Source organism: Nipponia nippon, unplaced genomic scaffold (assembly GCF_047370975.1).
Source record: "Nipponia nippon isolate SJK-2023a ecotype South Korea unplaced genomic scaffold, ASM4737097v1 scaffold_12, whole genome shotgun sequence".
NCBI classification, from domain to species: Eukaryota; Metazoa; Chordata; class Aves; order Pelecaniformes; family Threskiornithidae; genus Nipponia; species Nipponia nippon.
Genome location: NW_028262313.1, coordinates 22310745 through 22435558, shown reverse-complemented (window position 1 = coordinate 22435558; position 124814 = coordinate 22310745). Strand labels below are relative to the sequence as shown.

The 124814-nt window shown below is 46.2% G+C and overlaps 2 protein-coding genes and 1 long non-coding RNA gene across 26 annotated transcripts; 1 reads left to right on the top strand and 2 right to left on the bottom strand.

Annotated features, from left to right (window-relative positions):
- Positions 1-31375: 31375 nt before the first annotated feature.
- On the bottom strand, positions 31376-32367 carry LOC104012934 (syntaxin-1B-like). The gene has a single exon (XM_009465367.2). The coding sequence runs from the start codon at positions 32365-32367 to the stop codon at positions 31486-31488; it is 882 nt and encodes a 293-aa protein (XP_009463642.1). The 3' UTR covers positions 31376-31485.
- Positions 32368-33269: 902 nt separating this feature from the next.
- On the bottom strand, positions 33270-97300 carry BRWD3 (bromodomain and WD repeat domain containing 3). Of its 3 annotated transcripts, none has more exons than XM_087749166.1 (40): positions 97044-97300; positions 96882-96940; positions 96695-96724; positions 96346-96405; positions 87496-87646; positions 84879-84977; positions 77947-78107; positions 75893-76114; positions 74164-74264; positions 73395-73465; positions 72127-72227; positions 70292-70332; positions 66044-66148; positions 64408-64561; positions 63796-63930; positions 62829-62957; positions 62195-62420; positions 61330-61500; positions 59304-59487; positions 58693-58786; positions 57912-58061; positions 57012-57088; positions 55830-56007; positions 55104-55220; positions 54539-54646; positions 52895-53019; positions 52612-52694; positions 52074-52185; positions 51649-51710; positions 51403-51558; positions 49973-50093; positions 49107-49232; positions 48936-49017; positions 47314-47370; positions 46661-46801; positions 46246-46398; positions 44127-44290; positions 43467-43564; positions 42782-42934; positions 33270-41563 (listed from the first exon to the last, which is right to left on the bottom strand). In XM_087749166.1, the coding sequence occupies exons 1-40, from the start codon at positions 97078-97080 to the stop codon at positions 40779-40781; spliced, it is 5379 nt and encodes a 1792-aa protein (XP_087605292.1). In that variant the 5' UTR covers positions 97081-97300; the 3' UTR covers positions 33270-40778. The 3 variants fall into 3 exon arrangements, with proteins under 3 accessions (XP_087605292.1, XP_087605291.1, XP_087605293.1); XM_087749165.1 differs by having other exon boundaries at positions 42782-42940; positions 97044-97299; XM_087749167.1 differs by lacking the exon at positions 96346-96405 and having other exon boundaries at positions 42782-42940; positions 97044-97299.
- Positions 96346-109590, top strand: LOC148056752 (uncharacterized). Of its 22 annotated transcripts, none has more exons than XR_015702767.1 (7): positions 97574-97796; positions 98522-101262; positions 101370-101535; positions 102540-102676; positions 103322-103918; positions 104224-104301; positions 105815-109590. It is a non-coding gene; the product is annotated as an uncharacterized LOC148056752 (long non-coding RNA). The 22 variants fall into 22 exon arrangements; XR_015702770.1 differs by having other exon boundaries at positions 97575-97796; positions 103322-103662; XR_015702760.1 differs by having other exon boundaries at positions 98522-100953; positions 101071-101262; positions 103322-109590.
- The last annotated feature ends 15224 nt before the right edge of the window (positions 109591-124814 follow it).

Sequence of the window (124814 nt, the reverse complement as noted above, 5' to 3'; positions counted from 1 at the left end):
GGGACCTTTGCTCGCAGCACCTGGGTTGTGTTTGATGCAATACCTAGCACTAAAGAAAGTTTATTTCTTATAATAATTGTGTAGCATTGATAGGGTTGTCACATTTCATTATCTGCTGGTAATGAGACGTGCTGAGGCGAGACCCCTCTCCCCTGGCCACGGGGAGCCTCCGTGGAGGCTGTGAGTAGTGAAATAGGGCTGGCTCTGCTCCAGGTTGTAAAGTGAGGGCTGTTCAGGAGCAGGTAGGTGAGTCTCAGTGGCATGAACAGTGCAGGCGGGAGAGGAAATGTTTGGAGAGCTGCGCAGCAGCACCGATGCCTGCTGGGCTGGTTTGTCGGCTTATTCCGGGTGCGCCCGCGCTGTTTGAGCCGTGCCTTGGTCCATCAAACAATAATTAAAGCAGCTCCTGCTCTGACGCAGCGTTCGGCCAAGGCGGGAAGCGGGGGGCATTCACCTTTAATTATTTCTCGGAGGGTCCCTTGGTGGCCGGCAGGATGAGGCCACCGCGCTGAGCGTGCCATGGGTGTGCAAGCAGTTCTGCGGGGCTCTTTTTACCTACCCGCTCCACTGCCCTGCTTAATTGAGGGCTTAGATGCAAGCCGGCAGAGCAGAGAGGAGCTGGGAGGAAGAATGCTATTTTAAGTAAAGCCATTTGTTAATCAGGGTGGAAATTTACTGAAGAGAGGGGACCTGGGCACAAACAGCAGTGTTTTCCCTCATTATCCAAATAACGTGGGTTTAAAATACTGCTGATGAACACACCTGCTCATCCGTCAGGTTCACCCAAAAACGTTAAAGCTTTTCTCTTGAGTTTTGGTGGGGGGAAAAAAGCTGGCAAAGTACTTCACACACTGGTTAAGAAGAGTAAATTTTAGCAGGGAAGGGTTGTATCGCCTTCCTCTACAACATACTGCTCTTTTCTGGAGCTCCTGTGGCTGCTGCTCCAGGAGGCGTGGGCTCCTTCGACAGATCCAGTCTATGCAGAAGGAAAAAACCAATAAACTTAAAGGAATACCGTGGAGAACTTTCTTCGTAGAAAGCTCTGGGCTACAAAATACTTTCTGACATGTATTGATTCAGCAAAAAGTCTGTAATATATAATAATGCCACTTTGTCATTTTATATCCAATTATTTCTGCTCCGCATCCTTGGGATTTCCCAGCTGAGCATTATGAAGCGGGCAGAGAGCAACCTTTACTTTTCTGCTTGCTCAAAAAAAAAAAAAAAAGGGGATGCAGCTGATGCTGGAGTAACTGCTGAAATTCTTCAGCGTAGGCTGGGCAAGGCGGCAGCTCCCGTAGCCAAAATGCTCTCTGCTCGGATCTGGGGTTCTCCCAAACGTGTCTGCTCCCCTGATTTTTCTGGTCTTTGCTTCTTTCTCCTTGCAGAAAGCTAAGCTGTAATGTACCCCAAATTCATCCCCTAAGCCCAGCGCCATGGCGTCTGTAGTGAAGATGCGCGCCAGCCCCTTTGAACACCAGGGTGAGGGCTGCGGGCACAGTCCTGGCTCAGTAAGGTCAGGAGGAGCCTGTCTTGCTGGAGATATCATCGCACGCCTGAAATTCAGCTGCTCTGACCTGGAATAGCTGCAGGGACTCCAAAACACTGCCTGAACTTCTTGCATAAATAACCTGTGTCGTAAGTTTTATAAATGAATCGTTACTGATGCTCGAGACCGCTGCAGAAAGACCTCCCACTTGTGACCATCGTTCCAATGAAAAAGCCTTCCGCTCTTAAAACCTGAGGTTGGAATTAGATGACGAAGCCCAGCGCAGGGGAGCGGGCTGCCGCGTGCCACCTCGCCGCCGGTGAACCGTTCCTCGTGCAGCTGGGTGGATGCACGCCGCCAATGGCACGAGAAGGGACCCAGCATAAAGAACACCTGGAGCCATCGGGGCAAAGAGCCTGCCCGGCCTAACGTTTGCTTTGTAGCACCTTTCAAAGAAAAGCCATTTCAAACACTACCGGTGAAATATCCAGAACGCTAATACTTGCAAATGACAGGGCATCCGCACTTCCACATTTTCCTTGTCATCCCACGTTTAGTCATACCGCATACAAAGATAAAAAGCAAAATTATGCCATGCAAATGAAGTGAACTTTCACATCAGCTTATCTATTTATTTTCCCTTAAATATCGCAATTATTATTTCTATTGCACAATCACACTTTGCTGCTTCGGGTGCGTTATTAATATGCAGGAGCACAGGCTCTTTTACGAGCTGTTAACATTCATTAGCACTTCGGGTCCTAACGCGGAGCGAACCTTTCCTCTGCTCATTGTCATTCACTGCGTGACACCAATAGCACCGGGGACATGGCCAGGAGCCGGCAGCCGCGCAGCTGACGGCGAATTCCTACGGTGGGTTCGCTGGGGCTCTGAGCTGACATCAGAGCATGCGTCACCCCCGTCCTTCGCAGTCGTCCCTGGAGACAGAAGAAGTCCGGGGTGATAATTATTTAGATTCCTCTTGAGCTCCAGAGGTTTCCGAAGGATTTTTCTTTCCCTGTCCTGTGCAATCACGTTGTCATGGTGACCAGAGCGGGATGCTGGACACCAGCCTGGCTCCCCTTCTCGGAGGACGGGCTGGCCGAGTGATGAAGCTGATTGTTTTCAGTGGAGTTTTGCCATGCCTGAGGAGAGATAAATGTTTTAAAAAAAGGGAAATCTTTTCTAAATCAGACTTGGAATTTTTTGCTTAACGATGATGATCAGAGATTCAGAATCCTCATTATTTTGTAGGATAAAACATAAAGTAAAGTAATAAAACATAAAGTAAAATATAAATAAAATAAGAATAAGAATAAAACATAAAGTAAAATAAAGTAAGAAGCCTAATCACGGGACTGGACTAAAAACTTCCCATGTTTGAGTGGTTCTGGAGCAAAACTGGTTGGACTGGTGCTGCACCGGCCAGACCTGAGCTGTGGCTGCTTGGTGCTGTTCTCTTGCACAGGCTGACCTCCCTACACAGGCGATCGCTTACTCCTCTGACTAAATGTTGTCTCGGCAGGCGTAAGGCTCCGGAGCGTGGTCCATAAATTACTGGATAGACTACTCCTAACTAAGCCTAGTTGATTACTGGTGCGTTTCCATATTGCGTTACGAATTATCTGCAAACTTCCCTTATTCTCCAAGCACGGCACTGACAAACCTGTTGCAATTTAGCATGGCTTAGTTACTGAAACAGTCACATCAGATAGGCACCCTCCCTCCTGCCTAAGCCATCCCTCGGCCGTTCCCTCTCCTGAGCAGCTCCAGAAAGATTTCAAGATGCCTAACCCGTTCTGCCCATGGGAATACGTGCGGGAAGGAGTATTTGCTGGTCTGCCAGGGACTGGCCAAAGTTTTGCTCTGCTGAATGAATGAAGTGATAAAAGGGAACCAGAATTGCTTCAAAGGGAGTGTGTGTGGCCTTTACAAGGATACAGCGTTTCGGCACCTCCTGAAAGCCCTGCTACTCCCGAACGCTGTCAGTGGAGAGTAGATGCAGGCTGGAAACCATCCAGGGAAACAAAGCCAGCTCTTAAATGGTAGCTTCCTCGGCACTTGAGTAGAGCTCTCGGGAACATCGGTGCGGCGCGTAGGACATGGCGCTGAGCCAGCAGCGCCTGGCGGGGAGCCCGTGGGCAAGGCTGCCACCAGCTCCGCTGTCCGGGGCTCAACCTTCATTTTTTTGGCTGCCATTGAGAGAATGAGGCTTTGTGCTGACTGGGATACAATAGTCTAATGTTTAGTTTTACAGCTATGGTAATAACACTTCACACCTCCTCCACTGTCAAAACAACACAACTTTCACACGCCTGTAGGTTAATTAGACAAATGCACGGAGATAATTTCTCAGTCACATATGAAACACTGGGAAAGGAGTTGGCATTTGGCACTGAGAAACGTGTTTCCTCCACCTCCATCCCTGCCTGCCTCCCTATCCCACCCATCTCCCTCCGGCGCAGTCTTTGCCGGACAACGCAAGGTGTTGTACTCGGGTCTGTGCCTGGCGCAGCCGGGAGGGCGATGCTCCAGTCCCCACACCACCTTCAGCCACCCGCACCAGGGCCACCTCGGCTCTGCGGGCTGTGGCCCAATAATGCAGAGCAGGATGAGACACCTCCACTTCGGGGCTTCTCGGCTAATGCCAAAGGCTGTATCGATTCACAGACAGGCAAAGGAGCCATGCAAGGGCAGGAAAGATTCACTATGAGTGCATGGAAAAGTCCAAATGGAGATTATTACACTCCTTCCACCTAGCTTTTGCCATGCAGAGCGCTTGCCATTTCAACGTGAAAATACAATTTATCTTCCAAAAACTCCAGCAAGTTGGCCACATCATGAAACAAAATAGAAAAGCAAACCAAAAAGCATAAGAAGGGGCAGGACCGGCAAGGCAGAGGCGCCCATGGGCTGAGCACCCCGGGGCCGAACCGATGCTGCAGACCGTGCCCTGTGCCACCAGCAGCCGCCAGCTCTGCTCGCCCACACGGCAAAGCCGGGACGCAGGGGGATGTGAGTGTGTGCCGAACAACGGCTGGGGATTGTCCCCTTGACCTTCCGGGGTGCTCCAACAGCTTCACTACGAAACTGAAACTCTTTTCCCCCCAATAGCTCAAATACTATAAGCTTACATTGATACGACGGTATCGGTTTCTTGATGGTTTTAACCAGAGTGTGGCTTTTCACAGCTCCTCTGTTTTACCACTGTAACAATGCATTTAAAGGAAGAACTTTCCATTGTCCTGTAAAATTTCTTATTAAAGCCACATGCCCTGCTTATCTGCCAGGAAGGAGAAGTGCTTTTGCGGTCTTGAAGCCGGTCATGCTTAGCAACCTGTCTTTTTCAAAGCAGCTCAGCTGATGTCTTTTGCTGAACACAGTGTCCAAAACAACCTGTTTGTGAAGTCCAGTCACTACATTCATTAAATACGAAGAAACTGAAGGAACACAATTTTTACGTTATCTATATACTCACACGTCCTTGGCCAATTGTTTATTTTGGTGGACTTCCAATGCCCTGGGCAGACAGGTCATTCAAGCCGCTAATAATATTTCTTTCTCCTCTGCTCAACCTATAAAGACTTCCTTTTTCTCCCTCGTTATCTCTTTGTCTTTTACCCTGTCTGTAGTAATAAAGATCTTATTCTTCAGTTGTACCTGAGGGTGTCCATCCTTCAAGAGATACTCCCAAGGGTGTGAGCTGCCACCGAAGCATCCTACCTAAGCAGGATACAACTCCGACTGAATAGTAATGGGATGTTGTCAAGTCAACATTAAACCTGCTTTTTCTTGCCACTCAGATGGAAGCTTCCAGGCACAAGGAAATCTTGCACGGTGAAATGGGAAAGCAGGAGCGCTCCTGCACGGGGAAATCCTCCGTGGGCACCAGTCGCTCATGGGCTGTATGAAGTGAGAGCAGAAGGACCATGCTTTCCAAGTCTCCCTGGCTCACACTTGCTACAGGGCTGACACTGTCCACGTGGCAATGTGTATAGTGTGTCAACCATTGAAAATACCTTTATATTGTCACGTTTTACTTTATTTAGCTGTGTACTGTGGAACACATTAAGAAAACTTTCCTATTGGCATGTTTCCTGTCACCTCAACTGTCATCTTGTCATCAGATACCCCTATTCAACCAGCTGTATACTACGATTCTTCAAGAAGCACCTTTTCCTCTCCTGCAAAAGCCCCTCCAGCTCTCGGATCTCTGTGTTAGTGCAGGAGCATCCTTGGAAGAGCCATCACTTCAGCTCAGCTCCTGTTTTACCCTTGGTCCAGTTCTGCGCTCTTTGGGAGCTTGCCTTGTTTCTCGGCTGCCAGGTTTGGCTTTTGATTACCCTGTGCTTTCCGGAATATGTTAAAAGCACCTGCTGAGACGATGATCCGGCCCTCTGCGAAGAGGGCACCTTCCATTTCTGGACGCTGGATCACCACAGGCTGCCAATTTTAGTGGTGCCAGAGAGCTGAGGGCTTGCGTTTCATCACCTTTCAACCCCCGGTGCTCCATAAAAACCCGGGGCTTGACCTTAAAACATCCCCGTCAATACTTGATATCTCCTTGGATCTGTATTACACAGACAATACATAAAATATCACAAAACTCTAAAGGATGTTTATCTTAAAGAAATTAGTGAAGGCAAAGTGGCTGCTTTAGTGTTTTTCTACTATTAGATAGATGTTAATCCTTAATGAATTACGTTTGTGTGAATCCAGTAGTACTATTACTATATTATCTGACCTTTGTTGAGTTGACTTATTGTTATAAATAACTACTCTTAATATGCAGTCAGTGTACAAGTCACTTGTAGAATGATTCAGGAACAATCACAAACTAATTTCCCACTGATAATTCCTAAGATATTTGAATAAAAAGAAGACTGTATTTGCATATCTTCCCAGAAGGAAGTAATCTCTCTGAAAAAATATTCTGGTTTGCCAACTGCATTAGTCAATGACTTTAGCACAGTCGCTTTCACAAAAAATTATGCTAATACCTGTGGAAGATTTCATTTTCCTTAAAAAAAATGTAAGCGCAGTAAGACACAGAACGCTCCACATGACTGCAGAGAGTTACACTGCCCTGAGTAACTGATTGCAGGATCCATTCAAATAAATCATGCTTTGTTAGGGACAAAAACTAGGCAAGTTAAAATCAGATATAGCTATAGCTTAGTCTTCCATAAACAAATAGCATTCAGGATTTAATTAGAATAAGCATGCATTGTGTTACACACAACATGCATGTGTTTAGGACTTACTGGCCTTAGCTACTGTAAAAATAAGCACCCAAGATAGCTGGAATACAACTCAAAATCTCATGTACTGTTTAAAATAGCAGTGCAGCAGATAAGCAGCGGTGCCACGCGTGGCTGAGCAGCCTGGGCATAGCCACGCCGGTGGGAAGGTGCCCACCCCATAGCGGCGTGGGCCAAGCGATCCCGTATACCCACACAAGCAACAGGGCGCGAAAATAATGCAAGAATCTCCAGGCCACCCATCCCGCAGCACTGATTTTTTTCAGTTTCCGTTTCTAGACTGCTTAAATTTGTATTCAATGAGGGAGATGTGGAAAAAAGATGTCCCCATCTGCAGCTGGGTGCCTGGTGCTGCTGACCCACAAGCTGTGCACGGCCCCGTCGCAAGGCATCTGGGGTGAGCTGCAGAGCTTATATCCAGTGTGTACTCCTTCGCAAGCGAGACAAACCCCAGTGCAAGCACGAAGCCTTGAATATTTCAGCAGTGGGGGTGCAATGTCTTTGCCAAAACCCCGAGTTCTTAATTGCCAGCTTTGAAAGTCATATCTGGTCAAATAACACCACCAAGCTATGCTTTAAACCAGCTTTTTAGTCAAAGGAACATACAAATATTCTCATGTCCACGAAGCATATGATTAACTGAAAAAATAATGAGAAAGACTCTCCTGAATGAAGCCTACGGTCTGGTTTGTGAATCTTTAATATGCATTTCTGCAGCTCCGTTCAACACTCAGCAAATTCATATTCTCTTTGACAGAGTAGACATTTTCATAAAGTATTTATAGCAGCTGAGCAAAATAACCATATTTCTGGAGATCTTAGTTCACAAACATTGTTTTTAAAGTAGCGGCTTTTTAACTGAGATTTTCAGGAGTCTGTTCCAAAATCCCGCTCTTCCTTGTTTACACTATAAACAGTAAAGAGATCAAATAATAAAATGGAAGTGCAATTAAACTGGTTTTTCCAGTGGAGGATACCTGCAGCTATAAGAACACATGTATAAATTCTGACTGTACTGTACGACTCAATTATTTATGCACAAGGAGGATAACCGGGTACGGGGAAGGGCCGAGGCTGCCCAGCCCTGCTGAGGCAGGAGGAAAGAGCAAGCCCAAACGCGCTCTTCTGTCGTTGAACCGCGGCCAAGCCTCTGGGCATGTCCCCAAGGTGGTGAGAATAGCTTGTTCTTCAGAGAGAACGCCTTTGATCCATCAATTGATAAAAATCACTACATGCCACAACTGACAGCCTTCTACTTTCTTTCTACAGCTACATTTCTTTTGATACGCCTGTAATATTTAAGTGAAAGAAAGCACTAAAGTAAGACACTATTAATCTATATTCCTTGCTATTAAACATATTTTCCATTTGTTCATAACTTTCTTTAGGCTTCCAAATGCAGATTTCAGAGTAGAAATGGCAACCAAAACTAATGTTCAAACTCCTCTTTGCTGCTATGGTTTCTCTGCCTTGTCTGCACAGACCTTCGCAAGGCAGGCTGATGTGTAATTACAGCCCAGCACCGCAGCCCCTTTCAGCCAACACCAGTTCCAGGTGCTGGTTTCAAGCGGTCACATCCCTCCTCATCTTCCACCAAACCCACTTCAGCCTGACACAAAGCCAGGATCAAATATTATTAATTGTCTCTGCACAGACTTCTGCAAATGCCAACACAGAATGGCTTTGGTGTTTGGCTTTTTGGTTTGCTTTGGTTTGTTTGGTTTTGTTTTTTCTCTTTCCTGTCCCAAAGGTTTTTTTTTTTTAATTTTTATTTTTATTAGCCACCTTTGGCTTTACCAGTGGTAAAGTCATGTGTGTCACTTGGGCTCCTTGTTCGATAGTCATTGAACTGGGATGGAGAGATGCTTTTGAAAGAAGATGCTTTGCAATGAGCTATATTCCTTCTTTCCATTAAAAGGGAAGAACTCCTGTAAAGTAAATGATAGGGCTTGTATTCAAGGAAGCGTTGTTTCACAGGCTCTAACTTTCCAAAGTCCTTAGGAGGTTTGTTGCAGCACAGGGGAGGACGCCCATTCTCTGGCTCTCAGAGGAAAGTCTGTGCCTGCCTGGTAAAGGTGAACTATTTCACCCTTCTCCAGTATTCGGTGGCAGTGCCAGCTGGGGACACAGCCTCACGAGTCCTCGTTGGAGCCACACAGCAAAAATAAGTACGGAGAGCTTCTTCCATGAAAGGCTAACTCATATGCTAATGACTCATTAGCGCAGGGGGGCATTTCAGAGCCAGTCCTGTAGCCATGGTGAATGTTTGTCGTCAGGTCTATGTTATTTTTCACCTCTTGCTGGTTGCATTAAGGAAAGCTTAATTGAATACATGCCAGTCTAGGCCAGACTTTATGTTTCAAGCTAGCTGCTGTGCAGCATCCACAAACATAACCCCTCTTTGGCATTTAGAAGTCATTAACCCCGGCATGTATTTTTCTACCATTCAAAGGCTGTTATCTCCACTCCTCAAAAGGACATCCCAATATAGACAACATAGATTCATTTTTCTTTCAGAGGAGAATTACCATAACGGAGTATTTAAGGTCTGGTCCAGACTGCAGAAGCCACAAGCGAGAGATCACAACAGATTTTGGTGGTGTGAAGTTTTGCTGTCTTCCTCCCAGCCTAAGCTCCAGGTGAAGCCCAGGGTGCAGCTGGTTTGTCTCCAGCACCGATTTCCAACAGCTCCCAAACTTTCATGGGGGGCTCAAGTTTCAGCTGCTCTTCCAGACCAGGATGTGTTCAGTAATCCTTAAATAATCTGCTCTCATTAGGGGTTTGCTCTTCAATGTCTTTTATTCAAGCATTTCACAGACCTTTAATTAAGCCTCATAACCCTCTTAAGCTGGTGGCAGTATCCCTATTTTACACAGGTTTCATTGAATCACAGGAGGTTGAAAGGCCAAAAAAAAATAAATAACAGGATTTGTGAACCGGTATCGGTTTCTCTAACTATTTATTTCTCCACCGAGGGCATGAAACAGCCTCAAGGGAACAACCGCGAGCTGGGACCAGACATACAAGTTGATTTTGTTCTGTTTTCGCTGGGATGCCTCCTGAAACGCCCAGCCCTGAAGCTGCCCCCCTTGGTCTGCTCTCTTGCTACCCCAATATTGGGAATAATTAGCTTTCTCATTAGCAGACTCAGAAAAGCAGGGGAGAGACAAGATTCTCCATCTTATGGGTGGTTTTATTTCCTTTCACTTGGTGGAAAAAGTCCTGTTGGTTGGAGGACAAGACCCTCGGAGAGCCGCGTGGAGGACCAGGGCTGCTCCTCAACCCTTCCTTCTTGGTGGTGCCTTGGTGGTGACCGAGTCCTATTTTTGTCCCTCGGAATACCACAAATATTTCAGGCTTCTGACTGATCGGCTCTGTCTGCTGTAAGCTTATAAGCTGCCGGGATACGATTTGCTGCCACTAAAGTTGTTGGGTTTAACCATGATTTCAGTGGCAGGAAGATGAAAATCTAACAAATGTAAAAGCCTCTGCCCAAGCATCTGCATTTTATAAGTCACTTGGTATTTTTCATTTTAAATTACTCCAATAAATGTGGCTTGCTGGTCAATTTAGCAATATAAGTGCTTCTGATGAGCTCTCAGTGCAAGACAAATAAGCAGGTTTCAGCAATATGACTCTTAATGTTTCATAGAAATTACTAAAAAATCATGAGTGAGTGTTGCTTCCCACTAATTGCCAGTTTACAGCCATGTTCCCATCACTTCCTTAAGGAGTTTCGCCATTCAGACCTTTAAAAAATATACAAGGAACTTAGAGAAGACATTTGCTATGATTGATTGAATGCAGACATCTATTAAAAAAAAAGAATATGGGAAAATGCAAGCAATATCTCTGAGTTTCTCTGAGGTTTATGGGCAGCAGAAGACTCGGCTGCCGTCGTTACCGAAATACACTGCCTGTAGGCAAAGATTTCCATTACCAGCGCATCAGCCACATGGGCAGAGAACGAGATAAAATATTGGTCCTTTGTACAATGTTCAGCAGAGGTAATTAATTGGGGATCGATTCAGAAGTAATCTAACTCCTTTTAAGTTTACAGCGATAAAAATTATGATGGATGGGATGGAGCAGGAGAAATTCCAGCCTGGACGGACACGTCCCTCTGTGTGCGGGAGCGGCCAGCCTGCCCCGAGACTTTTCCAGGTATTTCCAAACATGGGTAGCGGCGGTAATTTTTTGTTTAACCATCAGCAGTGGCACTTCTCTCTCTGGTTCAGCTGTGGAGCCCATTGCAGCGCTGACGCTCTCGCAGCATCGCAGTGAGCAGCGGTGGAGCGCTGAGGCTGCAGCCTCGTGCCTTGTTCTTCTGAGACAAGGCTATTTAGAGCATGTAAATGGTAATTATTTATAAACCGCCTTTATAAGCCGCACCTTTTTTTCCGTCTACACAATTTTCCCTGCCCCTGAAAGACGATCCAATTAATGCTGTTATGTCACTAGGCCGTCCTGTCCCTACCCATAATCCTTATGGAAAAATCGGTGCCATCTACTGCTATTTTTTCAGCACGGCATCCCCGACTGCTGTCAGGGTAAGAATTACTTCAGATGATTATTGCCAAGTATCTGCTCCACAATTTCAGCCTATTCCCTCTCTTTCCTCTTTGCCACGCAGCTTTGCTGACCCTGAGATCCTCTACCTGGGAATTCCCCAATTAACAGTGTCCCCATTGCTTCTCCCAAGCCACCCAGGACCATGGTTTCACCATCCTGAAATATTCCCTTTAATACCTGCTTTTGATCCAATTATGTATCAAGAAACTCAGCAGGCAGAGAAGCATCCCTGCTGATGGTGACAAACGGAGCAGGCAGCAGCGGGACGTCGGCAGGTCGGATGCACACCGCCTGTCTCCAGGACCAGGGGGGCTGCATGGATCTGCACATGCGTTTGAAACCTGGGGACTGAAAGTAGATTAAAACCAGACAATAAATTCCCGCTGCAGAATTTAATATTCCCATCGCCAATTTTTAAGGTGTTGTTACAAAAATACTTTTAAGTCCGTTATTCAGTGATGAAGAAAGATCAAGACCAACCGAGCACGTGGTGGAGAACCAGAGCAGAGTGGCAGCCCAGTATCTGAATGCAGAGCTTGCTTTTTGCGTTAGCATGCACAGCCTTGGCTGCTGAAAGCAACATTTCTTGTGAGCTAAAATTAAAAAAAAATAATTGTTTCTTGTCCGCTCCCGGGGGAAATAGTGGTGGAAATAATGCATTCATGTATATCTGTTGTGAGCTGGAATATAGTAAAGCAGGGCAAAGGAGGCTGCCAGCACAACTCTGCTGTAAACCTTTCCCAAAATTTTCTGTGAAAACTCCCTAATTCCTCTGGATACCCGTGTCAATACTAGCAAAGGAATCCCGACTCTTGTATTGTGTCTAACTGATATTTCTTCTTTATATTCAGATGTTTGTCATATCTTGGTGCGTATCAACTCCCAAAGTCCACTGGCTCAGAGCACGTAGCTTAGCTTTTACCAGGATGCAGGACTGTGACGGATAGATAAAGGAAAATCTTTTAAAAATTCATTTTTTGGCAAGTCTTGAGAAAAACACATTAAGATAAGAGATCAGCTCCTGCATGACTCTTACGGTGTTGGTGGTGATGGAGGCTGCTTTTATGCTATGTCAGCAAAAAGAGTCTTTTTCAGTTTTGACGTGTATTTCTGCATTTTGAATTGTACATGAAAATGCAGAATATCAACCTGTCTTTCAAATAATTGCAATACTCCACCATACGCTACCAAACTAAAATGTAGCCATTTTTTTGAGCATAGAAGTGTTTTGCAGCTATAGGTAATAAAAATACTTCAGACAGAGCTAACTGCTTCTCTCCAGAGACAACGGAGTCATTACAACCCTCTAACTTTATAGGTTCTTATTTTCATTAGTTTTTTATTTAAAGAAAGAATAAACCCCACACACTTCAGTGGTACAGCACACTCAGACACGGTTAGCGCAGAAGCAAAATCCCAGGAAAGTCTATTTTGAATAAGAAATGATTTTAGTTTGGCAGCACCACTCCCCTCCCCAGCCTTCCCCAAAATCTGCTCAGAATTACAAATTGCAGGCGGGACACGGCGGCTCTGAGCGATGCTGGGCAGAAGATACTTGGATGACAGCGTATTATATACATAGTCCATAACGCATTATAATCCCTAACGGGAGACAGGCAGATGCATTACCACCCACCGCCCTGGTGAAGTGATTGGAAGCATCGGCAGTTTCTGTGCTTCCTCCGGAGAGGGTTTGAGCCCTTCTGATGGTGTGGAAGCCGTGCCACTGATTTCCTTCAGTCCCCTGTGCCATTGGAGCTCTCCTGGATGCCCCGCAGCCCACGATGTGCATCCCTGGACGCGCTGCAGCCCCGCATCCCTCCTGGCAGCCCCTGCCACTGCCTGGCTCAGTTAACACCTTTTCTCCTGCTCTGCCAGGCATAACACTCATTTTTGGTTTTCTTGGTGAGACAAACAGGCAGTCCTAGAAGATGGGCTTTGCCTGGGCATCCTGGTGTTTCTCCATCAGCTAATGTCAGCGTAGTGTAAGGGACTTCCCAAATGTTTGCCTGACATGGGCGACCCCAGGACCTGGATTGGTTGGTAAGGGGTGAACAAAATCATTTTCTGCTAATATCAAGGCTATTAGTAGCAAGAGGAATCATTTGTGCACTTCGAGTCAGCCTCTGATCTCATTTAGTGGGCTCTGCTTGTGGGAAGTGGAGAGCAGGATCAAACCTCTTCTCCTCCCAGCGCTCAAAGCAGAGCGGAGGAAATCAACACCGAATGTGTTGATCAATGCTGAATATGACATTCGATAGGCATGGAAGTAGTAGGAATTTGATAGTACTCTATCAAATAGGAAATAATTTCAAATATAACAGGTTGCAGGGGGCTCCTTCCTCTGCGATACCACAAAAGGAAGATGAAAGGTGGTTTTGAAGGAAAAAATAAGCTTCATTTGACCTACTAGTACAAAGTGAATGAGAAAGCTTTAACCTATTGATTCAGGGCATGGCATAATGTCTTGCAATGATCCGTTTCAGTGCTCCGAGGCTGTATGTTGAATTAAAGAATCATTCAGCATGCTTGTGCTGAGCCTCTGAAACTCTTTTCTTTCAAATGCGTGTTTTCTTTAGCTATTGTATGAATTGCATGCATTGTTTCCTTGCTAGAAAACTACACGAGCAAAGTGCTTTCCAACATGGAAATTATTTGCTATTTTACGAATAGAATTATTCTATTGTATTCAGGGATGGATTTCAGGAAAAGGGCGTTTGCTTTAGTTTTCATTTCTCCGTGCAGTTTCAAGGCACTGTATCATGGCTTGTTTCAAGCATTAACATAAAGGGAATCATTGAGCATGGTGTAAATCCCAGCTCAACCCCTGCCCTTCTGCAGAAGCAGAAACACAAGCCCCAGTGCCCAGGCTGTCCAGGAGCCACCTCCCTGGCACTGGAGGGTTTCTTTGGACTCTCTGCAAACTGACTGCAAAAGACACATTTTTGCCCCATTTTTTTCCTGATACAAAGCTATTTTCCAAAGAACATGTGTTTAGCTGGGAGGACCTTGAGCAGTTTTGCTCCTGCTATCCTGTGCTGAGGTCGTGCCTCCCTCCCCGGGAGCCGCATTTGGCTGCCCCCCAGTTTCTGCTATTAAACGCCCTCCGATAAAGCACATGCCACGAGGGCATCCCCGACGCCGAGGCTTGCATTCGCTCATGCACGGTGGTGCCAGCATCACCGGCTGCCAAACAGACCATGAGCTTCCCAGGGCGAAGCGAGGTCGCGAGCAAGCCATTAGGAAGGACGAGCCCATAGCATCCACTATCGCCAGCGACCCTGCTTCGGGAGGGTGTAAAAAAGCATCTACCATCAGCAAAATCAACACTTTTTATTTTCCTTTTGCCTTCCTAAAACTTACCAGTTCCTAAATCACTTTAAAATAAAGTTTTGAGGGAAAAAATTTCTTCCTAAGCGAAGACTTGGACCATCACAATTCTGAGTAAATTTTTATGGCCGAGCTATAAAGCGCTGGTAATGGAAATGCTGACAATCCTTTAGCCGCAGTGGTCCCAGCTGGCCCCTCTGATAATAAATTACGTGAAACGAGGAGTAAACAGGACTTTCTGATTCACCAGGGCTATGTGCAACAGAGTGGTAAAAACAAGTTGGATTTTCAGCACTGCCTCATGTTATTTTCCCAGCTTCTATTTTGACCCAATGGCTGGAATGTTTTAAATTAGTGTTGGGTGTGTGTGTGTTAAGATTGTGTACTGTGAATATTTCAACATATATGAATCTTTAATACACCGCTGCTCAGCTTAGCTCAGGAAATTTGAAAATTATCGTGTAGCGACGATACAGCTCTCATAAAAACATTGTTATATGATGTACCAGCAAAATAACAAGCTTAAATTTGTCATAGTACTGGCTGCATGCTTGCAATCAATTTAGCTTTGTACAAATGCAAAAATGTTCCCCTTGGGAATGTGCTAGATATCAGATTTTTCCAGTGCCTATGGAACACCATAAAGGGATCAAAAGTGACCCAAAACAGCATGCATATGGATGTTTTGCTGCACAGTCTATTAAAATGTTCCCAGTTTAAAGTACTTTTGGCCAAACAAGTAAAAATGCTTTAATACCCTCAGCACAAACTGGAAATAACGGGGATCATCCAGTTTCGGAGCAGTGAATTCGCAGGTTACCTGGGTAGAGTCCGGCACAGCCAGGCACCGGCGCTCAGCCGCGAGCATCTCAGCTGCACAGCATATGCTAATGAGTTTCATTATTTAATAATAAACAGCAACATTTAATTAGTGCAACAATTACTATGTGTAAAATACTTTAATTACACTGAAGGCTGGTGGAAATAAACCACTTTGAGGTGAAGTTGAGTGGGAGGCTCAGCTTTCATCTCAGCACTGAAGCACGGCCATCAGCAACGACAGAGACGGGGTGACGGTGCAGGCTGAATTAATGAGCCAGGACTTCAGCCCCGGCATTCGCTTGCACCCTGCATGCCAGCACGTGCAGCCTCCCTGCAAACCAACCACGTTGCCCCCGGTTCCTTCCTCTTCCCTGGCACTTCGCCTCCAAAATGCATCTCCAGACCTGCCCCCATTTTTGGCCAGGTTTTCCTTGCCATCTGCAGGGCAGGGCATGGGACTGTCCGCCGGCACAGGGCTGGGGACATCCCCGCGGCCACGCTGAGCCAGGAGGAGGCCTGGCTCCAGCCTTCATCTCCGCCAGCATCCCTTGCCCAAAGAGTCACTCCCCATCCTTCAGCTCAGGAGGTGTCTAAGTGAGGGATTTGAAGCTTTCCGGAGCAGTCCATCTGCTGTGGCTCTTCCAGGAGGAGCATGTGTGAATCCACACATAAATAATGCCTTGTGTCATCACCGGTGGAGACATTAGTCCTTGGTACCCACGTGGCAGATGGGCTGGAGGAGTCTCATCAGCACCCTCGGTGTTGCCAAGCGGCTAAGTGGCTGCATGTGTTGTCACTACACAGGAGAGTAATTTTGGGACACTGCATGTTGCCAGCTGAAAAAGCGATGAAGCGGTCGAACTGGAGTGAAATTACAGCTCACGGTTTATCCCTGGCTGGATAAATTGCGGCAGGATGTGAATCCCGGAATGGAGCCCACCAGAAACCACCACTCGGGTTTGCCTTCACTCCAAAGCCTGTGCTTGTACATCCACCTGCCCCAAAATCGGCTGCCCCCAAACCCAGAAGGATGCTTCAGTGCACAAGAGTGAAAAGTGTCTTCCAGCTTTGCCAACGTTAGATTTGCTCAGGAATTTTTCAAAAAATTTTTAATCAGTTAATCAAATCTTTCATGGTTAATTTTATTCATGGCATTGCTTTTCTCAAGCCATTATTTTGAAATTGCTGCAAACTTTCATTTTAGCCTTTTCTAAATGAGAAGTAGTCGTTTAAAGAGAAAAACGCACCTCCAAACCAACCAAAACCACATTTAGCAATAGCATATATGTGAAAAGACAGATTACAATGAAAACACTTGAAAGAAACGGAATTTTTTTAACTTTCTGGTATGGGCCAGAGACATCTCAAGACCTTAAAAATGTTTGTGGAAGGAGAAAACTAGCACCTGCCCAACTCCCTTATGGTGTGCTGTCTGGAAACAGGGGATATGGTAAGAAATGCCTATGATAGCCATGGCCCAATGTGTCGGGTCCAAGGGTACCACCCAGCCATGTGCTGGGCACGCTGCTAGCGCCGAGGTCCGTAGGTTTGTATAATACCTCCCACGTACCCGGGAACCCACAGCTTTGCTGGTGGACACAGGAAGAGGTCCCACCAGCTCTTCTGGTTCCTGCCAGGATGGAGACTGGGGAGGGGAGGACACGGATTGCTCATCATTGCTGCATACCCATTAATTATAAAAAGTTTTTGACGCCCAGGCTGCACGTCCTGGCACAAAGATGTGCTGGGCTGAGTGACTTTGTGGCCGTGCCGGGAACAGAGCGGCAGCAACACCCGCCTTCTGCTTCTCCGGCCCGGGACGGGAGGTATGGCTGCTAAAACCAGGCTAGCATCCCAGACATGTGAATTTGCACATCCCAGCTGGCCACGCTGCCCCGTCTGCCCTCTGCTCGGCTGCAGGACAGGATCTGCAGAGCAGAGGAGAGCTCAAAATACGAGGCTGTGTCTGTGGCCATTTCAGCCCTGAGAAAATAGCACGTTGCTTGAATTTCTTTAAAACCTTCCCTGCTCTCATGGTTGCATTCAGCTGCCCAAGTCGATTGATAAAGGGGCATAAATGGCACTGGAAGAAAATCTGTCCTTTCCCTCCTGACTCTGTTGTCAGTTGCCACTTAAGTCGCAAAAACATTAAAATAAATTATAAATGTCTGGTTTTATAACAAATTCATGTTTTGCAAGTTTGAAAACTTCAGTTTCTTGTGGAACATATTTTCTTCCTGGAACTTTGTGCTTCTGCCTTTATTCATCAGAAATGTTTTAGTCTTAATTTAACATTATTCTGTGGCTGCTTTATGGACGAGAAACACATTGCTCTCTCCTCTGCTTGCATCTGCCGCGAAAACAAAAAGACGATATCCTGCACCTGTCCCTGCTTCACAACCAGCTGAAACAAAATTCGATTCAACAGTCGCTAAACAAAGTGCAAGCAATGACTCAGTATGGAAATAATTCTTATTTCTTTTTAACTCTATTATGTGACAGCACAAGAGAGCGGGCATGCTTTCTTGTACAGCGGTATATATATGGTGTGCCTATTTCAAAATCTTCTTCCAATGCTTTCTCAACAACTCTGAGACAAAAGGAAAAAATACTGTATTTCTCTCCTGCGCATCTGTTCTATTCGCTATTTACATTTTTTAAACTTTAACTAGGCATGGTCAAAATACAAGAAAATGGAACAAAAATAGAGGAGAAGTCTCAAGTCCCAGGCTGCAGCCAACCTGCACTGAATTTTCCCAGTATCTGCCAGACGTCTAACAGAGACTTGTCTCTTAGACCCCCAGAGGGGTGGCTTCCCCAGGGACCGTGACGTCTCCATCCCTGAAGGTCGTCAAGACTTGGCTGATCAAAGCCCCAGCTGACCCGGACTGGTGCTGGCCGTAGCCGTGCACCCATCAGGATGCTGGACTGGATGAGGCCCACAGGTCCCTTCCAACCAACATTGCTTGATTTTGATTTCCTGCTGCTGCTATTATTAATAAGGTTGAATCAAAACCATTGCTAAGCGTGTGGGTTATAAGTACCACGGTGCTTGTACGGTGCCGATGGTTATAACCTACCAAATCCCATCTGCATTGCAGATGGGGTGTGCTGAAGTGGCGTAGCCACTTACCTCTAATTGCAGGTTGGAGCTTTAGGCTTTAGAAAGCCAAGGTCAATTTACTTACAATGACCAGATGATGGTGTTGCCTGTTATTATCCGTGTTGTAAGGATATTCCAATGGTCCATGCAAAACGGGGAGCCTGATGAGATGGGCACTTTCCAGATATGCGGAATAAGTTTCTGCCTGGGGACATTTACAGGAGAAAGAACCAATGCCTGAAACTACTCCTTGCCTTCAAAAACAGACAGAGGAAGAGTGGAAGAAGCGAAAAAGTATGTGGACACAGCAAATAGATCTGAGAGAGGCATGGTGTAAGGTACTTTGGCGCTTTTGCATCTTCATTTGTTTCTGCTACGGAGTTTTCAATGGAAAAGAACCCCACTTCAGAAAAAATTGTAAGGGAGAGGGAGACATTACTGGAAAAGGAATTGATTGTGAGCAGAGAGAAAGCAGGACACAAGTAGGGAAGACAGCAAGAAGGGAGGGCAGGTAAGGAGCATGAACGGGGGTGTTCACGGTGTTGGGGTTTATGGTGTAGGTGGGAAGCCAGCAGAAGAACAGAGTGGATCCCACTATTTCTGCGGAAACCCAACTGCCAGGGGTGGGTGACAGCTGAGTCCAGAGGACCACGCAGCTCCCCAGAGCCTGCTGCAAGAGTAGCAGAGCTGCTCAGGGGCTCTGTCCGACTCGATGTGCTTTGAAGAAGAAGCCGCTGGGAGATCAGCTTGCCATGTGCCTGTTCGTCAGGCTGGTTTGGCTAGAAGAGTAAGTACAGGGCTCCTCCAGGCGAGACCTTCAGTGATGGAGAGGTGAAGAACCGTGCTACATTTTCACTTCTCTTCTGATTATCTTCAACCATATGTCAGGCCACATTTAATATCTGCATTTTGCCTTCACCGTTCATGTCTTCTCCTTGGCCTTAGTCTCATGGGGGAAGTTTCTCATGCTTTCTGGGAGTCCCGACTGCTGTGTTATACCCACTGACTAAGTATAGCTAGAGTAGGAAGCGCATCTCTATGTGCCACGCGCCTGCTACCTGCACATTACATGTGCAATGAAGATGGGTGCAACATATTGAAATGGTGCTTCTGGAAACATTTCAACTCCGAGGATGCTGGGGCAAGACTATGAAAACTTTAAAAAACTATGGAAACTTCTGTAGCAAACTTACTAATATCTGCTGCCCATCTTAACCAATCTAGTTCCTTCTTCTCTCAGATTTATATATTCACTAACTTTCAACAAAAGTTTGGTTTTCAAGTCTTTTATCTGTTCCCTGTTTTAAACAAAATCCATTTTGTTATAGTGAATAAACCTAATACATTCCCAACTGCAGTAAACACAGCAATCTTTTTTGACTGCATAATATAGCTATTTAAAAAGTGCTAATTGCTTCTTTTGGAAAAAGCGCCTGAATGTTCCCGTTCCAGCACAGAACAAGCAGCATATGTACAGTGCTATCAAGATTGTTTATCTTCCCTGCTCCTCTATTCTTAATATTCTCCACTTCAGTTATTCTGAAGCCTGGCAGGCTCCGTATAAAACACAGGGCAAATGATTTAAAAAGTAGCCCTTTCGGAGTTGAGCTGAGTGTAAAATCACAAGCGAAATAGTCTTTTTACTGCACGGTTACGCCATCCTAGTGTGGAAAGCCATGGAAAGGCTTCCAACTTGCTGCCCGTGCTGACAGCTCATCTTCGTCCCTCTGACATGATTATTTCTCTTCCCAGTTGCCCAACATCAGACTTAAGTGCAGAAATATCCACCTTCTGAAGAATATAGCTTGAAGGTAAAAAGGCAGTGAAGGCCTAAGGACCTGGCTTTGCTGAGCTTTACCCTGTGTCATCCAAGCACACATGAGAGGAGAAGAGGGCTGCTTTTGGAAATCAGTTCCAGTTTTCCAACTTCATGATTGAGTCACATCTCATAAGCTCTTAACTGCGTGTCAAATATTAAATACAAGTAAAAAGTGTTCTTTGTGGCCCACGGAACCATGTACTTTAATAATCATGCTTTACAATATTGACTGCTCCTGTTTTGTTGCTTTCTGCCCACAATTTCATCTGAAAGCCACCAACAGATGTTCACTAGCCGTCAGCTAGAGCCTCCAAAGCTTTCTACGGGTCTCAGGTTTATTGCTGTCCTAATATTTTGGAAATAGGATTCTCTTTTAAGGAATATAAGGGAAATGATGGCACTCACTCGCCCTAATTTTGTGAAGACTAAAAAATACTGGGACTTTGCTGGAGGGCAGAGAGGCCACCTCCTTTTCCCCTAAAATGCAAGCGCGGCAGGGTACCTCTCACAGGCTCCTCCAATCCAGACAGCACACTTGAGCTGTAAAATAGCCTTGCCTCTCATTACAAATGGCTGTGTGTCATTACAAATGGGAGGTAAAAATTACTCTAAAGTGTAAAACCTGTTAGCTCTTTTTGAAGGGAAAAAATTATGTGTATTTTAAGCCAAAATGAGAACATGGAAATGGCCCTGGACTTCTCAATAGAGAAGACCAAAGAAAGGTCTTCAACGTTTTCCAGCCCATATTCATAAACCCACCGTGTCAAGCAGCCATTGGAGCAAGCCAAGAAGTCACAACGGCAAACTGTCCCAGACGTGCCTGCTTTGGAGACCACTCCATCTGAAAGAACTTGCATCAGGATACGTTTCCATACGCTGCAAGGAGAAAAACTGCTCAACTAAGGAAACCTGGATTAACGGCTTCTGGTCTCGTGGCCAGGCCATGGCCCGTGGTGACAGGTCAGGGACCCAGACCTCACTGTGGGGAAGACGGTCACCGAGCAGAGACAGCCACCCCACGTCGCACCAGTGCTTTTCCCTGCGTGCGGAAAGGCTGGCTTGGACGGGGGGTGATGCAAGGATGCGCACTGCTCCTGACCGAAGTCTAGAGAGAGTCAATAATGAAAGGCAAATTTCTTTTATGTTTTGGGACAAGTGCTAAAGGGCAACTCCAGCAGCTATGTCCGCTGCCGCCGCAGTTCTGCATTCAGGGCACAAGCTGGTGTTTCAGCGGGATGCGCGCGCAGCTGGCGGGCACATCTGCAGACCGCGTGAAAATGCATCTGTTGAGCTCAGCCCAACTCACGCGCTGAAGTCAGCGCGGGGCGAATACGGTCCGTTGTGCTCAGTGAAGGAAGCAGGGGCTGTACCCGCTCGAGGGAGGACACTGCCTCCACCACCGACCGCGTCGCTGTGTTCCTCCCCGCAAGCAGGACACGCAGGTATGAGTCAGGATGAATCAACTCCTGCTGGCAGCAGGGCACAGCTTGCTCTGATTGCGACCACGCTGGCAGCCGGCCGAAGGAGCGGGTCTCGCCGGAGGCAGTGCTCCCACATCACAGCTTTCTGCCACAGCAAGAATACTTGGGCAACACTGCAAGGATAAGCAAAAGTCATGAGCATCCCTTGCTGCATATTTGCTCTGTAAAAGGGGTGACAGAGTCCCAGAAATTCATATTAGCACCCATAAGCTGCCCATTCCCTCTTTAGCAGGGCACCAAACCACCCCGTGCCTGCAGCTGTCTTTAAACTGCAAGAGAATTTCCATATTTTTGCCTTCTGAAATAATAATTAAAATGACAATAAAGATATAGAAAGAGAGAGAGAAAAAGCCTGAGGTCTGAGGATCCAGTGGGCTCCCTGAGCAGATGTGTTTTGACAATGAATGCTAATGTGCACGTCTGCAGAAGCAAAAATAAAAGACTTCCCTAATAAAGAAACCTGCAACATCCTGCTGCCATTTGATTGTGCCAGGGATGAAAGAAAGTCCACACAAATGTCAATCAAATTCGGTTCGTCGTAGTGGGTTTTAACCATTCTCTATTTTGAGAAAATATTACATAGGTGCCCTTGCCACTTCAATGTGGATTTTAACAGCAAGGTTAAGTAGCCGGTGGTTATTCTGTGCCATGAGACTACCTGCGGCTCAGGCTGGAAACCACACTGAGGTGTCAGAGCGATGCAGATCCCCCCGCACCGCACCGCGCCGCACGCAGCAAGCCGGCCCCCGCCAGAAAGGCGATGCACCCAAAAAGAGCCATACCTCAAGGTATAAAAAAAGCTTGCAATTCCTCCAGGTATATTTTTTTTATACTTTACACAGCTGTAAATAGACATTGGTAGCAAGACTAAAGGATTGAAATGGGGTGTAAATTGGAATTAGGGAGCAAGGCTCTTCCCCGCGGCCGAGGACGGCGAGCCTCACGCCTTGAATACCCGCTGGTGCCGTACTGCTGCATCCCCATCCCGGGGTCTCCTGCTGCCTCGGCGTGGCCTGAAATACTCATGTTTCACATGCAGGTACAGCAAATATTATATATTTGTACCAAATATTGTATATTTGGGGATTTATAGTCAATATTTTTCAGAGGGATTTTTTTTAAAAGCCATCATTTGTTACGGTTTTCAAGCAGCATACATAGCGAAGAAGTCAACAGAGCTGAATTATTTCACATGACGTTACGACCTGAAAATATTACTGGAAAGCTTTATTTATTCCCATGTCAACTGTGTTTCTTATGAAATGCATGCATTTAAAGCAGCGTCGCTAAATAAAGTAACAGCGATAGAAAAAAGACGGCGAGTTTCCGAGTAGCCCAGTACCAGGTAGTTTTCTCCCATCCCGCTGGCTGGTACCTGCGCTCCTGCCCGGTGGCTGACGTGACTCAGGCCTTCACTTGGCTCTATTTTAAGGCACCAGAATATCCAGCCCCTGCCTGAGACGGGGAATGGCTTTCTGCGATGTAGATCATTTGTACCGGCTGGCTCCAGCCGCTTTCCTGTTTACTCCCACTAATGAAAGGCCGACGTCAGGAGCGAGTTGTTCTGGTACTTGGATTTCAACATACGCGCTCGATGGGACCTCTTTATTCAGGTTTTCGTCTGTTCTGTGTCTGCTGTACCTTGTTAGCCTCCTCCCCTTAAATAAAATCTGCCTTTAAAGCTGCTGGTGATCCTTTACAGTGAAAACCTCCATGGCGCTTGATGTTCTCTTTCAGCTTCTGCCAACCTTATTTCCCACGCCCGTGCTCCCGTGAACCTGTTTTCGCATAAGCTATAGAAAGAGCTTATTCTGCATTATAAAACAGTATAGAAAAATACCTATTAAATGGATGGAAATCTTTAAGGATGAGCTGTGACCCATTTATGCAGCTCCCGTATGCTTCAAAAAAAAGCTCAGATGGGAAGCAGCTCCGATCCTTTAATTAACCCCCAAAAGCAGCTGATGCAATGCAGCTCCCCCAGCAAACATCGCACGTTAGATGTTTCTTCTCCTCGCACCGCTCCAGCACGCGGCGTATCGTGAATAAATAGGAATTCTTTTCAATAATATTTAGCAACAAGTTACAATGGCAAATCACCGGGGGTTCAGCTGAGAACCGTGGCATTTTCTCTGCTTTGTCTGCACTTGATTTATACCCGTCAAAGACAAAAAGTGGGTTGTGTACAAACAACGATGAGCAAATCCAAGGAAGGTTTCAAGGAGAAACAAGCCGTGAGCGAAGCACTGAATCTGAATTCTGTTCAGAGCAGGCAAGGAACCCAGGCAGAAATGGGGAGACACCTTAGAAAGGATAATTTCCAGAAGGCTGAAAGTGCCTGGGCCCATAGGAGGGAGCAGAACCGCATTCCCTCGAGCTGGGAGCCTCACGCATGCAGCGAGTGCCGTGGGCTGAGGTTTTGGGGGTACCAGGGATGCAGCCCCACCGGCCAACGCTTGCCGTGACTTTGCTCCAGCAAGAAGCATCCGCACGCTGGGACAGGACACAGGGGCTCCAGGTTACCTGCCCAAAAGCTTGTGCAATCAAATGTCAGGGAACGGGAACACAATTTTCTAAAGGAAATTCATAGTCAATTTTTTTCTCTCACTGCTAATCCAACCCAAAAAATTGCTTATTCAGAGTGAGTGAAAGGCTTTATTTAAGACTGCCATTATTAACGGAAATTTTATAGTGGTTGGCTACCCAGACTACATATGAATTGACAAAACTACTAAACCAAAACCCATTTTCAGAGAACCAGACATTGATCCAAATTACAAAGCCCAGAGGGGTTGCTTTGTCATGAAAAGCTGAATGAAAAACTACCCGTGAAGTTAGGATTGCACCAAAACTTTCATTTAGGGGCCATTTAAAGCCCTGGTTAACACTGAGCACTCCCCGGGCAGCAAAGGCAGCTCTGCACCCCCTTTCAAAGAAAGGCCACGGCATTGCCATCGCGTATACATCGCACCACGGCCACCGTCCTGTCCCCGTGCGGGACTCACTCCCGAGCCTCCATGGGTTTCAGTAATGCAGATTGCTGGTGACAACATCAAACTGTCCTCCGGATCTGTCTGGAAGCTTTAGAAATAGCAGTTAAGAACCCAATCATGCCCGGAGAAGCTATTATCGACTCGTCTCATCCTCTGATGCTAACGTGAGATCCTGGCAGACCGCGGCACACAGCCATCCTTTCCATTCAGAGGTGGCGTGATGGGAGAGTTGTGAGTATAATAAATTGTCACGAATCCCTTTTCTCTCTCTCCCATCGTGAGTACTTTGCCCTCCCGGCCAAGCAGAGACCGTAAATCAGCCCCACTGAAGAACTTCTTAGGTCTCTGCTCGGAAAAACAAAAAGATTTGTGCAAACAAGGCTTCAAGCTCTGGTAAACAGGGATTTCCAGTCTGAGCTGCCCATCCTGCTGGTTGCACGATGGTTTGAGCCAGCCGGAGCCGAGCAGGGCACCTCAGGGCTGTGCTGGTGTGAGCGTCTCGTGTTCTGCCTGTCCCCGCTACTGCATTGCCCCATCGAAATCCCAGATTTGATTTATCCCCCTGACTTTACAAAGAAGCAGAAGGATTGGAACAGGCATATATACGCCTATTCACATGCATACTTATGCCTTGCATTATTGCCTGTGGGAGCAACCTTCTTGTTAACATAGGCGACACCCTTTTAGATGAAGAACCACAAAATACAGAATTTTAAACGTACACGTTCCTATGAGAAGTTTGGGTCAAGTAACTTGAACAAAAGTCACTGCCCTCAGTATTAAAAAAAAATCTAGTCAGCCTACTCACTGTTAATACGAGACTTTAGAGTTTCACCTTACCTTAAACCAAAAATAAGTCTTGCCGTAAATTCAAGACTTGTTTTTACTGCTTAAAATTAATCGGTGACACAGCCATTTCAAGACAGCGTAGGAAATTATGCAAAAATTGTGTGTTCATTAGTGATCAGTTTGAAAGATTTCAGTTCATCATTTATGTCAGTGGAGTTGTGGAGATCTTTTTTTTCCCTAAGAACTATAAAAATGTATGTTCTTGTCACAGCCTCGCTCAAGAAAATGGTAAAAAAATGTGCTTTGCATGCCAAGATTGACACACAAAATAAATGGAAATGTTCAACACGGAAGAAAACAAGAATAAAGAAAAATAGCCCTATTCTGATTTCGTAATAGGTAATAAATGGATTTATTGGGGAGCTCAGAAAGCACCAAGCGTCTCCCCTTGGGAACAACCGTACCCAAGCCACGGAGATGGGCACGTTTGGGAGCGCAGGGCAGGCAGGGACCTCAGGAGACCTCCTGGGCCGGGGTGGAGGCCGGCTCAGCCCTTGGGTCCCCCATCCCCGGCCCCACACTGGGACCATCTCCCGCAGCCTGGGCTTACAGAGCGGGGCAAAGCTCCCCTGGTTTCAGGGCTTAACTGCACAAGAAGGACCCGTGAGGACTCTGCTCTCCACGTGTCCTTTTTTCCCCAGCCTGGCACCTGAATTCAGCGCTCGCAAGATGATTATTCCACGACTCCTCTCACAACGGCTCATTGTGCATCTTTCTCATGCAAAGCTGCTCAGGCTCTGCGAATGCAATTTCACCGAACGAATGAGAAGAGGTTCATTGTTAATAAAAAAAAGGCTGAAAAGGCGCTGAATGCAAAGAAAATCACCAAAAAAATACTATTGTTTTGGTCTCACCAAGAAGAGGCAGAGGGTTGCTATCAATCACCCACACGTACCCCCATCGCTACTCTCACCGTTAACTCTGTGCCCACAGGGATGCTCAGGGTCCCGGGGACGTGGTGCTGTCACCTTTCAGGACTCAGAAAGGGCTTTCACCCCCAAACTGGAGAGAGAATAAACAACAAGCGGCATCCCTGGGTCCGAGCTTTGCCAAATTCCCCCTCCACTTGCCCCACAACCCCATGTAGGCTTGACCTTTTGTCCAAAACCTCACACCTAGAATATCTCGGTGAACGTTATTGATTGTTGTGTTCTTTCCTTTCCCTGTTTCCCACCAGGGACGTAGCCCTTGGCCAGACATTGCCTCGGGAGGAGTTTGTATCTCCCTTTCCTTAAGTCTTTTCAAATTTACTCTGCTCGGTGCTGGTCAATCAAAGCAATTTTGTGCAAGGCCTGGCTTATTCCCCCAAACTTGGGTCTGAAATGCTGATACATGCAGTGCTCCCCTCTACACCGGTGAGTTGTAGCAACACATCTGTGAGGACCCACTAGAAGGCAGTGTTGGAGAAAACTTCGTAGAAACTTCTCGTTCTGAAAGCTGCAGGTCAACAAACCAAAGGAGTGGATTTTCTAAGACGGGGACCCCCGTAAAAAACATGAACCGCTTTGTCCTGAATTCTTTCTGGTAGGTTTTGCATGAGCTGACTGCAGGAAGAAGCATGGCGATCAAACTTCATCCCTGCCAGGGAAATCCAACAGCAGTATTTTAACACTGGAAAACAATTTATTTCATGCCTGTTAGAGAAATGCCCTTAGAAAGGATCTAAAATTGAGATGCGACCTGCGCCATGCTGCCCACGCAGATCAGGCTGCTGGGACACCGAAGACATCCAGTTGAAGTAAGGACCAAAAGGACACTGAAATGAGCCCAATTTGCCAATAAAAGCCAAGGATGGCGTTCCCAACTGTTGCTAGAAAGACAAGAAGTGGCTCCCCTGGATTTCTTGGCAGTGATCCCTACTCCTGCAGAAAGGCTTGTGAGCCAGATCTCCGCGTTTTTCAAAGACAGGCGGCAGCAGCAGCAGATATTTGATGAGCTCTATGAATAGAGCTGTTGATTCACTGGAAAATGCAGGAAAAACTGGGAAGAACAAATCAAGTCAATTTAAACTGCTGACACGTTTTTGTGTTGGTGAATGAAATGTAAAAAGTGTTTTGAAGCATCGCAATAACTTGGTAGCCCACACAGAGGAATGAATTTCTGATTTGATGTTAAGCATACTCAGAATAAAAATACCAAGGGTGATTTGGTATACAAAGTCTGTTTGAACAAAAAAACCCCACTTCTCGGAAAATTTGTGGAAATGGAAATATTGAGTGATGGTTTTCAATGGGAATAGTTTGAGGAAAATGAAAATATAATTCATGAAATCTCTCATCTTGAATTAAAATATATAAATATTTTGAATTAAGAATTTATCCTTGCTCTCGTGCCAGGGTGTGTTGTTCAAGGGCAACTGGAGTACAGCAAAATGGAATCAGAGTCCTGAACACGGATGCAACTTTCCCTTCCACTTTTGCCAGTAAATGTGTGTGTCCGGAGGTCTGGCCAAGCCGATGCTGCAAACTGAACGGGACTTGGGGAACGTAGTTCCTATTCAACGTTCAGGAGGCTTTTAAAGTTGCATTCACAAGAAATTCTTCTGCTCGGGAGGTATTTGTTGTGACGTGAAAAAGCAACAGTGCTGAGGGGATAAAAATGCAGTGTTTGACCGGGAGCGCACGAAGTCCTCACGGGGTCTCTGAGCGGGAAGGAGAGGCTGTTAACCTGCAGTAATCTACCTTTAAAAAACGTCCTATAGTGTGATTAAATTGTGCTGGAATTATTTGCTTGTCTAAATGTCAGGAAAAGATTTTATACTCTTCTAAAGATATATTTTCAGTGGCATTTCTTCGACTGAGACTTCGCAGGTGAAAACCAGCGCGTGCTGCCAGCACACTTACAAACTCCTTGTACTTTTAAGCCAGCTCCTGTTAATGCATTTTACCAAAAGGTTCCTCTTTTAATGAATCTTATTCTGAGCATCCATTTGCAGCCGGGTTAATACAGAAATCAACTTTTTGCTCCAACGAGCCGCTGGCAGAGGCACCGCCGGGTCCGTCCCCACCGGCAGCGAGCCACCAAGGGCCCGGAGCGGGCGTGGCAGCCACCAAGCAAGGCTGGGGTAGGGCTCATTTTCTTCGTGCCGACAAGGTAAAAGCATCATTTTCAGAATATAGGTATTAGGGTGTTCTTCCTTAATGATCTCTAGGTGGAAAGAAAGGCAAAAAAAGTATAATCTGATCTGAGCGAGAAACATTAAAATATCTTAGGCGTAACTGTAGCCTTGGCATGTCATTACAGAACAGAGCTAAGGGGTTTGGGTAGCCTGATTTTAACTTAACGTGTTTGGCTTTCTCTTCCTTTTCCCCTTAAATGTGAACTTCCTAAATTTATGATGCTCATTTGGGAAATAATTAAAACGGCCTCCTCATGTATATTCTCTGAATCATTAAAGCAGGTCCTCCACCTTGGCTTCATCATCCCCGGGAATATTCATAAAGCAAACGTGCTCCAAATGAAGTGCCAACCTTTACGCAGAAGAGAAAGGAAACTTTCCCATCCTGTTGCATGTTCATGCCCACATTACAATATTATTAATTACTTTGTTATACAGTAATCAGTCTCCATCTGAGGTCGGTATTTAATGAAAGGCAACCAAGCATCAGAAAAAAACATGAAGAACAAACTCATAAAGTCTCATAAACCGCTGAAGCCATTGGTGGGAAGATCTGCTCCGAGATACAAAGTTTCTCCTGTTTTTCTCCTACTTTAACTTCTCACCTGTCCTCGTAACACAAATCACGGCTATTTTCTCGTTAATCCTGTACGCCAGAAAGAGCGTGCCACCGGCTGCTGCTGCCGGCAGCGAAAGCTGCAGCCCCAGCAGCAAAGGAGCCAGCGCTCGGGGTCCGTCACCTCCACGCCGGGCTCTGGCGGAGGCTGTGCTCCATGAAAACCCCTGGAATGCGCCCTGGCTGAAAGCACGGGCGATAACGCGGTGTTTTTCCTGCGCTTTACGGATAATCATTCACTGAGCAGCTCAACCAGTCCTGCAGGGCTGCCGGCGCTGGCTGCTGCCCAGGGACCCGAGCCAGGGCTCAGCCAGGGCTCTCCCGAGGCCGGTGCTCGCTCTGCAGAGAGGTTGTTTGCACGGAGCCATGCCGGGGTTGCATAAAGCGCGGTCAAATATAAGTTAGGCTGCATTTGGGTTTGCCACCTCCCCTACCTCACTGAGGTTTTTCCCTTCTCTGTATGTCCTGGAAGTCTGTAAATAGTCTTCAGTGCTTCCCAGGAGGCTGCTTTTGCAACTGCACATCAAATGTGGTTTTCAATATAAGATGCAGACAGCGTTTCCCATGGCCTGGCCACATGAGGTGGGACAGGGCAGGCCATCCCTGCCCCACGCTGGAGAGGCTGGTCGGGAGCAGGAGCCACCGCGGCACCGCACCGTCACACGGCAAGCGTGGATAAAGCTCGTCCTTCTGCTCGCTGCCTTTATTGATTTCCACTTTGGGAAACTTCCTCTGGGGCTGTTGGACAAAGAGGAGAGAAATGAACCAAGAGAAGGCCACTTCTCCGTGAAGCTTTGTTGAGAAAGCCTCCCACTATTCCCATCTTCGTCCCATCGAACACGGTTCGGGATGCTGAGCCAAACTCAGTGCAATTAAGGTTGCATTTGCTCCCCTTGTGTGTTCGCATTTTCCTATCATCTTTAATTACATGATTGTGTCTAGTTTTTACCAACAAACTCAATCTCTGGCCTCCTTCTGCACCCGTACGGCCCGTCCTCGCTTCATGAGCAGCTCCGCAACTCTTTGTTCCCGTCACTTCCCGGGGTTCCCCCTCCTTCCTGACCGCACGCTGCTGGGAGCGCGCCCCAGGCAGCGCGGTTACGGGAGCTCAGCCCTGGGCCAAGCACAGCCCCAGCCTCAGCGTCGGGAGGGAACGCCAAAATTCTGGTCCAGCCACAAAACTCTACAGTTCTGGTGGGTTTCTTAGCGCTGCCCGGGAATGACGTGGTGGGGAAAGGGGGCTGCAGCCCCGGGGTGCCTGGGCAGTGACAGCATCCCGGGGTGCAGGGACGTCCCAGCTACATCCCTCCATCACCCGCACCCGTGCCTCCCGGCGCTCCCACGGCAGCGGTGCCGTTTGACTTGTGCTTTCTATAAATTCCAGGGAAGAGGGAAACACAAAATTCAGGAATTTTGCCCAGGAAGTAGAAATTGGAGAAAGTGTGGAGAATAAAGATTCAGACGTGGGGGAGGAGCCTTCACGCTGCTCCATGGTGGCACTGAGCCATCGAGTCCCCTCACGTGTAACAACAAATGTGCCAAAAACTTCAGCAGGCTTTTTTTTTTCCTGTCCTTTAAATAAAAAAAAAAAAAAAAAATTGAAACATTAAAGTTTTTAAGTTAGGTTTCGTAGTATTAAAAGCGCTTTTCCTCGTTGAGCCCTGCAGCGCTCTGGGTGCCTGTCCTGCGGCGCAAGCACAGTCTCCATGCCGTTACGCACGGTGTGCATGGTCCCTGGGCCATCGTGCAAGGGGGGTGCGGTCCCCACGGCAGTGTGCAAGATGTGCATGGTCCCCGTGCTGCCGTGCAAGGTGTGCATGGTCCCTGGGCCATCGTGCAAGGTGTGCATGGTCCCTGCACCGTTGCTCAAGGTGTGCACGGTCCCTGCACCGTCGGGCAAGGTGTCCATGGTCCCTGCACCGTCATGCAAGAAGTACAAGACAGCAGCAGCTTCTCATGACACCATCTCTTGCACAGACACAGGGGGGAGTCCCTGGGAGCTGCTGTAAAAGCCTGCCGGCGGGGCTCAGGCTCATCGGACGGCCCCGCTGAGGCAGGGCAGGCAGGTACAGCAGGCGCAGAGGCTGAGCGCAGCCGTCAGCAGGGCCGAGAGCCGCGACGGCCGCTGGTACTTGATGGCTTTCTTCACCTCGCCGCCGGTCTGGGTGACGTAGTCGAGGGTGCGCAGGACGTGCTGCTCCACGCTGTCGGTGGTCCCGTGCTGCTCGGCCAGCAGCCCCTCCAGCTGCAGGAAGAGCCCGTGCAGCTCCGCCATCTGCGTTTCCAGGTCGAGGAGCTGCCGCTGGCGCGCCTGGGCCAAGGCCAGGTGCTGCTTGGCCTTGAGCTCCCCCAGGTCCCGGCCCACGATGCGGGGCGCCTCGGGGCTCTCGGCCAGCCGGTCCAAGTCCTCAGCCCTCAGGTCGATGCCTGCCAGCTCCACCTGCCTCCCGATCTGCTCCTTCAGCCTCTGCCAGTAGCGGCTCTCGCAGGCATAGTGGCGGGAGAGGACGGCGCGGTACCGCTGCAGCAGCAGCCACAGCTGGGTCTGGCGGACACGGAGGGGTGCTCGCCCCGTCCCCTCCTCCGGCACCGCCGGCAGGGTGCCCAGCTGGGGCTGCAGGGCCATGGCCTCGCGGGCAAAGGCGGCTCTGGCAGCGGAGAGCCCCTGCTTCTCCCGGGAGATGCTCTCCTCGGAGGTGCAGCACAGCACCGTCTGCTGCAGCCTGTTGATGCTCTCGGACAGCTGCTCCAGCCCCTCCAGCGCCCGCCAGAGCTTGGCCGCCTCCCGCAGCACCCGATTAACGGGGCTGGCATCGTCCCCAACAAACGCCGGGTTGTCGAAGCACAAGGCATCCTCGTGCGGGTCCCCCTCGGCCACAGCTCGCCGCCGCAGCTCCGCCAGCCGGTCCCTCATGCTCCACGCCGGCTGCCGGCACCATCCGTGGGACGGGTGACCCATCAGCCCTGGGAGGGGAGATGCGAGGCTGGAGCTCCCTGCGTCAGCAGGAGCTGTTAAAACCTTCCCTCCCAGCGCCCGAGCAAATATTGATGGAGGCGGGCAGGCCGCCCTGCGTCAGCCGCCGGGCCGGACCCCACCGCACCGCACCACCGGCGGGGAGGGGAAAGGGGTTTTGACAGGAGACAGAGCGGGAGGAAGGCAGCCCGGGGTGGGACGGCTGCCAGCACTGCCAACGCCTGCGTCATGGGAGAGGCTCTGCTGGCTCAACGTCCGATTCTCCAGGTTTTAAGACAAAGGGCTTTTATTCACTGAGAGACAAAGAAACCCCAAAAGTCCGGGGGCAGAGGAGGGGGCCGCCCGGGCGGCTCTGCCCCGGCCTCCCCTCCTGCCGCAGGGCCCCGCCGCCGCACCTCCGTCCCGCACCCCAAAAACAGCCTTCGAACAGCTTCGAGGGAAGAAAGGGCATTTAACCAAACACCCATTGCACTCCTTTTCAGACCTCGTAATGAGCCTTGAAGAGCAGCTTCGAGGAGGATGTAATAACCGACGGGCAAACCATCCCATTGCAGTGCCCATTTGGAATTGAAAAGATGGGACGGAGGCAAAGCTCGGCTTCCCCCGCTGCGAGGGTGGGCCAGGGGCTGCCTCTCACCCCCCGCGCCGCCGGCAGGGCCCTGCACGCGCGAAGCATCGCGGGAGCGGCGGATGGAGGAGGGTGCCTCGGGGTTTTCCAGGCGGGAAACGAGCGCTGGGATGCCGTAGCTGCCCTGCACGTCAGGGCGCGGTAGTATTTACACCACACACTGCTGAAATGCATAAAAACCGCAATTTAATTCTAAAACATCTGCAAAAATTACCGTTAAAAAATCATACTTCTACAAAGTGCCTTTCCAAAGTGCATTAGAAGAACTGAATTGTTCTTTACCACATCGATATTATATACCGCATATTTTATAGCATGTATTATCATATATGACCTAAACATACGATGATATAAAGTATATAACACCTGTGATACAGTATCTACGGGAGCGACAGCGAAGGGTGGTTTGACGAAGGTAAAGCGTGTTAGTTCTTCTCGCTAATGCCATTTAACGGAGGTACGTAGCAGGGCGGCTTCAGCATCTGTGCCAGACAAGTTTAATTTTGCTCTCTGTAACCAACAAGGCCAAGGAAAAAAAGCCCTTCTGTTCCTGGGGCCTGGAGTACGAGCGTTGCATTGAAGGGAAGATATTCATTCACAGCTGAAAGGAATTTCCATTCGGCCCATTTGAATCAGCGCAATAAAATGAAATGTCAAGTAAATCAAGAGGTGAAAAGCCAAAATCCTGGGTTGGGAGAGCAGTCCGCGGCGGGCTAGGCCCGAGAGCTGGGCGGCAAGGAGAGGCCAGCCGCAGGGAGGCCGTCCTTACCTCCGTGCCCCGCAATAGCTGGCTCCGAGCATTAAACCGCCTGTGCCTGAGGGGTGCAAGGGCTTCAAGGCCTCCGAGGCGTGTGCGGGAACCGCAGCCCCGTGACCGTCCCCATCCCTCCCGGCTTGCGCGGGGACGGCGCGGCGGCGGCCTTACCGGACTCGGTTTGACCGCGGGCAGGCAAGGGGCGGCCTCTGCCCACCAGGCCAAGGCAGCCCCCAGCCGGAGCCGGTGCCGTCCCTCCCCTCCCGGAGGAAAAGCCCTGTTTAAACAACAGTATCGCTACTATCAACAAAAGGGCAAGAACAGGGATGAAAAAGGAGTAGTTCTTTGTTTGGCATTAAAAATAGGCACGATCGCCTCCTCCGGCTGAACCTCGCCGCCCGAACCGCCCCGCGGCGGCGGAGGGACCTCACCCCGCACCCTCCTGCCCTGCGCCCGCGCCGCTCGGGGAGGCTCTGCACGGGCCATCGCCCCCGGCAGCATTTTCCACCCAGCTCCCCATGAAAGCATCAGCCGTTCCTCTCCTTTTGCCCAGGGAAACGGTCTTTTGGAGCCAGGTCGGGGGATGATTTGGGTGACAGCACCCAGCGAGCCCTCGCCCCTGCCTTTGGCCGCGGTGAGGCTCTCCGTCCTGGCCTGCTCAAGATCCACACGGTTCATAAACGTTTCTACATCCAATTCATAAACGTTTCCACATCCAATTCATAAACGTTTCCACATCCAATTCATAAACGTTTCCACATCCAATTCATAAACGTTTCCACATCCAATTCATAAACGTTTCCTCATCCAATTCATAAACGTTTCCACATCCAATTCGTAAACGTTTCCTCATCCAATTCATAAACGTTTCCTTTTTTATAAGTACAAAATGATCCAGTTGAATCAAAAAGCGATTTTCTTTTTACCTTGAAAACTCAATTTCAAATTATTTGTGGCCTTTTTAATGTCTGAACTATTTAGTAAGCAATGCAAAACCAAAGTAAGAGTTTATCTTTTTTTTTTTTTTTATTAAGACAATCCCACAGCTGGAAAATGAAACATCCTAGATTACATAAGTGACTTCAAAAAAACTCTAGAAAAAAATCTTTACAAATTTACATTTGTACAATACAAAAACTAACAGCTCATTGCATATAAATATTACATTTGGTCTGCCAACAAGTGGCATCAAAATCCCTGAAGTATTCATTTAAAGGGACCTGAGATAGCGGATGTGAAGATATGGGCATAAATATCACCTGGAAAAAAAAAAATCAATATAGAAAGTAGACATAATTCTAATAGTTTTGTGCATTTTTGGAGTATTTTAAATCATCCAGAACATGGAGAGCCTAAATCACGTGAATTTCATTGCTCCAACATCACCTGGTATCTCTAAATGAAGTCTGCTAGAGTGATTCACGGAGGAGTGACGAGCCTGTATCAGTATTTCTACAGAAAACCAACCACCAGCCTTTGAGCGTACCCGAGCAGCCGCCGCGCTCCGCGGAGGCGTTTTTGGGAGAGGAAGGGAGGATGCGGGGTTTGCCCGGCCCAGCGCGCGCGGCCGCGGGGCAGGCGGCCGCCCCGGCCCCTCCTGCGGGCACCCAGGCAGGGCCCCGCGCCCCGGCGGCTCCTCGCCGCTTCCCTCCGCTTCTCCCAGGCCCGGGAATCGGGAAGATGTGCAGTGCTTGCCAATTAAAAAACCCAAACCCGAGAAACTGCTCTTAATTGCCCGCCGGTTTAAAGACTTCCCAAATATTCCCAGGCCTGCGGGTTCCCCGTGCAGCCGCAGTTACCTACCGGGAGCATTAACTCACAAGTGCAGCGCTACGCGGCTGCGTTTTGCTTTCAGTTCTCCCAAACTCTCGGCAGGTACCCACATCCGTGCACGTAAAGGTATTTAAGCACCATTTTTATAATACTAGAGTTAAGGCTGTGACAGCAATTCCACTGGAAACCTAATTTTTCAGGGATTCGTAGCACAGTTGTGTAAGTTTGCTGTGGGCTGAACGTGACATAGTAAAAATGTACAAGCTTCCAACAGGTCTTTGCATTTCTAACACTAAAAAAGACAACTTTTAGACTAAATTTTGCAGGCTGTTACTTACTGTACAGAAAGGAGTTCTTTTTTTTCAATGTGTAAACCTCTGATATACTAATATTTGAAAATTATCTATCGCACATGCGCAGTAATTTTCTATAATACATACTTGTAAGAACACAATGACAGCTCCCTACAATACTAAATATAGATTTATCCTTGGATTGTTAACTGCTCCTTCAGTCTATCATGTAAATAATTAGCATTTTATAAAACTTTGCACGATGGTTTTAAAAAACAAAATTAAAAAAAAAAAATCGAGAAATGTAAACACGGAAATCCATTTTTAAAACATTGAATTCATGACACGGACCGACGACAGCAGGACACTCCAAGGCAGGGCTGACAAGGCATCCTTAAACCTGCAGCTATCCCGTTTTCCCTGTCATTCACCGCTCGGATTAAAGATGAAATATTAATCAAGTTCTTATCCGAAATTAGGGATTTAAACTTATTTTCTCACGCTTGTGATTTTGACCCGTTGTCAAAACCACGCCAGAGACACCCAGGAGCAGCCCTTTCAAACGCCTGGCAAGGTTCATCTTGCATTTTGCGGCCAAGAGAGCCTCCGAACGTTGTCAAAAGCAACACATTGCAGCTGGTCTTTCCACGTCTTTTAAATTACCTGAAAACTCCCCTTACTACGCACCCGGTGCCAGTACTTTTCAGCGCTTTAGGAACCACCCGGCCCGCCTGCTTTCGTGCAGGAGACGCAGCCGAGGCGTACATTTAAGCAAACGTTCAGGGAAAATTAAAATCCGCAACGGGACGCAAAATTTTAAGCAGCCAAAAATCCTCCACAAATTATTTCTTCATGATTATATTTAGCTTGTTTATCTGCAGGGTTGGGGGGGGGGGGCTGGGATAAGGAGGGTGGCCCCTGCTTCGCTGATGGAGAAAGATGGAGAGGAGTGATAAAACCGCCCAGACCCATCTAAGTTCAAGCACCGACATGGAAGTTTCACGGGTTATTTAAAACAGAAATACCTCGTGAGGCTGGAAGCACACAACTTCTACGAGGGTTAGGTGAAGCGCAGTTCACATCCAAGGGGAAAAAAGGAGCGATTCGGCAGAGAGGGAGCGCGGCGTTAGGGGACGCTGGGTGGAACCACGGGTGGGTTTACGCCGCCGCGTGCCGGGCACCGCCACGCAGGGTGTGGGTGGCCACAGAGGCGCAGGGCGGGCGAGAAGCCAGCCCTCAAACTTGCCATCTTCCTTAAATCCACCTCCAGCAGCTGGGGAATGTTGCTAGCAAAGGCAGGCAGATAGAAAAAAATGTGGAAAGTCTTGGGGAAAAAGAGGGGTAGAAAGAATTAAATCTTACAATTAAATCTAACTCTAGCCGAAATAAAATTCATCAGGATATCCTAGGTTTCCAAAAGAGCGTCGTAAACAACCTGCAGGGGCAATGAGGGGAAGCTAAAGAAGAGAGGTGGAGCACGGCAAAGAGAAAAAAACAAAAGGTGATAGAGAAAAAGCAGGCAAAGTTTGGGCTGAACTGAGACAACAGCACTACTGCAAAAGAAGCTTCGTCATTCGCGCCCTGGCGCGGGAAGAAACGGGAGCGCTACGGAGAGGGCAGATTTGCAGCCAGGAGAACCCGAGACCAAAGATGCACCCGAGCCTTTCAGCCCTGTCGCCCCAGAGGACGGAGCTGCTGCGAGTGAAGCCCCGTGGGCGCCAGCCCCGCTTCCCAGGGCGTCTCCGAACGCCCTCGAGTCCCCCGGCAACCCGGGAGAGGGATCGTGCACGACCGCACATCCAGAGAAAACTCTGACGCACCGACGCCCGAGAATTCATCCGACAGCAGCAGCGGAAGCCCCGGCCTGCCCGCGCGCCTTCTGAGCCTTCGGGAACCTGGTACATAACCACACCTTCCAACCCTTTTCCTAGGCAGAGTTTTGGGGTTTTTTGTTAGAGGTGCAAGGAGAGAGACCACCCGCTCCTGGCTCCGCAACGCAGCGGGCAGCGCAGCCCGGCAACCTCACGAGTGCGCCCGGGGTCTGGTCGGGGAGCGGGACGGTACAAGGTTTAACTCATTTTGCTGCTTCTGCTGTGCCTGCGGGGCTGACGCTCAGTTTTCTGCAACCAGAAGTGGCTCCTAACAGGATCGGGGTTTTGAGAGAAAGTGTCCAAGTTACTACGAAATTATAATTATTCCACAGAACGAGGCTATGTGAAATCAACTGCCTAACTCAGAGAAAGAATCCAGATATAAAACCAAGTAAAAATAACATCGCTAAAACCAAGTTATTTCTTCCATGCTTATGAAAGGTTCTCATGCACAAAAAAAAGCTTTTTTTGTTGGTTTTTTTTTTTACACTAAGCAAATGTTGTTGTTCTAGCACACCCTGCTGTCTAGCTCTTAATCATGTAACACATTTGATTAATACTTACGCCACAGCAAAGTGATGCTTCACTGTTATCTTCACAGTACTTCATTACATAGAAAAGATACATTTAAGAACATATTTAATATTATTCTAATTGCTGCTAAAATACACGAACTTATAAAATGATTTCTCTGGAATCCACGTGTTTTATCTCTCCCCAACCCCTACACAAAATAAATAAGTAAGTGGATCTTCGGCCAGTCAGAAATATAGGAAAAGCATTTCTTTTGCATTTCAAGATTTTCAGGCTTTAGGACAGAAACCATAGTGTTTACATTAGCTCAACGGGACTGATCTAAAAAGGGTATGATTCTGACTATGGACTGATGCATACATGCTATTCCTGGTTACCATATGTAGAAGGAACAATCAGTCAAAGAAATAATACATTTCTTATAAATATATAAGTGTGTGTATATATATACATACATATGAGAGAGATGATAGGACAGGCGTTTATATTTTAAAGCCCAACACAGAACTAGGAGAGCCTCTGCACCGTTTTTTCCCCCCCATCAAAACACAACCGAACCAAGTCCAGAAACGGATGATGGCCGATTCAAAACGCTCCTTAAAAAAACCTAAAAAGTGTGATTTTTGTACTGTACCATAAACGCATATTAACGCTCTGAGCAATTTAGGATATACTCTCCCCCATCACAAAACTAAACCTCTGCATTTTTTCAAGTCATTTTGCATCTAACTAGAATTTTTGGATAGCGAGATAAAATAGCTAGTGCTTAATATAGAAAGTCAAAAATTAAATTCCTTCTGCATCTGAGAATATACACGGGTCACTCTTTGCTGCCTGAGGTTTTCCAGAATTATTGACCAAGCCGTGCACAGAAGAACTTAAGGATACCGATGGAAGTTTAAAAAAACAAAACCAAACAAAACAAACTTGAAAACCTCCACCAAAACTCTCTCGTCTCTTTTTTCGTTTGTTCTCTCTGGGTAAGCTAACTCACTCTGTTAACCGAGCGAGAACTGTCAGATGCGCTTAGACAACGGGAGGAACGGAAGTCCCATATATATTCCAGCCAGAGGCTGCTCGGCTCCGGCTCAGCCCACGCCAAACACCAGTTTCTGTTCACCGAGGAGCAAGACCACAAACGTCGGCACATACTGCACTACCGCTACCAAAATAATTTCTGTTTTCAAGTTAGCATTTTTCAGGATAACAAGAGTACAGTGCAACACGAATTCTCTTCTGGAAGCTTGAGATACAAGAGTCCGTCCGGAGGCCGCGAACGGGAGCTCATCCGTACGGCCAGCCACCGGAGGTACCAGAGCTCCGTTCAGCTCCCTCCTCACCTTCAGGGGCAAATTAAACCAAACGCAGATTTGCACCGAGCAAGTGGCAGCAGAAATGCGCGGGAGACAGTCGGCCTATCTGCGCAAACAAATCGCCGCCTGCTGAAAACGTTCTGAAAACTCTGAGCGTTACTTAGCTTCGTTTTCATTGTGTCAGTATAACGAAGATATAGTCACTCTACAACTTCGCGAGCAATTCCATCCCTCTACGCTCCTTCTTGCCTCTTCTTCAACACGCACTGAATAAGAGCATCTATTTTCTTTTAAGTTTCCAGTAGTTGTAAATAGAGGTAGCTGAGCTACTATTAAAAATCACGTTATGCTTTGAAGAGGAGGAACCTTTCAAATGTTGAAGTTACCCCTTAGCTGCACAATCTCTATTAATACTACGAAAATATGAGAGGACAAAAAGAAAATAGATGCAAGTAACTTTTGCATTTGGCACCTTTTGTCTAGATATTCATACTTCTCAAGTATTCTCTTTTTAATAAAGTTAATGCACACATAGGACACACCACATCAAAGGTTTGCTACATATTTACAAGGCACCAACCCTTTGTCACTTTGTACATGAATAGAGAACCGATAGAAAGCACATCAGGACCCCCGTAACTGTAGTATAGACATACTTCAGTTCAGCACAATTCATGAACGTTTGGCCTGGGAAGATTAAAATAATCCAGATCCTTCTTACAATATAGAAACTGTAAACATTTTATAGCTGCCTTTAGGATTGGTGTATTGTGCAAAAGTTATAATTATTACTGTGTATAAGGATTTATGGCAGAAACCACATAAAAACTCTGTAAGAAGGTGCTATTTCTATAATACAAAAACAAAACAAGGGAGAGAAGTCACAACCGTGACTCCAAATGTCATGTTCTTGTTGAGAAGCTGGAAGCCTCTTTAATGTGATGAACTCATAGTGTGTGGGGAAGAATTTCTGCAATTTAAGGCCTAATGAATAAGGCTTGTTTTGACCAATGAAGTGTGGCGATCTGAAGTTTCAAAACAAACGCAAACTGACATAATGGAAAAGCACCACTGTGAAAGGTGAGTGGAGTCCCCGCACAACTTGCTTGGTAGATTTTCTGGTAAAATCCCTGCAGTAGAAGGCCATTGAAGTTCTTTTAAAATTGTTCCAAAGTTTTTCATCTGTCAATAATTCCATCCCATGAGATGGCTGACCCTGGCTTTTTCTGTCATTTTCCGCACCCTGCCTGACCTGGAAGTACCAAGGTTCAAAGGATCCTCGGTGTGCACAAAATTGTCATTATCAGAATCGTCGTTGTACAAGACAGTTCTCCTGCCCTCGTTCCTTGTTTTGATTCGAGGCGGTCTACTGAACCGCCCTCCAAACACATTTTCACCAAATTGTCCTCCAAAGAGATTTTCAAATTCATCATCTGTAATTCGGGCACGTTTCGCTCTGGTGGCTCCTCGTGAGGCTCCTCTGCCTCCTCGGCCTCTTCTTCCTCCCCTGCCGCCGCCTCTTCCTCTGCCACAGCCTCTTCCACCTCTACCACCTCTTCCCCCTCTACTCCATCTCCCCCACCTCCCCCATCTACCTCTCCTCCCTGTCCCTCTGCCCTGCCAATTCCGTTTCCCACCGGTGATTTTTCTTTTGATTTTTCTTTTGGGTTTTTTGGATTGCACAACTTTGCTGTAGTCGTGGTCTCCATCAATGTAATCCTGATCTGTTCTAGATGTTGATTCAGAGTCTGAATCAGAGCCACTTCTGCTTTCAGAACTTGAACTGGATCCCGATTCCCCACTTTCTGATGAAGATAAGCCAGATTTTTCCTTTAATTCTCTCTTCTTTTCCTCTTCCTCCACCTCCTCCAGATGCTCATCTTCTTCTGATGCACTTACTAACTTCCTCTTGACTCCTGTCCGAGGTTCTCTGCCATCGCCATTTGTAAGTGGTCCATCAGGAGAGTGATCTGAGCAAACACAAAATAACCCTGTCGGTTATCATCATCACGCCTGAGCCAAACAGGATACAAGAAGTGGGATTCGCCTCATCTGCCTCTGAGGCGTGCTCTGGGGATGATCCAGCTCTGAGCTACTTGCCACTGAGGACCTTTATATGCTGTGGAGACAAACAGGGGCTCTAGGGGAAAATTTATCAAAGTAAACACAGTTGATCTTATCTGGAAGCAAGGACTGCAGACTCTCTCGACTAAGAGTTCAGCGAAGATCCAGTCAATAAAAGGAGCCCAGAGTGACTAGGTTAGACACAAACATCTAGCATTTAGTCGGGTGAAGCCTACCTGGGGTGCCAAGGCAGAAAAATCTCTAAAATCCATTTCAAACATATATACATTAAAATAACACTCTGCAAGTGGTATTTATTCCTCATCAAATGCATGTTCTCCAAAGGCTTAGTGCAGGGAACGCTTGTGGCAAGCACAATTTCAAGACAGTAAATAACCCAAGAAAGCTCACTAGGATTGCTGAACACCTTAACTTAAAAATATATAAAGTACCTTGCTGGCTTGGGACCCAAAATACTACATGTTTTTGGAGTTAGGAATCTGACAATGAAGATTAAATACCTTCTTTAACATGGGATACGAAAAGCTCACCTGCAACATACAACACTGCTACAGCACAGTAGTATGGGCTTGACAAACGCTTCAGGGTTTCAGCCAGTGCCTACCTCAGTGGAAAGTCTGATTAACATGACCCAGAGACAAAATACCCCGGTTTTCAAACAGTGTTTCCCTTCTAACCACAACCACTTAGTCTTGATTATGATAAAAATATTTAAGTGTTTTAATTTTTTTCATCTTTGGTTTCAACTTGATTAATAAAAGGACAAGATTTTCAGGTGGGGATTCTTTTGGTTTGGTTTGCCTTTTTGTAACTCCTGAAGAAACTGTCATTCTTAAGAAATTTAAGAGCAATCAAGCTTTTTCCATCTGTAGAAATTTTAAAAGACTTCACTGAAGTTCATGTGGCATCGTGTGCATGCCACACTTCAGACAGGAGACCACAGAACTGTAAGAAGTAAGGTAAAATGAATTCTTTAGTATGGTTTGGGGACGTAGTGTAATGCTAGACTCGGGCAAGAGCACCATAAGCATCAGACAGAAGCAACATCTGTCATTTCTAGTGAAACCAGTCATTCAAAGAACAGAATGCTTATTATTTCTCACCTTGTTTCACTGGTGTAGATTTACTCCTGATCGGTCTACTTTTCCCTGGATCAATGGTATTTCCACTTCGGTTCTGTGCATTTGAGCCCGAGGAAGACGGCTGGCCTTCCATCTCTTCACCAGTGGCTGAACCCAGAGGTTCTTCTGCTGTATCTGAAACTTCAGACAGGACACCACTAACGTGACAGAGTAACTTTTATTCTCTATTTATAGGGCTGTAAAGCAAGGCATTTGGGGGAAGGTTTGTATCACCTGAGTTAACAGCCCAACTCAGGAGGTTAATCTCGCCAAGCTGCTTCTGCAGCCACGAAGAGACAGATTCCTCCGGGGTGTAATCCAAAGTAAGCTTAATGTATTTGTAATCGCTGCATGAGAAAAGCCCGTATACAGGAAGCCCGGGCTCTTGTCACTAGATTAGTCTTACCAAGGACAGACCCAGGTTCCCTATTCTCTGACCCTTACCAATAACTTACCAACAGCTGGAGGGCCAAGTTCAGCTAACACAATCTAAGACAACGTATTTACATGACCTTGCTACTTGCTCTTTCAACAGGTGGGCTTTGCATGTGTCTCATGAATATAACATTTAAACTGAACATTAAACATCATCCTTCAGCTTTTTCATCATTCTGCACATACAAGTTGCTGCAAGAGAAAGGACGCATTTTAGAAGATTTCTCCTCACCATGAGATGAAACTGAAGAACTAGTTCTAGTCAAAGGCAGTGAGGTATTCTGGTTGGGTTTAGGTTGAATCTTCATTTGCTTCTGTTTCCCTTTTGGGCTGAAGACACAAAATATCCCAAAGAGATAAGAGTGTTAGTACCAAAAGACTCAAAACCAAAACCAATTTCCCCTGCAAAGTGTCTTCGTTTTTTGCAGCAAACGCATAACACAAACGATCCCTTCCCAGTGCTTGCACAGGTGTCGTAATACTAAAAAAAGTGATGATAACATTCTGTTTGATAAAGGCATATGAGTTTGCAAGAACAAGATTTTTATCTCACCTTTTAAAACAAATATTGTTTACTTAGCTAATGTATCATACAGAAGTCAGGAAAGTATTATACAGCACTTTTTTCAACAGTTACTAAACAAAGGCAAAAAGAAACTTGCTCTTCCATTTTCTCCAGAGGGGATACTTCTAATTATACAGTCTTTCACTTACCAGAATTACGCACAAACTACAAATTGAGCATGGGATTTGAGCTCATGATTTTATCACCCAAAAGAGCAACTGCATCAGGAAACGAGCAATACTGTTACTGGCTGCTTATTCACGAAGGCACAGCTACCACTGTCATCTCAAGCGACACTGAGAGCAAGTCTCACTACCATTACGTTACCTGGATGCTCTGCTAGTGGATGGTGAACTGCTACTGCTTCTTAGCCGTTTTCGGTACCGTGGCCTTTTCCTCTTCTGACATTGCATTGCTGACTTGTACTCAGAGATTATATTTTTCATATGATTTTCAAATAAGGCAGATAGTCGAAGTGTCATGCTGTAAATCTGGAGTGAGAAAGCATGGTCATAGTTATTAGAAGCTGAATAACTAGAAGATCGCCCCCCCCCCCCGAAATCACAAAGATGCCCAGACTTTGTAGCACAGAAGAAAAATTCATGGTGACATTCAACTACGAGGTTCTTTACAGATAATTTCCCTCCATAGTGCATGCGTATTCTCGCAACAGGAAGGGTTTTCATAAAAGGATTTAATTACTTACAGTACAAAATATTTACAGAATTAAAGGAAAATGAAAGTTACTGAAATATAGCCTCTTTTTTTAATCTCCATAAAGCATGGAAGCACGCCATAAGGTAACTTGAAGCATCAAGGGAAAAACAATCGAACTTCACTGCCCCCTCACCTTTGTTTTTTGCTTTAATTCCCTAGTGACGAGTCCTTACACCGCCCCTACAGAGCTGCACACAGAAGCCAACAAAAATGTCCTCATTCCTAATTTCTGTACGCCAGGTGTCAAAATCCTTAACCCATTTTCCTGTCCTCTTTCTAGGCCTTGCCTCTGTGTAACCTCATCCACAAATCCACTCGTGGCTACTTCTCCATATTTCAGACTGTATTTACTTCTGTTCAAGATTTTACCTTGGGAGTGTCTGAATTATGACAAACTAAGAGTTCAAACTCAGCATAAATAAAAGAATGTTCTTGATTCCTTCCTCATACCCATACCCTTCTGCTGCATCCAGTCTTCTGAAAATTGTGTAAACACCACCAAGAAGATGTTATCATCACCTTATACTCAGACCTCTTCCCATTTCTTGCAGTCTGTCTGAATATAAAATCTCTGATACAGAGTTTTCTTTACATTCACGTAACTTAATTTTTGCCCAGACCCTTATAATTTAGCAATGTCTCTTTCTTTAGCTCTGGCACGTAGTACCCTGCCCTTCTCGCCGCCATTCAGGACACCGTTGCAAAGATGGTAAAATGGGCTAGAAAACCTCAGGACGTTGTCACGCATTTGGCAGCAGACGAACCGGCAGCGGCAGAAGGCCCAGCTGAGTGCCCCAGCCCTCCAGCAAGGATGATCTCGCTGAGGCACTTCACAGCGTTTAAGCAAATGGATATTGATGGGCCACTCTATTGAAGTAATTTGGGAGTTGACTCACAAGCTGTTCAGCGATTAATACGCAAGGAAGTTCCCAGGGAGTGTGCAGCAGTAAATAACTCACCAAATTTACTCTGGTATCAAGCACACATAAAACACCCTCAAATCACCTGTCTTCTTGCAATCCCCTACAGACTCCCTTTCTAATTAAGTGAGCAAAAGTTACTGATCGTTATCTTCAGAGCTCACCCGCAGCCCACCTTTCAGCCCTCATTCAACACCAAGAGTTCAATCCACCTTCAGCGACAGCAACTTTGTGCTTTCTCCCATGCTAACACTCGGCTGGAGTTCCCCTCTCCCACAGCATCATTCTACTTCAAGCTTACTCTCATCGTCCTGCTTACACAGAACACAGTAGTAGTTATTCCACAGACGAGCTAAGACTACTACTCCTCAAGTGACGAGTAAGGTCGCACAACCTCCTGCTTCCTCCCATCCAGCACCGTTTCCACGTGCGCTGAAAGCTCACAGCAGCTGCTGAAAGCAGCACGCTCTGCTCCTTCTCCCGCTTGACAGCGCCTAGCATAATAAAATCTAGGTGCCACATGAAAATTTTACAGTAATATTAAATTCTATGTATTACTGTGCTTTAAGTAATAGTATCTCAGTCTAGTCCCAAACGGCATACATTTCTTAATAGTTTATAAGTGCTCCTGTTTCTACACCAGAAATATTAGGCAACTTTGTGACCAGCACTCTCTCTATGCTAAACGACGTGTTTCAGAGATGTGACTTTGCATGCAGTGCTTTGCTCTCCAGATACAGACCTTATACCTGTACTCATCACGTAGGGCCAGGGGCTTTGTAAAGGAGGGATTAAAATTTATTACTTACTCGAGACTTTTTATTAGGAGTGTAAGCTTTAGAGTTGCAGAATATTAAACGAATATCTTTGTAGAATTCCAAGGGACTAGTGTAGTTTCCTGCTTCCAAGGTTTCTTTCACAGTGCTGAAGTCCATAGGAGTGTCTACGATATCTCGATAATCCTGTAAGAATACACAAGAAAATCATAAAGGCTGACAAATCCTACAGCAATAAAAACACCCAAGTGTTCATCCACAACAGTGGCTCTCAAGTAATTACTTCTACTTGAGAATTACTGCAGATAATTCTCTGAAAACATCAGTGCACAGAACGTGGTGTGTTCCAGCTCAGAAAGGGAGAGGTTAGACACATGCCCAGCATGGGTGTTTTGCCAAAGGATGAACAACAGGCTTTTTTAATTTTGAATATGGAAGCTATACTTACAGGATAGGAGAAGAGATCAACAGGCTGTCTAAAAGGCTCCGAGTCCTCTCTCTCATAAATCAGGTTTAACAACTGCTTGCATTGCTCTTTCCAAGCATCAGGACTTGCTTTCATGGGCTGTCTTTTTATTCGTCGTCTTACCTGCAGGGAAACAGATGTATTTCATCATTTTTTAGATTATTCAGAATTTTCGCTTGAAGTTCCTATTAATTTACTAGTGTTATGATTCAAAGCCGATTTCCACAATTAAGAACAGAATTACAGTAAGATTAATGCATAGCTGATGGCACAACAATATGCAGTATGTAAATTGGAGAAATATGCCTTTGCTGGTAACATATAAACACCGAAACCCGTGAGAGGTATGCAATATTTCAGATCCAGGCTTGCTGGTTTTGTCAGCTTTCATCCAATTTTGATTGAAAATTGAATCTTTCAAATCAAATTAAAAAAAGATTCTGCAGCCTTTAAGTAAATTTTCCTGCACAATAACTTCCTTAGTCTGCCCACACTTACATACACATGCAACTGAATCCACAGTCCCCCAGACTGCGGGCTATGACAAATGGAAACCATTCCAGACCTAAACGAGTGGTTCGGTACCTGGTCCATCTCCCCCTCGCAAGCTAGACCAAGCAGAAACGTTTACTCACTCGTCTTTTCCCAGAGGAAGTTCCTGGAGCGTCTGAATCTACATCTACTTCTGCCACCTAAAGGCAAAGGTAACGATTACACACACGCATGCTTGTACGCACCCTCAGCAATGGGAAAGGGGCTTAAAACCAAACAGCCAACAACAACAACCACAATTTTCAACTACTCAAATGCAGCGAATGGTTGAAGCAAAACAGAAACTAGCTTCAAACTAGAACTTAGGTAACTTAAAAACAAAAAATGAGGTGGATAAGCTGTTTCATCTCTTTTCCAAGTTTGCTTCCACAGAAATTCTATATAAACACGTGAGGAATGTGAATGGCTTATTTTCAGTCCCTAAGACTCAGCAAAGTCCTAGTCCTGCAGAGCTGTGTTCCCCTGCCTAAACGTTCATGCCCTGAGCCCCTGTACTGGGTTTATTCAGGCTTCACGTAGCACCTTACTTACATCAAGTGTATGTAATATTCTTTTCAGAATCTGGATTTAGAAATTACAACAAAAACTCCTTTGTACACAGCTTTCTACCAGTAATTAAAAACAAGTCATTTTGAGAGGACTGGGAAGTTCCTACAAAGAATCTAAAAGTAATTCCTTTCTCATTTTAAAACATATTATAAACCAAAACATATTATAAACCAGCTCTTTGAAAGGCTGGAGAGAAAGAAAGGCGATATAGTAGCAATTTTGGACACTTTTGGTCACTGCTTGACATGGAACAGATGAGATTCACAACTGGCACAAGAAGGTTGAGCTGGGAAAAGAGGGTCTGCTATTTAAGTCATGGAAATCCCTCATTGTCTTCAAAATACTCTTTTAACAGTCTATGAAAATAGATGCCGTTATTATTATCTTCGGTTTTATAAAAGTAATTAAATTATTACATTGTAGTATAGACTTTAAGTTTCAATACAAATCCAAGACAACAGCACCAGCCGTAAGCATACAGGTGTTCAAGCAGCATCAGGTTTAACTTAAATATTTCAAAACAATGGAGTATGTCTGGGGGAAGGGAGGAGGGAAGAAACCTCCTAACTAAACCTTATACTAGCTCATGTATTAGAAAGCAACACTGAAAAAGTAAAACAAAACCAAGTGACTTAGGTTATAACAGGTCACTGCTTTGCATATTTCAAAATGTTTACAAACTGCATTTAAGGGGAGAAGGCGTAAGGAGAGAGAAAAAGTTGAAGGAAGTGATATCGAACCTGGTTTCTACCTCTCATTCCACTCCATGGCACGACTGATGGGAAATGACCCAGAATTACAGAAGAACACCAGCTCCGCTGCCTCGCTGACAACAGAGCTGCTGTCTTTCTGGTTCGGCAGACTGAATAATAGCTCCAGTTCATATCCCCCTTACTTATTGATACTTCCTCACACACCAAAACGTCATGTACTGAGAGAAGATTAAAGGCAGGCAGTTCCGAGAATCATTTGTATTTACTTAAGGGCGCTTATTGCCCCAGGTGAGCAACACAAACGGCCTGAACAGGCTCATCTCAAAAACTCAGTGCAACGACGCATGAAATAAAAACTCAACAAAAATCTTTACTCAAACTTCTTCCAGGTGCTGAATTTAAAAAAGGCAAGAAGTTCTGACGATCAGACTTAATGGTCTTACCTCTTCTTCTTCATCAGTACTGCTTAGGTCTTCTGCTTTCACCTTGTTATATATTTCCAATATATCAGTACAACTCTGATCCCTGCAGGACAACAACAAAAGCCAAAAATACGTAATCGAATATCTCAGAAGCTCAAGGTGGCAGGTCTATAAAGGAAAAAACATGCCTACCCAATGAAGCGAAGTAAGACATCTGTTACAATTTTGGCTGCTTTGACTATGGGACTGTCTGGCTCGTTGAAAGTCCTGGCATTGTGTTCAATGTATCGTACCTCCCACATCAGTGCAGAGATTCTCCTGAAGAAAAAAACAAACAGGAAAAGGATGGAGAGGAAGGTGTACATTATTTTCTTTCTCAGTCCAGTAGGATTCCTCAGTAAAAAAAAGGAATCAGGTAGTCCAGGTCCAGGGGAAACAGGTTGACAGAGACCAAGTTTCTGTTCTGCTGAGTGCCCCAGCGTGCCAGGCTGTGCCAGCTTTGTGGGAAAAAGATGTCCCTCTTCAAATCACCAGCGAATGGAATGAAAAGAGGAAACAAACCTACTGAAGGAGACTGCTGACTGCTCCCACTTAGAGAAAGCCTTAGAGATAAAGTGGTCCTCAGAGGGGAACAAAAACAGCAGGGCATTATTTATCCCCAAGTTAACTGGAAAACCTGAGATTTCTAGTTTACAGCACTGTTTAGCTCACTTCTGGCAACTGCAATACAAGCAAAGCATCTGGTTCAAAGGCAGTGGAGGTACAGACAAGGCACATATGCTCTGCCTACAACGCATCCAGAGAGTAAGGCTCAGTATGTTAAACAAAAAAGACAGTCCAGATCCAGATACACCAGCTTTTGCCTTAACAATGTAGCCAGAAGCAATTATTATTCAGCAAGACTCACTTTGCCCAAGCCAAATAGAATCTGATCGTATGCTTGGCTCATTGAAGAAATAATATTGCTGAAGTGGCACTACATAGTATTCAGCTGAACATACCGTCCTCGATGGGGCTATAGTAAATGTAGATTACAGACAAATAAAAATTCAACTGACCTATAAAACCTGTTTTCAAGTCTCCTCCTGATCGTGGTAAGGTCAGTTGGATAAGCAACAACAGTGCAATACATGGGATAGGCACTAAGGTCCACTGGAACAGCAAAGGGATTAGAAATGTCTGAAAGACAAAAGATCAAAATAATTTAGATGCCTCAGAAGATACCAGAAGGGAATTTATCTTATAACTAGATTCCTCATAATGGTTTCTGGGTTTTCTTTCTAAGAATTCAGCAAAAGCAATGCAGATCTACAGCTGGATATGTCATTACCCAAAGGGCAGGATTCTTCCTCTTGTACCGTCTGTCAACTACTCTTCAAAAAGCATGTTTTGGTTAAGTATTGCATCTGAGATTTGCATGTGTGCTGGTTTTGGCTGGGATAGAGTTCATTTTCTTCACAGCAGCTGGTATGGGGCTGTGTTTTGGATTTGTGCTGATAACAGCGTTGATAACACAGGGATGCTGTCGTTCCTGCTGAGCAGCACTTACACAGAGTCAAGGCCTTTTCTGCCCCTCACCCCACCCCACCAGCGAGCAGGCTGGGGGGCACAAGGAGCTGGCGGGGGGGCACAGCTGGGACAGTGACCCCGACTGCCCAAAGGGCCATCCCACACCGTATGGCGTCATGCTCAGCATAGAAAGCTGGGGGAAAAAGGAAGGGGGGGACGTTCGGAGCGATGGCGTTTTGTCTTCCCAAGCAACTGTTACAAGTGATGGAGCTTTCCTGGGGATGGCTGAGCACCTGCCTGCCGAGGGGAAGGAGTGAATGAATTCCTTGTTTTGCTTGGCTTGCGTGTGCGGCCTTTGCTTTACCTATTAAACTGTCTTTATCTCAGCCCGAGAGTTTTCTCACTTTTACCCTTCCGATTCTCTCCCCCATCCTACCAGGGGTGAGGGAGCGAGCGGCTGGGTGGTGCTCAGTCGCTGGCTGGGGTTAAACCACAACAGCAAGCCAGCAGCCAACCGTATTGCTAAAAAGCAACATGGCATATGCAGTTACAACAGAAATACTACAACAAGCAAGAGAAACTAAGAATACAGACATGGCCTGTGTATAAATACAGGATAGAATTTAAATCACAGCGTCCTATTAAACTGCTACAAACTAGTTACAAGGTGTTTGTTGGTGAGGATGTTGGGTGAGGACTTACTGCTTGGTTTTTGAGGGGTTTAATTCAATGTTTTGCTCATTTGCATCTAGATATGACCCACTGGGAATCCCCACTAAGTTGAAAGGAAGCAGGTCAAGCCCGAGAAAAAAGGGAGTATAAATGAAAAGGACACCATAGGAAATTTCATTTCAATGATTTAGTTGAGCACATTTCATATACTCCACACCAACTCCCAACACTCCATCCTATCTACTCTTCAGTCATGTGCCACCAGGCTGATATTCTTAATCCTTCCACCTTTTCCCTTCAAACGTACCAAGGGAAAGAAGTTGCTCAATCCCCCGGATTACTCGTTCACATTCTTCGTCTCTGGAATGGGCCCCCCATTCTCCTTCCTGGGGTTTGTAGAGAAGAGCTGTCAGCTCATCTGGAGTCACTGGAACTCCAGCACCCACCTCTTCCGGATAAGCAGCTAAAAATGAAGAATTCAACAACAGTAAGTATTAGCAGTGGCAAAAACATACTTACTTTGCATATGGACATGAATTCAACACACACTTACTTCCTTCTGGAATTGGTTCCATGTCCCATGGACTCATCCTCTCTCTTTCATTATTGTCCCAGCTGTTAAAAAAAATACATTGGAATGCATAAGTTAAAGCTGACTATAATGAGACACCTTTTCTCCAACAGACTTAAACCAAATAGGTCATGCCTATTAGAAACAAGACATGTCACTAGCTACGTTCAAAGTCCTTATTTTTCTCTGGTATCTCCTATATATTCACTGCACTGCTGTTTACACTAGAAGTGTTATTTTAGGAATAAGTTAATAATTAAATAAATAAAACCAAAGTGCCTGATTATGTATTTAAATGGGAAAAAGGATCCTAGTTCCTGAGGTACACATTTAAGTCGCATGTCAATGTCCAGGAGACCCAGAGCATGTAAAGCTGTGTGATACACTACAGCTACGTAAATACTTACTGAACACAGTAGCACTGGAAGGAACTATCAGGATATTCGGCCTGGAAAGGCTGTTGACTCTCCACAGTTCCAAACCACCAAGCGTCATCTATTATACTGCGAAATCTATCCCCTGTAAGCAAAAAGATTGCATTCAGCAAAAGAAGAACATAAATAATTGTTAAGTAATTCTTTTTAGAGAATTGACTTCATCTTTCATAAACGCACTACTTCAGTTCTTACATTTTGCACGACAGGAATCAAGCCCTTCCCCTAAAGGGAGGACTTTCACATCTCTGGTTAATTAGTCACAGCTGCTTCCATGCCTCAAATTACAATACAACAGGATATTCTTCTGCTATCACAGGCCTTGTAACACTTTCATTTCTCTTTTTCTTTCTGCTAAAGGAATTGTGGCAAACACCAAATAAAGTTTTCAATAATCGCTGTAATATCATGTGTGGCATAGCCCTTTATTTCGTGTAATACAGACACTGCGTCCTATGAAACAGCTGCAGAAATGTTGCAAAACATATGGAAGTGGAAAAAAAGTAGTCACCTATTTGCCAGTTCCTTTCTTTGGCTTCATTATAAAACTGATGCAGCACAAGGAAGTCAATAACATCTGGCATATCGTGGTACCTTCACGAAACAGACAAAGAACATTGCTTCTGTTACCCACCTACAACACAGACAGTCTCCAAACACAACATTTCAGGCATTTGGTTTTCGCATTAATGCCATCACCATGCCTTGCAAGAGAAAAAAGAAAGGGGGAGGGGGAAGCGTCTAAACTGCAAGAAAATCTCTGGAAGAATGCCATCAGCATTTCAGTTACTTACTTTATGGAAAATGATTCTCCTGTCATTTTGCCTGTGATTGGATCTAGGAATGCAAGCTTCAAGCAGCAGAGCGTAGGAGGCCCAACTTCATATTTAATTCCTACAGTCTTCACAAATTCTTGTTCCTATTTATCAATAAGCATAGAACAGTATTATTTTAATCTGCTAACAACAAAAACATCCACATTAAAGTACCAAACTTATTAACAAAAACCAAATATGTTTCCACTCTACAGCCCAGGCAATTTTACCCATAAAAGTTTTCTTTTCTAAACACTAAAAATCAATCACAGTCACCTTAAAAACAAAAAAATATATAAGATGCTCATTCCCTTGGTAGATTTGTGAACAGGATACTCACAAATTATTTAACTTTCGCAATAAGGTTCTAAGGTTCATACCGCTCTGGTTTTAGCCACGCCGACGGCACCAAAGGTTATACCTGACCAAACCCAGGGCCTCTCACCCTTGAACAGCAACATACCGGGGAAATAAAAGGAAACTCTTCCTCTTAAAGCGGAAATTCAACAATAGCCTTTATGTGCAACGTCCTGTCAAACATCAGTCGGTGGTAAGATTTCTGTCCTCAATGAAATACGATTTCCTTTGCCTCACAAACTGATGACGCCTTTGAAGATTACAGCTAGAACCACTGAATACCTAGGACTAGTAACTGGATATTTTTCCAGTAAAGCGATTATTTCCATTAATAGAACCATTCTCATACACATATATGAATATTAGCACATATATGTGCTCTTCTCTCAATATGAAATCTGAGTAAAGCAGAAAAAAATATGGCAATACTGTGGATTAAGTATTAAGGGACTCAGTGGTTCAAAGCAAAAGGATAAGAAAAATCAACATAACTATGTAAACCTAGTATCTACCCAAGCAACCCATGCTACTTTTATTTTGTAGAAATATGTTGTAAGATATTGTCTTGCTCTGCCAAGAATTTACGAACATACACAATTATATGTTTAGCTAGATCCACTGTTTAACAGAGCTTGTGCATACACTTTGCTCTTTACACCATGATGTCTTTGCACCACAGCACTGGAAACAATAAACAGAACCATTGCAGAGTGCCAGCAGAACTACAGACAGCTCTTGAGTGGCGAGTTCTGCCTGAATGAGGATCAAGGGAAAAAAACCCAAACAACCACAAACCAGAGTCGTACAATAATTTGGGTTGAACGTGACCCCTGAGAATCACCAAGTCCAAAATCCTGCTTGCGGCAGGGCTACCGACTAAGTTCCATCAAGCCACTCGGAGCTTGCCCTGTTGAGCTTTGAGAAGTCGCCAAGGATGCAGATTCCACACCCTCTCCGGGCAACCTGTGCCAGTGCTTAACTACTGTCACTCTTTTTTTTTTATTTAATATTTTAAATTTTTTAATCCATCAGGTAAGAATACCACACTAGATAAACTTTCATATTCTTTAATATCCTTCTGGCTTCCTATTATCAGGAACTGAACAGATATAAAGGCTTTGTGTTAATGAAAACACTAATTTTAAGATTTACAATTTTAATTTTGATATTAACATTTTAAAGTAATGCTTTCTTCATATTTTTCATGCTGGTTTTTAATGTCAATTACAGAGACATTCAGCTCTTTGAAGTACTTGTTTAACTTACCCTGAGTTCCATTTTGTTCCATGGTTGTTTTTGCATGTTAATACTGTAAATTTTTGCTTTCCTTACTGCCCGCACATAAGCTTCATGGCCTTGCCTAAAGTATATGATCTTAAAGTAAAATAAAAAAAAAAGTTTATTTTATTTTACTGATAGTTCTCTTCCTGTTTATTCTAAAATTTCTGCAAACGTGTCAGGCATCATCCCTTTCAGAACATATTGCACACTTCTTTATTTCATTATAAAGCACTCTTCTCCTTAAAAGTATCTATATCCTCCCCCAAAGCGGCTCCTGCTATGTGCTTTCAAACTTGGGATCATTAAGAAGTGTGCAGGTTTGTCTGAAGATGCACAATCAATTCTTCCCGCTACTCATAAGTTACACGTACACAGAAAGAGACATAGGACAGCTATCTGTAAACAACTGACTGCCTGAGGAAAAAAAAAAGTTATCAAAACCCAGCCTGTCTTGAGCACAACTCACCAAAACCGTTGCTAGATTTAATAGCCCTGACCAAGACAAGCTCATCAGCCTAGGGGGGAATTGCAGAATTGCTACACTCATTACCTCATCTCCCATTTGTGGGACAAAAGGCGAGCGGCGGGGTATAGTATCCAAGATCCACTGCGGGGCAAGCCATTCTTCACTGGGTTCACCTTCCATCGAAAGCAGTCCGCTTGGTTTCTTAAATATATTACATTAAATTTAGAATGCAAGCTGTAATTACTATGGCAGAACATATGAAAAACTGCTCACGCAGCACTTACTGAAGAGAACTAGATATAAGGGCAAAGCAAATGCTGGAATGTCAACCTTCCAAAAACCTCAAGTAAATAGTAGGGAAGAAGACACATTCGTTACAAATATAATAGAAGATTAAAACATTCACAAATAAAGAGATTCTATTTCTTTCCTTAGAAATGTCTCAATGTCTTCTTTAAAAAATACTAGGAAAAAGAAACCTGACAATGTAGATACAATACAGATGCATTATAATTTTACAACAAAACCACCCTGGGAGTAAATCCAACTGCAGTGAAGAGCATAAATCTAGGAGAAAACATCCTGCCTGTAACGGAGAACTACCTGCATGAAAATGGAAGCACATCTATGTCACCGTAGCACCAAAACAAAACAAAATTGTTCTGGTATTAGAGTTATTGTGCTGTCTACGGGATCTTTCTTACTGTATATTTGTTTGTGAAAAATTTTACTTTGAAAACAACCACTCCAAAAAAAAAAAAATCTATATTCACGAAGTTAAAAAGACCGTCAAAAATTAAAAATGCTGACCTTTTTCCTAGGCTGTTTAAGTTTCCTTCGTTTTGGCTCCAGTCCTTTTGTTCCCTTCATATTTTCATCTTCAGAACTACTACAGATTTTCCGAGCTGCCTGCCTGGTTTGTCTCTTTGGAGGCTGGAGATTAATTCCAGCATCTGCTGTCCAGTCAGAATATTCACTTGATGAATCACTGTAGATAATAAAAAGTTGTAAGAAAGAAAACAGCACCTCAGTTTTCACACAATGGAGTGAAAGGTCTGAACATTCAACTTGTTCTGGTTATGTGGAACAGATGTCAGGATTAGCACAGAATTTCCTCCTCGTGCGAATTTAAAGAAAAGCTAAGCGCTATTTCACTTGTGTATTTCAGCAAATTATTTTATCAATTGCAAACTCACGGTAAAACTACAGTTATGGCTGATACCTATTTTCATACTAATTATGTCACTGATTCATAGACTGACTTCATAAGAATAACTGCACAAAATGCATGAAAAATTTAGAAAACTAGAGCACTCTTCAATAAAGACAGTTCTGACTTCTTCGATATCCAAATAACGCACATACTGTATTGATATTAGCTCATGGCCCTTCCAGCCATAAAAGCATAACATTGAAAATAAGCAAAGAGACTGCAGATATTGTACACAAACACATATTGACAACAGAAAAATTAGGAAATACTGAAGTATGAACAGAAGACATGTATGCACTTCTAGCAATGTTTCTATTGCATATGACTAACCAGCATTGATTTTTTCAAGTTCTTCATTAAAGACAACATTTTCTTACAAATGGTCTTTCAAAATTGTTCTTTACTTTGCAAAAAAAAAAAAAAAAAAGCCCACCCAAAAAAACCAATATAAAATGCTTCTTGAAGCACTGGAAAAAAAAAAAAAAGTCAGTCTTCAAAATCAAGGATTTTTCACACTGGTTTTCTGTTAAATACTGTTATAAAGACTTCTACAATTGCTTAGTCACTGAAATACATAAAAGTGTTTGTCTGTTCCCAGACTCCACAAATTTTGTTGGTTACCATTTTAAACTACCTAAGTGTACTATACACTTTGCTTCAATCTGTCACAAGGTGTAACAAATGGGAACTGACTCCTAGTCACAGTACCACAATACCAACTCTCTTACTTAAATTATATAATCAACTACTGTTAACGATTAAGAGAGCAGTAAAGCTACCTGGAACTGCTTTCACTTTGCCATGCTGCCACAGGATCATCCACAGACGCATCACTTGTGCCAACAGTCTCATCTTCCTGTATTAAGAACAAGAGGTTTCACTTTTGGGCCAAGTTTAAAATGTATCATTTTTGTTTGCAAGCAAGTTACCTGAGTTTTGTCACCTGAGGAAAGCTTTGTATTTAAGGACTGGTTTAGCTTAAAGTCAGTCCACAATTTCTTTCTGTATCTTAATATTATACTGTATGCTTCTATAATTTCTATAGAAGAGATGTGAATTTTAATGGTATCAGAAGCATAGAATGAGTTCTTATTTAAGTGCTTGATTAATAAATTTTAGTGTCAAGTGAGCAGCTTTATAGCTATTCTGTATGTTCAGTGCATTTACAAAGTGACAATGTTCTGTCTCTTTTTACTTTGCATGTTTCCTTAATGAGAAGAAGTTATATTTAATCTGGTATATTTTAAGTTCTTCCCTTGCCAATATCAATGATTAATACCAATACTCAATCTCTTTCAACAGCAGCCTACAGATGTAGACGAAATCAAAGTACCGAAGTGACCTAGAATATACGTGCAGTATGAAATCCCAAAATAGCAAGTGGTTTAACACAACCCAGTTAAATTTACTTGAAAATGTTTCAAATTTCCAAAAATACACAACTTGTCTTAAGCTAGTTTTGAATACTGTACTGGCATTGAGGTGAACGATCCTTCTCTCTCCAAGATCAACCTACTACACTGACACCAAAAATCCAACCGACTCAATGATTTGCGTGTTTCCTCCTAGGTAGAGAAACTCAGACCCTTAATGGTAACAGTGCTCTCGGCACAACCGTTGTCAAACCACGCTATTTGTGAACAGGGAACCCATTGAAAGAATGACTTGACGTGTCAGACCTCGGAGGAGCTGTCTGATTCTTCCCGTGCACGTGCGTTTTGACTCGCTCCTTGCTGGCTGTGTTCTATCGTGGAGCGCGTTTGGTAGGCGTGCTGGCGTTTGCGTTGGTTTCTTCTCAAAGACCTTCCACTTCCTGGCTGGTAATCGTTCTTTCATCACAGGACAGCAGGCACAAAAAGAAGAAGATTAGAGATTTAATAATGAATTACACAGGTAAAAAAAATGCCTCATTAAAGTGACTGTACATTGTATCACATTTACAAGCGACAGCTAGGAAATCTAGAATTAGAAAAGACATTTTTTACACACTTGCGGTTCATTTCAGTGCACATGCAGGTGTTTTTTTGGCTCAGTATCAATTCTACTTTTTAAAGTAGGAGTCCTTAGAAAGCAAGTTATGAATAGAATTGATAGAAATAGAATTGTTTCTAAAAAATACCTGCAGTCTCTGAGTAAGATAAAAGCTAGCCACTTCAAGCGTGGCACCTCTAATATTTCTCCTAGTTTCCACAAGTCAAACTGAACACCCACTGTGGCTCTGCTCTTCTCCTTTCCCAGCATCTCCCCACTACTGAAGCCGTAAGGATAGAGATTTACCACTGCTACTTGCATATCACAATATAAAGACGGACAAATTACAGTAACAGAGAAAGAGAGCCAGAAAAAATTAGTACTATTGATCTTCTAAATAATTTAATAAAATTAGTTTGGGTTTTTTGTTTCCCTCAGTGCTCAGAACTGCTTCACACCCAGGTTCCCTCTTCTACTGAATTAACTCACCCGTTGTAAGGTGTGGGATGGCTTTCTCTTCTTTTCAACAGTGTATAAATTAATTTCAATTTCACCTTTGGCAGCTCGACATTCTTCCTGGACCCTAATTATACATAGGGCACATCCATTTTATTCAATAAATCATCATATAACTTGACAGTTTCATTAATATACACATTAAAATACTTCTGATTCCCTTGCTATATGAAATCTGTGCACAAGTCCTCCTAGCAGCACCCACACATACTTCATTCCTGGAATCACAAGTTAAGGAAGCCAACTTGTTAGTTGGGCATGCATAATTATTTTCAAGAAAATTGAAATGTATTAAAATTATTTTTGTGTTTTTTTAAATAAAGCTTCAGGGAAAACGCGGCATGTGAACAACTGAAGAAAGATTCAGTTGCGAAGAGAAGGAATTACTATTCTCAACTCTCCACCAGAGGCTACCACTCTAATCCTAGTATCCGGATTTCAAAACAAACGAATCAACCAACCCACCCCCAAAAGCCAACACATTTCAGAAAAATCATTTTTTAAAACCCATAACAGGTGTATGGAAGAATCATTAAACACAATGCAATTTAATCTTGTTTTTCCTGTCTCACTTAGCGTCTTACTTGCTGATGCCTGGAGGAAGCTCATTCACCACCACCCTCCTGCTCCACGCCATGAGATCTCTCTCGGTTGCCATTTGACTTCGGGGAGCATTGTGATGCATTTGCCGGACCCCTTCAATCTGACCACTTCTCCGGAGACCAACGTTTGGTGGAGACGTAACATCCAAACCTGGGCTTCGAAGAGCTATGGAAGAAAAACATTTTTCTTCACTTCTACAAACCATCAATAAAACCTAGAATTTCAAGCTTAGGGACTGCACAGAGATTCTTTTCTGGCAATACACAACACTTATTCTATGTTAAGCGCCTTTTTCTTTTGCTTCAGATGAACATTTTTGTGTATTGGCCTTGGACTACTGGAGATGCATATGCTACAGTAACATCACTGTGGCTTGCTAGGTCTTAGAGATATCTGAGGCAAGCAAGGAATATAATCTATGAGAGAAGTTTTAAAGGCACTTAAGTGACCTTCAAATCGAAGTCTTGTCAACTGTTTAAAGGCTCCGAAATCATAAATCTTAAAAATTCTATAGTACAAGAAGAGATGAGGTTGACATCTAAAATAATAGACTGCTGCAAGGCTTAAGGTTTCTGTTGTACCTCCATTCGTTCTGTATTTGTAACGCTTATCTGCTGTGCCAGAGGCACTGCTCCTCCTCTGGGCTTTTCATCAGGTGGCACAACCACGCAGTACTACACACTCAGGAGAAAAGAGAGACTGAACCTTTAGGTAGCAAAGTGAGACAAGAAGACTGATAGTATCAGAATCGCTGCTAGCATTGCTTTAACTCGTCATTTGGGAATGCATCAACACAATTTCCACATGCTTAAATACGGTTAACCGTATGGATAAATTGCATTCACGGTTGTGCAAACCTATATAAAAGTATTCGGCTATTAAAACATCAAATACTTTACATACACTCTAACTGACACAAACGAGCAGTTCATGTAGCAAAGCCACTGATCAATGCAAATTCTGTAAGGTCACAGTACTTTAATTTCTATACCATTCGTATCTGGAAATTCCCTTTCACACAAAGACAGGGATATACAAATAAAATTGACAACTGGGATTGCTCAACACATCAACCTATCATAAGAAGCAGAACAGACTTCTTGTGAGTTGAAGCGGGCTTCTAGGCCACCTTCTTGACAATACCAATTTAGAGCAACACAAAAGTGTATTTTCAGCATTTTTCACTAATAGTTTTCCTATTCTTTCTTCAATTTAAAGACAAGCAACTCCAAATCTAGCAATCCTAATGAGCTTTGCCAGGAAATCTAATTGAAACATGTGCAATCAGTCATTTAACGTAGAACTGATTTATTAGCGGATGTAAATTTTTAAAAGCTCAGGATGACTTGCAGCGCAAGTCCCCAGCATCTGCTCTCTTACATCAACTGCACCCAGTCAGCTGCCTCACAGTCAGCTGTTCACATCTGATTGAGCTTGTTTTAAATTTTTAATCACTTTGTGTATTAAAAATAAAATCACAGTAGCAGAACACTTACCAGGAGAATAATCTCAAGCTTTCTAAGGAAACACTAAGACAGAGCAGACGTTTATTTTATAAACACTGATGCGCAGCCTTAGCATTTATGCTGCAACGGGAAGCCATTAGTCTGTCACAACACTGTATTCCACTGACATTCTCTAATTATATGCTGTTATCTTGACATTACGCAGTTACAAACTATCATCTCCGCAGTGACTGACACCAAGACAATACAGCGAACTTTATGTTTATTTTTTAGGAAAGGTTTAGAATAGGAATATTCACAGTCTAGGTAATCAGACACAGCCCAGTTAGACCACTGTGCGCCCTCAGCTGCACCTTAAACTTTTAATTCCTCTGCTAGCATCAGAATGTCCAGCTGCTCCAGACAGGTTAACGACGTGTATAAGAACAAGAGAGAAAAGCATCCTCAAAGACATAGTCTCAGAACTTACATTAACACATTTTGATAGTACCTTACTGTGCTTTAGGAAAAGAAATGACGGAGGTAACGAAGGGACGCTTACCTCCATTAACAGAGTGGGATCTATTGAGTGGAGGGTTTGGAAGAGTCTCGCCTTCATTAATTAGTCTCAGATCTTGTTCCCTCTGTAGCTCTCTGATCATTCCATCAAGGATACTCTCATCCTGGTCATTAGTTTGCTGCCCGATGACTTGTTCAACTACTTCACCATCACCTTGACAAGAGCAAAGCCACAACTGCTTATAAAATGATTCATTTGTTTTACTAAACACCATACAAATAATCAAATTTAAAATGGTGCACAATTATTTGTCTGCTCTGCGAAACATCTGATCACCAGCTGGCCTTCTGCTCTCATGTAATAAATGGAGGCAAAGTTTAAAAGAGAAGTTACGATAAAAACCTAAAATTGCAGACCACACGTAAAATACAAACACAAACCCTTAGAAACAGCAGAAAGAAACAATGCTTCAGTGGGTAATAATAGAAGATCTCTTCTGGAGATCTGCATTTTGCAAGAGTTTATATCTACAAGGAAAAAAAAAAAACCTTTTAAAAAACAAAAGCTGTGTTTGCAATGTCTTTCTTACCTTCCTGCTTCCTTACTCACACACACAGTTACACCCAGGTTAACGGGACAATTCTTTAAGTCTACAGCCAAGTACCTGGGAGCAGTCCGCAGATTTTGGAACACTGCAGTCTCCTCGTCTTGCCTCCAGTCAAGCTGATTCCATACACTTCCTTTGTGCCATAAAGCCACCCCATCTCCTCTTCTACCTCTATACTGAATTTAAACCACTAGTTTCAGAAGACAACTGAAACAAACAAATCCTTATAGCACCATCCTACTGAGCCGGTGCTGAATACTGTGCCATACATGTATTATGCATGAGTTTTAGACAGCATACCATTAGCTACATATCCCAGCTGAGGAATAAGTTGTTCATCCTTGCAATTTTCCCTCCCTGGCACCAGCCGCTGGAATCTCGTGGGATGAGGATTTCCATCAACATCCACCAAGAATGGAGGAGGCATAAGATGCGGAGCCTGTTGAGTCTGTTCATCCAACACATAGTTATTTGCATCACGGATCAGTGGTCGGTAATCCGTATGGAAGAACATCTGATCTGGAATCTGCAAGAAAAGCAATTTAGTAAATAAATCAATGGCCATTTGCAGCTGTCTTGCTGCTTTGGAATGGCTCCCATACCCATAAACCACAACTCCTACACTTACGATCAGCAGAAGAAATGCTATGACAGAGAACAGATTCCTACCACAAACGTGTTTTATTACCAAGGCCTGATGCAAAAATTCAATAGTAAAATATGCCAGCAGAGGTGAACAGGTAGAAGGTAATGCTTTGTTCCCCTGTCTAAAGATTCTCTTGTCTAAACCTTTTTGATTTAGGTAAACAGCAACTGCTTCACGATCTAATTACCATTTTGTCTGGGGCAGGAGGAGGGAATAAACTGTAACACAAATACTTCTAAGACAAAATCAGGTCAAGACACAGAAGAGTTTAAAATTCATTCAACCCACCTTTTCATAATATTTATTGCATCCAAAACCAAATAGTAGCAGATGTCCATGAGAGTCTGTGCAGGCAAAATGCTGTCCATCTGGTGAGAACTTGCAATCAAAAACAGCTCCATGGCCTTGGCCCTCAATCTGTATACGAGCACAGAGCATCCCTTTCACAATCATGCATTCTCTGGAAGAGCTTTTTTTACAAAAATTTCACCTGTGCTCCAACAAGCATTGAATCCTAATTCTGTGTAATTTCTCATCTCGCTCACGACTGATTTACACTTACATTTTTGTCCACTTAATTATTAAAGCTAAACTGAACAATGCAGTAAAACTTTGCATCTTCTCTTTGTCCTGAAATTTCAGTACAACTTTTGTACATTTTTTTTTGTTCTGAAACAGCTACCTAGAAGTCGACATTTTATGTCAATGGCGGACATAGGGCAAGCCTGCACCAAAGGCTGCAGACACACGCTGGCTCCGCAGAAGCAGGTTTCACAGCCCCGTGGGCCAGGAGGCTAGCTCAGGTCCTGAAGCAGTACAGCTGCATTTGCTCAGCACTGGAACCAAACCAACAAACCTGGCACCGGGCGCATTAAGATGGATGCGGCACAGAGCCAACCATACCGTTTCCTAGACCACAGCACTGGGCTCCAACACACAGGCTTACTGGTTTCCATTGCTCTACCGTGGGAGTCACTACCGTCTTCTGCATGGTATAACCATACCCGTACCCATCAATAATATTCAGATGGAACTGATCCCATGAAAGTCTTGCTGCTACACTTACAATACGCAAAAAAGACTTTGGTATTGTTTACTGAAGAGTACAGTTTGGTTATTTTTAATATGTAGAAGTTTTCCCCTAATCCTGTTGTAACCTTGGTCACAACAGGTATATAATGAAATCTCCTTTTGCCTCAAGAACAGTTTTACGCAAATGTGAAAAAAAACCCCACCCTTCCCTGATCATTCTTACCATGTTAAAGTAATTGCGAATTTTTGTTCCTTTGTCTATATCCCAAACAAAGATATTCCCATCGTGACCCGCTGAAAGTACAATCCTTTGGTCAAACGGATGGGCCTCCAGAACAAAAACTTCGTCATCATGACCCTGCAAGGAAAGCAGGGTGAAAGAGAAAGTAATGTTTCTCCATGCAATATCTCCAAACATGCTAGTATTTAGTGTGAGGACATCTCAGTTCAGGTAGTCATCCACGACAGCTCAGTTTACTGGATCTTAGACTGGAACTGTGTCTGTACCTAGTCAACATCTCTGTCAGAGGCTTGGCATTATCACAGCCCACTTTGTAAGTGCCTCGGACTGTAACTCAGCACAGCTGAGACGGGAGAGGGACAGGGAGGAAGGAGAAATCAGCAGCAAGGACAGCTGCAGCTCTCTAATCTGGACACAAACGGTGGCCTCCAAAGGGCTCCCTGGGCAGCCAGCAATCACCAGGGTCTAGCAGCATTTGGGTCATCAGCTCCTTTCCTCATGATACATGGTCCTCCCAACAAGCATAAGACAGGCAGCATACTTCAGGATAAAACACAAAACACTTCAGGACAAAACCACAGGAATTTTACTCACCGATAAGCTATGAAGAAGCTGCCCTGTGGATGAGTGCCACACTTTGAGAAGGAAATTGTTGACTGCAGTGATGACAGTGGCATCGTATCTATCCCAAGCCACCATAGTAACCTTCAGTTTAGTCACCTTGTCCTCCCCAGATGCTACATTGTTTCTAAAGAAATTAATAATTTAAAGAAGAAATACATCAGTAACCGCATATGGAAACATTTAACAGCGCTAATTCAGTATGAAATTAGGGAGAGCAGGGCTGCCACCACCGTGGCTACTGGCTAATGCAGGAGAATGAAGGATGGCTTCTGCAGCGGTAAAAAAACAGATACAGAGAATATTCAGTACCACTGAGATTTATAGAGCTTTTTCCTTAAAAAGGACAAGTTTCTCTTGTTCTTCTTAAGTGATCGTCCTTGCCTACCCCAATTCTTTCTTTCAAGCTATTCAGTTCTATTAAGTTTTTTCCTACAAGGCATTTTTCTTACCAGTGATCAATGTGAGTAAACTCTATAATGAGCAAAAGCTTGCTAACTAAATCCAAACCATACTTCGACAGCTAACTTATTAAAAATGTAACCGTATGAAATATAAAGAATTCTGCAAAGCAAAATGCCTAATGGATTTCTCCATCTCTGCTTTTTGTTACTGTGCAAATACAAGGCCATTTACAGAAGTCACTTGAGGATCTCAAAAAGAAACACTCGAAACCCTAATTGAACGGGAGAACCAAATCACCACATCTCATTTCTTACCTGAAAACTTAAGGAAAAATACAATGTTAAGAAACGTTCTGGATATATATATATTACAAAAATGTTGCCAGGCAATTCGGGCCTTGGCATGAAATAAGAAATCCAAAAATGTGTTTACACATGAATGTCATTAGGAAAAATAATCTGTCACATCTCTTAATAGCTTTCTGCTTACTGTCATTTGTCCTCAGGTGGGTAAATAAGCTGTAATGGGCAACACTTTTTTTTTTTTTTTTTAACTAAAATTATTTACTAAATTTATTTACTGGAATAGTAACCGGAATCATAGAAGAAACTGTCAATTACCTTTAACAGTGGCTGTATGATGCTAGAAACTGTTGAACGTGTTCATATTTACATTCCTATCATACGTTTTGCTCATTTTTCTCTGTTTTAATTTTATTATTTCTTATAATTTTAACTGCATTCCACAGCACAAAAAACCAAAATAGCACAGCATATAACATAAAATAAACACTAACAACCTCAGGAACTGATTATGGCAGTTGCTGCTATCGGAGAGATGACAGAAACTAACTCTTGTTGTGGACATTTTTTAAAAAACATGCAGCTCCACATATGATCAATGAGGTTCTATTAAAAACCTCTTTCTGTGAGATGAATTCTATTTGACGTTCTCACTCTGTATATAAAATACTAAATACTCCCTGACTATTAGAGTAAGGAAGTACCAATGTATTAATATTGTCTTTTGGGGGCTAATTAATTGTGTAACTTAACAGATAGAGCAATGGCATTTTCAATACACAAAAAACATGCACTGAAATTAATTAAAAATGCCAGTAGATAAATAGTTTTCAGTATGATTGAAGATTTTATTTTGCATGTAAATGTTGCTATAAGGTGAGTTCTGTTTTGGTTTGGTTTACCCTGTCATTTTAGTAGCCATATCCAGGACTACACTCTTCCAATCTTGCTGCTGATAGTGCCACACTCTGGCTGTTCCATCTCTGCTTCCACTGACAAATCTTAAGCTATGGAAAAAAAAAAAAAAGAAAAAAAAGTTATGAAATTCTGAGTAAGCGTAAGTCACTGCTGCTTTTGGTCTAATACCCACATGCCCATCTTAGGATCTTATTTTCTCACTATTCAGTAGCTTCGCTATGGAGTTTTCCATCCTCAGCAACAGTGTGGGCATGCTAAATCCTGTGGCAAGAATATTTAGGAGCTTGGCAGAGGACTGTCATTCACCTTAGGAAAGGTCGCTACAAGCACTTACTTTTATGGCATTCTGCAACAAACATGCACACAGGCACATGTACACAAGTATATATATACTTGGAAGTGTGTGTAGATATTCTTGTCTTACTCTATATATGCCCACACACAGGCGCGTTTAACAACTCATAAAATATCCATGAACTCCTGCCACGGGAAGCAGGCAGCTACAAAACTCTGGCACGCCGAGAGCACACCCATTCGCACCAGCACAGAAGCTAGAATGTATTTAATCTTTTCCCAACGCTTATTCTTTATATTGTTTGTGCATCTCTGATCTAGAGAATGTAATTAGAAGACAGGGAGGTTACAATTTTCATATCAGATATTGTACGGTACAAAAGAGTTTATATCCCACAACGTTAATTACATTTGGCTACAGCTAGCAGATGGCCTTGGAATGACTTCAATGTCGTAATTCATACAAGCTGCACATTCCCTTTTTAATGACATCAGCAAATCCCTTGAGCAGTTCATAGTGGCAGCGAAGAAAAAGAAACTGCATGCCAGGAGTCCAGCATAAATTATAATACATTAACTTAGGGAGAGGGTGAAGACAGAGAAGGGAAATACCCAAGTTGAACACAAGTAGGTAGCCCTGCCTGTGGAGTTGAACATGAGCGTTTTCATTTTTAAACTCCTCCTTGAATTAAAAAAATCAAGGATCCAGCAAGTGAGTTTAACTACATCATAACGCTTTGGCTATCAATGTCACAGAAATCATTTTTGTTGAGAAATTCCAAAAAAGCTCCTCCAGTAATACATTTTCACAGGATGGCCAACACCTTTAAAAGTATATTCCATTTATATACAAAATCACATGTAAAAAGGCAAGCCTATGCAATTTTATTTCAACAAATCATTCTTTCACCTCTTCAGTTTCCCTGATTTTTTTCCTCATGATGAAAAAGTGTTTAAAAATCCTTGTGACAAGTTTATTTTCTTTTTCCTTCTTTATAGTAAAATGAAAAGGAAGCTATCACTTTCCCATTAAAAGCATCACTATAGCATATAATTTTCAGTGACTACGTGCCCTGATACCCCCAGCGAGACCTGTGCTCTCACATTCTTTGGAAGGAACTGTTAGTACAATTATACCAGTACGTTCCTACATAATTTTACATGACAAAGATCTCCGAGTACAGGTGCAGTTCCACTGGCAAAGCTACAGTTTTGCTTGGAAGGCTCCTGCTTGCACACATCCCTTAAACCTTCTGCCAAGCAAAATAAGAAATAGAAGCAAAAGCTGGCATAAAACCACTGAAAAACATTAAGATGTTGATCGCTAATCAAAGCTTGTCACGCCACTCTCCAACACAGCTGTGCTGCAGACGTCTGACAGGCAGACATGCCTATAAGCACCTTTAGTCGATTTTATCATGAGCATCCCGACTTTAACTGGTACAAAAGAGACAGCATCCCAACCTTGCACAGTTTTAAAAACTGAAAGCTCTGCAGGTTGGAATGGTTCACTTCATAAATTTTAAGACCACAGGATTATTGTTATGATCTAAACTAATTAACTGGCAATTCATATATTTGCCTAGAAATCCACATATTTGCCAGGTATGCCGTTGGCGATAAGTAAATTATTATGAAAAATAAAGCAGACCAATGAAGATCACTTCATCAAGACCCAAAGGTCTTAAGACCGTGCCTCTGGAACTGGTGCTGGGCAGGCGGCAGCAACCAAGGACTGAGTGTTCAGAGAGTATGTGATGTGCGTGAAGAGTAACTGTCCCACATACCCAGCTCCAGCAGCTGGTCCAAGTAAGTGCTGTAGCTCTTCGTTAGTGACATAAATGAACACAGACTCACGCAGTCTTCGCTCCAGGAAACATTACGGTTAGCGCATTTAATATCACACGTGGTGGTGTTACGTTATCCAGGTGTACCGGTGACTCAGTGAAAATTAAAGATAGTGGGTTGCAAGGAGACACCACGAAAATATGCTAGGACATTACTGAAGTATTACATAAAACATCTAAATCCTTGTGAAAAGCCAAACAATTGTAATGAGAAGAACACGTGTAAATGAAAGTTTTAGTCTCAGATGCAGATAAATTAAGCAGGGGAATTTTATCTACTAAGTAGACTGGATCCAAATTTGGGATGTGAGGATCAACCGCACCTTTATATCCCATTGAAAAGCTGTTCTTTGCTTATTCCCCCTTGGAAATAAATCGGGTTTCTTGGGATTGTTTTTTCCTGGCAATTTCAAAGTTGCAAAAATACAAGAGGAGGGATGAGGGCCTGGTTATTCATCATATCATGTTTATCACTCTAGAAACTCACAGAAGTTGAGCTCTCACGAATTGTGAGTGTGTTTGTGACAACAAACCCTCGTCCCTTATTTTTCAGAACTCTGAGCACCAGAAGAGACAACTTAGTTATCCAATGTGCCCAGAGAGGGACTGGCAGAAGAAATCATTCACCGAGGAATTAAATGAGACAGAGAGTAAAGGGTGGATGCCCTTATGTTTCAGCAGCATATCAGCAATGTCATATTATTTGGAAAATGTTTTCAAATTATGCTAATCATTGGCTGCTTTCTGGTCCCCAGCTGGTATAAATGATACAGATAAAATTTACTTCTCTTGCATATGTTAAGAAAGAAATGAACATATACATAATCCATCAACAACGCCACCAGCTTCAACATGATTCTCATACAGATCATAAATAAGAGCACAGTGAAGTAATGAAAAAAAAAAACCACAACAAGATAAAAGGTAGTTCTACAGTTCCTTGTTTTCCTTATGCACGATATTCATCATTTAGATGCCATTATTTCCTTGATTTCCTTCCATTTCACTTCTGACAACGCACCAAGTCTTATTTCCCCTTTCACGTTTATCTGCTTCTCATAAGCGACTGCACTGAGTTTGCACGTCCCTTCGGTCAGTGCAGACAGCATTGCTCAGATGCTGACCTAAGAGCATACTTCTCTGGAAGTCAGTGTGTCCCATTCCCGTACGACCTCGTACAGAGAGGACAGAGCAAGAGCAGTTGATAAAGAAGCAAAGTGGCCTCCTCATCTGTGCCCCAGTATGGAAATATGGGAATTTTATCTCCTCTTAACGCAGCAGCTACCAAAAGTGCTACTGTCATTGGTAGCTTGGCCACCAGCACTGGCTACGGCTGGCAAGCAGACACGTGGTACAGTCGCCATGCTACCCCCTGGCTTCCTGCAGCTCCAGAAAAAAGGATGCCCAAAAGTCACTAGCTCAAACAAGAGCCACACAGATAAATAAATATGTATATGGGCTTATTTTTCATCTTGCTCTAACAGGACTGAAATGATAAAGCCAACAAGCTTTCCCACACACACATTTAACTTGATATTCTAGTAAAGAAAAAAGTAAGAAAGAAAAGTAATTGAGAAACCAAGTCCCTGATTCCACTGTGAACAATGAACAGACTCAGATGTTATTGCCATCTTACCAGGTAAAAGCACCTTGCAAGAGAGGCTCCTTTAACGAAGATCAGGCCACAGCTCCTTGCAGACTTACTTGTCTGACCATCTGTGGATGTGTAACAGTTCTAACTTTTGCTTAGAACTACATTTATCATAATGCTCTTACTCCAGAATTAACCCCTTCTGTACTTAACAAGGCTACCTGTGAAGTAAGACACTCTTACACGGAAGGAATACAAAATTTGGTTTCCAATTTGCTGCAAAAGCATAGTTACGGAATGTTTCTGTTGTTACAGCAGAGGACAAGTCCAAGCTCATGGACATGACACACATCTTGCAATATACTTCAAATAATTTATCTAAGATTAATCAGAGCCCGTGTGCAGCCTTCCTGTTACACCAAATTTTCTCTGAAATGTTATTTGGAAAACTAAATACCATACTTTTCATGTCAAAATCCCAGGACAGCCACTCCACTCACCTGTCACCATTGTTACAGAATTGGACTGCAACCACTTTGTCCTAAATAGGAGGGAGGAAAAAAAATAGTGGTAAGTACTTTGTAAGCCAAAAAACTGATCCAAAAAGATCTTAATGATGAGCTACTATTCAGCAAATTGCATCTTCCCATATGTCTCCTGCAACATACTATCTTACAAATTCAAGAACAGAAAATTCATATTTGAAGTGAAAACTTCCCCAGGCATACTGTGTTAAACACCGAAATAGAAAACATCAGGGAGGTGATGGTTTCGTGTTGCTCCAGAAGTAGCTGAGAGACAGACACAATTTCCGACTCGGTCTCCCTGACACTTAGACGTCCAGGAGGAAGAAGCTGCAGCAGCTCCGTCCTGGCCTGCGCAGCGGCACAGCACCACGCACCCCCCGGGGTAAGCTCTGCCTGCGAAACTCTGCACCTTTTAGACTCCACAGCATTAGCAGGGGTAAGGAAGCCCAGGAGCTCACAAGGCCCAGTAGGTACAGCACTCAACAAGATGGAGAAAGAATCATTTAACCAAATAAATGATCGCAGCAGGTTTGCAATTTTTAGACCTAACATTAAAGCACATCAAAATATTTCATCCAAAAAAAATGCAAACCTTGGCTTTATTTCCACTTCTACATCGTTGAGAAACAATGTTATGTTTTAGACATGGTTTTGCCTTTTTTATTTTGCTAAATACTTGTGTTGGCTACGTGCATTTGCTGTCTTTGCTCCCACTGCCATCTCTAGCTCCTGATAACCAAGTGTCCAATTCGGGATTTTTTTCAGGGGTGGGCTGACAGCAGTCTGTGGTATTAAGAAGAGCAGACTTTCAAAAATTAAAGGAATTACAGTTTATTCCAAACCTGAACTGCTGAATATAGAGAACATTTTTTCTTTTGTGAGCAAAATACTTGTTAGATTTGTTGGCTTGGAGCTCTGAGACTTCAATGCGAGACCCATGACTCCCACTGAAGCTCAGTGAACCAGTTTAGACCTCAGCCTGAATCCATAAAATATTGTTAAGGTGGGCAGCTGGGCTATTAAGGCTCAAAGATAAACGCTCCAAACTCCTCACAAGTGACAGCCCTATCGGCATTGCTATAAGCTTGCCTTTCTGATATATTGTTTACCATGCACGTAATAAATAATGCGATCATCACCTGCTCTCGGTAACAACTAAGAAATGAAGAAAGATTTGACACTGTTTTAGTGACGCTTCTTTATGGGGTTTCATTGAAACTGAGACATTCAACGGTTTTAATAAAAGCTATCAAGACTCAGACTCAAAAACTAACATGAAAGTCATTGTACAGATATTTAAAATAGTTTGAGTTTTTACAAGAACCTTTCTGCATTACCTGAGAAGGGATACTTTTAAGCTTGCGTTATTTTCTAAATGAAATTACCATCATGATCCGAAGTTTGACTGCACACTCTAAAACCAGAATTACTTTGTTATGTGGATTTGTGGTCACAACTAAAGTTAAATACTCAACAGTAAATTTAAAAAGAAAAATCGCATCGTGCATGAAAACTGTTTCAATTCCTCATTCCAACACAGACTTTCTTCAAGAATATGGGAAAATCATCTAGTCGCTCAGTTTCCTGGGGGACTGAAATACATAAAGCATATTTTGCACACATCTCCTGCCTCAGAGGAATTTAAAAATAAACATACCACAAATTTTCAGGCATTTAAATACCACAGTGTTGAGAGCCAACTCAACTCTAAAGACAGAAAACAAGTTGAATAGGATGTACAAAATTGAAGTTCCTGAAATAAGGTTAAGCGGGGAAAAAAGAGATTCGCTTTCTGATTCGTCTCTTACCGTGTGAGATTCTAACTCAGCCATTTTCTCCGGAGATTCCGAGCCCAAATAATAAATTCTTATCACGTGGTCAGTACTACCTGTTGCAATGAACATGCCACCTAAGAAAGACAGTGTTTTCTGTGAGAAGAAAAGCCATCCAAGGAACAAGTAGTTTTAATTCCTGCTTTATTGTCAAAGCAGCAAACTGCAGTTTTAAACAGAAAATTTCAATGTAATCAAAATATACGGCCTGAACAAAGCAGTTAATTCTGACAACTTCTGCTTTGATCTGTATTTTCTCAGACCACATCAGCTTTAGCATAACTATGAGCTCTACAATATTTTCCAGCTGCAAACCTTTCTGACCAAAGGAAGAAAATATTGCAAGCTAAAACAGTCATCCAACAAACTATTTCGCTTTCCCTCAGAAATTACCACAGCGCTCTCCATCAGCCTATGTGGAAAATTACCTGGGGAATAGTTTCATCTTCTCACTGGTAAATATCAAAGGAAATATTTAAGCACATCTTCGCTACCTATTGGAAGCACGTCGGAGAAAGTATTGCTGAATCGGGAGTCGGTGATGAAGCTGTTGCCTTGTACTATTTGTTCTGTTTACAATATTGCACAAAAAGGGCACTAGCGTGTAGTTTACTGCGTTGAAATGGTTTTAGTAACTTCAGGATTTCTGGTTTTAAGAAAGGAACGTGGGCAAGGCACACATGGCTCTAGAATAGCGTCCAATTTCAGATAGCAAAAATTAATGAGAAATTACATTATTTGGCTTGTAAAAATCACTATTTTTGAGAATTCAAAGCTGCAACAAAAGGATGTCAGTTAGGCTGGTATTTTCAAACACATTGAACTGATCCTCCTAGAACTTAGCCGAATTTGGAAGATTAGCAAAAGTGTAACCTTGGAACAGAGGCCGCTTCTCTGCCAGATTTCAAGAACTTTTCACTCAAAAACTTTACCAGGTAAAACCTTAAAAGGATGTTACAAAGAAAAAGTTCTAATGTGCAAAACAACAGACTGAAAGCATAGTCTTCCTTGGAAGTGGTCAAGACATTTTTGCTTAAATTACAGAAAAAAAAAAAAAAGAAAGAGAAAAAGTAGCTTGAGGCAGACGCTTAGCATGGAAAATTTCAAACAATCACAATTTGACAGTGCTGTAATTAATTGAAAAAGGGTTTAACACCATTTGTATTTAAAAAGAAGTAACAGTCTGTCACCAAAGGAATTATAGTTCATAAAATATTTTCAGCTACCTTACGACGCATACGTACCGGAACTGAAAGATGAACAAGATATCTGAACACCAGGCCTGGACCTCTCTGCAAATTTTACAGGGCGATCCCTATATGTAACAACACAACATTTTTACTTTTCATTACTTTATTCCAATGCCATTCAACAAGAATAGCGCACTGCGGCTCAGCAGGTTACGGTCAACGTGCTCATCCTAAATCTCTTTATTTTAGAATTCTCTCCTAAGTTTGCTAGAGCTTATTTTTCATTTTGGTAATTTTCTTCCTTAGTTTAGTAAGAAAACCATCATTTTCTAAATTGAAGAGACTGTTTAACTTATTTGTCATGATACCCACCATTTCAAATCTATTTAAAACAGACCCTGGCAAACCATTAGTCTAATAGCATTTACTCCCGGTTAAGTATGGGTTTGACACCATCTATGTATGTGTGTTCTTTTTGATTAAAAGCAAAGAAATTCTTCTGCCTGCATATTTTGAACAAGAATTTAGCCCTAAACATAAAAGCTGACAACTCTGGCTTGCAAAGCACAAAACCCAGAAACGATAGCCCTGACCTCTGCCTCCTCCCTGGGTTATAATCCCACACCTAAGAAAGCGCTCCCTGCCCCGCACACTGGTACGGCACTCACGCACAGCGTGTCTACGGGCGAGCACATCCCCAGAAACTTGTTCATTGAGAAGGAACACATCCTTATTTAATTAACCCAGCATTCCTCGCCACGCTAAAACTAAAAATAAATTCACCCTTTATTTAAGATAATTATAATTATCTAAACAGGCTTACTTAAATTTCATGGTGTTAGCATGCCACTGCCAGAAACAGATTGTTCCGTCAGCACCAGTAGAAGTGAGGTATCGTGTTGTTCCTTTCCTTGCTGGAGAGAACTAAAAATAAAGTTGTAACAGTTAAACCAGCTAATTTCTTTCCCCCCTTACATGCTGGAAACTTGTAAATGGATGTTGACAACAATCTTTTTCGCGAACATACTAGCTTTCTCCCCGGGAGTACAGACAGCAGTATGAGGGATAAGCACAGAATCTGAACTGCCATAAAAACAAAGCTGAGGAACGGAAGATACCTACATTTTGACTAGCAAGCGTTTGTTTCTCCCACACAAAAGCTAGCAAACTGGAGAAATGAAACAAGCCTAGACCCTTCCAATGGGGCAACAAGATGAGGAGATACTTCTTTCTAGGATAGAACTGGATCAAACGTGGTAACAAGGACAAAAATGATTCCTGCACCCAAGCCCAAGGACGAACCGCAGCACAGTAGGACCCCCGCGCCCCTCCTCTTCCTCAAACGCTCCTCTGCCTCTCCCAGGAGCAGGAGAGCTTTTCATTCCCAAGTCTCTCACTTTCATTTCATAACCGCAGCAATACCTTTAATCCTCTGGCTACATGGTAATTTGATAAAGGAACCAAGCACTGTTTCCTCAAAAAGCCATGACTGATTGTTTTCTAAATTACCAGAGTTTTACAAAAAGCTTGTGAGGAACGTATATATATGTAAACAAACAATATACAAGAGACAAAACCAGGCTGTAAAACATGTTTCCAAAACAATCACCTTAAAGTAAGTAACGTTCAACACAGCTGAAATCAGACAAAATTGGAAGCATAGGCAAGAGGGGGAGAAATGAAACTCCCAGGGACTACTGGCACGGCGGCGAAGACTGTGATGAATCAAAGGCAGCAAGGCTCCAGAAGAGAGGGATTCTGAGCCAAACATCCCCACTCGTTCTCCCTCCTATGCGCACAACCTGCCAAATTGCAGGGATTGTCTTTTTTATCCTGGAATTTTTTTTTGTAGGAGGTTTCTGCCTGGCTGTTGTGGTTTTTTTTTTTAAAACAAATAAACGGCAACTTGCTAGCCGTTACTGACTGTGCCACCACTGGAGAACTGAGGGCTGGCAGCACAGGCATTTTTTTCCTGCTCTGCTGTTGCTCACTGGGCACTTGCCACCAACTGAAACCGCCCGGGCACGAGCGTAGATTCTCTGGGAGCCCTGCTCCGTGCCACGGCTGCGGCAGCGCCTGTGTACGCTACAGCATCCGGAACAGCTCCTTACGGTACAGGCTAAGGTAACGAGCAAATGAGAAATGCGGAATAAGGATTTTTAGCTGACAGTATTCCTCTGAAAAAGAAACGTTCTCTATGAACAAACAATTGTTGGGGCAGTTGCTGTGCAAGGACTACCACCGAAGACACCAGCCATGTCTCCCTGGCTCGGCTAAATGATGCGATGCTCTCGGTGGCCATGCATTTGCTAGATCTAAGGGAGAAGCAGTGGGACGACACAGTTAAAGGCCACTGGAAGAAGCGGGACCATCCCCTCAGGCAGCATTGGCCACTGAGCAGGAGTAAGTTTGCCAGGAAACAACACCCTCGAGTCGGGGCAAATCTACACTGCCAAACAGAGATGAAAAGGTAAGTTTTATCCCTGACTGCTAATCCACATCTCTTATTGCCATTTTAATTCAAGGCGTTAGGAAAAAAGGTCATTCCTTACCTGTATGGAAGTAATGGAAGCTGAATGGCCCTGCAGCACTGCGACTGGGGCACAGGTTCGAAGACACCATACTCGGACTACTTTATCACAACTGCCTGCAGCGAGCAGCGTGTTCTCGTAGTTAACAGCCATGTCAGAAATTTCAGCCGAGTGTCCTCGCAACGTCGAGAGCAGGCGCCCATCATCTGTAGCCCAGATTTTGACCAAACAATCATCTGACCCCTAATGCCACACAAAAATTTCCAAAGATTATGTGAAATAATACGTGTTATGTGTACATAATACACAGGCACACTGCAGATGAACAAGTATCTAAAACACCGTTGCGCCATGAACCTGCCAGAAGAGCAGCTTCAGTGGGATTCCACAGAGGCACAACTGTCTGAGTTTGGGAATCATCTGGTGGGGCCAGGGACTTCGATATTTATAAAACAGAAGCCGCTGTCCTATGTTTCATACTAAGATATGATTATTGCTGCTAATACAACTCTTCTCACTACGGTTCAGTAATAATTAAGGTATGTTTAAGAAGATAAAATATTTCATTACATACTACCTAAAGACATTTATCTGTGTGAGCCGGATCAAGCCAGCATAAAATCAAAGTGACCATAAGACTTAAGCTCTAAGGAAAAAGAGCACTTAAGCATCTGAGGGATCTCAGAGCTCCTGCCATGCTCCTAGAGCTGTAAGGCAGCTGTACCGTGAGGTTCAATTTTTGTGGACAGAATAAAGTTGGACCACTCGAAGAGAGAAACCGTGCAGCATCACGTGCAACTGAAATACCACGCCAGTGAGATTTCAGTCTGGGACAGGACACAATTCAAAAGCAGATCCAACGCAGACCACTGTAAAATACTTTTGCCTATAGTAGCCGCTACATAATTTCATACTCAATCCCAATATCGCCAAGAATTTTTGGACAGTTCACAGACCTTTCCACTATTCAGATACCACCAAGAATACTAATACTAGCGGCTAGGATTGCCACTATATATTCAGAAACAGAACACAATAAAACTAACTGCAATATCAGCATCATTTGAGTTTTAATTACGTTTTATTAACTGCAGGTAAATGTGACACAAATCACTTTCAATTCCTCATATAACTGCAGATGAGAAAGATTTCTTTATCGTGTAAACAAAAAGGGAAAGGCCCTCACATGCCGCAGCGTAATTATCATAACAACATCTCTATTTGACCTATTCATAATGAGCGGAGAAGCGCGCCAGAACACAAAGACAACAATTGGCCTGCCAGGTAATCTGTTTCTAAACACCTATTGATAAGAGACAAGGGCAAAGACAAGACAAGACAAGACAGGGATTAACATTAACAGTTTAAAGATGCATTATTCATTTGAAAAACCTGTTAATTTTTAAATATGCACAACAAAAAGCAAGGGCAGCATCACAGAAATGTATGTTAATATATTCTGGAGAAAAACTTAAAATAATATTCATATATTCACTGACATACTACAAAATCTAGAAAGAAAATTTAGTAGAGAAGTAAATTGCAGATGAAGTAATGAGGTCTTTTATTTATCATCAGGTTTTACTGAAATGTAAGGAAAGGATTGCCAGCATTTCCAAGGTTACCGAAAGGTAAAGTGTAGGTGTAAAAAAAGTGTTAAGATTTAACCCAGCAAGCAGCACGCAAATTAATTCCAAATCCCAGAATACCGCAGGTGCCATTCAGTAAGAAAGATGATAAATAAAGAAAAACGAGCGCGTGTTTCAAGTGAGAGCTGCAAGCTCTGGACCGGAACAACCCTGATGTAAGGTTCTACGTGGGGAAGCAAATAGCTGACTAAGTTTCAGTCTATCAGAGCCATGAGCAGTTTTAAAATACCAAGTCAAGTGAAAAGTGAAAACTAGCATAGAAAGAGATGGGGTTTCCCTACATCTCAAGATTTTTGTTCCTTTCTTTTTCTGGAAGCCATGTCTGCATCTCAGGCAGTAACTAAGAGGCTGTTGAGGGACTCAAGAAAGAAAGAAATCAAACCAAGCAAAGCAATCTTCCAAGAAAAGGACAATTTTTAAACTTACTGTAAAAATTCTTCTCCCACTGCGATCAAAGGCTATACAATAAACAGATGATAGATGTCCCAAAATCCTCTTATGCATCTTCATGTGTTGGTAGGTGGACGTTGGGAACAAGTGGCTGAAACGTCCACATCCAGTTAATTGCCTGGCAGAAATTATATTTACTGGGAGAGAAAAACAAAACGAAAAGAAAACTCAGACATGAATTTTGTCCAGAACTGAAAGGAAATAAATATTGAAACAAATATAATGTTTGCTAACAACTGTATTATTATAATCCAAAAATCTGAACCTCTTCCACCTTATCAGAACATTCAGTACGGTCTTCTAAAACGAAAGCCCGCTCCTGATGAAGCCTTTCAACCCCTACCACACCACACACTGCACCTGCTTTCTTAACAAAATTAAAGCGAAATAAAAAGTTCCCACCACAGCTAGAAGTTATTCCAATGTTCAATTCATGAACAAGCAACAGATACATTTATTCTATATGGATTTGGAAAACTTGATATCAGTAACATGTAATTGCTTCCTTGAAGCAATTACAACAAATTTATTTTTAGAGGATAATAATAGTTTATTTTTTAAGTGCTTTTTTTGTGATAGAAATCTTTCTTTGGAGTGGGTTCCAGATCATACGTGAGGGTCAATGGTCTGCCACATGTTCCTCACAAAACCTCTCTCATTATAAGCAGCAGCAGCAACGTCATTGCATTTCTACGGCAATGTAATTGAAGAATAAGAAATATGTGGCACTGATGGAAAAAGCCCCAGTCAAAAGAATGGCAGGCACAAGACAAAACAGCAACAACAGCAGATTATTTTATATTGCTAAACCTAGGGGTCCTTACAAGAACAGTCTGAAATCTAAATGCACAAAAACATCGTGTAAAAAAGCGCTGTCAGCAGTTTCACCGACGATAGCTACGAATCTCTCCACCCGCCAGGGGAAGGAGAGGAGAGGCAGGTATGGGCCTTTGCGGGACACACCACCAAATGAAGATCATTACGGCTGTAGAATACAGAAAGATCCCAACTGTAATCTTTGATTTGATGCATAATTTGAGATCATTTGGGTATTTAATTTTACCTATCCTGATGTATACCACTCGACCTCTTGATTTTAATGTTTTGAGACTTTTTTCCAATGGCACTTAAAGATCTAACATTGCTATATTGGCGGGTTTTGCTGAGTCCTTGCGATAGCTCCCTGAAGAAACCCCTTATCTTGTCTACTGCACATTGAAGTAGGCAGGGCTTCACAGGAGCAGCATGAAGCTCTCTTGTGCCTTTCAGTCCTTTAGCTTAAAAGTACGGTGAACAACTTGACCCATTTTCTTAATTGTATCATCATATCATTGCCTATCTACACAAAAAAAGATTATGGCATATGTTAAAAAAAAAAATAATCTACAAAGTCAAGAAGCATCATTTCAAAGGGCTACTAACCTGTAATGCACTTCTGTACATTTATAAGACTTAATTATTAAGTATATGCAAGCAGAGAGATAAATGGGCAAGGAAGTAAATATAAAATAAATGGTTTCCATATTTACAGAAAGTATTTTCGTTTTTCAGTTTCATGCTCTGAAATTTGGACTATTTTTAATCACTCAATGCAACTGAAACACTACATACTAGGAAAAAAAAGTTACATAAAAGGTGTAGGTGCTTGCAAAAGTCATCAGGCTCCCAGCGTGACCTCATCTTCAGTCAATATTTGTTTTTCATGGAAAAACACATATTCAGCAGTACTAAAAAAGCAAAACACACTAAACCAAGTTAATTTACTATCTACCTACTATTCGACCGATACCTGACATTATACTGGAACTGTTAAATGGAAACTGTCTCCCCTAGCAAAGTAAAAATGAAATCTTTAACCCTTTTTCTCACCTCTTACAGGAGGGCACAGAGATCCCGTAGAGATAAACGCTGTACAAAGGCACCGTCAGGTTTGCCTACACATTATTTTATTTACTATTTAAGTACGCCAGCTTAAAAGCTAAGTTCTTAAAAATATTACACCTCCCTTTCCCTCACACTGTGGACACTGTTATGCCAACACAGAGATGTAGTCATTTAGCAATATGGTAATTCTGCTGTGCCTTTCAGTGCTTAAATCATTTAAATAATAACATAATAACAGTGTATCTGGCTTTAAACAATTTCAAACGCCTTTGAACATTTTTTTAACCACACAAAGGACTGTGTGAATCAAAAAGGTATCCTCGCATTTCAAAAATATTCCCAATAATCACAATACCTTCTGTGTACTACAGCGTTCCCATGCAATCCTGAAAATTTACCACCGCTGTTTGTTGTAAGTCACATGAAGGGAACAGCAAAAGGTATAACGAACAGTCAGGCACCTCGCACAGCCTCTCGTCTGGCACTCGGCACCTAACTTTTCCAGTCAATTCCCAGCCTTGCAATAGTTCAGCTTCAGAGGATGGGCAAGTCATCTCACTTATTTTCTGGGTTTATTTCCCTGTTTGCACAACGGGGCCAAGACTCCTCAATCTCCCGCGGATAATTAAAAAATAAAAAGCACCGCTAATGAAATGCTTCAATCAGGAGTTTCAGAGAAGTACCGAACTACTGTTGTGCCGTAAGGAGCACCACCTTTATCAAAGCAACGGCATCTTTGAACAAAAAGTAGCAAGCATTCAATGTACCTGATCCTCGCTATAAAGCTGCTTAGGGTATAGCAGAAACGTATGCCACACACGCAAAGCTTGTGTCTTCCCACACTGTGTAAACTATCACTGCCTTCAAAGGAACTGCAAAGTAAAAACCCCCCACGAAATACACAAACATCCCCAATTCCAGTTCTCATATTTTTTGGTAGAAGATTAATACACAATATCTAAACAGGGAATTACCCACACGTAACAAAAAGCCCCGTGAAGTTTGCTTTCTTCAGTACAGTGAAGTTATTGTACTCATAAAGCCTAAAAGCATTTTAAAAACCCTGATTCCGACACAGAGAATTAGCAACATAGCCCTAAAAACTTTTAGCAACCTATCTAATTAGCTGCTGTACTTCACGCCATACTGGGCATAACAGCTGCCAAGTCTACCCCCTCGCTATTTCCCGCCAGGAAAACATTTTCAAAACTGTATTGATGTTATTTCACATAAAAAGTGTGCATAGCTAGCCTTGTTGTTAAGAAAAGTAAGTTAGTGTTGTCCACAAACGGAAAGGCCTTCTTCTCAGATGAAGTTCTTCTAGAGATAACAGCACAAATGGAAAAACTCTTGCAAGAAAGCTCACCTAGGAAGGATAAAAGCAAAACCCTGCAACAATAACCCACCAGTGAAAACGAAATTTAAAAACCAATCATTAGTCATCACAAATTTCAAAGTCAAGTCACAACTTCAGAAGGAATTAAAACACTTCAGCGTGGACAAAGTCACCTAGCTGCAGCACTTTTCAAACTGCTTCAATTCTTCCTCTCCCTATAAACCCTCGCCTCGCTCCATTTTTGGCAAGCAAAAATAGAAAACGGGATACTGGTACAAACGTTTGTTTCAAAAATAGTTTCTCTAGTATTAAGGGTGATGACTTCCCATCACACTGTTTTACCTTTTGAAATCAGCACTATAACTTTGTAATGAGGACATAACGTTTTAATAGCCAGGACGCGTGGCGAGTAAGCTGTGACGTCGTTGCAGGGCCTGATCAAGCATGAAGATTGGGTACCACTCGCAGCGTGCAGAAGAAACACACGTCTGGATTTCATAAGAACACTAGGAAATAAACACAGTTGGCTCACACATGCAAAATATCTTCTCAGAGAGCGGACGTGTGGCCACAAAGGCAGCTAGACCCAGTAAAAGCACCAAGAGGACAAAGCGTTCCAGCTTTCATCGCTGCTGACCTCATGGAACTCCTTTACAGCAAGGAAACATCATCGATTTTCTGACCTCATCAGAGCACTGCTATTTGGCAGGCCTAAGGTAGCTGGATCACCTTGACTGTAACTTTCCATCCAGCTGCATTGCTTGTTCATTGAGACTACGCTATGAACTTTCTGGTTCCAAATTTTGTGTTGTTTTCACTAACAACAGTTACCCACGTAAAGATTTTCATACGCAGGATAAAATAGCTCTAGCAATCAACCAAAGAGGGAAAACAATCTTCCTTCTAATCTGCTTTGTGTTGCCTGCAAAAAAAAAAAAAAAGTCTCTGACAAAATCGAAGTCGTATTCCAAAGCAGGTTTATCGTATGTGAATAAACCCCATTGCCGAGGTATTGTACGACCAATCTTTCCATTTTCTGACTGGAAGAGCACAAAGGGAGTCCTAAACATACCACTACTCCAAAAACTGCAAAGGAACAGTCTAGAAGACCATCCTCCCCGTATTCACTGTGTTATCGTGTCAGCAGCAGAAAGCTATGACAGCGTTTTCCCGCCCTCTCCTCCCCCAGCAGATCACCACAGACCTCCAAGACACAAACACCACGTTCCCGAGAACGGCTTCCCCGGATCAGCACTTTCTCGGAGACTCCCCCAGCCAGAAGACTCCCAGCTCTGCACAAACACGCTGGCAAAAGGCAACACCGATTTCTTGCTCCAGTTCCACTGTGCATGACCTTTTATTTTGGAGTACAGATCACAAGGTCCCATCCCAACCCCATCCAGACGGAAAGGCAAACCGCTGCAGCTACCGCCTCTTCCAGCTGGGAGGGCAACCCCGGGCAACCCCGTTCTCGCAGCAGAAAAACACACTTGTGGCAGCAAGCTTAAATCTCTATCACTGGAAGGGAAACGATATAAGAAAACTTTTAGCTGCTCGTTCTTGACCTTATTTACCTGTCTCCACAGGCAATTACACGATCACTTCATCTCACTCATGAACACACATTATGACAGCCGTCTATTACTTCAGCCCAACTACTTCAGCAAGTAATTCCAGAAAACCCAATCTGACTCAACTGGCACAGTATGGGAATTCACAATTGCACCAAAATATTGAAGAGGCTGGACATACTTCTTCATCTTGTATTTTAAAACAAGACACGCAAACACACTGCAGCATCTGTGGTTGTCACTGCTTACCAGAAAAAGCACCCATTTTGTACAAATATACACAGAATTTTGTGACTTCCACTTCAGGATTGAGAATGGGGAATCCCCAAACCAAACTCCAGCCTCCTGTACAGCTTAAGTGTAGTCAACTTCTTACTTTAATCTTCATACACGTTTTCCTCTCTTACCAGTAGTTTACGTACCTACACCAAGGAGGACTCTATTCTTCTGGGAACCAATACTTATAAAAATTAATTCCTGGCTATAAGAGACCCATTTCCATACAACACCTTTGCATTTCTTAAAAAACAATTCATAGGAAAACACCAAAACCAACAAATCATTCTGTTCTGTAAGTCACTAAATAGTCACCAGGCAAGCAGCACAAACCTTTGTCATGATGGCACGACAAATGCTGAAGCCCAGTCTGCTAGTATGGTTCCTTAATAACACCGCATATTCCAAAAACACACGGTCCGATTTTCCTCTTACGAAAGAATTGATCCAGGAGCCCTTATAGAAATACAACTATAGAAGCTGAGCGCGTGCAATAAATCTATCATCTAGCCTATTAGCAATCCATCAGCCCAACTGCTAACGATAAAGTAACTGCAGAACTAGCCTAAAAGAATAAATACATAGATATGTACAGAAGTAACCACACTAATATATGGAAATAGTTACCTTTTTTAATGTCCACAGTATGACTCATAAATTAACTGACAAAAGCAGGAAAAGTACTAACGCAATAGTTCTCTATGCGCTAGTTCCAGGCAAATATCCCTTTCTTTTTCATACAGAAGACCCATAATAAACTTTGCTATTCCGTCACACTGCTGCCACAACACCACAGACCTTATGCAAAGCGTGCTATCGATTTCAACCACAAACAGCCCAGGCTTTGCCACTTTCGTGTCTGACAAAGACTAATTTTTAGTCATGAGAGAGAAAGTGCAGAAGCACAAATAGAGTAACAGACATGGCAGAAACAGAAGACTGCCATCATCATCATCCCTGCATCTCCAAAGGGATGACAGAAGAAACATCAGAGGGAGAAACATACGTGAATGGATTCCCTAACAAACCAGGAAAATCCTATACATTTGCACAAGCACTTACAGGGTACATACAGGTTAAGATACCCTAATAAGAAACAAATCGTGACCAACAGGACTTATATTTATGCCTGCAAGAATCAAATTTGTTTGCTATAAAAATAGTTAATGAAGTACAGACCAGACAAGGAAAATACTTTTCAGTTTAAGCAAAACAGAGCAGCTCCTTGATGATATGTAAGCTGAACGCCTACAGATATGAGTTTTATACAAGTTCTTTATCTAACTGTGTGGACAACTGAAACTGAAGTAATACAAATGTTGGTTTGGTGATTATTTCCTTTTTGGAGAGGGATGTTGCAAGCAGTCTGCTTTCTGTCAAAATCGAACTAAAATGAATTCTTGAATCAAAAAAGTTCCCTGGGAGCCAGGCGCTTTGTTCTGGCTAAGATTCCTGAACGAGAAGATTGTCTACAGGCTCCTGTGACCATGCCTATTCAATCTTAGAAGCATATGTACATATTATGTATGTGTATCATCAAAAAATACTCAAGCACGTTGCCCTCCAAACAGGAAGTTGACGTGCAAAGCTTTTCAACGTGGCCACAATGTTTTAACATAGAGTACGTACATTAGGGAAGGTTCAAGCCTGAATAATGCAAAAAGGGTTACTCTGTTGTCAGCAAGAATCCTGGTTTAGACTAATTCATGGTGAAATGTCAAAAAAGCCATTAATGCAACCCCGTAGTAGTGTTTCAGTCAGTAAGAGTAACTTTCAGCTGGAAGATTAATACAAATACAGAGAAGAAAAAAAAACCACCTTATGCGTGTTTCAAAACTCACCCACGTTTGGTGGTTTCCCATAATTTACAGGTAGTTCGGGAGGCCGGCCTCTGTGAAGAGCCGCAAATGCAGATCCTTTCCATAGTGTATGTCTGAAGTCTGTACCGGAAAGATTAACAGTGGGTTAGTGAAACAATCAGCCAAAACGGGTGCAACTGACCTGTTCTTTTTAGAACCAAGAGCATCAAGCGCCACTCCCAGCATCCCAAAATAAGATTTGTCTTTTTAAATAGTTTGTCAGAGATCTAACACTTGAAGAAGATTGCTACTCTGATTTCTAGTTCCTAAGCAATATGACTGTAAATGGTTTCAGCTTATTTTTGCTTCATTTTGGTGAGTAGGGAGTCTAAACTGATGGTAAGCTAATTGATGATAAGCTAAATAAGAGAATGAAAAAGAGTAGGTGCACTTTGTATCGAGGCAGGACTGATCTTTGGTATGTTCTTAGTCCTTTTGCAATCCCAACACATACAGGACCTCTTCTTATGAACTGTACGTTTGAGAATACACATACATGCACACATTTGCTCCCTGAAAGTGGGAGAAGGGAGAATTTTTTTTTTTTCAATAAATCTGTTTCCCTGCAATTGGTGGCAATATGCCCTCCTTTCAGATTCTCCTCTGCACCCCACTCCCCAAAAAACCATTGTTTTTAAAATGAAGACTTTTCTTTAAAGACTCTCCAGCTATCTGCTGCCAACTGGCCTCAGAGAGCCTTCTCTCTAGAACAATAGTGATTTTTCTGAGACTGTTCAGAGTGCCTCAGAAATTAGACCTGGACTTCTTCCATTTCTGGCCATCTGGAAGGAGAGAAATGAGCTTCCACAGTGAACGAGGACTGAAACAGAAGGATGGTGCCACAGATTGGTGGATCTGTGTATCACCATTTAGATCTCTGAATATGAAGCGCACAAGCTGACATGACTCAGAGACTCCCGAGAGCACCTTCTGATTAAAACCCAGACTGTACCACGAAGTATTACAATGATACACATTAAAAACAGCACTCATACTTGCTAAAATAGATCAAAATAGCTAGAAATACTAACGGTAAACGGAAACTTCATACTGATGCACAACGAGGGGGAGCGGAAATCCGTGTATGCCAACTTTGAGAAAGGTACGCTGTTTCATATTAGCGAGCGTGGTTTATACACCAAATGGCAGAGTGCCACAGCACCTTTTTCTGGAGGGGAAAAATCCCCACCATAAATCTAGTAGAAATCTCTTTGCAATAAATTTATCACACGGGCTAGGAAGCACTACATCTTTCAGTAATTCATCTAGCCTCTGTCCTCTAATTCACCTAAGAAACTTCTGTTTCCCTGCACAAAAATGTTTATTTTTCTCTTTACATTTTTGTTGCTGTTTTCTTCTAAGATGCAAACGGAATGTGAAATAAAGAAATGTTTCTCTGCAGGCCTCCCTGCAAACCTGAAATTCTCCACCCAGTTATAACCAAGCATAGGCAAAACAAGACTTGGTCCCAAAACTTTGCATAAGGAAACGTGCTTGCAAACAGCACGTCCCTCCAGGTGATACCCAGTGGATCAGCAGAATGCTACAGTCCTTGTTAGCAGCAGCGTGTGACTTCACAGGATGAGGTAAATTAAGTGCTCAACTGCCACTGAAACAGGAAGGTCCTGCTCTCCCATCCCTCCTCCTCTCCCAGAATGGTGCTCCTGCTGCCTGGGTCACCTCCAGCACTCTGATCCTTCCAGGAGCTAATTTAATTCACTCCAACAGCAATAACAAATTTTGCAACATTTTAGCGCTGTGAATCAGCACATCACAGGACCGAATAAGTTCTGGTTCCTACAGAGAAGAAGTGGCAGGGGCAGGGAGTGAGGAGGGAAGGGAGGAACCACTCTTTTCAACAGCAGATGGCTCTCAGATCTGCTTAGTTATAACACAAAACCATGCTCTCCGGATCATTATCTCAAGCAGAGCAGTTTTTCAAAAGGAATAGGACCAGGGCTCTATTCATGAAAGGAACGGGGGCTTTCGTTCAAATTAACTTTAAGCAAGGACAAGCAGGAATTATCACTGAAGCCTCAGTCTCACCTTCTCCCACCCTCTTAACTGCTGCCCCAAATGCCAGCCTGCCCATCAAGCTGACACATCTGCCTGCACGGCCAGGGAATCAAATAACGGAACAAATGGAACAAATCGGCCCAAAAATAGCCCAGCAAAATACATAGACTGCTGGGTTATTTTAGACACAGGCATGTATACACGTATATGAAAGAAAATGGCTATTTTTCAGATGGATCAAACCTCTAATCCAGTTCATCACATCATTTACACAAACACCAGTCCAACATACTGAGAAGGGAAGGTAGGGGAAGCAAGTAACAACATCAGGCAAGCAACTGTAAGCAAGCAACTGTAAGCAAGAGCGGCTTAAGATGGCATTTTCAACCAAAGAAAGATATATGCAACAGGGCCAGCAATAACTGCACTTTAGCAAGACCGCAACGAGAAAGCAGGAGCTGACAAGCATAGGAGACAAACCAGGGTTCATGCGAACACACACAGATACCACAACGTGAACCAAAACAAAAGGGGTTTTGATCATTAAAATAAAATTCGATCACACATAAATTGAGAATCTTACCTTTTGCTGCCCTTAATAGAGACTGGCGCCCGACGCCTAGCAAAGTCTGCACACCTAGGACGCTCTGTGGGATCTCCTTGTCTAAAAGGGGTCCAAGTCTCTCACAGATCCTAAGAAGATAATCCGGAGGGATGTGTGCATTGACAGCCACCTAAACGTATAAATAATGCAGACGTTTGAGAATTGTTTTATTCTTGCTTCTACTAGTATTTCTTTGTTTCGTTCATATTCAAGTGTTAAAGCTACTGAAATCAAGTCTAAAACCCCTGAAAACCCCTCAGAATTAATTATACCACAGATGTCTTTTAGAGTGACATGGGGTGTTGAAAAAGCCAGACCAGAAATTCCAGGTGGTAGCAGCTACAGTTGTAATTTAGGATACCCCTTAATAACAAACAAAAAGTCCCTGAAACTCCCAGTTCCCAGCGCAGTACTCTGATCAAACGAAGTATTGCCCGGGGACTTTTTTTAAGCCTGTTTTACCCTTCAGTTCATTCTTTTCACATACAGTATTTCTTGCTTAGCTGAAACACCCTTGCCAGACATTCACATTACTGTAAGAAGCACATGTGCTAAAGCCTAAAAACCCTAAATATTGTCCTAAAAGCAATACCCAGTCACCAGTTTTCAGCTACTGGGAATAAGTATCTTTAAGACCCACACGTGTAGGCTCCGCTCCTAATTTGTCATCTCGAGAAAACATTCTTCTTTTTCCCCTTTCGACAGAGACTGTTTTCTATGCAGAGACAATAGTTTTTCCAACAGTCTGCTCAAACAGCAAATAAATTGTGCCTCATTATGCAGAATGCCCTGCACTTGCCTGACTTCTACTATATTTACTAGCTGGCAGCACAAACTCAACATCAGAGCTTATTTAGCTCCTTCAACGCTGGACATAACAGCCACATCCATCTCCTTTTTTAAAAGTCAACAGTAAGAGGTCACTCAGCTCTTAAGTGCCTGTGACTGAAGATGGAAGAAATAGTTGTATTAGAATTACTTACAACTTTTGTATCTCTTGCAATATTATGAAGACAGACATTGTCATAAGCCAGTTTTTTGTTTTACCAAGCCACAAACGAATGCCAAATAATCCTACAGCTGATCTGAAAGGGCCAGAACAGTGCTCATTGTAAAGAAATAATAGCAGGCATGCGCCTGCACACGCCCCTCTCTCCTACATGACCACTTCAAATGCGTCCAGCCACAGGCCAATACCGGTGCCAGGGCTGCGAGCGCTCACCACCCATGCAGCTCCCTCCCGGCAGGGCAGGTTTTTGTGCAGCTGCAGTGAGCCAGAACGATTCCCCAGTCCGGCTGAAATCATGACCAAGCTCCCCTCTGCATCAGCTCCGGTGCTCATCTACTGCGGAGGGAGCCCTTTCAGCTCCCCTGGCTAGGAACGCTCACCCGACGAAAGAAGGAAAAGGTTTTCTGCCAGGTTTAGCAAAGCTGACTGTGATTCAGAGAAGCGTCAGAGCTGGTGGAAAGCAAGGAACAGGAGGACCACTTCTTTCAACGGCAGAGCATCATCAGACAGGCCCAGCTATCCTGCCTACCCAGGTCCCAAGGATGTGCCTAGCTCCTGCCCCGGCACACCGGAGGGAGCGGCACGCATCAGGAAGGAGGAAAAGGTAAGTACTTCGCTCAGACCTGCTGCCAAAACATTATTCACTGAACTATGTCATCAAACAGATTATTACTACATGTCATTGGGAAATCGTTCGCTCCAATTGGGCAACAGCAGTGGTGCTACAGGGCCCAACGCAGTGAGTCATGTGTTGTGTAATGTAATCACCTGCATCACAAGCAGGATCAACACCACCCCACAAATAAGAGTTTAAACAAAAAAAAAAAAAGGCTTTTCTAATGAAGTATACAAATTATCATTTAACTAATGATTAAAGACCAAAGACTCTTCCAATCTGAATGGAAACTCTTACAGAAGAGAGCCAGGCTTCTCCGCACACCCCTTCAGTCACCACATGTTAGAGAGGTGGCTCTGGCCTTCTGATGGCAACAGCAGAATCGCACCTCTGCAGGAAAGACAAACCTGATGGCTGCGTTAACGTGGTCCCATTCCCTGACTTTTCATACTGTCAGCATCAAGGAATGACCCCGTGAACGCTCTCTTGCACTGACCGGTTTCTCCAGACGGTCTAATTTTTTTTTTTTTTTCCCCCAAAAAAAATCATAGAGTTCCAAAATGACATCGGTACCTTCCCAACTGTACAGCCAGTGAAGTTCAGTGTATAAGCATGAATTGTCTTGCATTGTAAATTACATGATAGAACAAAAGTCAAAACGAGATAAAAGGATTATCCGAACTTTTGTATTTGCCTATCGTTCTTACTCATTCCTGAAATATTATAAATGTGCTCATGCTGCAAAATATTTTATTATCCTGCGCTAGCCTCCCTTCAATATGTAAAGGATCTGAAAGGATCTGAAACAAAGGCAATTCTAAAGAGAGAAGCTGCAATAAAATCTGAGTATGAAATTCTTTTTTACATCTCTGATCATTAGTAACATGCTTCTCAGTCAACAATTGCCAATCCTAGCAATTTATCAAGCTTAAGATTAAAAGATTAGAAAGAAAAAGAGTAACCAATCCAGAAGCTGTGGAATTTTACATTTTACTTCTAGGGTAGGAAAAAACCCAAACCATACCATTCTGGAAATAAAAAATTTCACAGAAAGTCCAAACCATTCTCCTAGTGTAATGCAGGAGAACGCTTCCCTTTTCACTCGGGAGCACACTGTGTTCGAAGTTATCACCGCTAGTCTATGCCTAGAGAGAGGTGCTGAATTAAGCCTGGCTGCAAATACCCTACTGTGGAGACAGAGCACAAGTTATTCAACAAGCAGTCCTGATTAACTCGGCACGTCTACTCAGAAACGGAAAGGGACTTTGTTGCTTAAAGATCCGTAGATTAAGCCACGGTTTTATACAGAATAGCAAAGGGAGCGAACATCAGCACATGTGCGGACCGGCCAACATTCAGAGATGAAAGATGGATGCGCCAGACCCACGAAGCATGTGGCAGTTATCTCCACATGCCTGCTGGTAATTTCCCTGGGACATCCAGACGTTAAGCAGCTCAGGATACCAGACATCTGCTTGATCGCTGTCCAGACCAGGAAAGTTGGCAAATCCATCATGGAGCCAGAGTTAAACCGGCACGAGTGAGCTGCTGAAGCATCTAGATTTTAGTGCACGGTTTTATTAGACTGTAAACTTTTCTAAGCGACATTTAATGTGGAGCATATTGCACAGACTAGGCACCTGTCAAAGTGACCACTCACTTTACTAACGCGGCCTACTCACCAGATTTGCCACCTGCGATCAGAACCATGCCATACTAAAGAAGAAAGGCTGTATCACACTTCTTCCCCTGCACATTTTCAGGTTTCTACAAGCCAGAACAGCCCAAATAAGCGGTCCTTAATCTGAATATTATCACTGTTGTTATTACCAAACAGCTACACAGGCAGGCAGCAACAGCAGCAAATTCTCCTGGAGACTTTCCCCCCGCCCCCCCCCCCCCCAAATAACTTCCAGATAAAATGCTTAAACTGCAGCCTGGAGCAAAACAAGCAACTCTATTTGCAGGTTCCCAAAAGAACTTGAAACAAAAATCCTGCCTTTCACCTCTGTGCGAGATAGCTGTAAATGGATTTTAAGTATCTTTCCAAAACATGAAGCTGCAAACGTACGGCTGAAAAAAGCCAAAGTCTCCCAAATCAGATTTCCATTAAAAGAAGGAAGGAAAAAAGGCAAAGCTTAGCATCAGTTATAGCCACATCACTTAGCATATGCTAGTCCAAACCCCATGTGGCAAAATTAAACAACGGCGAGGATATTATCACCTCCTCAAATATATTAGAAAATATTTTTAGAATACTAGAAAATTAGAAAAAAATAGAGACGAGTAATACAGGCCAAAAACATGCTTAACGGGACCTTTTAAAAGAGCATGTTAAAATAATGCAGAAGAGTTGGAAAGGTGCTAAGCGAGAGCAAGTTCTACACCCTGGGACAAATTATAGAGAGAGAAATGTTCTGTTGCCTTAAGATGTGAAAGACCCTATAAATGTTAAAAGGTGAGAGCACAAGAACGCCACAGTACCACGAAAGAGTTCTCTGACACAGTAACCACACAGGTCTTCCGGATCTAAAAACTTTCAAGAATTGGATAAAGCGAATCTGTCCTTTCAAAAAAATCTACGTAAACAGCCATGGGTGAATGTAACAGTGTCATGACTGCCTAACCCCATATGCAAATAAGTTGCTCCAGTGATAAGCAGCCTCAAGTAAGGAACTATTAGCAAAGTCACGTCAGGGCTAGGAGAAAGTCATACCCCTAAACCTGTTTATGCTTCTGTTGTTGGAAGCATTACCACGTAATCTCAAAGGCTACTGAGCACGGGCTCCTCACTGGACAGCTAAGACGACAGGCAAGAAGCTTGCTGAACCCTGAAACAAGACAAACAAAATCCACTGGTATGACTGCCGACAATTTCTCCTCCAAGGAAGGTTTCAATAAACAGGAAATAAACAAACAAAAAAAAGACTCTTTGTGATTACTGCTTATAATAAGAAGTCTGTCTTCCCAGGGATCGGAACCAGACAGCTCTGAAACACCCCTTTCGGGAAGCCCAGCGAAACATTGCTTCAAAGCACGGACTAAATTTGACGCAGGAGCTGCATAATGGAAGCAACGCAGGCAGCAACGCAGACCTTCGGAGGCTCCTTCGCGCCAGTCCCTGTGGGCAGGCAGGCAGGCTGTTGTGCAGCAGCAGCAGATTTCTAACCTCTAGGCAGTCCTGCGACACTTCTCTCGTTTGCCATAATGACAATCAATTAAGAATCAATTGACAACTGTATCAAAAAGCGGCAGAGGAGACCAAGAGGACCAAGGCAGCTGAGCAAGCAGGAAATTACTCAAGACCTCAAATATGGAATCTCAGCAAAAGGAAGCTCCGATACTGGACTTGCACAAGATGTCAACAGCACGCAAATGCACACGAATTTAAAAAGCCATTATCCACTCGGTTTCCCCAGAGAGCACGGGCTGGAACTACCATACTACCAGGTGACGTTTTCCTGAGGTGACAAAACCCTAACATCTCTCCGCTGCTAATGCCGGGATTGGCAATATCTATAAATAACAGCACCTCAGACTCGTAGCTTGTTTTAAATCAATGCAGATGGGCAAGGCAGAAACTCAAAGCCAAATCCCATAAGCTGTTCCATACCAGCACAGCCGCTCACGGATGCAACTTCTCCACTGTCCAACAACAGCTGATTTTCTGTTTTTCCTGAAATTACACATACCTTCGGCACAAAGACCAGAACGGCCTGAGCCAGAAGAGACAGCCCATCAAAAAGTTCTTGAAAACCAGACCAGAGCCAGTCATCTTTATCAGGAATAAATAAAGATAATTTCGAACAGCAGTCCGCTGGAGGCTGTTCTGATAATCTGAGTCGGTTCAGCTCGATTCGTCTGTACAACAGCTGACTCCACACTGACCTGCTACGGTTAATTTAAAATAGGAGTACCAATGGCGTGCAAGTTTGCCATTCAGGCCTTCATCAGGAGAGCGAGGACCCTCCCCTTTACAAACACGTTCCATGTCTCAAGACCACCAGCAGTCAATAACAAAGTACAAACCGCTTCGGAGTACACCTGGACGATTACCTAGACAGCCAGCCACATGTTGCACACAAAAAGTACTCCAAAGTGGAAATAAGCAGAAAAGACAAAGGGAACACAAATGCACGTAAGCTAGTATTCTCTGCGTGGTTTTGCTCGCTAGGTACGATTCTTATGAGCGTGTCTTAAGTTACTCTTCTGCCTTGCGGTACCTGACATTTAAAGGAAAAGACCAAGTTCAAACAAAAAAGAAAAAGAAATCTCAACAGAGAGTTTTCAGATCTTGACTAAAAGCTCGAGTGAAGTGGGAGTAAACATTCCCTAGATAAAAGCCACCTAGTAGGCGATCTGGTTGTTACATCTTTATCGTTTCCAAAAGCCCTATGAGCAACAACATGCTCAATGGCAAGTATATCAGCATATTTTCTGAAAAATACCAACGCTAATCTGAACAGTCAAACTGAGAATGGAAAACAAAGTTGAAACGTCAGCAATTAGAACAAGAAATACTTTGTCAGATTTGCCAAGGCAGAATATTGGGCAAACAAACAAAGAAAAAAATCAGACTTCTCTGGGTTTGTAAACTCTCGTTGGGTTGGATCATCTCAGGCCTGCACTAGGCAGTGATCGTACCCGAATTTGGTGTTCTGTCTGTAAGCGTTCAAAAAGGAGAAACGGGCAGAAAAAACTTTATCTCCAATTGCTAGCATCTATAATTTATTTTTGGTTCATTATGTGACTGAGATAATTAAAAGGAAGGTCGGAGTTATTTGGGTTCTTCACAACCCTGGCTTTGTTCTAAACATGACGTTCAGACAACTAGCCAGCACTGAAGTCGAGTAGTTCGGGTTAATATACAATCATATGCAACCCAAGGTCCAAATTCCAAATACATCGGACCCTAAGCAATGAGAGGAAAAAAGGCCGTTCTTCAACATCCTCAACAGTGAAAGCTTCAGTCGGAGCATTAATAGAGACAAGCTCAGTTCGTCCTACCTAGCACCAACCTGTCTGGCTGTAATGATTCATTTATAGCCCTGTTCCTTACTCTAAATCACGATAAGCAGTTAAATAATACTAGATAAAAAAGGCAATCTAAAAGGATTGATTACTGTTGATTAGTTTAAGACAGAGGAAAAAAAAACTTATACTCAATTTTGATCATTTTATACAGCGAGAAGCAATTTCCCCTTGATTCCACGCCTCACTTTACAATGGTTTGTCTCCTGTCTCTGAAATTTTAAAGAAAAGTACATGGTTTCAACAATGCCACCTAATACACACACACACAAAAAAAAAGGTTTTAAGGCTTTTCTATTCGTGCCCCATAGAATGAAAGGAAAAAACGTATGTGTTAATGTAACCCATTAAGCAAAACCAGTATGTCTGAAATCAGACTTCATACTGCCACTGTTAATATTCCTCTCGAGTACCGGGTGCAGTCACAAGCTGAAACAGCCGATAGTGAGATTTCAGGTTCTCTAGGAAGACCATACAGCATTAAAATTTACTGAATGCAGTACTTACTCCGTGCCTGTTCACTCAATATACGGTCCCGGAATTATCCACAAGAGGTATGATGAAGCATAACATTCATCTTAAATTCGTAATAGACTTTGGAAAGGGAAAGCCAGCAGGTACAAATGCCTCATCTCGACGCAAGGAGCTCTCCCACCTCCATCGGAGCTTCTACAATATGGCTAAAGTGGAAAACTAACTCTTGAGCAAGCTACAAAGCAGTTTGAGCAACAGTCGTGTCAAAATCCCACATCACCATTGCACTGTGCGAGACGGGAAAGGCAAAGACGTACTTTCAATTCCTTCCAGGTGAGCGGACGGCGATAACCACACGTATGCAGTATATCAATATTATAAAAGCTGTTAATGACTTTACAGCATTCCAACTGCAAAGTGCTAGATCAGCACCACACGTTATTACCCAGAGCTCCTAGGAATGACAACAAGGCCGTTTGCACCCTTCGGAAACAAATCGAAATGACTTTTCGGTTTTGCCGCGTCTGACGGCGGTGGAGGGAGAACGGCCATCCCCACGCACCCGGCCCCTCGGCGGCGCAGAGGGAAGCCGACCTTTCTCAATGACAGATATTCATATGGTTTATATCTAGCAAAAGTAGCCACTCTGTATATTTCATAGGCATTTAATAGTTTCAACGGCGCATCTCCTAAAAATCCCTGGTTTTACACCAAAGCAGGCCGCGCCGCGGAGCAGGCTTTCAGCGCAGGCTGCCGCCGCAGGCCAGGCATCCCTGAAGCAGCCCAGCCGCTCTGCCCGGCGACGGGCCCGGCGGCACGTCGACATGTCACCCCCCCGCTCCCCGGCCCGGCCGGCCCCGGCCGCCGCGCTGCCCCCGGGCCCCCGCCGCCCCCCGGGGCCGGGCGATGACAGGAACCCGCTGCCGGCGGCCTCCTCCAGCCCACGGCTGCCCGCGGACCGCTGTGCTTCGGCCACGCCGACGCCTCCCCGCCGCGGCGGGGGCGGGGGGCCAGGCCCTGTCAGCCCCGCGGCCCTGTCAGCCTGGGGCGGGGGGGGGGAGCTGTCAAACCGCCGCCCCGTGAGGCGGCGGGGGCACGGGGGCCGCTGCCGCCGCGCTGCCAGAAGCCGGCCGGAGCGCCCCGCCGTCCCCGGGCGGGGGAGGCCCGGGAGGCCGCGGGGGAGCCGGCCCAGCCCCGGCTGCGGAGCGGCGGCCGGCGAGGGGCGCGCAGGGCCGCGGGGGGGGGGGGGGAGAAGGGGGGGGGACCGGCCCCCCGCGCCCCCCGCCCCATCCCGCCCTCCCTGCCAGTTCCTCCGCGGCGCCGCAGCCAATCAGCTGCCGCCTTCCATCTCCTCCCGCCGCTCTCCGGCTTGTAAGACGCGGCGCCATTCGCCGGGCCGGGCCCCGGTACGTGCCCTCAGATAACCCTCCCGGCCCCACAATAGCGCGTCGCAGTCAGTCAGCACCAAGCAGCCCCCGCCGCCGCCCCGGCCCCTGTCCCCCGGCCCGGCCCGGCCCCGCCGCGCCTCCCCGGCCCTCCCCTCCGCACCCCCCGCGGCCCGCCGGCAGCCGCGGCCTCGGCGGGGCGCAGCCCGCAGCCCTGTGAGGGAGGACGGGCGGGGAGCGGCGCCCGGGGCGGCGGCGTTGAGGGGAGGCGGGGGGGAACTCGTCGGGGAAGTCGGGAGTGGAAGTTGGCTCACCAGGTCCTCGAAGCTCCGGCGGTGCTCCTTGCCCTGCCAGTCCAGGCGCCGGGGGATCAGCTGCGGGAGGGAGACGGGGAAGGGGAGGAGGGACGGGGACGGAGGCGGCCGTCAGACCCCGGCCGGGCGAGGGGAGCCCTCGCCGGTGCCAGCCCGCCCCGGGGAGGAGCCCCTCCGCCGCTGCCCCCCGGCCCCGCCGCCCGCCGCGGGGGCACCCGCGCCTCCCGCAGGCTCTCCCGGAGCCCCGGCAGCAGCCGGGCTGGGTTACACGGGGCAGGGCAGCCCCCGACCCCCCCACCCCGTCCCCGTCCCGAGGGCTTCCCCCGTCCCGCCGGGGCGGGCGCCTTACCTGGTGCTCCTCCAGCTCCTCCACCAGCACCTGGGGAGAGACGGACAGACAGACACACAAAGGACGTGAGCCCGGCGCCCGCAGCGCAGCGCCTCCGCCGCCCGCCGCCCTCCTGCCCCCGGCCCGTCCCGTCCCGTCCCGTCCCCGCCCGCCCCGGCCCGGCCGGAGCCCCCGGCTCCCCGCTCACCTGGGCGGATTTCTTGCAGGGTCCGGACTGCAGGAACCGGGCGATCAGGTAGTAGAGCTCTGCGGAGGGGCGGGGGGGGGGGGGGGGGGAGAAGGGGACACGGTTACAACGGGGGGGCGGCCGGCGGGGCGGAGGGCAGCCCCCGCCGCCAGCGATACCCACCGGCTTCGAGCTGGGTCGGGGCGGCCGCCGTCGCCATCCTCCTCAAGAGGCCCGAGGGAGAGGGGAGGATGGCGGATCGCGCCCCGGGGAGACGCCGCTCCTACTGCGGCCGAGCCCCCATGGAGGAGCCCCGCTGCCCGTCCGCGGCGCTGGCCCCGCTCCGGCTCCCGCCCGGGCTCATCTCATCGCATCGCCGCTCGCCCCATAGATATCCCGGCCCGAGCGGCAGCCGCCGAGCGGGGTGCAGGGCGCGCCGCCGGCCGCACGGGGGCGGTGCGCGGCTTCGGGCGAGGGGGAAGCGGCGCCGGCAGGCGCGGGGCGGGGACGGGACGGGGCGGAAGCGCCCGGCCGGAAGGGAGGGGCGGTGACGCAACGGAGGCGGTGCTGGTGGCGTCAGGCTGCACTTCCGGGCGGCGGCTCGGTGAGGCGGCGGTCGGGCCTTGGGCTCTCCCCGCAGCGCGGCTCTCCCGGCCTCTGCAGCCCCGGGGCGGCCTCCTGAAATAAGTGGGATTTTTTAAAAAACAAACAAACAAACAAACAAACAAACAAAAAAGGCAGGGGTTCGGGAGCCTTTCGGTTTTCGTCAGGCGGGTAGGGCCGCCGCGAGCGGGGAGCCCACGCGTGCTGGGTGCGGGGGGACACCGGAGGGTGGGGGGGAAGGCGGCCATGCTGGCTCCCCCGGAGACAGGCCCAGCCGTAGGCGCAGGAGGCGCTCCATTAGGTAGGGAGCGGCCAGACGGCGACGTGCCGGAGGTACAAAAATACACATTTCTCGGGCCGTGTTCGTGAAATTGCTTAACCCACCGTAAATGTCGGCGAAGGCGCGCAAGGCGAAGCGTTGGGATACGGGTCCCTGGCGTTCGGTGACTCGGGAAGCGTGGCGGTGTTCAGAGGAGCCGTCGTGCGCCTCGCGCCGTCGCCTCGGCGGGCCCGGTCAGCGAGGCACCCCGAGGGGCGCAGGTTACGTACGCGTGCGGCCTGCCAGGGGTACGGCACGGAGGGCCTTGGGTGGCTTGAGGAGCCAAATTAAAAGTGTGTGCTCCCAGTGTCCGGGAAATGACAATAGGATGGGTAGGGCACCTGTTATCTTCAAGGAAAAAAGCGTTCAGTGTCAGTCACTGTAGATATTCTGAAGGGAAACAAATAGTTTTTCCATGGGAAGCATCCTGTCAAAGCTCCAGAAATTTATGTCACTTTAGCCGTAAGTTGCTAAAACATATTAAGCGAACTGACAGCATTCTTCAGTGTAAAACTGTGTTTTGCCACCACAGATACCTGGCATTTGGTATTAGGACTCCCTGAGCCTTGGCAGCGTAACAATCGCTGTCATAACTGGAAAATAAAAAAAGACAACTCATCTTCCTGCTTTGAATACCAGGAGCTGAATCATCGTAAATCGATGCCGTTGAAACATTAAGAATAAATTCATTTTTAGCATGTATTTATAGCACCTACTCATGACTAGGCTTTCTGTGAAGCGCTGTTTCAGAGTGCTTCCTGCTGGTACCGTCGGGATGCGGTCCTTCCTGCTGGCACCGTCGGGATGCGGTCCTTCCTGCTGGCACCGTCGGGATGCGGTCCTTCCTGCTGGCACCGTCGGGATGCGATCCTTCCTGCTGGCACCGTCGGGATGCGGTCCTTCCTGCTGGCACCGTCGGGATGCGATCCTTCCTGCTGGCACCGTCGGGATGCGGTCCTTCCTGCTGGCACCGTCGGGATGCGGTCCTTCCTGCTGGCAGCCTCTTCTCGGGATGCTTCAGGGTACCCGACCAAGCGCCAGCAGCTCTCTGGGGAAGGAGTCGGGTACCTGGCGTTCAGCTGCTCCGCAAGAGTCGCCTGCATTCGCCTGCCCCTTCATACGGCTGTGCGAGTTGTTTATTTTGTGCCAGGAGCTCGGATGAACTGGGTGATGTGTAGACCGCATTTCTTCTTCATCCTCTAACGTTCTCAAGCTGCTAATGAGTGTTCAAATATTAAAAAAAAAAAAAAGCCCCTCGCCATGGTAGCTCTCGGAATCTGTTTTAAGGCAGGTTCAGTGATCGGCTCATCGCTAGCAGAGACGCGAGGGGCCGCCTTACCACGCTGCAGACCTCACTTCTAGCGGCGTTCCGATAGTAACAACTCTCCCGCCTTCCCAGCGTTACGCTGGAGCCTCCGAAGTTCCAGCACGGGTGCCTCCGCTGAGAGAGGTAGTGTAAAACTGCAGTCCTCAGAATAAGTTGCCAGCTAGGAAAAGAGCATGCCGATATTCACTATCTTTAGAGGTAATCTTTCTCCCACCTGTCTTCAGAACTGAGAATTGCAAGCTCATCTTTTTATGCATGACGGGAATGCAAAGAAAAAACCACGGATGATGTTTTATCATATGCCCCAAAAGTATATCCCAGTCTTTCTGAGCTAAATAGAATTCTGTGTCGAGAGAAAACACAGCACCGTAAATACTGTGTAGCACCACGTCCTGGTGTACTCTAGTGCTAACAGCTACCTGATCTATTTCTTTATGAATATGGTGTGTTTCTTTGGCACCTTTCGGTCAGCGCCTTACTGAACCTCTGTACTCACGGTTTGCTTTTGTTTGAGCTTGGGGGTGGCAACACGTGAAGCTGCAGCACCACAATAGGCAGGATTATTCTTTTAGGGCCTATCTAGAGCCGCTGGGAATGTCTACAGTAACAAAAACGGGCTCTCAAATTGAAAGCCTGGGACAGAAAATGCTCCCAAAGAGAGCTCCTCTGTCCCTCGCTTGCGTCCTTCCCACACCATTCCACCCAGACATCTCGCCACATGCCGTTTGCCTCAGTGCTTACAAATACACGACCTCCCAGCTCAACGCTGAGAAGCGCTCCGCGTTGCAAACGCTGCACCCTCATCGCAGCTCGCATGGATTCACGCACCCACGAGAGAGGAGCGCGTTAGTAATCACCCAGCTATTTGTTACGGATGTGTTGCAAAGTACAGGTACGCCGACGAGGGCATCCTGCGTTGTACAAATACATTAGTCATGCCCGAAACAGCCGTTGCGTAACTTGGCGGGAGCCCTTCGGCAATCACGGCTGTGGTTCACAGCTCTGCAGTGACTCCCAAGCCTCGTCCCATGTTGCTGGTTCCCTGGCACCTCAGCTTCCTATCGTTAACGTTGTCCCAGTTGCTTTATTATTCCCTAAGGCTGCTGTAGGGACTGTGATCGATACCTCTTCCCACTTCTCCCGGGTTTTCCCCTTAAGGAGTCATCCGTCTGGTGAGTAAAGCCCATCCTCAAGCGTAGCTTTCATTCCCGGGAGCACACTGCAGCCACACGCGGATCTTGCAGCTCCGTGACTCATCTCTTTCTGGATCCTCTGCATCCAAGAGGCAGCACGCTGGGGGATGATAGTAAATCTCCTAGTGAAAGCAAGATTTTATGGTTGTGCTTATTCATCTTTCTCCAAAGCAGAAGTCTGTTATGTGAATGCCAGCAGCAGCAGCGGCAGCGAGTAGCCAAGAAGAGCGTACTAACTGGCGTGGTAATCTGTGCTAATGAACAACGGAGGTATTCAGAAGTAGAGACGCTTTAAGGAAGAAGCTGGATTGTCACAGTTTCTTTCCATACCATTCTTTAAAAAATAAATAAATACCTGAAAATTAAAGCCTTTAAAGGATTTTAGAAGTAGAAACCTTTAGATAAATGCGTGCTCACACACCGTCCCGCAGAGTGGAACCGATCCCATTCTGTCGTGGCCAAACTTGTCAGGCCTCGCAGGGTTACCTGCCTCTCCCCCACGCCTCCTGGCAAGGCAGGGAGCAGGTTATCAGGAACCTGTCTGATCCGTAGAAAGCCTGCGAGGTGGACGACAAGTGCTGAACGGGGAGAATATCTCGGAGAATATCGCTCTGACAGAGATCTTGCTGAGGTTATGGAGGCGGGTCACGGGTGAGGCTGATTCGGGAGATTTTCATGTCATGCGTGTATATGCATTTTGCATACTTCCATAGGCTCGCTTGATTCTGCCTTTCTTCCTTCTTCTTGCTATCTCTTGTTACCATGAAGTCCCTGGGTCCTCGGCGTAGCACCTCCGTGTACGCGTGTTACACCTGCGTGGAAAAAAGCCCTCGGAAAAACTGCTTCGTTCTCCTGCCGTTGCACCACTAACTTACCCGACCCACTTGCAACATTAAGTAAATGTGATTAACCTGATGCACCTCATCCCTCTGAGAAGCCCCGTTCTGACAACTCTTGCCGGTAATATTCAAACACCCATCGTTTCCACCCCTTTGGTATTGTAGAAACCTCTCGGCACTTAACAATAAGCCATTTTCCAGCTTTTTGCCTCTTTTTGGTTCTCCCAGGGTGCTTTTCATACCTTGGCCACTGGCAGCCTGTACCTCCTCTGCGAAATGGTCCATCCCGTCCTATCGCTGTAGTTGAGGGTAAATGCGAGCCAGCAGAGTTTACCCCTGTTTAATTTGACCACAAAATTAAATCAGCTTCCCCATAGTCAGCTTGTAACACCAGGTAAATGTGTCTCTCTATGTATCGTTCTGCTGTCCCAGTGAGTCAAATCCTGACTTCTCCTTTAACGTAGTGTAAAAACGTGATGGCAGGTTTTCACAACCAGGCAGAAAGGTACAGTTGCGAATCAAAAAAAGAAAGTTCAGAGTGGAATCGTGCAGGTGTGCTGGGTTGTACCTGGATTGTACCTTTCCTTTTCAGTAAACGTAGATGGGAGTGCGTATGTCTGAATCCGTTGGGATTTAAACACTAGGGCAAGTTAAGCACTTTCAGCTTTTTTTTTTTGAGTGTTTTCCATGCACATTTCTATGTACACCCTGCTCATCCTGGGCCTTTCATTTCCAGCTAAATGGTAAACAAGGATAGTAATTGTTTCAGAACTTAAATCCGAGGTTTTGCTTAACCAATACAAAAATAAGTGCTATTTAGAAGGATCTTAGGAATTGGTGCCTTGTACTATGCAGTTGTAAGCAAATACGGATACCGAAAAGTCAGGGTTTACTTTAAGACGATCTCTAAATGCAGCAACCTCAAAATTAACTTTTGTTGTCATAGCTTATTTATTCTAAATAAAGATGAGGTGCAAAATAATGAGCAATAATACCAGTCCCGGGTTTTGCTTGAGCGCAGAAGTCTTGTCTGCAAACCAGCCTCCTGTCTTGTGGGAGAACTCTCCCAATTTCCACTCCTTCCTACAGTTTTCCCCTTGATAACAGCTGTTAAATAATAACTAAATAGCTGTTAGATATTATACAAGATCTGCTCTAGGTTTTTTGCTATTTTTAAAAATTTAATATTTAATTTCCCTGCTGCATCATACCCATCTTTCCTCTAGATGGTGCCCCATGCCCGGGAGTCGGGTGTAATACTATCCCATAGGAAAGGCTATTGAGAAATAGTCAGGACGCCACTCTCCTTTGTTTCTAAATTTTATCTTATATTAGTTCATCTCAGTTGATAGATTACTTGTTCTGCATGATTGTAAATACGGTGTTTCTTCCTCTTAGGCATCTTAAAATCCATTCGCTAGAGCCTAAAATGCCACCTGCCTGGACCAGTATCGTCTCTTACTCTGTGGACCGATCCATATCTCATATTTCTTATGGCAGCCATTAACTGGTGTTAGCTGTTGATCAGCCAGACGGTATGTACATCACTGCTGCAGTTGCAGGAACTTAGTCTTTGCCTAGGTTTCACATAAATTAATTCTCTCTGAATATTATGTAAACATTTATCTGTGTTTTACGTAGAAATGCAACATTTCAAATATGGATGAAATGCCTATGAAAATGGGCAACAGCGATCTGTGTACCTGTACGCTCCTAGCTCTGTAAGCAGGAGGACCGGGTAAATAATGTCAGTATTCCAGGGAAATCTACCCCAGCATCACTGAACTTCAACATTATACCCGAAAGTGCTTCTAACGCCTCAAGTTTATAAGCAGGAAAATTACTATTAGTCGCACGTGACCAGGTAGTTCTTGTTATTGTTGGTATTACAACTGTGGCCGGCTCTATCCCTAAGGGCCTGATTCTGATCCCGTGCCCCCAGGAGCCCCCGGCTGGGGTCGAGCCCCCCGTCCCCAGCCTTTCCCAGCTGCCTGGCACGGCCCTTCTGGTGGGATGGCCACGGCTGCTGCCGGCCTGGGGGTCGTGATGCCTACAGGGGCTCTCGCCCCAGAAATACCCCCTGATATTTCCTGGTGGGGCTAATTCAGCAACTTCAAATCTTGCTAAGTTGTTTTAAAATAATCAGTTAATGTTTGGTTTGTGATTTGGGGGGGTTTTAGGGCCCAATCCTGCATTTTGGACTTCTCCTGGAAGCGCCCGCGAGCCTTACAGCCTGGGCACACAGACTGCGACTGCGAATTCACCGCCTCTCTCCCCGCGTAGCTGGGCCTGCAAATTTTACTGGAACTCCCTCAGCTAAGTGTATCATTTAAACAGAATTATGTCCCTGCATATCCCATACCCTTTCTCTGTTAAGGTGTGAGGATTTTTATATGTTTTATTTCTGTTTATCAGTTTTACAGAAATATCAGCTACTTTTCTGAAGGAGCACGCAGCGTTTGCGAGAGTTTTTAAAAGTGCTGCTTTTTTAAAATAAAAAGACGTTTAAAAATGGTTTGAGGTATTTTTTATATTTCTTGATATCCATAACATGTAGGCATTGTAAATAAGCTTGTTAATACTTTTTAAATACAGTCTTATAAAAAATAGACATTAAATATGAATTACTTCATGAGGTGATGGATTAGAAAACTGTCTTGTATAAGTTTGCCCACAGGAGCGTGAGTTTATAATGAACTTTCACTAATGAAACTAATGCTCCAGTTTGACGATGAGGAGAACGAAACAGGCTCTGTGAGTCACGCCGTAACACCCAGGTGACAAAACCAAAACCGATTCAAGGAGCAGCCGTCCCCCCTCACCATGCTCTTTGTGTACCCCGTCATATTCTCTTTAAGGGATCTCTTCCAAATAAGAAAGCCCTACCCTATTTAACCCCGCAAGGTGATTTTTGCAGACCACTCCCCTTGTGTTTTTCCACCTTTTCTGGGTATGCATCCTGCGAAGAGAAGGCTGAAACACATGGGCACACCACGGGCTCGCGCAGTGCTGTAACAACACTTGGTTTTATTTGTTCTCCGTGTCCTCTCTAATAATTCCTTATGGTCTGTTTGCCTTCCAGCTGCCCCTGAGCGCTGCGCCTAGCTCTATGGAAACGTCAGCGCAGCGATGCCAAGACCTCCTCAGCGAGCGATAGCAGGTCAGAGCCCGCTCCTATGTGTTCGTAGTGATTTGCATGGTTTTGCATCCATCAAAGTTTAGTTTCACTTGTCATTCTAGTCCTTAAATCTCGGGCCTGATTTAGACAGGGGGTTTCAAACTAGGCGTAAGTAGGCTGACAACTTCGTATTTGAGCACTTTTCTGGAACTCTCAAAATGCTGTCCCAGCCAGGAATTTTGTTCCCGTTATTTTTATTTATTCAGTTCAAAGCCTCTTTTAGTGATCTTCACTTTGAGGTGACTTCTCCATCTTGTCCCTCATAAAGAAAGGTTTCAACGTGGAAACCTCCATAAATTCCTCTGTAGTAACGAGTGACCCACATATTTCATTTAGTTCTCGTACTTCCATCATTTAGTGGACAAATACATTCTCCTGTAGCCTTCCAGCTTCTTATCTTTGGGAAACGTCTTCCCTCTGATATCCTCAGGAGACTGATTTTCAGAATTTCCCTTTTTTTTTTCTAATTATTTGGCCTTAACTTATTAGGGCTTGAGATACAGCCCTCTAGAATGTACGTTTTCTCTGTCATCTCCATTTGGAGATGACTTACATTCTTGGAAGGTCCCTTCAAGCTTTTCTTGATAGAAGGACTAATTTAATTTAATCTCCGGTGAAGTGTTTTTCAACACCTGCAAGTACTTGCCCTTTTGGCTGTTCCCTTTCATGTCTTTTACACCAATAAAAAGAGCTTTGCTGTGGGGTCTGTGAAGTCCCGAGTTCTGCATGGCTGAGTGCTGGGCTGGTGTCGGATGGAAAATAACAGGCAAGGCCGGTAGATGAGAGGTGAAGATGTAAAGGCAAGTGGTGGCCCAAAAGACAGAATTCCGTCATCGGCCTTCGTTTTCCCGAGGTGTTTCGTTCTTATTGCTGGATTATAACGAGGCAAGCGTGGAAGGCAATTGCACAGACTGTAGAGGTGAAAAAAAAACATCTCCTGTTGATTCGCCGCACTCTTGGGCAGTTCATCAGGTCTCGAGGATCCTGCCATTTTCCTGTTGAAGATCCTCTTCTCTCCGCGTGTTTTCCGATGTCTCTCTGGACACCTTTCTCCCTTCTGTTTCTGTGGCAGTCCAGCCGATCTCGGTCTCTTAATCTTTTCCTTTCTTTGCTCCTTCCACACGTTTGGGTGACTTCGTTTGCTCCAGGTAACGTCTTTCAGACCTTGACCTTTCTTCCAAACCCTTCTTCCCACCTTGACTTTGTTGCTGCTGCTATCGACTATACCAGCCCCCCACGCCCTTGTATTTGTGCTTAATTCGTGCTAGTCCTTAAATCTCGGGCCTGATTTAGACAGGGGGGTTCAAACTAGGCGTAAGTAGGCTGACAACTTCGTATTTGAGCACTTTTCTGGAACTCTCAAAATGCTGTCCCAGCCAGGAATTTCGTTCCCGTTATTTTTATTTATTCAGTTTAAAGCCTCTTCTAGTGATCTTCACTTTGAGGTGACTTCTCCATCTTGTCTTTACTACGACTCTTTCTGAGATGCTTCTAGAACGACCGAGGAACATTTCCTTGGGAGATACAGTGCGCACCCTTAAATGGGGCCTCGAGAAATCCCATCGGGAGTGATGCTAACCTCTTGGCACCGGTTTTTATTCACTGCTGGCTGAATGCATCGGGTTCCAGCAAACATCAGAGAAATACTGGGAGCTGAGCACCGGCGGAGGAATTTAAGGAGAACGGAGGCTCGTGGGATGCTTCGATACTCTTTAAGAGTCTCGTCTTGTCTTTCTTACGAGCATGTGGAAAAACAACCCATGCTGCAGCCCTCCCTCCCTGGCGGGAGAAGAAAGCAACAGGACAAAATCTCTTGCTGGACCTTTCCTCCCGCAGCAGTTTCATCCCCTCCACCCTGAGGGCAAGCGGCCTGAGCCCCGGTCGCGTTCGGGGGGCCAGGAGGACCCATCCTGCTGCACCAGCACCGTCCCGGGGGACGCAGGCATCCCCGAGCCGGGGACTTGGCTTTGTTCCCTGCAGCCCCACCCGCCTCCTCAGCCAAAAATGAGATTTTTCACCAACCGCAAAAGTCTCCTGCTCATGGTTTAATCTTCATTTTGGCAAGTTGCACCCAGACTCTGAGCCACCTTACGCAGGAATCGGCGTGGCAGCCCTGAGGTCCAGCCCCATCTGGGGTGGCAGAGTTTGTTTTGTTTGACAATATGGATTTAATGAACGGGCTGCCCGGCACTGGGAACCATTTCCCTCGAATAGCTGCAAAATAAATGATGGGACATTTTCCAGTGCAATGCTGCAACCCCCCAAAATACCACTATAAAATTCACGGACGCAAACCAGAGTGACTGCATTAAGCGAGGCTTAGGGGGATTATCGAATTAAATTGGTCGCCCCTTCCACCCTTCCCCCAGTCAAAGCCATTAGAAATCTAAATACAAAAAAGGGTGTTAAAACAACACAATGGGCTTCGCTAAAACCTATAAAAGCAAAGAAACTCATTGTTAAGGCTGTTGCTTTATTCTAGACTGCTATTGTGTTCAGGCACAGCGTCGGGATTCGGAGGGTTTTCTGTCGGGGAGCCGGGGGTGATCTTACGAACCGCAGGAGCTGCCGCGGCTGGAGCGCTCCCGAACGGCTCTGCGTCGGCAATTCCCCCGGCGAAGAGCAGCGCGACAGAGCCGCGTACGGCGCAGGACCCTTGCCTCCGCGCCTCCGCCACCAAACCGTTCTGCCTGACTTTGGCGCTCGGTATTTACTGCCCGCTATTGCCGGCTCCGTCCCTTTCCCAGGGACAGCAGCGTCGCCGGCATCCTGCTCCTTTCGAGGGAGAGTTTGTGCAACGAAAGCTTTGCTTTAATCCGTGCCGGATTTATCCAGATGCATCAATCTCTGGAAGGCTTACATGGGTCTCAGGTCTTCTACGTGCACGTAGCCTTGAATTGTTAATCTGGAAATGGTTTATTCAAAATTGAAAAGAGAAAAAAAATAACAAACAGTCCTTTAAAAGGGCTTTGCTTGAACCGCTTTGGCTGCGCGGTGGAGCAAGCGCCCAGGCTCTCGGTCATGTACATGGTCTGGCACCCATGTAATAGGTTTTAGGCTAAGATGTGGGACGCTGTGCCTGCTTTAATTAAATGAATTATAGCAAAAAAAGCATTTCCAACTTAAATATGTTAATATCTTAATTATACAATTTGTTTAAATATTTAAGTATAGAAAATTAAATATTAATTCCCAATACATTTACAGAACCCGTTTCACCCAAATGACCACAGAAATATTTCCTTACCAGGGAATCCCTTTTCTTTGCGCCGTTCGTAACATCATTGCAGACCCTTGTATATAAAGTCTTTATTTTAGTACAGTCCTCTTGATAATGACATTAATTCATTAGGCTTGGAGTAGAGAAATGAGACACCCGCGTAGCAACAAATAGGATTTGCAGAGATTTGGAGCTCTTTGGGGCAAACGCGGGTTTGTTCTTGCCCACGTCAGAGCCTGGACCGCCGAGCGCAACTGCACCCCAGCCCGATGAGCGTCGTTAATAAGTGCTAATTAGTAAAGCCCCCGCGTTATCTGTGACCTTCTCAAAGTCTTATGGCAAGGGCTGGGGGGAAAGGGTGAGAAACGAGGAGAGGAATGCTTCGCCCCGGCCTCCTCGCCCGCCCGGCCGTCCCCTCTGGCTGCCTGGGGTCCCCGCGCCCCGGGCCGCAGCGGGGACCGGCCGTGCAGCCTCGCCCAGGCTGGAGCCGACGTTTCGGGCTGTTCCGCAGCAGCGTGGGAAGCCGCTCGCTGGGAAGGGGCTCGGGATGCTGGCTGCTTGTGACAAGTCTAGCCTGGAAGAAAACCACAACGGTAGCGGTTCAAAACCTGAATAATATTACTATGGCAACAAAATAACTCACCTTAAAATAAAATGCGCATTGGAAAGCAACCTTACTTGTTCAGGGAACGGGAAAAGACAGATCTTAGGGGGTTTTTTTTGGCTTCCTGAACTTTTGACCTATTACCAGACGCTGATGCAGATATAAAAAAAAATTGCGTTTCTGTCAGCAATGAAATGAAAGGGAACACAACCAAAGCACCAGAGCCACATGGACCGCCCCAAGCGATGCCAGCGGCGCTACAGAGTGGGTCAGTTTATAAGGGCCCGATGCCCGGAGCTCTCCGTGGAGGGGGTGAGCGGGGTCCGCCGCGGAGCGGGGCTGGGCGCGGGAGCCGGGCGTCCCTGAAGGAGCGAAGCGCTGCCTCGGCGGGCTCTTCTGATGGAGCACACGGGGGCACGTCTCTGGGGGAGATGGTTCGTGGCCTTCGGTCGTCGCTCTGCAATTACCAGGAACAGCGTGGTGTCCTGGCCTGAAATTGAGCCAGGACGAGAGCGAACCCGCTAATGATCTGTGCGGGCCTCTTTACCTTCCTTTTCCTCCCAGGCTGGGGTAGAAGATCCCCTCGCTTGCTGATGTGGATGATTTTCAATTAAGATGAAATGAAGAAAATCTCTTGTTTTTCTTAATAAATGGACACAAGAGTGTATCCGAGCACTTTCTTCGTTGTCTTTCAGTGGAGAAGAACATCTCTATGGCTCAGAAGAGGCTGATCTTACTTGTGTAGAGCGCGTGGTACAAAGCCAACTTGCCCAAGGTACCTGATAAGCCAGGGAATAAAAAAGAGCAGATGGAAGGGTTTTTGCAACTTCGCCGCAAACACAGAGTTTCCAGCCCCGGAGTGCGCCCGAGAGGCACGCTCCTCTTCTCTGCGGCCGTTCGCATCTTCAGCGGCTGGAAACATTTGCCCAAATGTTACCCTCCCGAGTCCTGCGCCGTGTGCTCCACCGCCACAGCGTCACCGCAGCATCACCGCAGCGTCACCGTAACGTCACCGCAGCGTCACCACAGCCTCACCGCAACGTCACCACAGCGTCACCGCAGCGGCTCCGTCCATGCCCCTTGCGTTTCTTCCCCCTCGGAGGGGCACGTTGCACCGATTTCAGTGATTTTCTCCTTCTTGACCTGTCACCTCTTTATAAATACATGCTCAATGCATTTATAAGATCTGCCCTATATAGTTGTATATAAATATATGTTCTATGTATTTACAAAATATGCCCTATATATTTATATAGAAACATGCTCTATGTATTTATAAGATACACCCTATATATTTATATAGAAATACATGCTCTGTCTTTACTTCGCGTATCAGAATGTGCATAAGATGCTGCCAGACACCGTTCAAAAGACACGACGCGTTCACTGCGGCTCCCTTCCCTACTAGGCCCACTATCCTGTCAAAAAATAAATTCGTTTGCTTTGACGGTGTTTGTTCTTGACAAATCCATACCACCTGCTATTTTATAATTTTGTTAATCTCCAGGATCTCTGTAAGTCGACTGTTTAATATTTTTTCCCACTGCCTTCCCAGATATCGGAGTTGGGCTGACTGGTCTGTAATCTCCCGCTCCTCATTTTTGAAGATGGGTGCTGTGTCCGTCCGCCCGAGCCCCTGGGGCCTCCCTGTCACCTTCGGGTTATGGCGGATGATCACCCGTGGTCATGTCCGTGCCCGGGCGGCGATGCTCTCCGTGACCCGCGCCCCTCATCCCGCCCGTCCCGGTCGGAGGGGCTGCAGCTGCGTCTCCTGGCGCACCTCATCTCCAGCGGAGGTTGTGATCTCCCTGGTGGGACATCTCCCATCCCGCCTGGGGAAGCCTCCCCTGCGTTCCTCCCGGAAAGCAGCCGGCACATGTTTCCCCGTATCTCTGCAGTCCTTCAGGACATCCGTGCCTGCGCGGCCCTTGCGCGGCGCGCTCCGGTCTGCTGCCATCGGACCGCTCGCTCGGCCGGTCCCCCTGCAGACGGGATTCCCCTGCTGACGCCAGCCGCGTCCCTTTTGGATGGCGGCAATCGAGCCTTGAGGGTTTCTTACATCGGGGAAGAAAGGGGACAGATGCTGCACGGGCTGCAGGAGGCCCCGCGCCCGAGGTCCGACATCCCTCGACAAGCCTCTCTCCTAAGCATCCCTGCCCAAGCCAACACTTTCTTCCCGAGCCTTTCTGCTTGCCTTCCCCCGGCTCTGCCTTTCTTCTGCAGCTCCCGGCTCCGTTCGGGCCCAGCCCAACCTCAGTGCAAGCCGGTCCCATGAAGAAGCCTGATTGCTGTTTTACGCCTTTCCTAAAGGAAAGGTGAGCGGTAGAAGCACCACGTTCAACCAAAAATTAATATCATTATTAGGAACTGAGTGGGGCACTGCCTCTGATCGCTAAACCCAAAGAGGGGGGGATTGAGCTAATTGCTCTGCTGGCTTCGCTGAAGCAGCGGCAAAGCAGGAGAGCCAGGGAGAAGCTGTGGGTGCTCCCCGGCCGGCAGCACCCCCGCCTGCCCCGCTGAGGGCTTCTGCTCCTTCACGGCCACCGCTGGGGCCCGTGCGGGTCGGGGAGCGCGCCCGAGCCGGCTCCGAGGGCAAGGCTGGCGGCTGAGCTCTGCCTCCGTTTTCTGGGTCTTTTCTTATTTGTTTGGATTTAAAAAAAATAACCTCGCGCACACGACAATTACAGGGCAGTTTTTGCAATGTAAGGAGGGAAAAGAAATCAGCGGCTTAGACTTCCAATGCATTTTATACCCATTTCTTAGTAGCGTGATGTTAGGACCATTTTCATGTTTAGCATTAGCCTTAAATTGCGCTTGAAATTCGGAGTTAAATCCCCTTTGTACAGTAAATAGGCTTAGTGCGGCGGTGCCAATCAGCCTGCCTGCCCCCCTCCTTTTGGGGGTTATTTTTCAGGGAAAGAGCGAGCCCACTCGTCTGACATAATTTGCCGAGATTCCCTGCCCTAGCAGCTGAAGTAACGCGGGCCGTTACAGCCGTCGTTAGGAGCAGATGCAGGCTGCTTTGGGGCCAGCGAGGAGCTGCGCTGCTCCCCGTCTGCCGTGCCGCGCTCGGCCCTGGCCCTCCGCGCCGCTGCCCCTCGCCTCCGTCCTTATTCGCTTTTATTAAAAATCACTAACACCGTTAAAGACAGATGTGAATATGCACTTGCTGTGGAGCAGGAAAACCCTGCAGTAGCTGATACCTAAAAGTTACTCTGACAGATGCGAGATCCGGAGTGTTCACACCTGAAGCTCAAGGCAATGAGCAGGGAGTAGTTATTGCTAAATATTTTTCGTGGACATAGTGTTCATCTCTTTCAAACGGTCCCAAATGCCGTTTCTGGCTTTTTTCCCTCCAGCCAGGTTTGTTTTGCCATCATGTCCGCATTAAATAGGAGCAATGGGTGGAAAGTCAGTGGTTTATCTGGGAATGCCAAACTCTCCCGGGCTCCTTCCATCGCACGAGCATCCCGGCCGGGTTGGGACCACGCTGGTTCAGCCGCTGCTGGTGAAATGCTCCCGAGTTTTCCCATAGTCCTGGCCAGTTTTAAACCGGAGGGAAGAGCCGTGACCGGCTCCATGTCGGGGGCAGCGTGCTGGGAAACGCGCCGTGGCGCGGGCAAGGCTGCGTGCCGGGCCGGCCCGAGCAGCGCCGGCAGCTCCTTGGTGGGTCAAAGCCTGGCAGCAAGCAGGAGTTGTCCCGTCGGGCTCCTCTCCTGCTTCCCAAAGGCAAAGAGCATTTACGGGGTAACACATATGGCTAGGGAAAGCATGGCGCCCCTGTTTCTGCCCCGCAGCCAGCCTTGACTAAGCCAGTACAAAAAAGAAATTAAAATCATCCGGCGTTTCGGCTAGGAAGCGGAGATCTGGTGACATTTGGTGTTGAGATCACCTGGATGGTACGCTGCAAGAGGTGGGTGTTAGTCTGGAAATCACACGTATCCCCGGGGACTTCGATGGTGATTCGGACGGAGGGGTGTACCTGGTGCTCCGGCCGGTGCCGGGGGGCCAGAGCCGGAGCTGGTTTAAGCCAAGCAAAACAGCGGCCGGCGTTACGCAAAACCCAGCCGCGCCGTGTGCGTTGGGTACAGAGCATCTGACTCTAAATGCGTAAATAGAGCTGAAGGCTCTGCAGAGCCACGATTTTTCCCATTTGTTTGGCAAAGTTCAGCCCGTTCATAAAACCCGAGGAACCCTCAGCACGGCCCGGCAGGAATCGCCGGCAGAGGCAGCTGTGTAAGCAAGTCTGGACTTCTAGTTTGTGCAGTGATGAGCTGCCGCAAAAATAAATACAATTGAAGTAATAAAGCGCTTCCTCGATGCTCTGCTGCTTCGCTCGGCTCCTCCTGGGGCGCGGTGAGACTCCTACTGTCACCTCTCCTCCCCAAAAAGCCATCGCTCTTCCCTGCTTCCCTGCCCGCCTCCCACGGTAAATCCAGCTCCTTTTGCAGAGCTCGCCGTGATCCTCCTCCTTCGTCACGGCCCCTCGCCGTCCTCTGTCCTCGCCGCTGCCCAGGCTGGCGCAGGATGCGTCCCAGTGCCCCGAAGCCCCGGGGGTCCCCAGCCCCGAGCAGCCCGGCTCCTGGCTTTTGGGCGCTCGGCGTGAACGCAGCTGGGAGCGTCCCCCGGCTCGGCTGCGATGGCGGGGGGCCTGGGACTAACCCAGCGAGGGAAACCGAGGCACCAGGCTCTTTCCCCGCGGCGTTCAGGTCTCTCAAACAAGCCCTTCCTTTCCGGTTCAGCGCCGAGGCTCGTGGGAGGGCGGCAGGGACGGAGGGACTGCTGCCGTCTGTCTGGGCTGCCAAGGCCGCCGCCACCGCAGCCTGGGCGAGGGCCAATGCCGGCAGCTCCGCCGCCGCGGCGGGACGCCCAGTTTCTCCCACCGAGCTCCAGACGCTTTTGGAAAGGGATTTTTCCAAACGAGCGGGTTTGATCTCTGGGGAAGACATGTGTCTGAAGGTACGGCTCAGGGCGCTGGGGGCCGCAGAAGAACTCTTCCCCTTTGACTCCTCTGCTGCAATTCACAGTCTGATTCTGGAATAAAAATGCCTCTATGCCCCAGCACCTGCCCTGCTTTCGAAGCACAGCCATAATTTCTGCAGAAAAGCCTTTCCCCCCATGGAGGGGGATGCAGGCTGCCACAGGATGCGGCCGCGGGGCGCAGCTCCCTGCAGGATGCCGGGGCCGTGGCCGGCGGCAGCCCCGGGCCCGTGCGCGGGCCCTTCCCGGCTGGAGCATTGCCCCTCCGCCAGACCGGCCCCAGCCTTCGGAGCCAAATCGTGAGCTCCCTCCAGTCGTGGATTTTAAGACATACTTTGGATTAAAAAAAAAAAAGAAAAAAAGTCCAATTCGCTTTTTTATTTTCTCCCTGAGCTTTGGGCATACTCCGTTGTCAGAGTTTCCGCTGAGGACTATAAACACACTGTCTTTCTCGAATGGAACCCGAACTCCTGAAGCAAGAACCTCCCCGAGCTTTGGCGGCGGCACCGAGCCGGAGGGAGCTGCAGCGGGTCCCATGCAGCATGAAGGCCCCGGCCACGGCTGGGGGCAGCCGTACGAGGAGCAGCATCGCCTCGCCGCTGCCGCCCGCCCTGCCACCCTCCTCGCCCGCACCGTGGCCCCGGGGACACATGGAGCCCCTGCCCCGTCCCGGGCTGCAAAGCCCGGGGGCCACACAGCTGCTGCAAGCTCTGCTGGCGCTGCTGCAAAAAAGGCTCTTCCCAAGGATGACTCTGGAGAAAACACCGTGCTGGGGCTGGATGTGGGACCACGTCGCTTGTCCGCCCCGCTCTGGGGTCACCGGGATGGGGGCAGCGGATCTGCCTGGTCCCCAGGGACGCGGGGGGCCACCCACGCGATGCCCGGCAGCCCGGGATGCGGGGATGCTGCAGGGAGGGACCAGAGGAGGGCCGGGGTGAGGCGAGGGAAGGTGGGAGCTGCTGGGACGCGGGCGGCCAGGGAGGACGAGCTCAGCCCCCACCTGGCTGCGAGGCGGAGGGGGACGCACGTGATGGCCCTGCCGCTGGCCGGCCCCAGGCTCAGCACCCGGCGAAACGCAGACCGGGGCGGCCAAGCTGCGGGCAGGGGACCCCCAGCCCCGGGCCCGAGCCACCGGCTGGTGCCTCGCCCCGGGAGCGGGGTCCTGCCATCGTTAACTGCCTTTTTCGAGGCGATACCCAGCCACGCACAGCTATCGAGTTATGGATCTTCCCTGAGTACCCTTTGGATGACAGTGAATGAAGAACTTAAATATTTTCCATAGTACTGCATGTGCAGTTTACCCTATAAATCTCGCTCTGTGAGAGCTTTGCACCTGTTTCGACAGCAACAAAAATAATTTACTTCCAACTGCTTCTTTCATAGCAAACCAAGGAAAGTGGATTAAAAGCAGTGAGGTTATCTAGCCTAACAAAATACTCCAGAACAACTGATGAGAAGGAAAGAAAAGGTACAGCTCTGACATCGGGCTAGTTCAAGTCGGTCCATCGAATAGTTAGGTGCCGTCGCAATGCTAAATAATTAAGCGTGTCACGTTTTAATGGCCGCGGCACAGAGTCCAGACGCCGCCTCTCTCCTTTCCATCGGCATTTCCTCGCAACGCCACGTTTTATTTCATTTTATGCAGCCTCTGGTCATTTGGAGAAGAAGGAGGAGAAGCTGGCGCGGTTTCCCCGCTCCCCGGCAGCGCGGGAGGACTGAGCGAGATGAAAATCATCTCTCGGCATTAACGCGGCTCCGGCGCCGTCCGGCCGCGGGGCAGCCCCGCTCCCGCGCCCCGTCCCTGCCCGCTCTCCCCGCAGGCACCCACCCAGGAAAAGTAATCACTCGCCTTACCTCCGCGTTTAATTACTCTCTGCTCCCCGGCTAATTAGGAGCGCGGTTGGTCCGGAGTCGGGGACGGAGCCCTCCCTCCCGCTCCGTGCCATCTGCCATCGCCACGGCGCTGGCTGCGCCTTTCACGCCTGGCTGGGCGCGCTGGATGCGCGGGGCAATGGGGCTCCTTCCCCCCCAGCTCTTTGGAAAGGAAATAAAAAAAAAAAATAATGAATGGTTGGAACCGCTGCGCGCTGCCCTTTTCCTTGCCACTTTTTAAGCCTTTCAGCATGCAGTTTTCCAGCAATTGGGAGGAAAATTGCCCTCAAAGAAAGAAACAAAAATCTGTCTTATTTTTAAACAAAACCCCTCGCGCCACACAAGCAGCTGCAGAGAATTGCTCTTCCAAAGGGATGATGTCATGGGCTTTGTCAGCCAATGCTCTAATGAATACAAACCCAGACCCTAAAATCACCCCAGCTTTGGATGAAACTCGTGAGGTTCCTGGTGCAAGCGATCGCCCAAATGAGCTCGAGCCACTGGTTTTGTCACGCAGATCTGGACTGAAGCGAGCCCGAGGGTCGAGGGCTCGAACTGGGCGATACCCAAACCAGCCGGGTTTTGCGCCCGCCGGCCTCGCCGCAGGCGAGGAGAACTGGGCTGGGGGAGAGGCCGCCGCGGCGGCGGGGCACCCGGTGGCGCCTGCGGCGAGGGACACCCCCGTGCACAGCCCCGGGCACCCGGTGGCGCCCGCGGCGAGGGACACCCCTGTGCACAGCCCCGGGCACCCGGTGGCGCCCGCGGCGAGGGACACCCCTGTGCACAGCCCTGGGCACCCAGTGGTGCCCGCGGCGAGGGACAGCCCCGTGCACAGCCCCGGGGCAGCTGCGGGCTGGGCATCAACTGCGGCTGTCGGCATCCACCGGGGAGTCACTCCTGTTTTAAACTATGTGACCTACGACCACATTATATGCATTTTAATATCTTTTTATACATATTTCTATATACTTATATTAAAATAAGGACATTACGGATGGGGCTGGAAGTGAGACCCCGGGCTGGGAGCCCACGTGGCGGCGGGGCTTTGCTGTTCCCGCAGCGCTGATGCTCCTGATGGGATGAGCCGAGGCCAAGCGGGGAACACGGAAACACGGGAGGGGAAACTGAAAAGGCGATTTTTTTGCCCCAACAAAATATCTGTGTCGACGGAAAGTTTTGAAGTCAGCCGCTGCCCGGGCCGGCCCGCAGACCCCCGGGAACAGGCGCGTCCCTCCCGGCCGGCTCACGCACGCAGCCAAGGCGGCTGCTGACCTGCACAGCGCGCGGGCACTTCTGGGTTAAAACCAGGGGTGATAGCACTGAATCGTGTTTATAAAGTGATTTTAAGTTATGACTGGAGCTTTCCATGGGGAAAAGGCGAAGCATTGCCAATCTACGTAACGCTGAGGGGTCTGTGACCCACACGCAGCTCTGCAGGCTGCAGGCACGGCTCCATCCCTGGCATGAACCCGGCTGCAAAGCCGGAGCGGCTGGAAAGGAGGTGTGTGGGCCCCGTAGATTGCAACCACTCGCTCTAACCAACCCGTGCACTAACTGGGGAGCTGCTGCGGCACGTATTCCTCACCTGATGGCCCGCGATGGCTTGAAGCCAGTTCATGCTGCCGGCTGTCCAAACATGCACTTAAAAAAATCATTTTTAAGATGTGCATAGCCTACCCCATGGGCCGTAGAAGATATATGGAGCAATTATTATCCGCTCCATAAAATATATGTGGCCTTTAGAAAATGCACTGGTGAGAGGCCTTCGTAGAGCCCTCTTCATTTATCGACTGGCGCCACGGCCACCACCGACGTCCCCGGGAGCTGACCATGGCGCAAGCAACCGCCACCGACCTCTGCACAAACCGGGGCCTCTTCTGCAAACCCAAAGCAAGACTCCTTCCCATCACCGGCACGGGTCCCCCAGCGCCAGTGAACCAGTTGTTTCGAGGTAATGTTTCCACACCGTGTTCGTACAGACCGCGGCGGCGGGTCGGGCCCGGCTGACGGAGCCCAGCGCCGGCAGGACACCGTCTGCCCCGAATTCGCCGCCGGGCTCACAGCTGCACGCCGAGAGAGAGTTATGAAAGAAATCTGGTTGTTTTGTTTCGGTTGTTCGTAGCGAACAGCGCTAGGACTCCCAGGGCTCACTGCTCTGGGTTTCATTAGGCTGCTCTTGCAGGACCTTGTTCTCGTGGGATTTCAGCGCAGATCATTTCCAGCCTGGTTTTCATAACGTCAGGCTCTTCTTGGTGCGAGACTCGGCTCCCTCGTTCCCATTAATTCCAGCTTTGAATGCTCCGACACCAGGCTGCGCATCTCCCGTTACGGAGCCGAGTGCCCGCGTACTCGTGTGCGTCCCAGCTCCTCACCGTGGACGTGAAAACAGAGGCTCCTTCTGCAGAAAAATGGGACAAAGCTGACTCCCAAGATCAAAGGACAGCTCTGCAAGTTGGCACCTGCAGTTCATTTAAGGCCAAGATAGGGATCTTTAAAATAAATCTCTAGTGAAAGATGAGCTATATTCTCTTCTTTGAACGATTCCGAACCCGTTTTCATGTCAGGCGGATGAATTTCCCGTGACACGCGAGGCCGCGGGGCTGGATGTGCAAGAGACCTTTCTGCAACAGCCTTTTGTCTTGTGTTTTTCTCTTCTAGCTCCTGTATGGTCACTCTGTTTTATTAAAGAAGTTTCTTTTATGCAAATCCTAGAAGATAAATTTGAGGTATACCAAATAAAAATAAATCAGCGAGTGCTATAATGGCTGTGTTACAATGGATGGGCCCTGCAGCCAGAGCCCCGGGATGGCCGAGGGTTTGGTGCTACCGAAGTTTAACCAGCCCGGGCAGGGCCGAGTTTTCCGCCTTGACGCTGTCGGTTCCAGCTGCCTGCTGATGGAAAAGTCCAAGGAAGAAATTAAAAGAAAGCCCATCTATTTATGAGGCCAGGACCCTATGAGAGGCATTAGATTTCAATCCAAAAAGGCAGCTGAGCCGAACTGGCGCACTTGACGCAGAAGCAGTAGATCTAAGATGATCCCCAATGATCCTCCCTAGATTTCAGCCTTTAGCAGGTTATAGGTGCTGCCTTCCCCCTGCCATAGGTGGAAAACCTCCGGAAGAGGAGCGGGGCACCAGGAGGGCTTTGTCATGCTTTGCCTTCCCTACGCTCCATGGGTGACCCTGCCGCCTCGCTGGTCAGCAGCCCTGCTTCCCACAGTTCTCTCCTCACTATCACCATTTATCCACCGCATTAAATTTATACAAAGAGTTAGAGAATGAAATCCTCACCGTGTTAAACCCGATGGAGAAACTTCTGTTGACTGCAACAGAGCGATGACCTCATCTTCGTGTCCACTTGGATTTCTACAAACCGCTGTTTCTTTTCCTCCAAGCTCACGTCCTTCAGTAAGGAGGATGTGCAAAATGAACCAAGGGTACCTGCTTGCCTCTTATCCATCGCAGGACTGGCACAAGCCACCGGCCCCGTCACCGGAGCAGCAGGAAAGCCTGGGCATCCTGCCGGGTACCCGCCAGCCAGCATCCCGAGGGAAAGCAGGCTGGCTGCCCAAAACTCAGCCTCTGGCCCCGACGGTGGGGACCGGAGGATGGGGACATGCAGACCCAAAGCTTCCGCGCCGAAGAGGCTGCAGGGCAGGGCAGGGAGGAGCGCCCGTCACCCCGCAGGGTTCAGGCTCTCGCAGGGACGTCGTGCTTCCGAGTGATGGAGGAGCATCACTGCTGCATTTTGCTTTGCAGCCCCGGCGCAGGCCATGGCTGGCCCGGTGGCATCTGCTACCCTTGTGCAGCCTTGCCGGGCGTTTCTGCTGCGGGAGCTGGGACACGGGTGCTCCCACCACGCACCCAGCCCTGTGGAGCAGCCTCCCCGGTGACACAGTGCTAAATACGCCGATGCCCCGGCAGCAGCCGTCGCGAGCTGTGGTACCTGCTCCGGCTCACAGTGCCGCCAAGGCCCCCAACCAGCCGAGTAACCCCAGCTCTCGGGGTCCTCCCTGATGATCAAGTTATGTTTGCAGTGCAGTTATCCAAGAATATTCAGACATGACCACCACCTAGAGGCTAGAGCACTAAATGAAGCTAGAGAGATTTATCGTCAAGATGGGCCAAAAAGAGGGTTAGACATATTTCATGAGCCCAAATTCAGCCATGCTGAGAGCTGGGTGTGTGGACCACCTTCCTCCAACCCCGTGGTGGCCCTCACCTCAACTTCAGCCTACGCAACAGCGGCCAGCAGCAGCACCAAGCAACCCTGCCACCCCGGGGGGACGCAGGTAGGGAAGGAGTTTTGCAGAGGGCAGAAGAATGGGGTGCCCTTTTCCTCCCGTGCCCCCTCCCCTGCACGAGGGGGGTTAAGGAGGAGCCCGTGACACAGCTCCAACGGAGAATCGGATTCCTGGGCACACGCTTGCAGGGGGGACGTACGGGGCAGCTGCGTTCCTCGGCGTCGGCTGCCGAGGAGCTACGGTCCAGCAGCACAGTGCTCGGCAGGGACGCGCGCGGCAGCCCGCCACTCTGCGGCACCTCGGTTACATCCACGCTGAAGTCACCGCCGTGTGTCCGTCCCCACCAACAGCCAGAGACGTGCGCAGTCTGACAGCGGGCAAGGTTTCCTCCTTTCGAGGTGCCAGGAGCGTGGCGGCAGGGCTCAGACCGAAGGTGTGTACGAGCCTGTGTCCCCGTGCCGAAGGTGACGGGGAAGGGCAGAGCCAGGGGACAGCTCCAGGTCCCCTCCCAGCCTCCCACAGTCTGCGACTTCGGCTCGTCCTGCACTGGGGACGCGCCTTTGTGTTCGACAGCCCCACCGGGTCCTCTTCCAAGAATTTGTCTAATCACTTACTAAACCATTACGATTTTTGGGATCCATTTGGGCAATGAGTTCCGCGGCTTAATTACACATTGTGTGAAATATGTTCGTTTTGCATCTGCCACTCGGTAATTTCATTTGGTGCCTCTTTGTTCGCTTTGTCTTCCAGCACAAGAGCCATCGACCCCTATTCACTTTCTCCGTGCCACCTCATGAGTCTATACATCTCCCTCCTCCTTTTTTCCCCCCGGTCTGTCAATTCTTTGCAAGACAAAAAGGGTAATTTATTTAATTGTTGCTGATATAATGTGCTAAAACTCTCCTTTAGCCTCCAACAGTTAATTACACTTGTTAATTATTTTAATTACTCCCAGGGTAACGTTCCAGGTATAGAGGAGGACCCCACTGGGCTACGTAGGCATAAACAGCGAGCAGAAAAGTCAGTGTTTACTCCACAGAGCTGCGTTGATATAACCAGTCTACAACAGCATGGGTGGTGAAACCGGAGCAGGGAAAGCTTGGCCTAGATTTGCAAATTTCTGTTTGCAGCATGGAAAGATTTATAGGAGGCGGCTGTAGGGGAAGGCAGATCTTGCAGGACTTCCCTTGGACGGGGCTGCCGAGGCTTGGGGGGGCGACTCCAGCCTCTCCCTCCTTGGCAGAGACGATGCTTCCAGTGCAAAATGGAACCGCGACTTGGCGGTGCAGCTATGGCCGGCACCTCTGTAGAGGTAGATCCCCTGGTAGATCCGGTTATATGAAGGAAGAAATCAAATCAAGCAAACTTTCAGCCCAGCTGGAAAGCCGAGGCTCAGTCCTCGGCTCAGCGACAGCCTCCCTCTAACTACAAGACGTGTGCCTCGGGGAGCGGCAGCCCCCAAATCACTGCAACAAACAAAGATCAGTCGTGGTCTCGCAGAGCAGCATCTGCCAGCACCCTTGTAGCCGGGATGAAATCCGAGAGTTGCCGCAATCTAAACCTTCTCTGCAGTTGCTTTTATCTTACCAGGGGGAAAACAAACAGAAGAGAACCAGAAAGCTTTGTGGCTAAGATGTCTCACATCTGGTTTTAGCTCCAAGAAATGTAGTTCCACCCCCTCCCCGAATCGTTAATGTTAAACAAACAAAACCCCAGCGATTTTTCTGGATTTCGGCTCTCAGACAACTTAGAAGCAGCTTTGAGTGCGAATTCCAGGCTTGCGCTACCCTTCGTGCCTAATGAGAGCTACGCACCGCGCCTGGCCGGGAGGGAGGCAAACCGAAGAGCCGTGCCCTGGGACAGCACGCGGGTACCGGCACCCACCGGCGCGCACCAGGGACGCCGACGCTGGCAGGGAGAAGCGGTTTGCGCCTCGGCACTGGCAGGCATTTCCAATTTGGGACGATTCCTTAGAAATTTCCCCCCGGGAGCGCTCTGGCGGAGCTCTCGCACCTCTCCGGGGCAGCCTCTGCCGTGCACGCTCCTCGCTTCTGCTCTCAGAGGGACTTCGGCCCCATCGCTGCGCCGGGGGAGCCCGGCTGAGGGGTGCCACGAAGCTGGGCTCTCCGAGGGAGAGATGAATTTCCTATTTCCAGTGAGATGAACCTGATTTAAATCTTGACCACTCTATTTTTAGGTTTCAATACAGCATTTTTGCCTGTGTTATTTATGCTTCCCCCCTTTTTTTAAGAACGTCTGGAAACGTTTAAGATGTGTCCAATTGTATTAACATGCCTTTGAGAGCTTTATGGTGTCAATTTGATTTCCACTCTTTTAGAAACAGAGCTTTCTAATTCGCGATTTTATTCCTTTTATATCCCATAAGCACCTACTTCATTTCACTGCTTTCAGGTGTTACGTCGATCTGAAGTTCAGGCTAATGCATTTGGACATCACTTCCATATTTCCATTCGACACGTTTCGAGCAATTCCCCGGCTGGCGCCACAGGAGGAAGGCAGCGTTTCATTCTGCCGAGACGCTCTCCCGCCGGCCCCTGGCTGTCCTCTCCCGGCGGCGTTGGCAGAGGTAGCTCAATCGGGGTGGATGAAGGGTGCGGGAGCAGCACGCTGGTCCTCTCCCCTTCCCCTCGAGTCGCCCCAAGCCCAATCCTAATCACACTCCTTCAAAAGCAGAGGCCGGTGGCCAAAGGAGACACCAAGGACTTCTGTCACCCACCTCCGCGCTGGCTTGTGACCGGCTCCCCTCTCTTTCGGGCACTGGGACGGTCTCTGGCCAGAAGCCACGTTAACGTTGTTCTCTCAAAACGAGAGGCTCCCGGAAAGCCGTGCAGCGGCGGGGCCCGAGGGGTGTTCTCGGCTCTGGAGCCCGTCCAGGGCATCAGGTTTCAGAGCAGGGGCTCCCACGCCAGCTGCATGGGGAAGGAACATCACCACTGGGACAATTAGAAAGAAGAGCCATCCGTTTATATTCAGGGGATTCAATTTTCTTTCTACTTCATCAGATTAACACCAATGTAACTCCATTAACTACCAGGGAGTTGCTCTTGATCTGAAAATCAGACCCGTCAGATTTTCTGGCTTTTGCGTGCAGCCGCTTCATGCAAAGGAGCGAAGGTGGATGTAGGGCGTACCTACAAAAGCCTTCCTTGTACGTGGGTTGGGGGGGTTGGGGTTTGTTTTCTTTCCCCCAGTTCCCCTCTTTTTTTAAAATCCCAAGGACCTCGCTGTGATTTTCTTTTTCCACTTGCTGATGGCAGCCGTGCTTTTTCTCTCCCGTTCCTCCGCCGGTGCTGCTCCAGCCCATCGCTCATGATGGACACCAGGGAGAAGCCTAGAGGTGCTTCCTTTCATTTCAAACCTCCCTTTCTAGGATGGCGAGCAGAGTTTTTCTGAGCCTTCCGTTGTTCTGACAAAGCAATAAGCAAAGGCTTGCCCAAGTTCTGCTGAAGGTCCTGTAAGAACGCACATTGTTGTGAGCCATGGGACGTCTCGGTACCTTCTCTTAGAGGCGTCCTGGAGTTACCTCAGCCCTGTGCTGCACTGGGAGCCTGCACCAGAAATTACATCGTGAGCCATATTAACGCACCAAGCCCGGCGAGAACGACAAAACAAAAATCCTAGTGAAGAGCCTTGCTTTGTCCAATGATTGCTGCTAAATAAAGCCATTATGATGAACCTCCTTAGCAATAAGATGGGTCTGAAGCATTAACGTGATCCCTCCGGTGTTGCACTAAAATTGGGTCATCGTTCACTGTCACCTCGCTATATTAACCTCGACGCCATAGCTCTGCGCCATCAGCGTTGCTATTTGGAGGGGATAATGTGTCCCCAGACAGCAATTCCCACCCAAACCACTCTGCTGCCCTCTCGGCACCCCTGTGACCACCTGGTCACTCAAATGCCCAACGCCCCTTAGCGCAGCGGGACGCGCCCATGGGCTGCGCTCGCCCTGACACACCGGTTCTCTCTGCGTGCGAGGCTTAACGATGCGTAGGTTCATTAAGCTTAGCAGGTAACAGCATCGCTAGTGCTCACTGTCTGCTCGCTAAGCAGGACCTAAGGTTTGTCAAGCTACCTCAGACGACAAGGAATCTCTAAAGCATTATAACCAGCACTATCGCCTCCTTTCACCAAGTTTCACTGCAAAATCCAAGTCAACAGTTGAATGTGCATCTTGTCCAATAACTGACGAGCCATACGGGCACCTCGCCATTGCGAGCTGTTCCCAACCTCGCTTTAAATCTCATCCCCCTACCATTATGCCACCTCAGAACCATCGCTGTCTCATAGAATCGTAGAATCACAGAATCATTAAGGTTGGAAAAGACCCTTAAGATCATCGAATCCAACCGTTAACCCAGCACTGCCAAGGCCACCACTAAACCATGTCCCTAAGCACCACATCTACCCAGCTTTTAAATACCTCCAAGGATGAAGACTCAACCCCTGCCCTGGGCAGCCTGTTCCAATGCCTGACAGCCCTTTCAGTGAAGAAGTTTTTCCTAATATCCAACCTAAACCTCCCCTGGCGCAGCTTGAGGCCGTTCCCTCTCATCCCATCGCTTGTTACTGGGGAGAAGAGACCGACCCCCTCCGGCTCCAGCCTCCTTTCAGGCAGTTGTAGGGAGCGATGAGGGCTCCCCTCAGCCTCCTCTTCTCCAGGCTAAACAGCCCCATGAACCTGTTTGCCACGTCGCATATCTAAGGCCTGTAATTGTTACAATTAATAATGATCATCAAACTCCCGCAGCCCATTTGCCTGCCCAGCAATTCTACCAATCTCTCATAACCAGCATCGGAATAGGCAAACGTGCACCGCTTGCACCCAGAGCGCTGCTGGTGAAGGCAGCTTCTCCACATAGTCCAACTAAACCCGAAGGCAGGTACACCCAGCTGCCTGCTCAGCGAGAAAGTTTTCTCCCTTCGAAACCTCTGCTTTTCGGACAACCATAAACTAAGCAAAGCTTGGGAGCTGATGTGGAGCTAGCTTTTGGTTCAGGACCAACAGATGAGGAGGGTTTGGCAGAAGGCAGGCGATCTATTCAGTTGTGCAACTCGCTCAATACCCCATTGCTCAGAAAAGTTATGGATTTGAGCAAGGAGGTTTGTCTGAAAAGTTCTTAAGCAATTTTCTGTACTTATTTGAAACAGGAATCTGATTATAACAATAGTTATAGAATTAAGAACAACTCTCGCCCTGGCACTAGGAGAGGAAGAAATAAACAAAACCAAACACTCAATTGTATGTTTCTGCGTAACAGCCTCCATATTAAAACGGAGAAGCACGACTCGACACGCAGAACGACCTCAGTCAGCGTACGAGGGGCTGGTTATACCTTGGCATATGGATGAGCCCTTTGCTAAGAAGAAAATATCAACCGTGTTCATCGTGTCTGCTGTTATTTCAATAACAATGCTTGAGACGCGCAGTGACTGGAGGCTAAAGCCAAAGAGAAACGGTTGAACGGTACCAAGATTTGGAGAAGGAGCTCACCTTCCTTGCAGAACTGCATTTTCTATTTTAAGCCCTTTTGGAGAAACCACCGGGGGCGGG

What these genes read in the sequence shown, in the direction of transcription:
- LOC104012934 (XM_009465367.2), bottom strand. Translation starts at nt 32,367, where the DNA reads ATGAGGGACCGGCTGGCGGAGCTGCGGCGGCGAGCTGTGGCCGAGGGG.
- BRWD3 (XM_087749165.1), bottom strand. Translation starts at nt 97,080, where the DNA reads ATGGCGACGGCGGCCGCCCCGACCCAGCTCGAAGCCG. An exon ending in GCTGGGATATGTAGCTAATG is followed by an intron (nt 61,501 to 62,194) that starts GTATGCTGTCTA and finishes GCTCTTGTCAAG; the next exon opens with GTGATGGTGAAGTAGTTGAA. An exon ending in CATCCCACACCTTACAACGG is followed by an intron (nt 58,062 to 58,692) that starts GTGAGTTAATTC and finishes CTGTGATGAAAG; the next exon opens with AACGATTACCAGCCAGGAAG.